Here is a 144,179-nt window from a genome sequence, read left to right as displayed (position 1 = left end):
ACTGGAACAGTCCATTGTCAGATATTTAGGCCCAGGCAGAGGAGAGAGGTCCCGTAACAGAGAATCTGGCTTCATGTCAGCAGAGAATCAGTCTTCATGTCATAGCAGAGAATCAGGCTTCACGTCACCCAACACTGGAACAGTCCATTGTCAGATATTTAGGCCCAAGCACCCAGGCAGAGGAGAGAGGTCCCGTAACAGAGAATCTGGCTTCATGTCAGCAGAGAATCAGTCTTCATGTCATAGCAGAGAATCATGCTTCACGTCGCCCAACACTGGAACCGTCCATTGTCAGATATTTAGGCCCAGGCACCCAGGCAGAGGAGAGAGGTCCCGTAACAGAGAATCTGGCTTCATGTCAGCAGAGAATCAGTCTTCATGTCACAGCAGAGAATCATGCTTCACGTCACCCAACACTGGAACAGTCCATTGTCAGATATTTAGGCCCCGGCACCCAGGCAGAGGAGAGAGGTCCCGTAACAGAGAATCTGGCTTCATGTCAGCAGAGAATCAGTCTTTATATCATAGCAGAAAATCATGCTTCACGTCACCCAACACTGGAACAGTCCATTGTCAGATATTTAGGCCCAGGCACCCAGGCAGAGGAGAGAGATCCCGTAACAGAGAATCTGGCTTCATGTCAGCAGAGAATCAGTCTTCATGTCATAGCAGAGAATCAGGCTTCATGTCACCCAACACTGGAACAGTCCATTGTCAGATATTTAGGCCCCGGCACCCAGGCAGAGGAGAGAGGTCCCGTAAAAGAGAATCTGGCTTCATGTCAGCAGAGAATCAGTCTTCATATCATAGCAGAGAATCATGCTTCACGTCACCCAACACTGGAACAGTCCATTGTCAGATATTTAGGCCCAGGCACCCAGGCATAGGAGAGAGGTCCCGTAACAGAGAATCTGGCTTCATGTCAGCAGAGAATCAGTCTTCATATCATAGCAGAGAATCATGCTTCACATCACCCAACATTGGAACAGTCCATTGTCATATATTTAGGCCCCGGCACCCAGACAGAGTAGAGGTTCATTCAACTTTTGGTTGCCCCGCAATATAATGGTAAAATGAAAATAAAAATAGGATTGAATGAGGAATTGCCCTGGAGTACAATAATATATGGTTAAGGGGAGGTAGTTAATGTCTAATCTGCACAAGGGATGGACAGGTCCTGTGGGATCCATGCCTGGTTCATTTTTATGAACGTCAGCTTGTCCACATTGGCTGTAGACAGGCGGCTGCTTTTGTCTGTAATGACACCCCCTGCCGTGCTGAATACACGTTCAGACAAAACGCTGGCCGCCGGGCAGGCCAGCACCTCCAAGGCATAAAAGGCTAGCTCTGACCACGTGGACAATTTAGAGACCCAGAAGTTGAATGGGGCCGAACCATCAGTCAGTACGTGGAGGGGTGTGCACATGTACTGTTCCACCATGTTAGTGAAATGTTGCCTGCTGCTAACACGTTGCGTATCAGGTGGTGGTGCAGTTAGCTGTGGCGTGTTTACAAAACTTTTCCACATCTCTGCCATGCTAACCCTGCCCTCAGAGGAGCTGGCCGTGACACAACTGCCTTGGCGACCTCTTGCTCCTCCTCTGCCTTGGCCTTGGGCTTCCACTTGTTCCCCTGTGACATTTGGGAATGCTCTCAGTAGCGCGTCTACCAACGTGCGCTTGTACTCGCGCATCTTCCTATCACGCTCCAGTGCAGGAAGTAAGGTGGGCACATTGTCTTTGTACCGGGGATCCAGCAGGGTGGGAACCCAGTAGTTCGCACACGTTAAAATGTGGGCAACTCTGCTGTCGTTGCGCAGGCACTGCAGCATGTAGTCGCTCATGTGTGCCAGGCTGCCCAGAGGTAAGGACAAGCTGTCCTCTGTGGGAGGCGTATCGTCATCGTCCTGCGTTTCCCCCCAGCCACGCACCAGTGATGGGCCCGAGCTGCGTTGGGTGCCACCCTGCTGTGACCATGCTTCATCCTCATCCTCCTCCACCTCCTCCTCATCCTCGTCCTCCTCATCCTCCAGTAGTGGGCCCTGGCTGGCCACATTTGTACCTGGCCTCTGCTGTTGCAAAAAACCTCTCTCTGAGTCATTTCGAAGAGACTGGCCTGAAAGTGCTAAAAATGACCCCTCTTCCTCCTCCTCCTCCTCCTCCTCCTGGGCCACCTCCTCTTCCATCATCGCCCTAAGTGTTTTCTCAAGGAGACATAGAAGTGGTATTGTAACGCTGATAACAGCGTCATCGCCACTGGCCATGTTGGTGGAGTACTCGAAACAGCGCAACAGGGCACACAGGTCTCGCATGGAGGCCCAGTCATTGGTGGTGAAGTGGTGCTGTTCCGCAGTGCGACTGACCCGTGGCGTTCTGCAGCTGAAACTCCACTATGGCCTGCTGCTGCTCGCACAGTCTGTCCAGCATGGGCAAGGTGGAGTTCCACCTGGTGGGCACGTTGCATATGAGGCGGTGAGCGGGAAGGCCGAAGTTACGCTGTAGCGCAGACAGGCGAGCAGCGGCAGGATGTGAACGCCGGAAGCGCGAACAGACGGCCCGCACTTTATGCAGCAGCTCTGACATGTCGGGGTAGTTGTGAATGAACTTCTGCACCACCAAATTCAGCACATGCGCCAGGCAAGGGATGTGCGTCAAACCGGCTAGTCCCAGAGCTGCAACGAGATTTCGCCCATTATCACACACCACCAGGCCAGGCTTGAGGCTCACCGGCAGCAACCACTTGTCGGTCTGTTGTTCTATACCCCGCCACAACTCCTGTGCGGTGTGGGGCCTGTCCCCCAAACATATGAGTTTCAGAATGGCCTGCTGACGTTTACCCCGGGCTGTGCTGAAGTTGGTGGTGAAGGTGTGTGGCTGACTGGATGAGCAGGTGGAAGAAGAGGAGGAGGAAGCTGAGTAGGAGGAGGTGGCAACAGGAGGCAAAGAATGTTGCCCTGCGATCCTTGGCGGCGGAAGGACGTGCGCCAAACAGCTCTCCGCCTGGGGCCCAGCCGCCACTACATTTACCCAGTGTGCAGTTAGGGAGATATAGCGTCCCTGGCCGTGCTTACTGGTCCACATATCTGTGGTTAGGTGGACCTTGCCACAGATGGCGTTGCGCAGTGCACACTTGATTTTATCGGATACTTGGTTGTGCAGGGAAGGCACGGCTCTCTTGGAGAAGTAGTGGCGGCTGGGAACAACATACTGTGGGACAGCAAGCGACATGAGCTGTTTGAAGCTGTCTGTGTCCACCAGCCTGAATGACAGCATTTCATAGGCCAGTAGTTTAGAAATGCTGGCATTCAGTGCCAGGGATCGAGGGTGGCTAGGTGGGAATTTATGCTTTCTCTCAAATGTTTGTGAGATGGAGAGCTGAACGCTGGCGTGTGACATGGTTGAGATGCTTGGTGACGCAGGTGGTGGTGTTGGTGGTACATCCCCTGTTTGCTGGGCGGCAGGTGCCAACGTTCCTCCAGAGGCGGAGGAAGAGGCCGAGGCGGCAGCAGCAGAAGAGGCCGAGGCGGCAGCAGCAGAAGAGGTAGTAGGGGAGCCTGAGTGACTTCCTTGTTTTTAAGGTGTTTACTCCACTGCAGTTCATGCTTTGCATGCAGGTGCCTGGTCATGCAGGTTGTGCTAAGGTTCAGAATGTTAATGCCTCGCTTCAGGCTCTGATGGCACAGCGTGCAAACCACTCGGGTCTTGTCGTCAGCACATTGTTTGAAGAAGTGCCATGCCAGGGAACTCCTTGAAGCTGCCTTTGGGGTGCTCGGTCCCAGATGGCGGCGGTCAGTAGCAGGCGGAGTCTCTTGTCGGCGGGTGTTCTGATACAGCAGAAACCACTAAATTAGGAAATTGCTAAATTGGGAATTGTATTTCAACCCAGAACAAAAACTGTGCTTTGACGGACACTAAATAACTTGACCAGCCACAGCAATAACCACAGATTTAGATGAATATAAATTTGAGGCCTAGTATTTAGGCGCTGGGTGACAGGTATACAATTACTGACAGAATTAGACTGGGATATGGCCAAAAAATAACCACACTATTGATGTTTAAATGCACTTGGTGACAGCTTGCCCCATATGTAGGATATAGCCAAAAAATAACCACACTATTGATGGTTAAATGCACTTGGTGACAGCTTGCCCCATATGTAGGATATAGCCAAAAAACAACCATACTATTGAGGGTTAAATGCACTTGGTGACGGGCGCAGCTTGCCCCATATGTAGGATATAGCCAAAAAATAACCACACTATTGATGGTTAAATGCCCTTGGTGACAGCTTGACCCTGATGTAGGATATAGCCAAAAATTAACCACACTATTGATGGTTAAATGTACTTGGTGGCAGCTTGTGCTGGCGCACCACAAGACACAAAATGGCCGCCGATGACCCCAGAAAAAAGTGAATGAAAAACGCTCTGGGCAGCCTAAAAACAGTGAGCAATTGAATAGCAGCAGTTCAATGATCCACAGCTGTAGATCGATCACTGAATTAAGTCTTTTGGAGGAGTTAATCACTGCCTAATCTCGCCCTAACGTCTCAGCTGCAACCTCTCCCTACACTGATCAGAGCAGAGTGATGGGCGGCGCTATGTGACTCCAGCTTAAATAGAGGCTGGGTCACATGCTGCACTGGCCAATCACAGCCATGCCAATAGTAGGCATGGCTGTGACGGCCTCTTGGGGCAAGTAGTATGACGCTTGTTGATTGACTGCTTTGCAGCCTTTCAAAAAGCGCCAAGAAAGCGACGAACACCGAACCCGAACCCGGACTTTTACTAAAATGTTCGGGTTCGGGTCCGTGTCACGGACACCCCAAAATTCGGTACGAACCCGAACTATACAGTTCGGGTTCGCTCATCCCTATTGTTGAGCACAAGGCTGGAGATCATTATGTCAGGCTGATTGGGTTAAAATGGCAGACTTGATATGTTAAAAGGAGGGTGATGCTTGAAATCATTGTTATTCCATTATTAACCATGGTGACCTGCGTGTAGCCATCATTGCGTTGCATAAAAATGCTTCACAGGCAAGGATATTGTGGCTACTAAGATTGCACCTCAATCAACAATTTATAGGATCATCAAGAACTTCAAGGAAAGAGGTTGATTTCTTGTTAAGAAGGCTTCAGGGCATCCAAGAAAGTCCAGCAAGCGCCAGGATCGTCTCCTAAAGAGGATTCAGCTGCGGGATCGGAGTGCCACCAGTGCAGAGCTTGCTCAGGAATGGCAGCAGGCAGGTGTGAGCGCATCAGTGACTTTTGGAAGATGGCCTGGTGTCAAGAAGGGCAGCAAAGAAGCCACTTCTCTCCAAAAAAACATCAGGGACAGATTGATCTTCTGCAGAAAGTATGGTGAATGGACTACTGAGGACTGGGGCAAAGTCATATTATCCGATGAAGCCTCTTTCCGATTGTTTGGGGCATCTGGAAAAGGCTTGTCTGGAGAAGAAAAGGTGAGCGCTACCATCAGTCCTGTGTCATGCCAACAGTAAAGCATCCTGAGACCATTCATGTGTGGGGTTGCTTCTCATCCAAGGGAGTCGGCTCACTCACAATTTTGCCTAAAAACACAGCCATGAATAAAGAATGACACCTAAACACCCTCCAACAGCAACTCCTTCCAACAATCCAACAAAAGTTTGGTGAAGAACAATGCATTTTCCAGCACGATGGAGCACCGTGCCATAAGACAAAAGTGATAACTAAGTGGCTCGGGGACCAAAACGTTGACATTTTGGGTCCATGGCCTGGAAACTCCCCAGATCTTAATCCCATTGAGAACTTGTGGTCAATCCTCAAGAGGCTGGTGGACAAACAAAAACCCACTAATTCTGACAAACTACAAGAAGTGATTATGAAAGAATGGGTTGCTATCAGTCAGGAATTGGCCCAGAAGTTGATTGAGAGCATGACCAGTCGAATTGCAGAGGTCCTGAAAAAGAAGGGCCAGCACTGCAAATACTGACTCTTTGCATAAATGTCATGTAATTGTCGATAAAAGCCTTTGAAACGTATGAAGTGCGTGTAATTATATTTCACTACATCACAGAAACAACTGAAACAAAGATCTAAAAGCAGTTTAGCAGCAAACTTTGTGAAAACTAATATTTTTGTCATTATTAAAACATTTGGCCACGACTGTACATGGGATTTTGGGTCCACTTGTTGTTGGAGATTGTAAACCTTTTTCCCTTTGACAGTGATGATGTCTTGGTGGGCAAAGTTGTTGTAGAAGGATGGCATCGCTACCTCTTCCCAAATATCTTCTTGTGAAGTAGGGTCTTCTTTGGTCGGCAGACGGGATAATGTATCCGCATTTTCGTTTGCTTTTCCTGTTCTGTATTTTACAGTGAAATTGTGGTTAGCAAGGCGTGAAGCCCATCTTTGCTCCAACGCTCCTAACTTGCGGTGTTAGGATGTGCTAGTGGGTTGTTATCTGTGAAGGCCACGAAGGGTGTTGCGGTAAGGTAGTCTTTAAATTTTTCTGTAACAGCCCACACGAGTGCGAGGAACTCCAACTTGAAGGAACTGTAGTTTTGGTCGTTCTTTTCACAACCTCTAAGAGATCTACTAGTGTAGGAAATGACTCTTTCTTTACCTTCTTGTACTTGTGACAAAACAGCTCCCAGGCCTTTCTTACTTGCATCTGTGTAAAGATGAAATGGCTGTTGATAATCCGGATACCCTAGCATTGGTGCTTCTGTTAATTTCTTCTTCAGGAGCTGGAAGGCAATTTCTCTTTCAGTGTTCCATTCCACTGGTATTGGAGTCTTCTGGTATCTTTTAGGATGACCTCTCAAAAGTTCCAATATTGGCTCTGCAATTTGGGCAAAGTGAGGAATGAAACGTCTGTAGTATCCTGCAAAACTGAGGAAACTTCTTACCTCCTTCACCGTAGTGGGAGTAGGCCAATTTCGGACTATGGCTATCTTCTCTGGATCCGGTTTAACACCTTCAGAGCTGACAATATGCCCTAAGTATTTGACTTCTGGCTTCAGTAGATGACACTTGGAGGGTTTAACTTTAAGTCCATGCTTAATAAGAACTTGGAAAACTTCGGCTATGTGTTTCAAATGGTCTTCATAGGATTTAGAGTAGATGATGACATCATCTAAGTACAACAGGACGGTTTCAAAATTTTTGTGGCCCAGACAACGCTCCATTAGTCTCTGAAAAGTTCCAGGCACATTGCAAAGTCCAAAGGGCATGCAGTTGAACTCAAATAGGCCCATAGGGGTAGTAAATGCAGTCTTCTCACGATCTTCTCGTGCCATTGGTACTTGCCAGTATCCACTGGTTAAATCAAGAGTAGAGAAGTAGGCTGAAGATCAAGGATTCCTCTATGTGGGGCAAAGGATAAGCATCTTTGTGAGTAATTTGATTGATTTTTCTGTAGTCCACACAGAATCTGATGTTGCCGTCTTTTTTCCGGACTAGGACTAGTGGTGCAGCCCATGGACTATGGCTGTCTTTGATGATGTTTGAGTTTTTCATCTCTTGAATCATTTGCTTTACGGATTGGTACATAGTAGGCGGTATAAGCCGATACCTTTCCTTGATCGGTGGGTGTGAACCTGTAGGGATGGTGTGTTTAATGACATCTACTTCTCCATAGTCTGTAGAATGTTTACTGAAGGCACGGTGACTCTCTTTCACGACTTGCAATACTCCTTCTAATTGGTGTTCTGGTGTGGAAGTATCTCCCACATGAAGTTCTTTCCACCAGGGGGTGTTTAAATTTTGGTCCTGTGGGTGTTGTTTCTTGAGATCTGTAGTCACGCTGATGACATCCTGAAAGGTAACCTGGATCAGCTGTGCAATGGGACGGTATTTTGATAACGTTACACTGTGATCACTCAAGTTGAGGAGACGAAGAGGCATTTTACCTTCAGTGACGGTTACCAGGCTTCTTGCAGCATTAACTAGGGGATAGGCTTCCAAGACGACGGGCTCTACCAAGGCTTGGTAGTCTTGACCTTGAATTCCAACTACAGCTCGGCTCCACAGGAGGGTTTCGGTGTTGGGCTTGAGAATCACTGGATGATTGTCTCGGACGCGAACACAGCAAATTTCTCCTTTTTCATTGGCGAATTTCTGTTGTGCACTCAGTACACGGATGGTTTGTTGGATTACCTTCTTAGAAACAAAAGAAGCAGTAGGCACTGACTGGTGTAAGGCTTCCAGCATTTTGACATAGCAGTTCCTAAGGACATTCATGCCTAGGACTATTGGAGGGTTATTGTTATTTTCTTTGACTTGTACTACAATAATGCCTTGTTGGGATAGAATAGTTCCTCCTATTTGAATAGTAGGTTCCCAGTAACCTAGTATTGGTACAGTTTTGCCGTTCCTGGCTATGAGACTCAGCCAGGATTCTGGGGGCTGGGTAAGCTGATTTTGGTCTCAGTATTTTTAATGCTGTTTGTTGGATGGTAGTGACTTGGGATCCTGTGTCAACTAGGGCAGCAAAAGGAACTCACTTCTGGACGGGATCCTACATATCTTGGCATCCAATGGTGATCTTCTGGACCTATTGATCTGACCTCGGGTGTCGCCTGTTTAACTGCCAGCAGGTGGCTTCAGTATGGCCTGGCTTGTGACAGTATGTACAGATAGGCCACCTGGGGGTACCAGTGCGGTTAGGTGGGCGTCCGCCTGAATTTCTGGGATAAGTCTCTTTGTAATCAGGAGGGAAGAGCCTTCTGGATACTGGTTTTTCATCCTCCAGTAATAGTGGCTTTTCCCATTGTTCCAATTTTTTGTGAACTTTCTCCAGACTTTTAGTCAGGAATTGGACTTGCTCAGTAAGGGCAGCAACTGCGTCAGGAATTGGGGCTTGGGTTGCCTGACTGACAACAGGTAAAGGTTTGACAGGGGTGACCGGCTGTGTTGCTGGCACTACAGCGGATCCAACGGGTTCTGTTGGTGAACTTTTTCCCAGTATACTGATAGCTAATTCTTTAAAGTCTAAGAAGGCAGCACTTGGATGCTGGGCGGCTAACATTCTTAGCTGGCTCTTTAAATTGTCTGTATTGACACCTTCAATAAACTGCTCTTTCAGGGTTTTGTCCTGATTCTCTGCCTCACGGGGGTCTACTTGGACAATAGCTCTAAGGGCTTCCTGCAAAGATAATGCAAAGTCTCTGAGTGACTCACCCGTTTGCTGTTTCTTACTGAAGAACCTCATCTTGACCTGTGACACGGTCCTGGGTTCAAAGGTGGTGTAGAGACGTTCAAATATCTTCTCCAGTGTCCTCCTCTCTGAGCTTGGCCAGGACTTCACTTCTCTGAGAGCAGCTCCTTCCAATTGCGCAAGGAGAATCTCCATCTGCTGTTCTGGGGATACAGTGTACAACCTGAACACAGCAAGAATTATTTCTTTAAAGTCCCTTAAAGTGTGAATTTCACCGGAATAACGTGGGAACCAGGGGGCCCCAAAATAATAAGGCATAGTTAAAGGCATTAAACTTGGTGCTGCAGCAGTTGGCATTGCGCTGGGACCGGCTGCGGCTGCCGCAGGATGTCCGTGGAGGTCAGCCTGCACGTTATCTTCCTGTACAGACATGATGAAAATAGGTGAATTAAAGTTAAATAAGTCAATTGTGGCTGTAGACACATTTTATGTAGCGTTGCTATGAGCGATAGATATCTTGCGGTGTATGGCCCTTTAAATGTTCAACACTGGCTGAATACAATCCTCAGGCAGCGCTTACTTGGGTTTCTAATAGCGCTCCTGGCTAGCAGTGCTCCTGGCTAGAGTGAGTTACAGTTCGCGATGGTTACTAGACAAGCAATGCGATGCGATCCGGCAGCTTGCCGGTGTAAATCTCGCAATACCTCTGCGGATGCACGCACGTCACACTGTCCTCCCGTGCGCGGCGTCTCCCTTTGATGTGGCCACAAGCAGAGGAGGCGGCGCTGCGCTTGCATACAGGGTCGGCCTCTCGGAACCCACACAGCACAGGTAAAATGGGCTTTGAACAGACAATTTTGCATAAAAGGGCGGCACAATATTTTCCCGCTCTTCAGGGGGTGTCGCCAACTTGCACACAGTGATGGCGCAGTATTATTTTTCAAATCAGAGCTCCGGCGGCCATATTAATTGCATAGAAGCAGTCTATTCACTGACAGCAAGCAGTTATAGTGACACACAAATGTTGGATTTTCTCACTTTTAACACTGCGATTTTGATGCTGGGGACTATTATAGCACCTCCGTATGCTTTTCAATCAGTTTGAACAGTTCTGTAGCCCAAAACAGCGCACAATAAGCAAAAGTCTCTCAATCAAATAAAGGGGCTTATTCACATGCGACAGTCTTTCAAATATGGCGCAAGGGTTAATATCCTGTTTGTGATGCCAATAAAAAGTTATGCAGCCAGCCAGTCGCAGGGGGTACACGTGAGGTGCACGGTGGGCCGATGAGGGGCCAGTAATAACACAGTTCATCAGGTTACTCCCGGTTAGCAGAAAGCCTCCCTGGGCCGGCAGCACTGTGTTGAGGTGGACAGCACGAAATCCTCCGGGGCACGCTCTGTGGTAGGAAGCATCAGCCAAGATGGAGGTTGAGGTGCCCTTGATGTTAGGGGTGCTTAGGGTGCTTGTTGTGGCTGAGTCCCTTGATGGCTTTTGTCGTGACGCCAGTACCGTTAATGGTGGTACAACCAATAGTGGTAATAATCAGGTAGACAGTGGTAAGGTGCAGCTCACAACTGTTACTTTGGATGTCTTTGGTCGCAGCGGTACAGATATGCAGTCTCTAGATGGTACAGAGTTAATTCTGCAAATCCACTGTTTCTAGGCTGTTCAGGTTTCTGGTTTTTGGAGCAGTGGGGTATCTTCAATATCAGTGCAGTTTTGGTGAGGTTGCCGGAGGCTATGGTATCCTTCACCTGAGTATCCCAAAGGTCCTTTATGCCTGGTTTACGGCTTTTATCCTTTGGAGGTATTTAAATCTGTTCTCTGGTCCCTTACTGGACTAAAACGTTTCCTCAGAGCTGAAGTGCTGGATCTTTTCACCCTCTCAGTATCAGTCTGCTTACTGATCTCCACACTGACCTCTGGTCTCAATGGACTCCATTCTCAATCTCTCAACTGACTAACTAGGCCTGACCTAGGTATATATAAGACCTGGGCTATATCCCCATCTAGTGGTGGGATGTATAAATTGCACCTAACAAGCCTGTTAACAGGGATTTAGCAGATACTTAAATGCAGTTATACCAAACTGTACAATACATTGTTAAGATCAAAAAGTACTTTTAATCAGCGCCCACACACACGTAGTGGGATGCTGCAATCTATCCTCCCGCCACCCCCGACAATCAGCTGTATGAGGAGACGACGCGCGCAGTGTGCACGTGCCGTCTCCCTTCTGTCTTCCTGTTCCTTATTGCTGTCTATGGTCTTTGTAACACCCGGCCCCCCCCCCGACGACCTGATATTGATGACCTATCCTGAGTCAATAGTAAAAGCCCAGAGAACCCCTTTAACTGTTAGCAAGAAGTAAACCCCCAATTCATTTGTAGTCTCCGAGGTCTTCAGGCTTTTGGCCACAGCTCGGCCATGCAGCAGCCGCTACATGTGACAACATCCTTACGGCTGGGATAGGAGATAATTACCAACCCTACAGTTTAACCCCAAAGCTTCCACAGTCAATACCAACCATGGCACCTCAGGGTAATATAGATAATATAGCATTTACAGTCCATGGGTGGCACAGGCACAAGTAAAACATAAAAATAAAAGCAATTCCTCCCAAAAAATGCAATAAAATAAAACTTTACTTTATATGTATTATGGTGACATAGCGCTAATAAGGGGAACATTATACTGCACAGTGCAAAAAACCAATAGATTTACTTTCTTTCCCATTCCCCTGTGAACAAAGTGAATTAGTTTGATTCACACAACGCAGCCATTTTCAGCACCATTGCAGACTATGGGGCCATTCACTTGCCTGTTTTTCTAGCGGTCATCAATAAATAGGACATGTCCTATTTTTTGTCCATTTTGACAGCCAGATGGACCCCTTTGAAATCAATAGGCCAATTGCCGTTTAGACAGAAGTGCGCAGGTATATGAGTGGCACAGAAGGCAGGGAAATCAAAATAAATAAATACTGCCCCCTGTGTATGGAATGCCCCAATACTGACCCCTGTGTTTGAAATGCCCCAATACTGACCCTTGTATATGAACCCATGATAATACCAACAAATTTTTAAAAATACTCATCTCATCACAGGTATGCATGGGAACACTTTAGGCAGCAGGACCTGGCTCTCTCAGTAATGTGACATCACAAGATCACTCTTTTAGGCTTTCCATGTGTGACTGCTGTCCATATGCAGCGGGCATGTCCCACGCTAGGGGTCTCTTATACAGGTGTTATGTTAGGTTTTTGTGACGCCAGTTGCATTGTTACGCCAGTTGCATTTCAGCAACAAGGGATGCAGTCCCCCTATGTAGAAGGTGATGGTGGAACCCAGGTATAGGAATGCCAGAGTGGTGTCAGGGTTGCCTACAGTGTCCCTTTTGGTGCGGCTTTTGCACTTGTCATGGTGCTCCTACCTGGATATACCGAACACCAAGTGTGGTCGTCCGCAGCAGTGATAATAGGGTAAATGGTTGAGGAACTGATTGAGTAGTTAACAGCTTTACTTGGCATAAAGTTTCATCAGGAAAGAATCTTCCAACTTTATCTTGGTTATCAGCAGGTTTTGGCCTAAGTTTGGCAGGCGAACACACTCCACTCTGCTACATCTGAACTCTTTCAGCTCTGCTATGTTGGCTGGGTTTTCCTATTCTGATGTAAGCTGCAACTTAGCTTTCTGTAGTCTGCTCTGTCTTTATCTTTATCCAGGAAATCTTTCCTCCTTGCTCTGAAGCTCTTTACTTCTCTTCTTTGGCCTAGCTGAGCAGACAGGCTCTGCTGACTGGCACTCCCTTCCCCAAGTAGGCGATCCTCTAGACTGACTTCTAACTAACTAGAACTCCTTCCTCTCTAGAGCGGACTAGAAATGGATAGAAGATTCCACTCCAGGGAAACTAGCTCTGCCAAGATTGCTGCCATCTGCTGGTGAACCAGGTACATTACACTTAACCCCTTAAGGACTCAGCCCTATTTCAGGACAGTGTCACTTTAAGTGCTGATAACTTTAAAACACTTTGACTTATCCAGGCCATTCTGAGATTGTTTTTCTTACATATTGTACTTCATGACACTGGTAAAATGAAGTAAAATTTTTATTTTATTTTTCATAAAAAAATACCTAATTTACCAAAAATTTTGAAAAATTGGCAAATTTCAAAGTTTCAGTTTCTCTACTTCAGTAATACATAGTAATACCCCCAAAATTTTTGATGACTTAACATTCCCCATATGTCTACTTCATGTTTGAATTAGTTTGGGAATGATATTTTATTTTTTGGGGATGTTACAAGGCTTAGAAGTTTAGAAGCAAATCTTGAAATCACTTTGAGAGGCTTACATAATAGAAACCGCCCAAAACTGACCCTATTCTATAAACTACACCCCTCAAGGTATTCAAAACTGATTTTTACCAACTTCATTAACCCTTTAGGTGTTGCACAAGAGTTATTGGCAAATGGGGATGAAATTTTGAGAATTTCATTTTTTTGCCTAATTTTCCATTTTAACCCATTTTTTTCCACTAACAAAGCAAGGGTTAACAGCCAAACAAGACTGTATCTTTATTGCCCTGACTCTGCCATTTACAGAAACACCCAATATGTGGCCGTAAACTACTGTACGGGCACACAGTAGGGCGTTGAGGGAAAGGTGCGCCGTATGGTTTTTGGAAGCCAGATTTTGCTGGACTGGTTTATTTACACCATGTCCCATTTGAAGCCCCCTGATGCACCTCTAGAGTAGAAACTCCATAAAAGTGACCCCATCTAAGAAACTACACCCCTCAAGGTATTCAAAACTGATTTTACAAACTTTGTTAACCCTTTAGAGATACAATTTCAAACTATCACTTTTTTGGCAGATTTTCCATTTTAATATTTTTTTTTCCAGTTACAAAGCAAGGGTTAACAGCCAAACAAAACTCATTATTTATGGCCCTGATTCTGTAGTTTACATAAACACCCCATATGTGGTCGTAAACCGCTGTACGGGCACACGGCAGGGCGCAGAAGGAAAGGAATGCCATACGTTTTTTGGAAGGCAGATTTTGCTGGACAGTTTTTTTTTTACACCATGTCCCATTTGAAGCCCCCCTGATGCACCCCTAGAGTAGAAACTCCAAAAAGTGACCCCATTTTAGAAAGTACGGGATAAGGTGGCAGTTTTGTTGGTACTAGTTTAGGGTAGATATGATTTTTGGTTGCTCTATATTAGTGAAGCAAGGTAACAAGAACATTTTTGGCACTTTTTTTTTGTTATTTACAACATTCATCTGACAGGTTAGATCATGTGGTAATTTTATAGAGCAGGTTGTCACGGACGCGGTGATACCTAATATGTATACAATTTTTTTTTATTTATGTAAGTTTTACACAATGATTTCATTTTTAAAACAAAAAAAGTTTTAGTGTCTCCATAGTCTAAGAGCCATAGTTTTTTCAGTTTTTGGGCGATTATCTTGGGTAGGGTATGATTTTTGTGGGATGAGATGACGGTTTGATTGGTACTATTTTGGCATACATGCAACTTTTTTGATCACTTTTATTAAGGTGGGCAAAATTTAAATTTCCTCATAGTTTTTTTTTTTTTGTATGGCGTTCACCGTGCGGGGAAAGTAACATGGCTGTTTTATAGATCAGGTCGTTACGGACGCGATACCTAATATGTGTAGTGCATTTATTTTTTATTTATTTTTTATTCAGTGATAAATGTGTTTTTTTTTAAATCTTTTTTACTTTTTTTTAACATTTTTTTGACCCAGACCCACTTGGTTCTTGAAGATCTAGTGGGTCTGATGTCTGTCTAATACAGTGCAGTACACTATGTAGGGAATTGTACTGTATTTTACTTACACTTTGTCTGATCTGTTCAGCACCATGGACAGCAGGATGCCTGAGAAGGATTCCTGTAGCCATGGGAACCTTCCCCGTCTGCCACAACTGAGCAGACGGGGAAGGGGAAGGAGGGGGCTGTCTGGGGGCTCTCTCCCTCTCCATCGGGGGGCTGCAAAGGCACAGCAGCCCCCTGATAGACGAGGGAGGAAGCCCCCTCTTACTGTTAACTTTTTCCATACAGTGGTCTGTACGGACTGCGGTATGGAAAGGGTTAAACGGCTGACATCGCATCACAGATGTCAGCCGTTTATACCAGAGTGTCAGCAATGTGCTGGCACTCTGGTATACTACTGGCCACCAATGATTATTCAAGAGGAGGTGGGTGGGGGACCGCCTCCCGCACCACCCGCACCACCCGCAACACATCCCCTGCAGCACCCGCCGCCATAAAATCATTCTGGGGTGCAGGGGGGGTGAATAAAACTTAATTGGGGGCATTTTAAAGTTTGATCAGAAAGCGCAGCAAACCGCACGTCTGAATTGACCTGCGGTTTGCTGCGATCGCCAATACGGGGGGTCACATGACCCCCCCCCCCCCCCCCGGCGATGTGACAGGATGCCGGCTTAATGATTTCAGCCGGCATCCTGTTCGGATTAACCCCCGCAGTGCCGCAATCTCATTTTAAACTCATGACGTACCGGTACGTCATGGGTCCTTAAGGACTCAGGAAACATGCCGTACCGGTACGTCATGCGTCCATAAGGGGTTAAACAGTCATTTGAAAGGAAATACATATACACATTATGCAGGATATAGGAATAAATGCATAAGATGACACAGGATCAACCACTACAGATAGTGGGGGCCCAAAAGACGTGGTAATGCCACTCTGGGGCGTTACACATACTACGGACTGCAAATAGCAAACTAAGGCCTCTTTCACACTTGCGTTGTCCGGATCCGGCGTGTACTCCACTTGCCGGAATTACACGCCGGATCCGGAAAAACGCAAGTGTACTGAAAGCATTTGAAGACGGATCCGTCTTCAAAATGCGTTCAGTGTTACTATGGCAGCCAGGACGCTATTAAAGTCCTGGTTGCCATAGTAGTAGCGGGGAGCGGGGGAGCAGTATACTTACAGTCCGTGCGGCTCCCGGGGCGCTCCAGAGTGACGTCAGAGCGCCCCATGCGCATGGATGACGTGCCATGTGATCACATCATCCATGTGCGTGGGGCGCCCTGACGTCACTCTGGAGCGCCCCGGGAGCCGCACGGACGGTAAGTATACTGCTCCCCCGCTCCCCACTACACTTTACCATGGCTGCCAGGACTTTAGCGTCCCGGCAGTCATGGTAACCATTCAGAAAAAGCTAAACGTCGGATACGGTAATGCGGCGAAACGACGTTTAGCTTAAGGCCCGATCCGGATCAATGCCTTTCAATGGGCATTAATTCCGGATCCGGCCTTGCGGCAAGTCTTCAGGATTTTTGGCCGGAGCAAAAAGCACAGCATGCTGCGGTATTTTCTCCGGCCCAAAAACGTTCCGTTCCGGAACTGAAGACGTCCTGATGCATCCTGAACGGATTTCTCTCCATTCAGAATGCATGGGGATAAAACTGATCAGGATTCTTCCGGCATAGAGCCCCGACGACGGAACTCTATGCCGGAAAAGAACAACGCAGGTGTGAAAGAGCCTAAGGGGAGATTTATCAAGATCAATGCTTTATATGCCAGTCTTGATCTCTCCTGCACCGTTGGAGGATGCATCCAATTTATGATGAGGTGCAGGCCTGGTCATAAATTAGGTGCATCCTCCTGCACCTAAACAAAAGTCTACAACAGCTCAGAGCTGCCGTACATTTCTGCAAGGGCGGACTGGGAACTTAAAGGGAACCTGTCACCAGTTTTATGCTGTCCTAACTAAGGGCAACATAAATAAGTAACTGATTCTCTTAGCAAAATGCTGGGTCACTTTCTTTAATTGACCCAGTCAATCTGCCAACATCTTGTATTGAAAAGCTACAGCTGATAATGATGAGTCATGAATATTCATGAGCTCCTGACTCTCCCCGCCCACCTGCTGCTGATTGACAGTTATTTTCTATATGAATCAGCAGCAGGTGGGCAGGGGAGTGGCTATAGCTCTGAATTAAATATACGCTGGACTTAACATCACGCTGGACTCGAATCAGCTCATTAGCATGTGCCATGCGGCATCTTTGTGTGTATATTATGTGGTAACTATCTGTCACACCAGTAAGTGAATACATCTAAGGTACTTTTTAGTAGTTAATGATTGTATATAATTAGTTAGATTATAATCAAATATCCACATGACAGGTTCCCTTTAAAGTTGTCCTGGAAAAAACTAAGTGTCCCCAGTGTTGTAGATGGGTCCAAATTGACAGAAGGTTGGGCAACACAAAATAGATGGGTCCAAGACAAGTTGACAAGGTCAGTAATACCATAGTGCAGCACAGAATACTATCCCACAGAACCAAATATCTCCCCACAAGCTGTCTCTCTGTGGTGGTCATCAATATCCATGTTCTGTTCTCCTCCTCCGATTGTCTTTAGTATGTAGCAGGAGGCTTAGGAGGTGAGACGCTACCTGGACTTTCTATTATAATGACCCCTATAGTTCCCCCAGTAGTATGTACCGGCCAGTGGCAGTGATGAGGGCTTGGGTGGCCCTATGGGCATCATTCCCTGTAGGCGAGTCTGCTCCTGGATTTTTGCCTTTATTTGCATAAAAAAAAACTGGTGTAAAAGAAGATTTGTCTCTGCTGATGACTGCGCCCCTTTCCCACCCTTGGCATGTAAAAAGAGGAACTTTTTCTGGAGCAAGGGAGATGATAAATCCCCCCTAAAGTTATCAACTAATTGAGTTGCTTAATGAGAAACACTTTGATATTGTACAGTGCACATTACAGTCCTGTTCTGCCTGCGTTTATGTTCGTGAGGCCGGAAAATATACAAGTAATACTTCTGTTTATGGTAGCTGTAGAGTGGGCCCCAAAATAAATTCCACTGGTAGGCCCTAGGCACCACAGTCCGACACTAGAGATGTGCCGAACTATTCGCCGGTGAATTGTTCCCGGTGAACATAGCTTGTTCGTGTTCGCCGCGGCGGGCGAACATATGCGATGTTCGGTCCGCCCCCTATTCGTCATCATTGAGCAAACTTTGACCCTGTACCTCACAGTCAGCAGACACATTCCAGCCAATCAGCAGCAGACCCTCCCTCCCAGCCCCTCCCACCTCCTGGACAGCAGCCATTTTAGATTCATTCTGAAGCTGCATTCTCAGTGAGAGGAGGGACAGTGCTGCTGCTGCTGATCTAATAGGGAAATCCATAGCTAGGCCAGTGTATTTAGTGTCCACTCCAGTCCTGAAGGACTCATCTGATCTCTGCTATAAGTACAGCGTCCTGACAGCACCCCAAAAAGCCCTTTTTAGGGCTAGAACATCAGTCTGCTTTTTTTTTTTTTTCTCTGTAATCTAATTGCAGTTGCCTGCCAGCGTGTGTGTCAGGCTCACAGCGTATACTGTGCCCACTTGCCCAGTGCCACCACTCATATCTGGTGTCACAGTAGATTAAAAACATTTTTTAAAACACAATTTTGACTGTAATAGAATAGCAGTTAGTTGTCTGCAAGCGTGTGTGTTTCAGGCCCTGCAAGTGCACAGTGTCACCAGTGCAACTCATATCTGGTGTCACAGTAGATTACATTTAAAAAAAAAACAACACAATTTTGACTGTAATAGAATAGCAGTTAGTTGCCTGCAAGCGTGTGTGTCAGGCCTACAGCGTCTACTCTGCCAACTTCTGCCAGTGCACAGTGCCACTCATCTGGTGTCACAGTACCTTGCATGGATAGTACAACTAAACTAATCTAATAAAATAACAGGCAGAGGCAGGCCACCCCGCAGGGGCCGTCGTGGTCGTGGTGCTGTGATATCCTTTGGCCCTAGAATAATGCCCAGTGTTCAGAGGCCACGTACCCTGAACTCGAAAAGTTCTGAGGACATAGTTGACTGGCTTACACAGGACACCCAATCTTCTACAGCTTCCGCTCGGAACCTTGAGGCACCATCCTCCTCCAGCTCAGCTTCGGGCACCTCTCACGCTACCACTTGCCCGCCTGCCGCCACCACCAACACTAGCACCACAGCCACCACAGCTGCTTCACTTGATCCCTCAGAGGAGTTATTTACACATCAATTGGAAGAAATAAGTGATGCACAGCCATTATTGCCAGAGGATGTAGATAACAGGGATATGTCTCAGTCAGGCAGCATTACACACATGGACGTACAGTGTGATGATGATGATGATGATGATGATGATGATGATGTTGTACCCGCTGCTGTTTCCTTTGCTGAGTTGTCAGATACAAGTGAAGCGGTTGATGATGACGATGTGTCCGTGGATGCCACGTGGGTGCATGCTCGAAGAGAAGAAGAAGAGGAGGAAAGTTCAGATGGGGAGACAGAGAGAAGGAGAAGACGAGTTGGAAGCAGGAGATGGTCGTCGCAAGGAGCTAGTGGCACAGTCAGACAGCATGCATCGGCACCCGGGGTCAGCCAGACAGCACACCAATCAACGCATGCTGTTAACACCACCAGAATGTCTGAGGAAGAGGAGTCAGAGGAGGAATGTGGCTTGGAGGAGGAGGAGGAAGACCAACCACAGCAGGCATCCCAGGGTGCTCGTTGTCACCTATCTGTTACCCATGGTGTTGTACGTGGCTGGGGGGAAGAACAGACCTTCAGTGAGATCAGTGAGGACGAGGAACGGGACATGAGTAGCTCAGCATCCAACCTTGTGCAAATGGGGTCTTCCATGCTGTCGTGCCTGTTGAGGGACCCTCGTATAAAAAGGCTGAAGGAGGACGACCTGTACTGGGTGGCCACGCTACTAGACCCTCGGTATAAGCAGAAAGTGCCTGAAATGTTACCGAATTACTGCAAGTCGGAAAGGATGCAGCAGTTCCAAAATAAATTTAAAAGTATGCTTTACACAAAGTATAAGGGTGATGTCACAGCACAATGGGAATCTAACAGAGGTTAAAGTAATCCTCCTCCTACCACCACCACACCGGCAAGGACAGGACACTTTACAGACGTGTTGTTGATGGAGGACATGCAGAGCTTTTTAAGTCCTACGGATCGCAACAGCCCTTCGGGGTCCACCCTCAGAGAACGACTCGACCGACAGGTGGCAGACTACCTCGCCTTAACTGCAGATATCGACACTCTGAGGAGCGACACTCTGAACCCCTTGACTACTGGGTGTGCAGGCTTGACCTGTGGCCTGAGCTATCCCAATTTGTGATAGAACTTCTGGCCTGCCCCGCTTCAAGTGTCCTGTCAGAAAGGACCTTTAGTGCAGCAGGAGGTATTGTCACTGAGAAGAGAAGTCGCCTAGGTCAAAAAAGTCTAGATTACCTCACCTTTATTAAGATGAATGAGGCATGGATCCCAAAGGGACTGACAGTGGGCGATACATTTGACTAAAAAAGGCCTGATGAGATGAGCTGCCTTGGGCTAAAAATGGTCCACAAGCTGTTGTATTTTATCTCTGTATGCCGGATGACTTGCGTGACTTCTCCGCCACCAACTAGGGTTCAAGCCGCAATGTTTTATTGCACTTTCTGCCTGGGAAACATCAATTTTTCTGGCCGCTGCTACAGCAGTGGCTGCAACAATACCTGATTTTTCAGGCCTCTGGTGCTGCACTTTGGCTGCAAAAACAAAACAAAAAAAAAGGCACATACATGTGTCAATTCCCCTTCGTGATCATTACCTTGTTGTGGTGAAGGGGCTTGCGTATCACATTGAAGCGATCACCTCTATGAGTGTGTTGGCAATGGCAATGTTGGCACACCCCAGATGATAAGGTCGTTGCTTCATTGTGAACAGACCAAAAGCGATCGGCTGGATAATTTTGCAAAGAAAAAACATTAATTTTCTTTGTGATCATCTAAGGTGATCATTAAAGCCTACTAGGCCAACAATGGGCCCACAATGTTTTCTGGGTCACTTAACTGTCATAGACCGGCCCCTGATAGGGGATGTAACAAGGATTAAACTGATAGGAATAGTACTACTTAACACACCACTCATATCTGGTGGCACAGTACATTGCAAGGCGTACATTGCAAGGCCCCAATTTGGAAGTAGCAGGACCAACCAAGCATCTTTTTCCATCTCCCGGTTCCTAAAATCTATTCCATACACCGGCCCCTGATAGGGGACGTGACAGGGAATAAACTGATAGGAATAGTACTACTTAAACACACCACTCATATCTGGTGGCACAGTACATTGCAAGCCGTACGCGCAGTGCCCCAAATTGGAAGTAAGAGGACCGACCAAGCATCTTTTTCCATCTCCCGGTTCCTAAAATCTATTCCATACACCGGCCCCTGATAGGGGGACAAAACAGAGATTAAACTGTTAAGAACTTATTTTTAATTTAAAAAAATCTAAGAGGCAAGGCTCTGCAGAGCTGGGTATTTTTTGGCCGCGTTACTGAATGCTCATGCACAATGGCTGTAGGCTCATGTGTCCTTTTGCGGAGATGACAAATCTGGTCAGTCAAACCCAAGGCAACATCATTGACCTCATCCCATATGTTTTTTTTCTGGAGCGTGCCCTGCGAAGAGTGCTGGATCAGGCCGTAGATGAGCATGAAGAGGAAGAGTTGTGGTCACCATCACCACCAGAAGCAGCCTTGTCGTCGTCGATTGCTGGACCTGCGGCAATGCAGAGAGAGGAGTCTGAAGAAGAGGAGTCAGAGGAGGAAGGTGGCTTTGAGGAGGTGGAAGACAAACCACAGCAGGCGTCCCAGGGGGCTTGTTGTCAACTTTCGGGGACCCTTGGTGTTGTACATGGCTGGGTGGAGGAAGGGACATTCAATGACGTCAGTGAGGACAAGGAATGGGACATGGCTAGCTTGGTATCCAACCTTGTGCAAATGGGGAGTTTGCAGTTGTGCAAATGGACTGTTTGCGGTTGTTTGCGGTGCGTTAAACAGGGAGTTTGGTCTGTCAGAGTTTGGTCTGTCACTGTGAAGCGGGCGTAACCCTTACACTACCTGATCGATACAACATCATACCTGATGTTTTAAAGCACATTATTCCAAACAATTTAGGCATGTTAGGTGATTTATGCCCTTTATGGATTAAAACCCGACTCTGCGTCAACTACTTAATTTTCCATGGGAGTTTTGCCATGGATCCCCCTCCGGCATGCCACAGTCCAGGTGTTAGTCCCCTTGAAACAACTTTTCCATCACAATTGTGACTAGAAAGAGTCCCTGTGGGTTTTAGAATTCGCCTGCCTATTGAAGTCTATGGCGGTTTGCCCGATTCGTCCGTTCGCAAACATTTGTGAAAATTCGCGTTCGCCGTTCGCGAACAGAAAATTTTATGTTCGTGACATCTCTATCCGACACTGAGCAGAGGTACAGACATGTGATGGTTACAGCTGTGAGGTACAGATGTGTGATGGTTACAGCTGAGGTACAGACGTATGATGGTTACAGCTGAGGTACAGACGTGTGATGGTTACAGCTGAGGTACAGACGTGTGATGGTTACAGCTAAGGTACAGACGTGTGATGGTTACAGCTGAGGTACAGACGTGTGATGGTTACAGCTGAGGTACAGACGTGTGATGGTTACAGCTGAGGTACAGATGTGTGATGGTTACAGCTGAGGTACAGATGTGTGATGGTTACAGCTGAGGTACAGACGTGTGATGGTTACAGCTGAGGTACAGACGTGTGATGGTTACAGCTGAGGTACAGACGTGTGATGGTTACAGCTGTAGGTACAGACGTGTGATGGTTATAGCTGAGGTACAGGCGTGTGATGGTTACAGCTGAGGTACAGATGTGTGATGGTTACAGCTGAGGTACAGACGTGTGATGGTTACAGCTGAGGTACAGATGTGTGATGGTTACAGCTGAGGTACAGACGTGTGATGGTTACAGCAGAGGTACAGACGTGTGATGGTTACAGCTGTAGGTACAGACGTGTGATGGTTACAGCTGAGGTACAGACGTGTGATGGTTACAGCTGAGGTACAGACGTGTGATGGTTATAGCAGAGGTACAGATGTGTGATGGTTACAGCTGAGGTACAGATGTGTGATGGTTACAGCTGAGGTACAGACGTGTGATGGTTACAGCAGAGGTACAGACGTGTGATGGTTACAGCTGTAGGTACAGACGTGTGATGGTTACAGCTGAGGTACAGACGTGTGATGGTTACAGCTGAGGTACAGACGTGTGATGGTTATAGCAGAGGTACAGATGTGTGATGGTTAGCACCTGCCCAAAAGTGATCCTCCCAACCATCGGCTGGTGCTAATTCAGCGGCAACGTTTCTTTGGGACAGGGATTAGAGGAGCGTTTCTGTTTTTTCTGTAGTAGAGTTATATCGTGGTCAGCTACTTATTTTATCTGTATCATTAATGAAGTTTAGTTTTAGCGCATCCTTTTCAGGCAGTTAACCCTTCAATTTCTGGTACACGCATACCACAGTTATTTTTGCAAAATTAATCTGTTCGAATCATGGACTAATCAGTGGACGCCTCCTGCGTTCCCCTGGTAGCAGCCACTGGTCACAATGTAGGCATAGAGGCAGTGTGGGAATCTACCACAGGAGAACTGGTGCCTACAGTCGATGTCCCGGAGCTCTTTGTAAACGACGTTACAGGGTGATAAAGTTCTCACCGCTGCATTTACATGTAACATAAAAAAGACATCCATCCACTGTGTGCAGAACCGCAGGTAGTCGACACTCCTGGTGCCATCTACAGGGGGTCATCCGTCTTATGTATCCCTCCAATGGAACAATGTAAATTGTCCCGTGGTCTCGATGCACCCCTTCATCCTCCTTTGCTTGATTCTGCCCGAATCCTACTGGGGATCAAGGACAAAGACACCTTGTTGGCACATAAATGATGAGTTTATAATGTAGCCGGTCGGGGGAGAGGGATGGTCCATTTTATGCTTTTTTGTATGTTAGCAAAACTTGCAGCACAAGGTGTCTTTGTCCTTCATCCCCCAGGGCAAATTTGGTCAGAACCAAAGACCTGAGATTCTGTTGAACCCAGGGAGTTTGGAAGAGCAAAAGAGGAAGAAGTGGAGCTATGCTTCTAGAGACCACCAAAAAGTTCCTTCCGCTGGATATACAGAAGGATGACCACCTGCAGAAAGCACTAGGAGTGTGTACTACCTGCGAGACTGCATAGAGTGAAGAGAACAGCAGGCTCTTCTGTCACACCACGTGGCTTCAGCCACAGACTCTGTCATATACACTCACCTAAAGAATTATTAGGAACACCTGTGCTATTTCTCATTAATGCGATTGTCTAGTCAACCAATCACATGGCAGTTGCTTCAATGCATGTAGGGTTGTGGTCCTGGTCAAGACAATCTCCTGAACTCCAAACTGAATGTCAGAATGGGAAAGAAAGGTGATTTAAGCAATTTTGAGCGTGGCATGGTTGTTGGTGCCAGACGGGCCGGTCTGAGTATTTCACAATCTGCTCAGTTACTGGGATTTTCACGCACAACCATTTCTAGGGTTTACAAAGAATGGTGTGAAAAGGGAAAACCCTCCAGTCTGCGGCCGTCCTGTGGGCGAAAATGCCTTGTTGATGCTAGAGGTCAGAGGAGAATGGGCGACTGATTCAAGCTGAGCAACGTTGACTGAAATAACCACTTGTTACAACCGAGGTAAGCAGCAAAGCATTTGTGAAGCCACAACACGCACAACCTTGAGGCGGATGGGCTACAACAGCAGAAGACCCCACCGGGTACCACTCATCTCCACTACAAATAGGAAAAAGAGGCTACAATTTGCACGAGCTCACCAACATTGGACTGTTGAAGACTGGAAAAATGTTGCCTGGTCTGATGAGTCTCGATTTCTGTTGAGACATTCAAATGGTAGAGTCCGAATTTGGCGTAAACAGAATGAGAACATGTCTCCATCATGCCTTGTTACCACTGTGCAGGCTGGTGGTGGTGGTGTAATGGTGTGGGGGATGTTTTCTGGGCACACTTTAGGCCCCTTAGTGCCAATTGGCCATCCTTTAAATGCCACGGGCTACCTGAGCATTGTTTCTGACCATGTCCATCCCTTCATGACCACCATGTACCCATCCTCTGATGGCTACTTCCAGCAGGATAATGCACCATGTCACAAAGCTCCAATCATTTCAAATTGGTTTCTTGAACATGACAATGAGTTCACTGGACTAAAATGGCCCCACAGTCACCAGATCTCAACCCAATAGAGCATCTTTGGGATGTGGTGGAACGGGAGCTTCGTGCCCTGGATGTGCATCCCTCAAATCTCCATCAACTGCAAGATGCTATCCTATCAATATGGGCCAACATTTCTAAAGATGCTACCAGCACCTTGTGGAATCAATGCCACGTAGAATTAAGGCAGTTCTGAAGGCAAAAGGGGGTCCAACACCTTATTAGTATGGTGGTCCTAATAATTCTTTAGGTGAGTGTATATAGCTTATGTAAAAGTGACACCCAGTGTCAGCAGTGAGCGCTGCAACGTTAACACAACATATAAAGTATATAGTAATACAGCAAAAATAAAGCAGGGTGAATACGGATGGTGCAATACACACAAAAAGTTGAGGGTGGGTGTAAAACGCACCAAGGCATTAATTGCCAGACACTAAGGGAAGATTATACTTATGGTGTAAACACAAATAGAAGATTATATTTTTTTAAATATACTGTCTGGTGGGTGTGATCCTGCTGACTAAAATGATGTCTTTCTTGTGGAAATTCAGCTGTGGTGTTCCAGTGGAAAAAAAACACCTTATTTTTTTATGCAAATTAGGGTTTTGCGTTTCAAAGGGGTGGGGCCAGCACAAGAAGGCTAAGGGGGCCTAGGCCCCGCCCCTCCGTGCACTGAAGCCCTCAGTTTTATAAAGAGCTGAAGTTTTTTTCCTCAGGAACGCCGCAGCGGATTTTCACAAGACTGGTAGCATTCTAATCAGAAGGATCAACCCTACCAGACAGCATGTGGGGGTTAATGCTGTTGATCCTGCTGACAGGTGCTCTTCAAAGTATATGAGTAAACGTGTATTTCTTGTCATTTATTATACTTGGCTACAAGATATGTGTAAAGGAGAACTCAGCATAAGGCAGGGTCTGAGGTAGGTGCCACGACTTGAAGATCTTCGAAACCTCGGGTCATTCCTCGCCCTTTTTAAACATTTTCTCTAATATCCCGGGTAATATGTCGGTGACGATTTGTCCAAATAATGACATTAACGTGTTCTGCTCTTGTAGTCGCTTGATCTCGTCCTCCAGCAATTCGCGTTGCCTTTTGAAGCCCCCGGCCAGCATCTCTTCTTGTTCCTGCAGAGACAGAACGGAAATGATGACTGCATGATGGATGTAGGTATAGGGAATAATAGGGGGCACCACTGGGGGGCACTACAGAGGGCAGAGCATTATAAATAAAGAGTGCACTATGGGGGACAAAAAGTAGGGAGCACCACTGGGAGCACTACAGAGGTCAGGGTGTTATAAATAAAGAGTGCACTACGAGGGGACATAAAATGGGGTGCTCCACTGGGGGCAGTACAGAGGGGAGGGCATTATAAATAAAGGGGCACTGCGGGGGGACATAAAACAGGGGGCACCACTGGGAGCAGTACAGAGGAGAGAGCATTATAAATAAAGAGTGCACTGCGGGGGGACATAAAATAGGGAGCACCACTGGGAGCACTACAGAGGTCAGGGCATTATAAATAAAGAGTGCACTGCAGGGGGACGTAAAACAGGGGGCACCACTGGGAGCAGTACAGAGGGGAGAGCATTATAAATTAAAAGTGCACTGCAGAGGACATAAAACAGGGGGCACCACTAGGAGCACTACAGAGGTCAGGGCATTATAAATAAAGAGTGCATTGCAGGGGGACGTAAAACAGGGGGCACCACTAGGAGCACTACAGAGGGCAGAGCTTTATAAATTAAAAGTGCACTGCAGAGGACATAAAACAGGGGGCACCACTAGGAGCACTACAGAGGGGAGAGCATTATAATTAGAGAGTGCACTATGGGGGGCATAAAATAGGGGGCCCTACAGAGGGCAGAGCATTATCAATAAAGGGGCACTGCAGGGTACATAAAACAGGGGGCACTACAAAGGGCAGAGCATTATAAATAAAGAGTGCACTATGGGGGGCATAAAACAGGGAGCACTACAAAGGGCAGAGCATTATAAATATAGAGTGCACTATGGGGGGCATAAAATGGGATGCTCTACTGGGGCAGTACAGAGCGGAGGGCATTATAAATAAAGGGACACTGCACGGGATATAAAACAGGGAGCACTACAGAGGGGAGAGCATTATAAATGAAGAGTGTACTGTGGTGGGGGACATAGAACGGGGAGCATTATAAATAAATAGTGCACTGTGGGGGGGGCAAAAAACAGGGGGCTCTACTGGGGGCACTACAGAGGGGAGAGCATTATGAATAAAGGGGCACTGCTGGGATAGCATTATCACTATTGGTGGGACTTCTAGGAGCACTTTAGAGACTATCTGTATGGCACTGTTATTTCTGCAGGGGGCACAGCGGGCGCAGTATTGGAGGTAGCAGTAATAAGTAGCACAGTTGGTGCACCAGGAGGAGAAGAATGATAGAAAAGTGAGGAATGTAACAGGTCTGTGCGGTAAACACTACAGAGACGAGCTGTGGCTGGAATACTTTGTCATGGTGGTCTGATCCGAATGGAGAAGATGAGGGAAGAGAACGTCTACATCAGAAGAGACATCACTGGATGGAAGAGGTATGTAATGCATATGTAATGCCCAATACGAATAGACCTTCAGCAGTAGGGCTGGGGGTATGGGTTAGACAGAGAATTTGGCACCAGGTGGGGGCGCCACTTCAGTATTCCCCTCAGGCAGTAGAAGAGGTAGAATCGGCCCGGCCCACAACTTTCAACTGCGTCCTAAAGACACAGATACAGTGGAGGACAGAAATATCGATTCCTGGCTGGCTGTCCTCATTAGGGACCCAACACATAACTTTGCATGGGGCCCCAGAAATGCCTAGCCCGCCCCTGAGTAGGTGCCGTATTACACTGTTTTGTGCTTGTCAGTGGTGTACACAGAGCAGAGCGGGCCCCACACCTTAATGGGCCCCTTCATATCATATCAATTTTAGACACAGAGGAAAGAAGAGCCCCACCGCGTGTCCATGACCCTTGGGTTAACACCTCACCTCCTGGTTTGCTGACAGTGCCCTTCCTGTTCCAGTAAAAGAAGGACCACCAGGGCCCGGCCCCTGTGGTGTACAGTCGTGGCCAAAAGTTTTGAGAATGACACAAATATTCGTTTTCACAAAGTTTGCTGCTAAACTGCTTTTAGATCTTTGTTCAGTTGTTTCTGTGATGTAGTGAAATATAATTACACGCATTTCATACGTTTGCAAGGCTTTTATCGACAATTACATGACATTTTTTGCAAAGAGTCAGTATTTGCAGTGTTGGCCCTTCTTTTTCAGGACCTCTGCAATCCGACTGCGCATGCTCTCAATCACTTCTGGGCCAATTCCTGACTGATACAACCCATTCTTTCATAATCACTTCTTGGAGTTTGTCAGAATTAGTGGGTTTTTGTTTGTCCACCCGCCTCTTGAGGATTGACCACAAGTTCTCAATGGGATTAAGATCTGGGGAGTTTCCAGGCCATGGACCCAAAATGTCACCGTTTTGGTCCCCGAGCCACTTAGTTATCACTTTTGCCTTATGGCACGGTGCTCCATCGTGCTGGAAAATGCATTGTTCTTCACCAAACTGTTGTTGGATTGTTGGAAGAAGTTGCTGTTGGAGGGTGTTTTGGTGCCATTCTTTATTCATGGCTGTGTTTTTGGGCAAAATTGTGAGTGAGCCCACTCCCTTGGATGAGAAGCAACCCCACACATGAATGTTCTCAGGATGCTTTACTGTTGGCATGACACAGGACTGATGGCAGCGCTCACCTTTTCTTCTCCAGACAAGCCTTTTTCCTGATGCCCCAAATAATCGGAAAGAGGCTTCATAGGAGAATATGACTTTGCCCCAGTCCTCAGCAGTCCATTCACCATATTCTCTGCAGAAGATCAATCTGTCCCTGATGGTTTTTTTGGAGAGAAGTGGCTTCTTTGCTGCCCTTCTTGACACCAGGCCATCTTCCAAAAGTCTTGGCCTCACTGTGCGTGCAGATGCGCTCACACCTGCCTGCTGCCATTCCTGAGCAAGCGCTGCACTGGTTGCACTCCGATCCCGCAGCTGAATCCTCTTTAGGAGACGATCCTGGCGCTTGCTGGACTTTCTTGGACGCCCTGAAGCCTTCTTAACAAGAATTGAACCTCTTTCCTTGAAGTTCTTGATGATCCTATAAATTGTTGATAGAGGTGCAATCTTAGTAGCCACAATATCCTTGCCTGTGAAGCCATTTTTATGCAACGCAATGATGGCTGCACGCGTTTCTCTGCAGGTCACCATGGTTAACAATGGAAGAACAATGATTTCAATCATCACCCTCCTTTTAACAGGTCAAGTCTGCCATTTTAACCCAATCAGCCTGACATAATGATCTCAAGTCTTGTGCTCGTCAACATTCTCACCTGAGTTAACAAGACGATTACTGAAATGATCTCAGTAGGTCCTTTAATGACAGCAATGAAATACAGTGGAAAGTTTTTGGGGGGATTAAGTTAATTTTCATGGCAAAGAAGGACGATGCAATTCATCTGATCCCTCTTCATAACATTCTGGAGGATATGCAAATTGCTATTATAAAAACTTAAGCAGCAACTTTTCCAATTTCCAATATTTATGTAATTCTCAAAACTTTTGGCCATGACTGTACATAGAGAAGTAAGGGCCCCATAGCAAGGATCAAACTTGGCCTCCCACACAGGACTGAGGGGTTTCCGCCATTTTTCCACTGCTTCATTTGCTAAAAGTTATTCCTTTAGAGCAGGGATGCTCAACCTGCGGCCCTCCAGCTGTTGCAAAACTAAAACTCCCAGCATGCCCGGACAGCCTACAGCTATCAGCCAACAGCAGGGCATGATGGGACTTTAGAGGGTAGAGTCCTGACCAAGTTTTCACCTCCAGTAGAAGAGGAGATAATGCCAGCTAAGACTGGGCCCCCTCTTGCCCTGGGCCCCATAGCAGTCGCATAGTCTGCAGCTAGGGTAGTTACGCCCCTGCCCAGCCCCTCTCTCCAGGGGCCACATTATGGGGTTGGTTCACCTCATGCTGTCCTATTACCTATGTTTATCATGGGTATAATCAGTGACAACTACTTTTCTGTGCTCGGAGCAGTTGTCACCCCCCCATCCCCCACTGACTTAGGAACATCATAGAGTGTAGATTACACGGCCTGGAGGGGGCGGCAGAGAGCAGAAGAGTGAACTGCTCCTCATGGAATATGTGGAGGTCGGGCCGTCCCAGGAGGAGGACATGAGATCTGTTACCTTCAGTTTCTCTCCTATCAGCCACTCATTCTGTTCCTTCATCTTCTCCCTTTCATCCAGCATTTTCTTCTCCAGCATTTCCATGTGAAGCTTGTGATTCTCCTGCTCCTTCTCTTGGTTCCTCTTCAGCTCCATGTTAGCTTTTTCCAGGATCTCCTTCTCTCTTGCTGCGGCTTCAGTCTGTGATCGCTGCTCTGGAGAAATAAATGGAGACGGCTGATGTTAGAATATTTAGATAAAGGATAACTCTAGACCTCAGTATATAATAAAGGATAACTCTAGATCTCTGCATATAATAAAGGATAACTCTAGACCTCTGTATATAATAAAGGATAACTCTAGACCTCAGTATATAATAAAGGATAACTCTAGACCTCAGTATATAATAAAGGATAACTCTAGACCTCTGTATATAATAAAGGATAACTCTAGACCTCTGTATATAATAAAGAATAACTCTAGATCCCTGTATATTATAAAGGATAACTCTTGATCTCTGTATAGAATAAAGGATAACTCTAGATCTCTGTATAGAATAAAGGATAACTCTAGACCTCTCTATATAATAAAGGATAACTCTAGACCTCTGTATATAATAAAGGATAACTCTAGACCTCTGTATATAATAAAGGATAACTCTAGATCTCTGTATATAATAAAGGATAACTCTAGACCTCTGTATATAATAAAGGATAACTCTAGACCTCTGTATATAATAAAGGATAACTCTAGACCTCTGTATATAATAAAGGATAACTCTAGATCTCTGTATAGAATAAAGGATAACTCTAGACCTCTCTATATAATAAAGGATAACTCTAGACCTCTGTATATAATAAAGGATAACTCTAGACCTCTGTATATAATAAAGGATAACTCTAGATCTCTGTATATAATAAAGGATAACTCTAGACCTCTGTATAGAATAAAGGATAACTCTAGATCTCTGTATATAATAAAGGATAACTCTAGACCTCTGTATATAATAAAGGATAACTCTAGATCTCTGTATATAATAAAGGATAACTCTAGACCTCTGCATATAATAAAGGATAACTCTAGATCTCTGTATATAATAAAGGATAACTCTAGATCTCTGTATAGAATAAAGGATAACTCTAGACCTCTGTATATGATAAAGGATAACTCTAGATCTCTGTATATAATAAAGGATAACTCTAGACCTCTGTATATAATAAAGGATAACTCTAGATCTCTGTATATAATAAAGGATAACTCTAGACCTCTGCATATAATAAAGGATAACTCTAGACCTCTGTATATAATAAAGGATAACTCTAGATCTCTGTATATAATAAAAGATAACTCTAGACCTGTGTATATAATATATCTCACTAGCGAACCTTTTGGAAGTGTTTCCCTTTGAGTTAGAGTCTGACTTTTTAAAAACCTCTCAGGACAAGGGAATAGTCAAGCGGAATATTCATCCGTAGACAGCTGTTTCGGGGTGTTCGCCCCATCAGTGCAATGTTATCCAGGCTTGTTAAACAGTCAGACTTTGACTCACAGGGAGCCACTTCCACAAGATGGCGCTAGTGAGATGGTTCTCCTTCCCTGGGAGATGCCTTTTTTCATATTATTTTCCCATGGAGCATTGCCTACAAGTCTCCATACACAGCTGGTCTCTTTAAGGAGAGCCAGGACCCTGCCTAAGCGGTGAGTCCATGGGGGACACAAGGTCTTTGGCTTGGTTTGATTTCAGATGTTACAGGGGTCATTATCTAGATGGCATCTTTCAAAATTGGAAATGCAGAGAGACCCTCAAGGGTGGGAAAGGTGTTCCAGACATCCCCACTCTGCTGTGGGCGGCCTTTGTGTGCGACAGCATCCTCAGGACTCTGACAGCTAAAGACGATGGCTCGGCGGGCCGGTCTGTGTCCCGGTTCTTTCTCCTGCCTCTCTGGAGGAGGCTGGGTTGGGACAAATGGGACAGCTCCTACTACTACAACTGGGATATCCCCTGGTATTACCAGAACCTTCTCAAGTTTGTAAGGGAACACCAGCTGGAGGGAGTGGAGCCCGACTTGTGGAAACCAAAGACTATCCACAAGCTGATCCGAGCAAAGGACTTAATGGAGACTATTCCAGGGCTCCCTGCTGCCACCTTTGAGACTGTGCCCTTTCCAGGAAGAAACACCTTTGCGCCTCTTTTGGCAGTGCCCGTTTGCGCAGGCCCTGTTGGACGCCCTGGAAAATAAACTCAAACATTATTCCCAGGCGCAGCCTGATGCACACAGCCGCCGTGCTTTACGGACTATTCCATGGGACCCATTCGGTTGAGGCTATCCAGGAGGCCTTGCACCTTATGAACTGGTTTAAGGACACTGTGTGGCTTGCCAGGAAACGCCTAGCGATGAACTGGGAGAGGATGTCCGTCCAGGACTGCTGCAGGCTTGTTCTCAGCCTGCTCAAGGACTACTCCACCATGGGCAGTCTGGACGTCAACGAAGAAGAGGATTAAAACCCCTCTCCTCCTCTCCCCCCAGTGTGTCTGTCTTTTAATAAGACAGCCTGCCCTGCTTCGCAGTATAATGTATGTTTTGTATTGACGACTGATTGCTAATAAAAGCTATTTTCAATCAAAGATGGCATCTTCTGAAATATGGACATTTCTACCAGACAGGCGGTTGATTGGTTCTCATAGGCGGAGAGATTCCCTGTTACATTGTATCATTACAGGTTCATGCACAGGATTGTGGACTCTGTATCTCCTGTCCCCGCAGTCGCGCTGACATCTTACCAGCCAACTTCTTTTCTTTTTCTTCTAGAGTTTTATCAGCCATCAAGATGGTGAATCCCACGGTCTCCTTCTCTTTGAGGAACTCTTGTAATATTTCCAGAGACTGAGGAGAAATCAGACAATGATACAGATACGTTACAGACAGAATGACTGATCTGCAGAACCCACCAGAAGCTACGGCCTGGAAACTTCTCTCTGACCTTCAGTAAGAAGAGAGATGGAGCGGGTGTGGACATAGCAAAATGCAGCTTGGCTTAGGGGAAAGTTGGTAGGCAAGAAAGGGTTAAAGTGGTATTCTCATCTTATTAATTGCTGTTAATTCGTTTCCCCAAGTGTCAGTGAATAATCTTCTAAATAACTTCTATTTCCTAAATTGCACCGTTCTCCTGAAAAATCAATTCATCCCCGCCTGTGTTGTCTGCTTGTATCCCCTGGTTACGGCCACATACTTGCAGCACTTGTATGGGCCGCGCCTGCGCACAATGTCCTACCTTCTCCCCGGCCGGCCGAACATGAACGCGCACGCTGGCTGAGGTCGCGCATGCGCAAAGCATTTTTGCTGCTATCCCTTGTCAAACAGAGCTGCGCATGCTCTGTTTGCTGTGCTCACATTGTGGCTGGATCCGAGCGAGCGAGACAGCGAGTGGTGGATCACCAACGTGTCAGACAGGACAGGTGCAGAATCGGTAAGTATTTGCCACCACTGAATCCACCAACGATCCTAGTGAATATATAAAATCATCAGAGGCCATGGCCATGGATTTTATTTTTAGGTCAAATATGGGCATTACATTATGACATGAAAACTATACTGATGGACAGAATGGGCAGCATGCCTCAGAGTGACGCAAAATAGTACATTTATGGGATGTACTTTGTTTTCTGGGATATCTGAGCAGCATTGAATTGTAGGGACAAAGGACCGGCCATTATCCACTATCCACATGAAGGAGCTGGCAGGACTCAGCTCTCAGTGTGATGTCATAAGGAGGCGTGGCCAGCCTTCACTCTAGCTGCCTAAGCCCGCCCACCTTTAGAAGCCTCAAACCAGGAAGTGAATTCTGCTGTAACTGCAGCTCAGGTTGATTTAGCAACATGAGAATACCCCTTTAAGTAGTTTAAACTGGGAGGTGGATATCGTTTAGTGTCGTCAAGGGGGTGGAGCAGGTTATGGGTTTGGCAGGCAATATTTAACTGGTGTAAGGGGAGTGGCCCCTCACTTGCCAAGGGACCAATGTTAGATAGTACTGTTGGTACAGTGTCCTCCCTGGATGAGTTGTTTGCAGCGGTTAGGGCCGCGGTCGTGCAGCATGGCCCAGAGTGGCTATAACAGATCTTGCAGGCTGCCTTGAGGGGACCAGAGGAGTCTTCAGTGGCCCACCTTGTGTGGACTGGGGCCAGAAGGTCTAGCCCTCCTGAGCACCTGAGTCTTGAATTGACCCCCAGGGTTCGGCGTTGTTTAAGAAGCCCCAGTCGGGACCTTTCGTTGCGGTAAGTGGTACCTCAGCGGTACACAGCCGCAGCGGAAGGAATCCTGTACCGCAATGGGAAACCATGGGAGAGATGAGGGGGAGGCCCCGTTCTGGTTCTCCTGGTCGGCAGAGTGGGTCCTGGCAGTTGCCGGGATTCTCCTCATGTGAGTCTCTAAGCAATGAGCGAGCTGTAGGCTACTTATGGTGCACAGCGGACGAGTGATCTGGAAGCAGCAGGAGCGGCTTCTCTTTGTACTGGAGGGGTCGCGGTCAGTTGTTCTGTGTCTGGATGAATGCAGCCGGTGCCTGCTGAGGAGGGTTGGTAGACATCTAGGGATGGAGTGTTCTGTCCCAGCCCCAGAAATACGAGGGAGGATGCGGGGCCTTCCAACTCGGCAGATTCTGCAGCCTACTGCGGCCAAAGAGCACATGGCTGGCAGCCATCTTTGGGTGGGTCTGTTCGGTTTAAGAAGGGGAATGGAGCCAGAACTCGTGGGGTGTCACAGACAGGTTGGAGGATGTGACTTCTGCCTGCATCTGTCCTGCTTCTGGTACACAGGGTGGGACTGGAAACTTAAAGTGGCTGTGAAAGAAATACGAAAAGTGGCCCCGTTTTCTAGACGGGTCCAAATTGATGGAAGGCGCGGCCAGCAATACCATATTGTGGCACATTATACCACCCCAACATAGCCAAATACCACAGACCATCACAAAATACTGCCACCAGCACAAAATATATCTCCAAAAACTTCCACTGGCGTCCGTGAGGAGGGTGGCCCCATGGGCATTGGCCCACTAGGAAATTTCCCTGTAAGGTCTATGACCAATCCGCCCCTGTTGGTACATCTGCCAGGATGTCGATGGGCGGATCTTTGTTGCGGTCTGCGGCTGCTGGGAGTCTTCCCTAGGGATTCCCAGGTGAGACTAGGTCAGTCCAGGCAGGATGTTTGAGGGCAGGGATTGCGAGCACCATTGGGGAATCTTGGTCTGAAGGTTTGATACAGGAGTTGTTTTCAGGGATGTTGGCCTCCTATCTGTGGTCTTGTGCTGGGGGTTCTCCTGCAGCAGTTTGGTCCTCTGCTCTTCCGTCAGGGGTTGTTGGGCAGGCAGGGTTGCCCATTGGGGCTGTGGTGAAGGTTCCAGTGTCAGTGGCTAGTAGTGGAGGGAAGGCCGCTACTGTGGAGGATGTTAGGCTGCCGGATGCGGTACTCGGGGACGTGTATGTGTCCTTTGAAGCCTGAGGTTAAGGAAAAGATTTGGAAGAATGCTTCCCCTGGAAAAGTTTAATTTGGATAGGGTGTAGCCAAAAGACAGTGGGGAAAAAGAGAAGGAGAAGCAAAGGTATTGTTTGATTCCGTGCACTTTCTTGAATTGGCTCCAGGCGTCTGTATGGGGGAGAATTCTCCACCCTCTTTTGCCATATGGATGCCATTGGGATCACAAAGACAGTCTTTGGATGCATTTGATGATGGTGCCGAAGGGAGGGCCTCAGTCCTTTTGCGGGGCAGCCAGGTTCTTCTCAGCAGCAGGGTCCTCAGCTAGTGGGCAAAGAGTGTGCTGCTGGCAATACAAACGAAGAGTACTGTAAGTTCCTTTCCGATTGCCAGTACAAGCACAAGTGCTCTGGATGTTGGAGCAGTCACAGCCTGTCCAGTTGTCCTGAAGATAGACAAGGAGGTGTGGGTGGGCCTCAGAACAGGCCCTTTTCCAGAGCCTCCTTTGCCAGGTTTTTGTATTCTGCTATTGGAGTGTGTCTTCTGCAGCTAGATGCCCAGGCGTTTGGTGTTGAATGCTTGTTTTGTGGCTGTTCATGTGCCAGGTATGGACAATTTGGTGGTTGATTCCCTTTCTTGTGTTAAGTGGGGTCGTTTTTGCCTTATTGGTGCCGGGAGCGGATGAACAAGGGTGGCCTTGTCCTCAGTGGCTCTGTAGCGTGACCTTGGGATCTAATGGGATTTGATTACGCCATCTGTGAGTAGCAGTAGATGGTCGGCTTATGCTTCAGTGTGATCTCAGTGCAAGCGGTTAGTGAGTTAGTTGGAGGTTGGGTTCTATGAATGATATTCAGATGTTGTTGGTTTATTTTGTGGGGTTGTCCTTTAACTCCAGTGTGTCTATTTTGGCTGTCTCCAAGAGGGTTAACGGTGGAGGGACACTTGTTACCCCGTTTCCTTTTCGATGTTATGAGGTGGTATAAGGCTTGTCCGGCAGCTTTTTCTCTAGCATTTTACAGAGCATTTAGGGTTTCGGAGTTGGTAGTGAGTAGTCATTCACAGGTTCGGGGTTTGCTTCAGGAAGGTGTGGTCGTTGGTCCAGAAGATTTTCAGTGTTTAGCGCGGAGGTCGACGGCTGATCTGGAGGGTAAAGGGGTTAGACATCCTTTGGCTGGCTCTGTGGTATGTCCGATTCGGTGTGTGGAAGAGTTTTTGTGCAGTATCGCCCAGTGGAGGCTGTGCCTTTGTTAGTACATCGGGATGGCACTGCTCTGTCTTGCTTTCAGTTTGTGGCAGTGTTTCCTAAGTCTTTGGCGGCCGCAGGTTTGCTGGCTGGGGAGTTTGCTTCTAATTCCTTCTAGTGGAGGCAGCTCGGTGGGGTTTGGGTGATGTGGCAATCATGCGTATTGGATGATGGGAGTCCACATGTTTTCATTCTTATATTCATCTTAATTTGCTGTGATGTTTGTTCACGTTTTTAGGAGTAGTAGGTGGGATCCTTTTTTTGCATGATTTGTGATGCTGATATATATTTTTTTTTCTGTTTTCAAGGTCCTTCTCATGCACTGTGAGTCCTTGTTAGCTGATGTTTGGTGGGAATGGCCGACAACAGTGTTTAATAGGTTTGTTGGATTGGCCTGCGTGGTTCCTTATGGGGTGGGTTGCTGCCCGAGTTTCGGATCTATGCCTCTTAGGATAGGCTCAGAGGCGGACTGGGAACCTAGAGTGGCCCTGGAAAACAAAACTAAAAGTGGCCCCATGTTGTTGGCAGATCCAAATTGATGGAAGGTGGGGCAACAGAAGCAGACGGGGACCAGCAGTACAATAGTGCAAAATACTGACCCATCAGAAACATATACCACAGTGCAGCACCATATATTGCTGCAAAAACTGTTCTTATGTGGTTCTAATTAAAATAAAGAGCAGGAGGCTTAAGAGGTCAGATGCAGGCCATAGCAGTTGAATTCAGGAGGGCACCTGCGGTTGCTGGCCTGGTACATGAGTACCTGATTCTCACAGCTTTAATTACACTGAGAGTTCATTATGTACCCGGCCAGCGGCAGAGAGGAGGGCTTGGGTGACCCTCTGGGCATCGGCCCACCAGGAAATTTCCCTGTAAGGTCTATGGCTGATCTGCCCCTGGATAGGCCCCCTGATATCTTGTTGATCCACATAGGTGGCAATTAAATAGGGGTCCGTCGATCAGGGGAGGTCAAAAGGGATGTTAAGTTGGACTTATTGCACTTATGGGTGGACTTTCCGGCTTTGTTACTTATCTGGTCCGATGTGGTGGCTCGGGGGTCATATCGGTTCTTCAGTTCTGTTGATTGTCTAAATAAGGCTCAGGCAAAGATGAACAAGGAGATGGGGCGTTTTGTGTGGCACCATGGGGGGTTTGTGGTACATCACAGGGAGCTGGAAGTGGCGCCAGCTCAATTCTTGTGGGTGGACGGCGAGCACCTTAATGATGTGGGTATGGATTTGTGGTCCTTGTGGGGGGGGGGGTCAGTGTTAAGGGGTGGAGGGCTGTGAAGTTCACTGTTAAGGGGGCGGGGTACTGTAGAGGTCACTGTTATGGGGGATACTGTCGATATTTTTTAACGACACACACAAATATTAAATGAAATAGATGAAATATACCCATGCGAAGCCGGGTCCTTGTTGCAATTTAATATATTTCATAATGGTTTACTTTGTTAATAAACTTGGCTTCTACAGCCTTACACCAAAGAAAGAGTCTCTGTGTGTTCTGTATGGCTGGGGGGTGTAGGGCATCAGCCGGATGGAATCTTCCCTCCTAATAAGTCATGCCCAGAGTGACAGAAGTGGGAGATTGTCATGTAAATGCGCCCCCTATAGGACATATTAAAGATTACAAAGGGAGTTAGGAGCAGCTTACCTTTACCCCCTTGCCTTTGACCTTCAGATACTCCGTCTCCAGAGATCTCTTCTCATCAGTGAACATCTTATATCCCCCGGGCACAGAGAACCTTCCTTCCTTGATTCCTTTCTCCAGCCCCGCGCTCAGCTCCTGCAGGATAGCTCTGCACCTCCTCTCAGACGCCTCTTCATTTCTCTTCAGATACTCTGCCTTTCTATTACCCAACGCTTTCTACAAGAGAATAACATTCAGAAATGGTTCCCATAGCAAATTCAGGTCATTCCTTGGAACGTTCCAGTTGTCTTTTCTGTCATTTACCTTCACAGCCATTAGATCTATGGGGACGTTTTTATGCTTTAGCATAGTTAAAGACCGACCCCCCCCCCCCCCATAATATCAGTGCCCATTGTTATAGACAGTAGATATAAGAAAATTAATTCTAAATGTATCAAATTATAAAATTTATTACAAATATCAAAAAAATAAAAATTCCAAACAAATCCGAAATTTTTACGATACGACTTAGGCAACTTGGGCAAATTGCTGCCCACCATTTGACATTTCAAGTTAAGAACACAAGTGTGGGAAACTGGTCAGGGGAGATGCAGATACAGGCGAGTTTATGGACAGCATAGGGATTGTGAAGAAGATATAGTTAGGTTGATTGAATGACACGATTGAAAGTCAGGTTTTATCATTAGGGACAGGATGGGTCCGTGTACAGTGTCCGTTACAGGAGCTGTCCATATGCAGACTGTTCTCCACTGCACATGAGCTCTTACAGACAGTACTCTTGTTATGTGCAGAAGACAGCCTTTTTCTTTCCAAAAACTTTTTGCAATAAGGATATTTTTCTTCCACCTCACTTACTATTAGCTTGGCCTGGTATTCCTGATCTGTATCATTGAAGGAGAGTTTCATAAAGACTTTCACCGCTTCAGAGTGGCATTCCTTGTCCAGGTTCAGAAACTCCTCTTGTGTCTCAGTTGGAAATCTGCTGACATGGAGAGCCATCATCTCGTCATACTTAGATAAAGCGTCTTCTACGGCTCGAGAATTCTCAATCTTCGCCAAAGCAATAACTGCATTCTCCATAGAAGGAATGGAACCGCTGCGGATCGCCTCTACATAGGAGACTGCGACGTCCCCAAGACCTAATGATATAGAAGTGTGAGAATAAGACCATCTGCAGAAGATGATGGACAGAAAGTCACACAATAGAGCAAGGACCTACCTCTCCCGGTTATTGTGTACCCGCCTGATAGGACTTTAACTGGACTCTTCTCATAAATGTACTCACGGAACTTCTTCGTCTGTTGTATAAAGGCAGGGTCCAGCTGAGAGTCCTGCACTTTATCCATGTTCTGGAGATCCAGCTTAGATGCTGGACGATCAAACACAAAACATTTGTGTGAATGGAAGTAATGGAGGATACACTCCCGGGGTAGGTTGTAATTCCGCACTGCGACACTCATTCCTGGAAATAGATTATAGAGATGGATACTTATCAGGGTTGCAGACACTTCATCATCAGGTTCCTTGGCAGGATTTGGTGAAACACAAGTCAACGGCCATGGGATCCTCATCACTATAATGACTCCTACCTACTGTAGGCCTCGCAGATTCTGCTTGTCCTTGAGAAATCATGTTTAGGGGACATTGTTCTCTGCTTGGAACAAGGATACATCACAGAAGAAGAGTATTATCTTCATATCTAAAACTAAACCCCCCATGGCTTACAGCCAATCTGTAAAAAGGAGATAAAATTTGCAAAAATACCAAACAAACATCAGGTGGCAAAAGAGAGCAAAACAAATCCCAAGAAATTGTATAAATATGTAAATGCTAAAAAACCAAGGTCTGAGCAGGTAGGTCCCATAAATAATGGTAAAAGGGGGAAGGGTAGTCACTGAAGAAAAGGAAAAGGCAGTTATTAAATGGGTTTTTTAGCTCTGTTTATACAAAAGAAGAGAAAGGAGCTGATATCTGTGGTGCTGGGGCTGTTAGTGCATCCAGTAATATACTCAATTGGCTAACTGTAGATATGGTCCAAGATAAGTTAAATAAGGTAAATGTGAACAAGGCTCCGGGTCCAAATGGATTACACCCAAGAGTGCTTAAAGAGCTCAGTTCAGTCATTGCTGTGCCCTTGTTTATACTGGTACTGGTACAGAGCCAAGTGATTGGCGCAAGGCAAACGTGGTGCCCATATTAAAAAAAGCATCTAGGTCCTCCACAGGTAATTATAGACCAGTTAGTTTAACTTCTGTTGTGGGAAAATGTTTGAAGGAATCTTAAGGGACTATATACAGGAGTATGTAACTGTAAATAATATCATAAGTGATAACCAACAAGGGTTTACCAAGGACAGACGTTGTCAGACTAACCCGATTTGTTTTTATGAGGAGGTGAGTAGCAGCTTGGACATAGGGGCGACTGTGGATGTAATGAGGTGAGTAGAAGTCTGGACAGAGGGACGGCTGTGGATGTAGTGATGTGAGTAGAAGTCTGGACTGAGGGACGGCTGTGGATGTAGTGAGGTGAGTAGAACCCTGGACAGAGGGGCGGCTGTGGATGTAGTGAGGTAAGTAGAAGCCTGGACAGAGGGGCGGCTGTGCATGTAGTGAGGTGAGTAGAAGTCTGGACAGAGGGACGGCTGTGGATGTAGTGAGGTGAGTAGAAGCCTGGACAGAGGGGCGGCTGTGGATGTAGTGAGGTGAGTAGAAGTCTGGACAGAGGGACGGCTGTGGATGTAGTGAGGTGAGTAGAAGTCTGGACAGAGGGACGGCTGTGGATGTAGTGAGGTGAGTAGAAGCCTGGACAGAGGGGCGGCTGTGGATGTAGTGATGTGAGTAGAAGCCTGGACAGAGGGGCGGCTGTGGATGTAGTGATGTGAGTAGAAGCCTGGACAGAGGGGCGGCTGTGGATGTAGTGAGGTGAGTAGTAGCCTGGACAGAGGGGCGGCTGTGGATGTAGTGAGGTAAGTAGAAGCCTGGACAGAGGGGCGGCTGTGGATGTAGTGAGGTGAGTAGAAGTCTGGACAGAGGGGCGGCTGTGGATGTAATGAGGTAAGTAGAAGCCTGGACAGAGGGGCGGCTGTGGATGTAGTGAGGTGAGTAGAAACCTGGACAGAGGGGCGGCTGTGGAGGTAGTGAGGTGAGTAGTAGCCTGGACAGAGGGGCGGCTGTGGATGTAGTGAGGTAAGTAGAAGCCTGGACAGAGGGGCGGCTGTGGATGTAGTGAGGTGAGTAGAAACCTGGACAGAGGGGAGGCTGTGGATGTAGTGAGGTAAGTAGAAGCCTGGACAGAAGGGCGGCTGTGGATGTAGTGAGATAAGTAGAAGCCTAGACCGAGGGGCAGCTGTGGATGTAGTGAGGTAATAGTAGTCTGGACAGAGGGGCGGCTGTGGATGTAGTGAGGTAAATAGTAGCCTGGACAGAGGGGCGGCTGTGGATGTAGTGAGGTAAGCAGAAGCATGGACAGAGGGGCGGCTGTGGTTGTAGTGAGGTGAGTAGAAGCCTGGACAGAGGGGGCGGCTGTGGATGTAGTGAGGTTAGTAGAAGCCTGGACAGAGGGGCGGCTGTGGATGTAGTGAGGTAAGCAGAAGCATGGACAGAGGGGCGGCTGTGGTTGTAGTGAGTTAAGTAGAAGCATGTACAGAGGGGCTGCTGTGGATGTAATGAGTTCAGTAGAAGTCTGGACAGAGGGGCGGCTGTGGATGTAATGAGGTGAGTAGTAGCCTGGACAGAGGGGCGGCTGTGGATGTAGTGAGGTGAGTAGAAGCCTGGACAGAGGGGCGGCTGTGGATGTAGTGAAGTGAGTAGAAACCTGGACAGATGGGCGGCTGTGGATGTAGTGAGATGAGTAGTAGCCTGGACAGAGGGGCGGCTGTGGATGTAGTGAAGTGAGTAGAAACCTGGACAGAGGGGCGGCTGTGGATGTAGTGAGGTGAGTAGTAGCCTGGACAGAGGGGCGGCTGTGGATGTAATGAGGTGAGTAGTAGCCTGGACAGAGGGGCGGCTGTGGATGTAGTGAGGTGAGTAGTAGCCTGGACAGAGGGGCGTCTGTGGATGTAGTGAGGTTAATACAGAAATGTATTAACCTGTCTACTTGGTAGAGCAGGGGTCTATGACAGAAAACAATTGTTTATTGTCACCCGAAAATGTAAAATAAAAATTATTGAAATGTATTAAGCTGTTAACTAGGTAGAGGAGGGGTATATTACACCCAAAAATTTGTGAATTTGACCCTAAAATGTAACTGACAAATGTTTTTTTTTTTTACCGGTCTACTAGGTAAAGCAGTGGTACATCACACCCAAAAATTGGTGAATTTCACCGGAAAATGTAAATGACAATCATTTTTTATTTTTTTTTTTACCTGTCTACTAGGTATAGCAGTGGTATTATACACCCAAAAATTGGTGAATTTCACCTGAAAATGTAAATGACAAATGTTATATTTTTTTTACCGGTCTACTAGGTATAGCAGTGGTACTTCACACCCAAAAATTGTTGAATTTCACCCGAAAATGTAAATGACAATTTTTTTTTTTAACCGGCCTACTAGGTATAGCAGTGGTACATCACACCCAAAAATTGGTGAATTTCACCCAAAAATGTAAATGACAAAGTAGTGAAATGATATAAAATAAAATACGTACAAATAAAAAAAAATATTGATTTATGAGGTGGAGTTCCATATGGAGTTGGAGTTTGAGGAGGTGGTGGACGTAGCGGTGTAGGTGGAAGCGGGGGTGGAGGAGGACAAGGTAGCCAACACAGTTTTTTGGTATTAATTTTATTTTTAAAATTAGGTTACACTCTAAAAGAGTGTGAAATATCCAAAATACAAGAATGAGCAATTGCGCTGCAGTATAACACTGGCTGCTTAGTGCCGGTATACAGGTCTATTCTGCACAAGGTACGGACAAGTCCTGTGGGATCCAGGTCGGGTTCATTTTAATAAACGTGAGCTTGTCCACATTGGCTGTGGACAGGCGGCTGCGCTTGTCTGTGATGACGCCTCCTGCCGTGCTAAACATATGTTCAGATAATACACTGGCTGCAGGGCAGGCCAGCACCTCCAAGGCGTAAAGGGCAAGCTCAGGCCATGTGCCCAATTTGGAGACCCAGAAGTTGAAGGGGGCAGACCCGTCATTCAGTACGTGTAGGTGTGTGCACACATACTGCTCCACCATGTTGGTGAAATGCTGCCTCCTGCCAAGACGTTCCATATCAGCTGGTGGTACTGGTTGTTGTGGCGTGCTGACAAAGCTTTTCCACATTTCGGCCATGCTAACCCTGCCTTCTGAGGTGCTGGCGGTGCCCCAGCTGCGTTGGCGACCTCTTCCTCGTCCTCTGCCTTTGCCTTGTGCTTCCACTGTGCCCCCGCTGTTAGTTGGGAATGCCACCAGCAGCGCGTCTACCAGCGTGCGCTTGTACTCGTGCATCTTACGATCACGTTCTAGTGAGGGAATTAAGAACGGTACGTTGTCCTTGTAACGGGGATCCTCGGAGCCACTTGGGAATGACTGGCCGGAAACCCTACGAAATGATCCTTCTTCCTCCTCCTCCTGTGCCACATCCTCTTCCATCATCGCCAAGAGCGTTTTTTCAAGGAGGCATAGAAGTGGGATAGTAACGCTGAGAACGTCGTTATCGGCACTGGCCATGTTGGTGGAGTACTCGAAACAGCGCAACAAGGAACACAGGTCTCACATGGAGGCCCAGTCATTGGTGGTGAAGTGGTGCTGTTCCGCAGTGCGACTGACCCGTGCGTGCTGCAGCTGAAACTCCACTATGGCCTGCTGCTGCTCGCACAGTCTGTCCAGCATGTGCAAGGTGGGGTTCCACCTGGTGGGCACGTCGCATATGAGGCGGTGAGCGGGAAGGCCGAAGTTACGCTGCAGCGCTGACAGGCGAGCAGCAGCAGGGTGAGAACGCCGAAAGCGCGAACAGACGGCCCGCACTTTATGAAGCAGCTCTGACATGTCGGGGTAATTTTTAAGGAATCTCTGCACCACCAAATTCAGCACATGCGCCAGGCAAGGGATGTGCGTCAAACTGGCTAGTCCCAGAGCTGCTACAAGATTTCACCCATTATCGCACACCAACAGGCCGGGCTTGAGGCTGACTGGCACAAACCACTCATCGGTCTGTTGTTCAAGGCCCGTCCACAGCTCCTGCGCGGTTTGTTCCAAACAGATACATTTCAAAACTGCCTGCTGTCGTTTACCCCTGGCTGTGCTGAAGTTGGTGGTGAAGGTGTTACGCTGATGAGGAGGCGGTAGAGGATGAGGTAGCGGAGTAGGAGGAGGAAGCAACAGGAGGCAAACTGAAGCGCCCTGCAATCCTCGGTGGTGGAAGGACATGCGCCAAACTACTATCCGCCTCAGCCCAGCCGCCACTGCATTTATCCATTGTGCTGTTATGGAGATATAACGTCCCTGACCGTGCTTACTGGTCCACGTATCCTTAGTGAGGTGCACCTTGCCACAGATGGTGTTGCGCAGTGCACACCTGATTTTGTCCCCTACTTGGTTGTGCAGGGAAGGGATGGCTCTCCTGGAAAAGTAGTGGCGCCTGGGCACGACGTACTGTGGGACAGCCACTGCCATAAGGCTTTTAAAACTCTCCGTCTCCACCAGACGGAATGACAGCATTTCCAAGGCCAGTAATTTAGAAATGCTGGCATTCAGGGCTTGGGATCGCGGGTGGGTAGGGGGGGTACCTCCTCTTCCTCTCCAGCGTTTGGGAGATGGAGAGCTGAACGCTTCAGTGGGACATTGTGTTGATGCTTGGTGACCCAGGTGGTGGTGTTGCTGGCAGATCCTCTGTTTGCGGGTGGCAGGTGGCACTGTCACTCCAGAGGTGGATGAAGAGGCTGAGACAGCAGCATACGAGGAAGCAGGAGGAGCCAGAGACCTTTCTTGGTGTTTGAGGGGTCTACTCCACTGCAGCTCGTGCTTTGCACTTAGATGCCTGGTCATGCAGGTTGTGCTCAGGTTGAGAACGTTTATGCCTCGCTTCAGGCTCTGATTGCACAGCGTGCAAACCACTCGTGTCTTGTCATCCTTGGAGCTGGCTTTTGTGTTCTCGGTACCTTGCTGCGGTGGGCAGTAGCAGCAAGGACGGCCGCTCCGCTTTTGCACCCTGCTCCCTCTTCTGCTGTGCTGGTGGCTCTGTGTGACCACCGCCTCTTCCTCCGAACTACATAGGTCACTCGTATGACCAAGATTCCATGTGGGGACGAGGACCATGTCTTCCACCCAGTCTTCACCCCTGCCTTCCTTGTCGGTCTGCACACTTTCGAAATCCCCAGCAGTTGCCACCTGTGTTTCGTCATCATCCGAGACGTGCTGCGAGGGTCCTCCCATGTACTCATCTTGAAAGATAAGTGGTTGTGCATCAGTGCACTCAATCTCTTCCACTTCTGGGGCAGGGCTAGGTGGATGGCCCTGGGAAACAGAGTCGTCAAAAAGCAGAAGAGACTGCTGCATGACTTGGGGCTCAGACTGCTTGGCTGATGTGCAAGGGGGTGAGGTGAAAGACTGATGGACATCGGCTGCAGGTGCCAACTGTGGTCTTTCAGCAGGAGACTGGGTGGGAGACAATGTGAAGGAACTGGAGCCACTGTCAGCAACCCAATCTACTATCGCCTGTACTTGTTCAAGCCTCACCATTCGTAGAGACGCATTAGGCCCGACCAAATACCGCTGCAGGTTTTGTCGCCTACTCGCACCTGAGGAAGGGGTTTCACTTGTGCGTGTAGATGGCAGAGATCGACCATGTCCTCTCCCTGCAACAGGAGCTCCACCAGCAGCACCACAACCTCGGCCACGTCCCTCATATTTCTCAAATTTAGGATCTTGCCCTAAATGGGTGTTTAATTAATAGTAGAATATAACGACAGTATGTAAAGGGTGTATCTCACATGGCCTGACCCACAGTAGGCCTCAATTAAAGATTTGTGCACCAAATGGCGGTATTTCAAATATCCGAATATAACCCAAATGTATAAAGGGTGGATCTCACAATGACATATGCAGCAAAGGCTGCCAAATAAACATTTTTTGCCCAAACGGGTGTTTGTTTAATAACTTTTTTGTGGCAGCTGTATATAACCCAGGAATTTCAAACGTCACGATGCTGCAAGGCCTGAAATATTGTGTATTTTGCCCCAAAAAGGGTGTTTTATTAATGAAAGAATATAAGCCCTGTATATACAGGGTGTATCTCACACGGCCTGACCCACAGTAGGCCTCAATTAAAGATTTGTGCACCAAACGGCGGTCTAAATCTAACCCAAATGTAATAAGAGTGTAACTTACAGTGACATCTGCATCAAAGGCTGCCAACAAAATTTTTTTTGCCCAAACTGGTGTTTGTTTAATAACTGAATTTGACAGAAGTATATAAGCCTGTAATTTCACACGTGCTGATGCTGCAAGGCCTGAAAATAGTGTTTTTTGGCAAGAAAGTGTGTTTTTAAAACCCCAGAAAATGATGGCTGTACTTCTTGCTTAAATTGCACACTGACTAATCCAGATGATGTATATTGCCCAAAAAGTGTTTTTTTGCTAACAGACTATGAAAGCTGTATATATTAAACTTGAATTTAACACTTGCAGATCAGGAAAATAGTGTTTTTTGGCAAAAAAGTGTGTTTTTAAAACCCCAGAAAATGATGGCTGTACTTCTAGCTTAAATTGCACACTGACTAAGCCTGCTAATGCACCAGATGTTGTAAATTGCCCCAAAAAATGGCATTTTCAATGTCCCAAAAGCTCAGATGCAGTGCTGGTGCACTGAGCTTGCATAAAATGGCCGCCGCCGCCGCCCACCTAACTGACTTATTAAAGTTATTATTTTTTTTCGGTCCCTGGGCTCAGGGCAGGATAAAAAAATGCACCCTCAAAACGCAATGGGCCAGACGTATCATTAGCTCAAGTCAGAATAATGGAGTGAAAAAGTCGAAAAAAAATGCGCAAACACTAAAACTGCGCACAAATTTGCTACTTTTTTCTGCTCTGCACTATGCTCGCCAGTTTTCTGAAAGTGGGCGTGTTTTCTTATGTAAATGAATCTCTAGACAGATTTACTATTGGGACTATTTAAAAAGTCGCTAAAAAGTAAAAAAAAAAAGCGCAATTTCACTCCAGTGCTGACCATGCTTATCTTATGAGACTTTTTAATAGAACATGTGACTTTTTCGTAAGGGACGTGCGACTTTTGTAAATCTGCTGATTGATGGATAAACTGCTACCATCAAACCACATTTATTACAGTTTTAAACGGCCGATCATAAATCTGATTTGGCTAAAACTGACTTTAGCCATATGTGAAAGTGGAGTGAGCTGTCAGAGTAATGCTAAATCTGGCCCAATGTATGTAGATTGCTGAGTTAGATTCAGATTTTGAGCAAAGATTCTGTCCTATTCTCTCCCTCACAGCAGCAGCATCCTCTCCCTACACTGATCAGAGCAGAGTGACGGGCGGCGCTACGTGACTCCAGCTTATATAGAGGCTGGGTCAGATGCTGCACTGGCCAATCACAGCCATGCCATGTGATGGCTTCTAAGGTCAGACAGTAAACCGCTTATTGATTGGCTGCTCTGCGCCAAGAAATCGCCGAACACCGAACCCAAACTTTTTCTGAAATGTTCGGGTTCGGATCCGGGGTCCAAAAATCCTAAAGTTCGGTACAAACCCGAACTTTACAGTTCGGGTTAGCTCAACCCTACTAGTGACATCTGTCCAATACCTTCTGTGTGTCAGGGCCAGAAATTGAAGAAATATAACTGAAAATTTATATATTTTTACCATCATTTTCAATACTTTTTCTATAGAGAGTTTCTGCAGTGACTACAGACATATGTCCAATACCTTCTGTGTGTCAGGGCCAGAGATAGGAAAAATATAAGTGAAATCTATTTTCCGTTTTCCATACTTTTATGTACTTTTTCCATATACCTGTGCTTGCTGTGAACTGTGACATCCGTGCCAACATCTTGTGTTGTATTGTACATTGGAGAAACTATGCAATCTGTAAAAGATCGCATCAGCAAGCACAAGTCCGACATTGGTACTGGCAATTTATTGTTACCATTACCCTCACATTTCAGTAAGTTCCATCATTCAAATTCCCAACTAAGATTTCAGGTATTGGAGAAAGTCAAACGACATAGGGGAGGTGGGGATATTAAATCCCATCTATTGCGGAGAGAGGCTTACTAGATCCATACCTTAAGTACGTTACACCCGAAGGGGCTTAATAGGGAATATGAGGTGATGAGGTTGTAGGCTGCAATATGTATTGATTTTATGAATTTTTTTTTACAGATAGCGAATCAAAGATGAAATATGAGCTGCATCAAGTAAAGCTCCTGTTTATTTATCTATTTGTTTATTCTATTTACTGATTTATGTACTGACTATTGTTCAGGAGTGAAATGGTGATTTGTTATTTTGTAACTAGAAAATGACGTGCGGTTGCTATTGAATCATGTGACCTACCGCCCGCAGATGGGCGTCTGATGTCATTGATTATGTGAGTTGTATTGCTATATAAAGATGGAGATTTACTTTCTATGTTTATGCTGATGAAAGCTAGATATGCTGAAATGCGTCCATGTATCAATTGGATATAATCTGAAATAATTAAACCTTGAAGTTCGTTACAAGCACTCGCTGGGATTCGTTTTACTCAAGTATGCATATAATATTTAATATGCGCAAGACGAGCAGTAAGGGACAGGGAAGTGGCCGTGATGCTGATGGTCCACGCAGAGGCCGTGGCCCTGGGCACGGTGAAACTGTGCCTGCTGCCAGAGCACAAGAAAAACAATCATCCACAATACCTAGCTTCATGTCTCAGTTTTCAGGGTGTCACAGGACACCACTCTTGAAGTCAGACCAGTGCGACCAGGTGGTCGGTTGCATTGCAGCAGATAATGCTTCCAGTTGGTTAGGCACCACCCTGTCTTTCACCAAGTCCAGTCTCAGTAGCCAAGAGTCTGGTCAACACAATCCTCTCCCTGATCCTCCTTCCTCCTACCATGGAGAGTCTGGCCAAACAAGTGATCCCACATTCGGAAATTCCGAGGAGCTATTTTCATCGCCATTACTTGATTTGGCCCTCTCGCCAAGCACGCTTGATGAGGGACATGAGATCTCTTGCCCTGATTCCCAACCTCTTGAGCATCCACAATCACAAGAAAATGACGGTGGGGAATGGCAATTAGTGTTTAATGAGGTGGATGATGGTGATACACAGTTGCCAATGAGTCAACCACAATTACTGTCTCAAGAGGCTGATGAAGAGGATGAGACACAGTTGTCAATCACTGAGGTTGTGGTTAGGTCAACAAATCAGGAGGATGATCATAGTGAGGAAGTGGAAGAGGAGGTGGTGGACGATGAAGTCACTGACCCAACCTGGGAAGGTGGAAAGCCGAACGAGGACAGCAGTACAGAGGGGGAAGGATCTGCAGCACCGCAACAGGCTAGAAGAGGCAGTGGGGTGGCAAAAGGGAGAAGGCGGGCCACACCAAACAGGCCCACAACTGTTACACGGTGCACCCCCTTGCGTAAATCTCCCTTGCCAAGGGGTAGGTGTTCCACAGTATGGAGCTTTTTTGAGGAAAGTGCGGACGAAAAAAGAATAGTAGTTTGCAACCTGTGCCACACCAAAATGAGCCGGGGTGTGAACACTAGCGACCTCACCACCACCAGCATGATCCGCCACATGGCATCCAAGCACCCTAATAAGTGGGGTCCACAATCTGTGTCTGCGAGTCACACCACTGCCTCCTCTTCCCCCATGGTACGTGCTGGCCAATCACCTGTTGAAGGCGCAGGCGAGGATGCCTCCTGCCCTGGACCTTCGCAAGCACCATCAGCGACCACATCCACTTCTGTGTCCCAGCGCAGCGTACAGATGTCCATACCCCAGGGATTTGAACACAAGCACAAATACCCAGCCACCCACCCACAGGCCATAGCACTAAATGTGCTCCTTTCAAAATAACTGGCCCTGGAAATGTTGCCATTTAGACTTGTGGACACTTAGTGCCTTCCACAGCCTGATGTCGGCGGCCATCCCATGGTACTCTGTCCCCAGCAGCCACTACTTTTTTTAGGTGTGCCGTGCCCGTCTTATACCAACATGTGTCCCGAAACGTCACACGTGCCCTGACCAACGCAGTTACTGGGAAGGTCCACTTAACCACGGACACATGGCCTGGCGGCCAGGGATGCTACATTTCCATGACAGCACACTGGGTGAACATTGTGGAGGCTGGGAGCGAGTCGTACCCTGGGGTGGCACAGGTTCTACCGACACCGAGGATTGCGGGCCCCAATTCCATCAGGGTTTCTGCCAGCACCCATGTTAGTGGCTCCAACCCCCACTTCTCCCTCTCCGCCTCCTCCTCCACTTCCACCTCTGAATTATCCGCATGCAGCACCAGTCAGTTATTAGTTGGTAGATGGAACCAGTGTAGCGCTGCAGTGGGGAAGCGTCAGCAGGCCGTGCTGAAGCCGATATGCTTAGGGGACAAAAAGCACACCGCCGCAGAGCTGTTGTAGGGGATAAGAGACCAGACTGAGCTGTAGCTCTCACCAGTCAACCTACATCCAGGCATGGTTGTGTCTGATAATGGCCATAACTTGGTGGTGGCTTTGGAGCTTGGCAGGCTCACACACATCCCATGCCTAGCCCACATCTTAAACTTAGTGGTTCAGCGGTTTCTCAAAACCTACCCCAATTTGCCTGATATAAGGGCCGGCGCAACCATATAGGCGAACTAGGCGTCCGCCTAGGGCGTCTGCCTGCTGGGGGTGCCCTGGTGGGCTCCCCCTGACTGGGGTTGCAGCCCTGGGAGAGCGGCTCTTGAGCCGCCCCCAGCGCCGTTACAGGGGGGCCAGGAGGTGGAGGTCCTTCTTAAATATGGCAGAGCAGGCATCTGCTTACCCTGATGGCAGGTGCCTGCTCTGCCAGTTAATTACCGGAGGAGAGGAGGCGGGCGGCAAGGGAGGCTGTTCTAGCAGCTCCCCACTCCTCCCTCGTGCGCCATTTGTGATGCCGGAATATGACGTCATTCCGGCCCCGGCATACTAAACGGCGCGCTGGAGGACTGAGGAGCTGCACCACACTGGACCCCAGGGAGGTGAGTGTTTAAGTGTTTGATGAAGTGAGTGTCTGCCTGTGTATTTATGTCAGTGAGTGAGTGTATGTATGTCTGTCTTTCTGTCAGTAAATGTATGTGTGTCTGTCATTGAGTGTATGTGAGTGTATGTCAGTGAGTGTGGATGTCTGTCGGTCAGTAAGTGTCTGTGTGTTTGTCAGTGAGTATGTGTGTGTTTGTCTGCCAGTAAGTAAGTGTCTGTCCGTAAGTTTCTGTGTGTGTGTGTTTCAGTGGGTAGGTGTATGTCTGTCAGTGAGTGAGTGTGTGTCTGTCTGTCAGTGAGTGTATGTGTGTCTGTCTGTCAGTGAGTGAGTGTGTGTCTGTCTGTCAGTGAGTGTATGTGTGTCTGTCAGTGAGTGTATGTGTGTCTGTCAGTAAGTATGTCTGTCAGTGAGTTTCTGTGTACGTCATTCAGTGAGTGTCTGAGTGCGTGTCTGTCTGTCAGTGTGTGTGTGTCTGTCAGTAAGTGAGTGACATGAGGGGCGGCAAAATGGATCTTTGCCTAGGGCCTGAGCTACTGGTTGAGGTGCGCCGCGTGTGTGCACATTTCCACAAGTCATCGACAGCTTCAGCCGGTCTGTCAACGCTGCAGCAGCGCTGGAAATTGCCAGCTCACTTACTGTTGTGCGATGTGAGCACGCGCTGGAACTCCACGTTCCACGTGCTGGCCAGGCTTTGTGAGCAGCAGAGGGCAGTAGTGGAATACCAGCTGCAACATCGTCGTCGCCCTTCCAGTCAGCTTCCGCTCTTCACAAGCGAGGAGTGGGCATGGATGTCTGACCTCTGTGAGGTTTTAAGAAACTTTGAGGAATCGACACAGATGGTGAGCGGCGATGCCGCTATTATCAGCGTAACCATCCCACTTCTGTGTCTACTCAAACACTCGCTGCTCAGAATTAAGGACGACGCTTTGCATGAGGAAGAGGTGGAAATGGGGGAAGAAGACATTACACAGGGTGATAGTCAGACCACCCTCCGTACGTCTTCTCAGCGTGAATTGGACGATGAAGAGGAGGAGGAAGAGCAGCAGACTGTTGCCTCCGCTACAGACGGTAGTACCCATGGAAGTGTAAATCCATCTGTTCAGCGTGGGTGGGCAGAAGAGGATGAGGAGATTGAAAGTGATCCTCCTGATGAATACAGCGAAGTCTTGCCTGCTGGTACTCTGGCACACATGGCTGACTTCATGTTAGGCTGCCTTTCCCGCGACCCACGCGTTATATGCATTTTAGGCAACACGGATTACCTCACCTACAATATTTTAGAGAGTCGGCTCACCTACAGGCCCTCGCATATAATGTTTTACAGGGTCAGCTCAACTGCAGGCCCTCGCATATAATGTTTTACAGGGTCAGCTCACCTGCATGCCCTCGCATGTAATGTTTTAGAGGGTCAGCTCACCAGCAGGCCCTCACCTTCAATCTTGTAAAGAGTCAGCTCACCTGCAGGCCCTCGCATATAGTGTTTAACAGGGTCAGCTCAACTGCAGGCCCTCACATATAATGTTTTACAGGGTCAGCTCACCTCCAGGCCCCCGCATATAATGTTTTACAGGGTCAGCTTAACTGCAGGCCCTCGCATATAATGTTTTACAGGGTCAGGTCACCTGCAGGCCCTCACCTAAAATATTTTACAGGGTCAGCTCACCTTCTGATGACGACAGCAAAATCTTGCCTGTTGGTACTCTGGCACACATGGCTGACTTCATGTTAGTCTGCCTTTACCACGACCCGCGCATTATACGCATTTTAGACAACGCGGATTACTGGTTGTTCACCCTTCTCGACCCCCGCTACAAAGAGAACTTTTCCTCTCTCATCCCTCTGGTGGAGAGGACAAGCAAAACTGTGCTTTACCAGAAGGTCCTTATTGAAAAATTGCTCCAAAGTTGATAGGGCAGACATCCAAATGGATCGTCGCTGTCAGGGGGACATGTGATTGCCTAAAAGTTATCTAGAGTCAACAATGCGGCAGCAGGCCCTCACCTACAAGTCTAGTCTCAGTAGCCAAGAGTCTGGTCAACACAATCCTCATCATGATGGTACACTGGGTGAACATTGTGGAGGCCGGGAGCAAGTTGGTTGCTGGCACCAGACTTGCCCTCCAATAGATCCTCGTTAACGGAAAGTGTACTCATTCCAATAACAGGGCCGCTTAGGAGTGCTGTATTGATATTTATCGTCACCGAGTTGGGAGTGGGTAATTTCCTGCTGCCTTCCTTGGAATCTTCTGCTTTAATAACTTGACCGACCCTCTCTGGGTGGTTCACAATTAGTAAAAAAAAAAGGGGCAAGGCAACAACAGCCAATCATATTTCAGCCATTGACCTCCCTTGGATGTGGAATCACTTTCTCAGGCTCCCTCTCCGGCATCGAACCCTGAATGCCCATTACCCGTGATCACCATGGTAGGCACAGAAAAGAACATCAAAAGTTAATAGAGCAGACATCCGAATGGATCGTCGCCGTCACAGGGACATGCAATCTCCCAAAGATTATCTAGAGTCACCAATGCGGCAGCAGGCCCTCGCCCCTAATGTTTTAGATGGTCCAATCAGCAGGCCCTTGCTCCAAATGTTTTTGAGGGTCACCAGCAGGCCATCGATCATAATTTTTCAAGGGTGTATATGATGTCCTCCTTTATGTGTAACAAAGGGTGTATTGAAGTGCCAGTTAATTGTAATTTTTGGCAGCCCTTTTACTTAGTGCATAAGCTTTATGAGTGTAGGAGTCCAACTACCTGAACTATTGTACCACAATGTGAATGAGGCCCTCCTTTATGGGATATACAGGTTGTATCGGAGTGCCTCTTCCTTGTAATTTTTGGCAGCACTTGCACTTTATATACAAGTAAATATACAGTAAAGAATGTTTCTTAACAATTTTTCCTCTAAAATTGATTTTCTTTCCGGTTTGGCGCGTATTATTGTCAGTCTGTAAAAGTGGCGTACTACTTGGACAACATGGTTCCCAGCAGCGACCTGGGAGTCCAGGAAGCATTGAGACATCCTCCCCATGCTGTTCCCGAACCATTTCAGTGGTGTTTCCATCAATTTCTGACCTTTTCCTATGAACCAGGGGGTGCCTGGTTTAAAGCTCGGGTTATCCCATTGACTTCCATTATACTCGGGTGCTTGGTAGAGCACCCGAGCATCCCGATGTGTTCGGCCAGAGCACCCGAGCACTTTGGTGCTCGATCAACACTAATCACCACATGATTCTGCTCTCCGGAGGGGATGGTAAAGCATGGTGCACCCCAATGGGAAATAAGTCCTGAAAGTCAGGGTCTGCAGTGAACCAGTATGCTTCTTACTGGAGGAACTTAACTGCAAAATTATACAGACGAGGCACTGGGCTGGCTTTTCCACTCTCCTCCCGGACAGAAGAAGGTTCTGTGCTGAAGAAAAGCCTGTGCTAGCTGTCTCTCTCACTCTCTCTGAAGACTGATACCCTGGCCAAAACATGGTGACCCAAGATCTGTGTCAGAGTATCCCTGTTGCAGTATCCACCTCTAGGTGTACAGTCTTTCCTATCACTGATCCCTCTAGGGGTTCTGAATGCTCTACTTTTCTACTGTTTGTAGCTGATCTGAAACCTCCTGGTGGGAGGGATAAAGCTGAAGAATTACAGCCTAAACAGATAAAATGCTGCCATGGACTTGTATGAGGCCTCAATACAAGTCAATTGGAATGACTAATTAGTTTCCAGACACAAACATGCTTCTGACAGAGTTAAAACAGACAGTCAAAAGTTCATTGTCTGTTTTTTTACCCTACAAAATCATCTCTGCATTAATATGTATGTAAGTAACTGTGGTAAATTACTAGCTTCTCAGTGTACAGACTGGAAATTCCCAAAGTCTCTCAGTATTAGGCTAGTTTTACATTAGCGTTGAAATTTTCCGGCAGGCTGTTCCAGCAGAGTAGTAGCCCGCCCGACTTCATTGTATAAGCATAGCCGGATGCTGCCTTTCCCCGCCGGAGCCCGTTGAGTATATTGGGACCCAGCAGGGAGCTGGCCTGTTTGTGGCATTAGTGCCGGGATTCAGCCGGAAATATAAATGCTGCAAGCATCGCATTTTTCATCCGGCTGAATGCCGCCACTAATGCTGGAAACAGGATAGATTTCATTATAGTCAATGGGGCCTGGCAGTGCTTTGCTCCTTTTTGGCTATGCTAGATACAATGAACTCTCATAGGCTGTTTCCCTGCTGAATTAGCCTGCCAGAAGATTTTAACATTAGTGTGAAACTAGCCTTAGCTGGCTGTGAATTAACCCTTTCCACACTGCAGTATAAATACAGTGTACAGTCGTGGCCAAAAGTTTTGAGAATTATATAAATATTGGAAATTGGAAAAGTTGCTGCTTAAGTTTTTATAATAGCAATTTGCATCTACTCCAGAATATTATGAAGAGGGATCAGATGAATTGCATAGTCCTTCTTTGCCATGAAAATTAACTTAATCCCAAAAAAACCTTTCCACTGCATTTCATTGCTGTCATTAAAGGACCTGCTGAGATCATTTCAGTAATCGTCTTGTTAACTCAGGTGAGAATGTTGACGAGCACAAGGCTGGAGATCATTATGTCAGGCTGATTGGGTTAAAATGGCAGACTTGACCTGTTAAAAGGAGGGTGATGCTTGAAATCATTGTTCTTCCATTGTTAACCATGGTAACCTGCAAAGAAAGGCGTGCAGCCATCATTGCGTTGCATAAAAATGGCTTCACAGGCAAGGAAATTGTGGCTACTAAGATTGCACCTCAATCAACAATTTATAGGATCATCAAGAACTTCAAGGAAAGAGGTTCAATTCTTGATAAGAAGTCTTCAGGGCGTCCAAGAAAGTCCAGCAAGCGCCAGGATCGTCTCCTAAAGAGGATTCAGCTGCGGGATCGGAGTGCCACCAGTGCAGCGCTTGCTCAGGAATGGAGGGAGGCAGGTGTAAGCGCATCTGCACGTACAGTGAGGCGAAGACTTTTGGAAGATGGCCTGGTGTCAAGAAGGGCAACAAAGAAGCCACTTCTCTACAAAAAAAACATCATGTACAGATTGATCTTCTGCAGAAAATATGGTGACTGGACGGCTGAGGACTGGGGCAAAGTCATATTCTCCGATGAAGCCTCTTTCCGATTGTTTGGGGCATCTGGAAAAGGCTTGTCCGGAGAAGAAAAGGTGAGCGCTACCATCAGTCCTGTGTCGTGCCAACAGTAAAGCATCCTGAGACCATTCATGTGTGGGGTTGCTTCTCATCCAAGGGAGTGGGCTCACTCACAATTCTGCCCCAAAAACACAGCCATGAATAAAGAATGGAACCACAACACCCTCCAACAGCAACTTCTTCCAACAATCCAACAACAGTTTGGTGAAGAACAATGCATTTTCCAGCACGATGGAGCACCGTGCCATAAGGCAAAAGTGATAACTAAGTGGCTCGGGGACCAAAACGTTGACATTTTGGGTCCATGGCCTGGAAACTCCCCAGATCTTAATCCCATTGAGAACTTGTGGTCAATCCTCAAGAGGCGGGTGGACAAACAAAAACCCACTAATTCTGACAAACTCCAAGAAGTGATTATGAAAGAATGGGTTGTATCAGTCAGGAATTGGCCCAGAAGGTGATTGAGAGCATGCGCAGTCGGATTGCAGAGGTCCTGAAAAAGAAGGGCCAAAACTGCAAATACTGACTCTTTGCATAAATGTCCTGTAATTGTCGATAAAAGCCTTTGAAATGTATGAAGTGCGAGTAATTATATTTCACTACATCACAGAAACAACTGAAACTAAGATCTAAAAGCAGTTTAGCAGCAAACTCTGTGAAAACTAATATTTGTGTCATTCTCAAAACTTTTGGCCACGACTGTAATACCATTGCAAATGAACAGGATATATAACAATAAACCAATAAACATAAAAAATGCAGTTCAACAATATAAAACAGTATAGTTATAAACAACAACATAAATCACACTTTAACCCTTAAAGTGGTTGTCCGCTTTTTTATATTGATGACCTATCCTTTTCCTATTGATGACTCCTTGCACTGGATCGGGGTCCACACCGCCGATCAGCTGTTTGAATAGAATAGTTGGAAGCCATCCTATAGAAGTGATTGGGACGGCTTCTTGTAATGTCACCTTCTCACCATGGAGGTTGTGACAAGCAGGTAAACAATGAAGAGAAAGCGGAGTTAGCGTTAAGCGTTACCTTCTCTTCAAACAGCTGATCAGTGTGGGTGCTGGGAGTCAGACTCCTGCCGATCAATAAAAAAAAGCGGACAACCTCTTTAAGTGTAATAAAGTAGGGAGTTGCCGATGTCCCCAAGCATCCATATTCTAAAGTACCTATGCTCCAGGGCACTACAGTAAAGTATTCCAAAATGCAGTACAACAGAAAGCATTACTTTTAGGGGAGTGTCTGTCAGCGCAGTGTCGACTGGTTCCCATAGCAATCCGCAGGATTTCGTTTCATCAGAATGAACATTTTCAGTGTAAGGTTTGTACCTGGCTTCAGCTTCAAGGCATCTTTCAGATACTCGTCCTCGTTGATGTCCTTCCCATCTATTTGCAGCTGAAGGTTGAAATCTCGAACACACCATACGAAGGACGGGAAAAATCTCTTGAACTCTGATGAATCATCTTCTAACTCTGCTTGCTTGGTGGATTTCACTTTTATTTTCTCAGTCAGTTCAGTGACATAACTAGGAGAAGGTAAGGAGTAATATCTGCAGTATCTATGGTTTCTCTAGGAGATTTACTCCCCGGACCTAAAGAGGATGTCCAATGAATGGGCACAAAGCTAAGTAATTTCCCCTCCATTCTCCCTTTCCTTTGTTTCTCAGTCTGCGTTCACACAGGGCGGCTGTCACATGAGACCAAAACCGCATTAATAGAGGCTATTATGCAGCAGAGCTAAGCAGCTTACATGTAAATCACCTACAAACCAGCAGCAGTCTGTGTGTCAGCCTCTCTGTCTCCAGAAGACCGTCCCTTCTCTTCCTCCTCACCTCTAATACACTTCCATGTAATCTGGTCCTTCAGTGAGCAGGCAGCCCATCTTCACGGAAGATGCATTTAAGCAGTGAATTGAGGGTAAATGAAAAAAGGGGGTCAGGAGAAACACATGCTAACAGGAGTGACAAAAGTCACTCCAACTTTTATTCTTAAAGGTTATGTACACCTTTGGGGGCAATTTTGTTTTATTACTGCATTGTACTCATTTTGAGCTAAAAATATATTTTTTAAATTGGTCTTTATTAAAAATATGGAATCCTTTTTTCTGTACAGAGCTGAGATGCTCTATTTACACCCTTTGGATTTTCTCTCTTTCCTGTCAGACCAGGGGCTGATGGGCTCCTTATCTCTGCTCTCTGACATTATAAACACTCGTTATTGCTCAGTTCTTATTTTATTGATAAGAATGTGGCTTACATAAGTGTTTAGAGATAAGGGTTGTTGGATGGCACAAAGTGAAAGTGAAAGTATTAGTCACACAGCTAGAAAAACTGTTAACCCTTTGTGACCCAACAGCTAAATATTTTTAATAAAGGCCAATTGAAAATAAGATTTTTAGTCAAAATGAGTAACATGCAATCATACAAAATAATGCCTCCGAAGGTGTACATAGCCTTTAAGTTAAAAATGGTTATTCCATTTCTGAAACATGTCTCCCATGTGCCGGGCCCCTCACAGGTAATATATTTAACCCGCTCCCGGCGCCGCTTCTCCCTACAAACAGTTGAAAACATCCAGTGTTGAGTGGGAGGGGGAGCAGCCAATGGCAGGCAGGGATGTGGTTGAGCATCCCTAGCATCACCCACGATGCTAGGGAGGCTCGTCCCCGTCCCTGCCTGCCATTGGCTGCTCCGCGATGCTAGGGAGGCTCGTCCCCGTCCCCGCCTGCCATTGGCTGCTCCGCGATGCTAGGGAGGCTCGTCCCCGTCTGCCATTGGCTGCTCCGCAATGCTAGGGATGCTCGTCACCATGCCCGCCTGCCATTGGCTGCTCCGCGATGCTAGGGAGGCTCCCCCCCCATCCCAGCCTGCCATTGGCTGCTCCGCGATGCTAGGGAGGCTCGTCCCCATCCCCGCCTGCCATTGGCTGCTCCGCGATGCTAGGGAGGCTCGTCCCCATCCCCGCCTGCCATTGGCGGCTCCGCGATGCTAGAGAGGCTAGTCCCCATCCCGGCCTGCCATTGGCTGCTCCCCCCTCCTCCCGACACTGGATGTTTTTATTCATGTGCAGAGAGAAGCAGCAGTGGCAGTGCGGGGACCAAGAGCGGGGTAAGTATATTATCGCTGAGGGGCCTGGCACTGGGGATGTTTCAGAAATCGGATAACACCTTTAAAGGGGTATTCCCATCTTTAATCTGTATGGCATAGCTACAAGATATGCTATAAACGTCCAATAGTTGCAGGTCCCACCTGTGGGACTCACACCTGTCTCGAGAATTAGTCCAGTACTCCGTCCTGTGCCCTTCTTCACACTCCTGGTGTGAAAGCACCTCATAGGGTTAATCACTTATATGGAGATGTATGACGTTATATGGCGCTACAATGACACCGCAGTGTGCACGATGCCAAGAGCTAGTCTTCTAGTATTTCTCCAGCTTCCACTGGTAAGATGCTACAACCCCCATCATGCTCATGTAAAGGATACTGGAGCTGATCCATGGCCTGCTGATCGATTGTCCCTATGCTGTTAAATACCAGGGTGCTGCTGAGAAGAACGGCGAGGGCGAAAATCCAGGAGTCATTCTGACTGTTCCCCTGAAATACAACAAGAGGCTTCTTTATCCAATCAAACCGGGTCAAAAAGGAGAAGTGTTTACACGACAGAGCCGAACCCCAAAATGTGTGACCTCTGTGTGACCTCAACAAATGTGGGACCTCTAATGTGTGACCCCAATAAATGTGGGACCTCTGATGTGTGACCCCTAATGTGTGACCTCCAATAAACATGAGACCGCTAATAAACATGAAACCGCTAATAAATATGACTTCTAATGTGTGACCTCAATAAACGTCTGATCTGTAACAAACGTGAGACCTCTAATAAATGTATGACCTCTAATGTGTGACCTCTAATAAATGTGTGGCCTCTAATGCACATGTGCTCCGATCACACGGTATCGGTGTTAGAAGTGTGGCAGTGTGGTCAGTCTATGGATTCCTCTAGCTCTGCATTGTTATATCTGGTTTAGGGTCAGAAGCACCAGTCGTCTGCAGCATCTGCTCATAGCGGCCGCTGTAGGGATGACTGCGCTCAGACAGATAGGATGCTGGGAGTTATACCAGAGATACTAGACAGATAATAACAGATTATGGATCTAGGCTGGCCAGATGTCTGGTTTTAGGCCAAACAGTCCAGCTTCCTGGCTCCCTGCCCTCCATCTGTAAGTCCTCCTTTTCTGTGGCTCTCACACTTAGTCATTAGAGGCCCAGGGCCAACAGGACATCCCGCTCTGTGACTGGAGTGACGTGAGCTATTCCCTGTCTGCTGAACCAGTCCAGAGGTGAGTGCACAGCTTGTGTCAATCCACTCGGCAGGAGAACCTGACTGAGCACATGAGGAGCATCTGGCACTCAGCCCAATCACTGCAACAGAAGGCCTATAAAAGTGGCCACCCTAGATGGACCTCACACCACCAGCTCTATGCTGTATATATGGCAGCGATGACTCCAGCTTCAGGAATGTTCACACTGACCTTTCTCACGTCACCCAGGCCTTCTGTGTCCAGCAGCACCAGGGTGTGCCCATGTTTCACAGGGTGAGGAACGCACCACATCCAGATACCTTTAGTCTTGGACTGGACTGTTGAGCCCAAGGAGAAGCCTGAATGGACAAACACACAGAGGTAATAGGAAGGGGTTATACAAGAAGAGACCAAGGGCAGTGCCCATCATCAACGTGGAGATGACCATGGTCAGCATAGGAGGGTGGAGGCCATTAGTGGTAGACACTTCCTCCAATGCTCCATTGTCTCCATGAGGAGATACGTGGCCCAGGACCTGGTCCTATCATTTAATGTCTTTCGACAGAATAGGAATCTCATTTCCAGGGGGTCTCCAGCACACATTCCGCCTCTCACCATCTTTACTTCCCGCCAGTCTGTTCATCAGATAGGACTTCCCGGTCCGGTATTTCCCGACCACGGCCACGACAACCACCTTCTGAGTAAAGCGGGATAATATTTCCAGGGCCTCCTGATTCACCCGGATGGTCCCATCCTCGTAGTTCTCTATCAGACACACTGGACGCTCCATTATCGGAAAATCTATGAATGAAGGAAATAGAAGTTACCTCTGGAATACAGCAGAGCCGTGCCTCCGGTATACAGCAGAGCCGTGCCTCCGGTATACAGCAGAGCCGTGCCTCCAGTATATAGCAGAGCCGAGCCTCCGGTATATAGCAGTGCCTCCAGTATACAGCAGAGCCGTGCCTCTAGTATATAGCAGAGCCGTGCCTCCAGTATACAGCAGAGCCGTGCCTCAAGTATACAGCAGAGCCGTGCCTCCAGTATATAGCAGAGCCGAGCCTCCGGTATATAGCAGAGCCTCCAGTATACAGCAGAGTCGTGCCTCCGTTATATAGCAGAGCCGTGCCTCCGGTATACAGCAGAGCCGTGCCTCCAATATACAGCAGAGCCGTGCCTTCGTTATATAGCAGAGCCTCCAGTATACAGCAGAGCCGTGCCTCCGATATATAGCAGAGCCGTGCCTCCGGTATACAGCAAAGCCGTGCCTCCAGTATACAGCAGAGCCGTGCCTCCGGTATATAGCAGAGCCGAGCCTCCGGTATATAGCAGAGCCTTGCCTCCGGTATACAGCAGAGCCGTGCCTCCGGTATACAGTAGAGCCGTGCCTCCAATATACAGCAGAGCCGTGCCTCCAATATACAGGGAGTGCAGAATTATTAGGCAAGTTGTATTTTTGAGGATTAATTTTATTATTGAACAACAACCATGTTCTCAATGAACCCAAAAAACTCATTAATATCAAAGCTGAATATTTTTGGAAGTAGTTTTTAGTTTGTTTTTAGTTTTAGCTATTTTAGGGGGATATCTGTGTGTGCAGGTGACTATTACTGTGCATAATTATTAGGCAACTTAACAAAAAACAAATATATACCCATTTCAATTATTTATTTTTACCAGTGAAACCAATAGAACATCTCAACATTCACAAATATACATTTCTGACATTCAAAAACAAAACAAAAACAAATCAGTGACCAATATAGCCACCTTTCTTTGCAAGGACACTCAGAAGCCTGCCATCCATGGATTCTGTCAGTGTTTTGATCTGTTCACCATCAACATTGCGTGCAGCAGCAACCACAGCCTCCCAGACACTGTTCAGAGAGGTGGACTGTTTTCCCTCCTTGTAAATCTCACATTTGATGATGGACCACAGGTTCTCAATGGGGTTCAGATCAGGTGAACAAGGAGGCCATGTCATTAGATTTTCTTCTTTTATACCCTTTCTTGCCAGCCACGCTGTGGAGTACTTGGACGCGTGTGATGGAGCATTGTCCTGCATGAAAATCATGTTTTTCTTACCTTGCAGACTTCTTCCTGTACCACTGCTTGAAGAAGGTGTCTTCCAGAAACTGGCAGTAGGACTGGGAGTTGAGCTTGACTCCATCCTCAACCCAAAAAGGCCCCACAAGCTCATCTTTGATGATACCAGCCCAAACCAGTACTCCACCTCCACCTTGCTGGCGTCTGAGTCGGACTGGAGCTCTCTGCCCTTTACCAATCCAGCCATCTGGCCCATCAAGACTCACTCTCATTTCATCAGTCCATAAAACCTTAGAAAAATCAGTCTTGAGATATTTCTTGGCCCAGTCTTGACGTTTCAGCTTGTGTGTCTTGTTCAGTGGTGGTCGTCTTTCAGCCTTTCTTACCTTGGCCATGTCTCTGAGTATTGCACACCTTGTGCTTTTGGGCACTCCAGTGATGTTGCAGCTCTGAAATATGGCCAAACTGGTGGCAAGTGGCATCTTGGCAGCTGCACGCTTGACTTTTCTCAGTTCATGGGCAGTTATTTTGCTCCTTGGTTTTTCCACACGCTTCTTGCGACCCTGTTGACTATTTTGAATGAAACGCTTGATTGTTCGATGATCACGCTTCAGAAGCTTTGCAATTTTAAGAGTGCTGCATCCCTCTGCAAGATATCTCACTATTTTTGACTTTTCTGAGCCTGTCAAGTCCTTCTTTTGACCCATTTTGCCAAAGGAAAGGAAGTTGCCTAATAATTATGCACACCTGATATAGGGTGTTGATGTCATTAGACCACACCCCTTCTCATTACAGAGATGCACATCACCTAATATGCTTAATTGGTAGTAGGCTTTCGAGCCTATACAGCTTGGAGTAAGACAACATGCATAAAGAGGATGATGTGGTCAAAATACTCATTTGCCTAATAATTCTGCACGTAGTGTACAGCAGAGCCATGCCTCTAATATACAGCAGTGCCTCCGGTATATAGCAGAGCCTCCAGTATACAGCAGAGCCGTGCCTCCGGTATATAGCAGAGCCGTGCCTCTGGTATACATGCAACACGCCAGACCTGCAGGGTATGACGAAGTGAGGTCACGGTTATGGGCAATCGAGGGTACTCACTATATTTGAAGAACCCTGGGCAGGCGCGTGGCAGTGAAGGAGAGGTAGACACGGTTCCTCTGGGGCACGCTCTGTAGATAGGGACCAGGCCTGATGGTGGATGAGGTGCCCTGGATGTTACAGGTATTTTGAGTGCCTGGGGCAAGGTCCCTGTTGGATTCGTGACGCCAGTGCCTTTGGCCGGTGGCACGCCGGTTGGTGGTTGGAATGATGGAGGTACACAAGTATATAGTGAACCAAACGTAACTTTACTGAACAATCCAACTTTGTACAGCAGGTAGGAGTACAGTCCTTCAATCACAGTTCCACAAGGAGGCTTATTCACACAATGGCAGGTAATAGTCACGCAAGATACGCAGAGGGTAAATTCACAAGCACTCAGCAGCAGGTTGTACCTTTCCTCAGAATCAATGTACACGGTCCTTTCTAGAACTCCTGCTCTGGCTTTATCTCCCAAGGCCCGGATGCCTAAAAGGGTGGCTTAAATCCTTGGTTACTTTCTTCCTCAGGTATTAGATTCTTGCTACACTTTCTAATGTCCTCTGCCCATCAGGGTTACTTAGCTTACCCTGGATCGCCTTCTCTTGTAAGGTGGATAACTGTGGGTTTTCTCCCAGGAGGTTGGATCCTGCAACTGGGGTATCTTCAGAGCTAACTAAGGCTCTCTTGTTCTCAGGCAAGCTGGAGCTTCTCAACAGCCTCCTGGACATCACTAGCAGCCAGGGCTATCCAGCTGCATGTCAGGAGCAGGCTTCTTAACCTGTGTCTTCTCAGACTCCTGACTCTGCACTAACTCTCCCTGTCTGGGCCTGGACATTTATACTAGGGGCTCCCTATCTCCCTCTAGTGTCTGGGATGTCTAACTACACCCAACTAGGCCTGCTGTTGCATCATACAGGGGAACATTGCATGTAAAACACATCAGAACATACATTAAATGCAGAATTAAATATGACATTTCTGTTCCTGGTGAGTAGGAGTAACGCGCACACCAATTGACCCTTGTGTAGTGCCCATCCCTACCTAGTGAGACACTACAAACAGCAGAGCCTTGCCTCCGGTATATAGCAGAGCCGTGCCTCTGGTATAGCAGAGCCGTGCCTCTGGTATAGCAGAGCCGTGCCTCCGGTGTATAGCAGAGCCTCCCGTATACAGCAGAGCCGTGCCTCCGATATACAGAAGAGCCGTGCCCAGGGCCGTCTTTACCAAGGGGCAAAAGGGGCAGCTGCCCCGGGCCCAGTTGCTCCTGGGTGGCCCAAGGCAGCTGCCTCTTGAGCCCTGCTAGCCACTGCCCCGGGTGTCAGGCTGTCAGCTACACAGGGGGTGCTGCCATGCCATGCCTACCGGCACTGAGTCCAGGCATCGTACTGTGTTAGAGCTGTGAATGTGATCTAGGACCTTAGATGACATCATCACCATGTGACCAGTAACCTAGCAATATTACTGGTCACATGGCTATGAGGTCATCACAGGTCCTACCAGGAGTGTTGCAGAAGTTAACTGTGGAGCTTTTTTGTGTGAAGATTACATAAGAAAAAGGTGACAGGGGCTGTTATGTTAATATACTGTAAACTACTGTATAGTGGGGTGCTGTATACTGTGTGGGGGCCTGTATACTGTGGGGGCCTGTATACTGTGGGGGGCTGTATACTGTGGGGGCCTGTATACTGTGGGGGGCCTGTATACTGTGGGGGGGGCTGTATACTGTGTGGTGGGCTGTATACTGTGGGGGGCTGTATATTGTGGGGGACTGTATACTGTGGGGGGCTGTATACTGTGGGGGCCTGTATACTGTGTGGGACTGTATACTGTGGGGGGCTGTATACTGTGTGGGGGGCTGTATAGTGTGGGGGGGCCTGTAAAGTGTGGGGGGGCCTGTATAGTGTGGGGGGCCTGTATAGTATGGAGTGCTATACTGCTGTACTGTATACTGTGGGGGTCTGTATACTGTGGGTGCTGTATAGTGTGGAGTGCTATACTGCTGTACTGTATAGTGGGGGGGGCTGTATCATGTATAGTTTGGGGCGCTGTATACAGTGAGGTGCTATACTGTGAGGTGTTGTATACTGTGGGGTGCTGTATACTGTGGGCTGCTATACTGCTCTACTATATACTGTGGGCTACCGTATAGTATGGGGTGCTATACTGCATACTGTGTGGTGCTGTATACTATAGGGTGCTATACTGCATACTGTGGGGTGCTGGGGTGCACTGTAACACTAGGGTGAGCCGAGCCCTGGTCTCCTTCCTGCAGAGCGGTGCCCACTTCCAGCCTGAGCACAGAGCACTGATCCTGAGCCGCTGGAGTCTTCAGAACTGGAAGTATTTACAGTCATTCACTGTACTCTACTAGGTATGTGGATTTTTTGTGTGTGTGTTGTGGTGGAGGCATGATTGCCTGCTAAGGTGTGGGAAGGCGGGATCCAGGGGGCCCAAGAAAATTTTTGCCCGGGGTCCAATCAATATTAAAGACGGCCCTGGCAGTGCCTCCGATATACAGCAGAGCCGTGCCTCCGGCATACAGCAGAGCCGTGCCTCCGATATACAGCAGAGCCGTGCCTCTGGTATATAGCAGAGCCGTGCCTCCGGTATATAGCAGAGCCGTGCCTCCGGTATATAGCAGAGCCGTGCCTCCGGTACACAGCAGAGCCTTGCCTCCGGTATATAGCAGAGCCTTGCCTCCGATATACAGCAGAGCCGTGCCTCTGGTATATAGCAGAGCCGTGCCTCCGGTATATAGCAGAGCCGTGCCTCCGGTATATAGCAGAGCCGTGCCTCCGGTACACAGCAGAGCCTTGCCTCCGGTGTATAGCAGAGCCTCCGATATACAGCAGAGCCGTGCCTCCGATATACAGCAGAGCCGTGCCTCCAATATACAGCAGAGCCGTGCCTCCAATATACAGCAAAGCCATGCCTCCGGTATACAGCAGAGCCGTACCCCCGGTATACAGCAAAGCCGTGCCCCCGATGTATAGCAGGGCCGTGCCCCCGATGTATAGCAGAGCCGTGCCCCCGATGTATAGCAGAGCCGTGCCAGCGATGTATAGCAGTGCCGTGCCCCCGGTATACAGCAGAGCCGTGCCCCCGGTATACAGCAGAGCCGTGCCCCCGGTATACAGCAGAGCCGTGCCCCCGATGTATAGCAGAGCCGTGCCCCCGATGTATAGCAGAGCCGTGCCCCCGATGTATAGCAGAGCCGTGCCTCCTGAAATGCGGCAGCTTGCATTCGCCAGTCTTCAGTACTGCCATAGTGTTACCCTCCCCTGGTGATCTCGGGGATCCTGAGCAGATATGGCTGTAGGGATGTTATGGCTTTCAGTCCTAATGGCGGCTCCAGGATCAGAAGCGGTTGGTCTGAGGCTGCACGATGGCTTTGTCCCCAGGCACCTGTCACATGACCAGAGATCTCTGTGTAGCAGGATAGCCAGTGAACTGAATGGGGTCAGGGCGCAGCTCGCAAGATGTCCCAAGTGTGGTCCCCAGAACAGCAAAAGAGTCCTCCACTGCCCTGTATATACTGTATACTCCCCTCCCTCGTCCCATCAGATCTCAGGTACTGACAGTGCGGCCGATACAGGGTATCAAATAAAGTAACAAAAAACACAAAGTGGAAAATAATCACTCAATAATTTATATGTACCTCAAAATGGTCGCATTAAAACCATGATCGATCCCACAAAAACGCCCTCATACGGTTGCATCAACGGGAAAACAATAAAGTTACTTCTCTTTGAATGTGAGGACACAAACAAAAAATACCGCAAAAAATAAAAAGTACATAAAACTGTTTACATTGTGTAAAAGTAGTAAAACGTAAAAAAAAACTATACATATTTGGTATCGCTGCATTCGCACCAACCCATAGAGCAAAGGAAACACATTAGGGGTCATTTATTATAGTGTTTTGCCCTGTTTTAGTATAATTTTTCCTATTTTAGACGCTTTCACTTTTTAGGCACATTTGATGAAAGCGCTCCTGCTTCCGAAGCGTTTGCACCTCATTCCACAATTTTCAGTTTTAGACTATTTTTAGTGACTTTTTTTGTGCCTTTTTTCGGCCTATCTATGTAGGTGCGCCTTTTTTACCCAAGAATTAGGTGCATAGTCATTTTGACTCCTCTCCAGCGGTGGCGCAGTTCTGTCCATCCCCTTTGTGTTATTATCAGGGAGACGAGCGCCTTTTCACAAACAGAAAACATGGCGATATGGCTGCAACTTTTTCTCTGCACTTTTGCACCTAATTCGTGAGTGACCAACACGTAGTCGTATTCACACGATCCCCCCCGGGCGCCCTGACGGATACAAAGACGCCTCATTCATCACTTGCTGCGCGACTCCTTGTAAATACTACAGTCTAATCCACTGCGCCGGCCTAATCGCGCTCTAAAAAACAGTCGGTATAAGAAATGACCCCCATCATTAGTGCCACACGGCGAACAGCTCAGAATTTAAAACTCAAAAATACAAGGGCGAAATAGTTGTTTTTTTTCCATTAGCCCCCAGAAAGAGTTGAAAAAGTTTAATCGGTGAGCCTGCTCCATACGCGGCGGGTGCTGGCTGTATAATACAGCAAGCACCCGGCCACAATGACTGGGATCGGTGATGACGCCGAACCTGGTCATTTAATCCCTTAGATGCTGCAGTTAATAGCAATTGCGGCATCTATGGACTAGGTAAAGTGAGAAGGCTCCCGCTGCCTTCTGATAGGAGCCCATTAGTGAAATAGTGGGGCTCCGATCAGTTACCATGACAACCTGGTTGCTGCTGAAGGTTCCCAGGTCCGTCACAGTAAGATGCCTGCTAAGCTGTGCATGAGGCACTGCGCAGCCGCAGAATCCCATTCATCATAAGGCCCCTTTCACACGAGCGACTATTCCGCACGGGTGCAATGCATGATGCGAACTGCTCTCCACCTGACGTAGCCAAACCTATTGACTTACATTGTGTGCCAGGACGGATCCGTTTTCTCTGACACAATCTGACACAATAGAAAACGGATCCGTCATGGCTATAGAAGACATAATACAACTGGATCCGTTCATGCGGTTGTATTATTGTAATGGAAGCGTTTTTGCTGATCCATGACGGATCTGCAAAAAACACAAGTGTGAAAGTAGACTTAGGCTAGGTTTACACGATAACATTTGTCGTGCAACATATTGTCGTACCAATGTCGCGCAACAATTTTTATAATGGTAGTCTATGGTGTCGCACTGCGACATGCTGCGACTGCAACACGACAGTCAAAAGGAGATGGATATTTCTGTCACGGTCGCGTCACAGTCGCAGTGCGACACCATAGACTATCATTATAAAAATTGTCACGCGACAAATGTTGCAGTGTAGTTGTGCCCTATGTGTCTTGCGACTTATTGTTGCGCAACAAATAGTAAGGCTGTGTGAATTTGTGGGTGGGGCTGCCCTCTATATAATCCCGAGCGGCCTCACCCTGGGGGCGGTCGCTTCGTGCTCTTGCCTCACTCACAGGTCTGTGTTCCAGGTGCACTCACTCCCCGACGCGCGTTCTCAGGTGCACTCACTCCCCGGCGTGCGTTCTCAGGTGCACTCACTCCCCGGCGTGCGTTCTCAGGTGCACTCACTCCCCGGCGTGCGTTCTCAGGTGCACTCACTCCTCGCGTGCGTTCTCAGGTGAACTCACTCTCCGGCGTGCGTTCTCAGGTGCACTCACTCCCCGGCGCGCGTTCTCAGGTGCACTCACTCCCCGGAGCGCGTTCTCAGGTGCACTCACTCCCCGGAGCGCGTTCTCAGGTGCACTCACTCCCCGGAGCGAGTTCTCAGGTGCACTCACTCTCCGGCGTGCGTTCTCAGGTGCACTCACTCCCCGGCGCGCGTTCTCAGGTGCACTCACTCCCCGGCGCACGTTCTCAGGTGCACTCACTCCCCGGAGCGTGTTCTCAGGTGCACTCACTCCCCGGCGCGTGTTCTCAGGTGCACTCACTCCCCGGCGTGCGTTCTCAGGTGCACTCACTCCCCGGCGTGCGTTCTCAGGTGCACTCACTCCCCGACGCGCGTTCTCAGGTGCACTCACTCCCCGGCACGCGTTCTCAGGTGCACTCACTCCCCGGCGCGTTCTCAGGTGCACTCACTCCCCAGCGCACGTTCTCAGGTGCACTCACTCCCCGGCGCGCGTTCTCAGGTGCACTCACTCCCCGGCGCGCGTTCTCAGGTGCACTCACTCCCCGGAGCGCGTTCTCAGGTGCACTTACTCCCCGGCGCGCGTTCTCAGGTGCACTCACTTCCCGGGGCGCCTTCTCAGGTGCACTCACTCCCCGGCGCGCGTTCTCAGGTGCACTCACTCCCCGGAGCGCGTTCTCAGGTGCACTTACTCCCCGACGCGCGTTCTCAGGTGCACAGCTGCCGCTGGGTGTCATTAGCAGACTAGCTTCTCTGGTGGTAGGAGTCTTTCTTTGCAGCTTTGTTATTTTGCTCTCTGCTACCGTAGCATGCACGCTCCATACTACGTAAGTAGGTTGGGTCGGGGCCGTCTCTCCTGGCCAGTCGGAACCGACTTTGCTAGCGAACGGGAAGCTTTGCCTCAGAATCCGCTCCCTCAGGTTTGCTCGTTGGGCTAAATACTTTGTTTGTTGGTGATAGGAGTTGGTTCCTATGAATCTTACAAGTTTCACTTTGCTTTGTTCATCTCATATGAGAAGTTCCTTCAGCCGGTTTGCTGTAAAGGCAGAGTTACCCGGGCCGCACGTGACATCATGTTTGGAGATCGGACGCAGAGTTTATTGTTTAGGCCTCTTGCTGTAGCTGTTCCTTGCCACGTGTCTCCCCCTCCCCCGCTACCTCCATCTTCAGACTTCACGTATTTCACTGATCCATGTACCTACAAACCCTGCCGCACTTTCATGCTCTGCTGTTATCCTGAGCGGCATTTACACTTTTGGCTTTTATTTCATGTCTTATGCTGCATCCGCACGTCCTTACTGTCTTTCCTACTCTTGGTTCGTATTCACTCAGATTGGTCTCACATTCAGGCTGCGGTCACCTGTTGGCTGCTACATCTCATTCCGTACCCGGCCGACGGCTGGATCCGTATTACACGCCTGTTATTACATGTTGTGTACTCGGCTTACAGCCATAGCTGCTACTGTTACTCCATTTTATTCTCGGGACGCACCACCCTAGTGTTCACACCTTGCTCCACTCACAACCAGAGCTGCGTTCATGCGCTGACTGTTACGCTGGGTTCACACCTAGGCGTTTCTCAAACGCGCATTTCTATGCGCGTTTTTGTCGCGCGTTTTATGTGCGTTTTTTTTAATAGTGAACGCGCGTTTGACGCGCGTTTGGGTGATTGACAGCAGTGTTGTCCAAAGAGTCTATGGCCCAAACGCGCGTCAAACGCGCCAAAAAAAGCTCCTGTACTTGTTTGAGCGTCGGGCGTTTTACAGCGCGATCGTACGCGCTGTAAAACGCCCAGGTGTGAACCCTTCCCATAGGGAATCATTGGTTCTTGCCTGTTGTGCGTTTTACAGCGCGTAGGAACGCGCTGTAAAACGCTCAGGTGTGAACCCAGCGTTACACCATGTTTGCTCTGCTCACTGTGAGAGCTGTGTTTACACGTCCACTGTCACAACATGTTCACACTAGGCTTGTTTCAGAACTGCATTCACGTTCACTGTTACATCATGTGTATGCTCCACTCACATTTAGAGCTGCTACTCTACCAATTTCATTCTCGGCCACACCCAGAGGTGCATTCACATCACTGTCAAATCATTTTTTGCACTCCACCCTCGACCAGAGTTTCATTCATCCGTCTATCGATATTTCAGGTTTACTCTACTCGCACCCAGAGCTGCGTTCACACGTCCTATGCTACTTCAGGTTCTTTCCATGTCTGCTTATATTGTCTTGAAGCAAGGAGGCCGCTGCCCCCTTGACTTCAGGCTGACCGGCAATATAGCGCTGATGGCGCTTAAAACATTTTTTTTTGTCATATGGGTTTTTGAGGTGACAGGTTCCCTTTTAATGAGGCAGTAAAACAACTACATAGCATCCAGCAGCTGCTCTACTACAGCATCCAGCAGCTGCTCTACTACAGCATCCAGCAGCAGCTCTACTACAGCATCCAGCAGCTGCTCCAAGAGTTCCATGACCCCCCCCCTCCCATGCCACAGAGAAGAGACAATCACAGTGCAGACTCACAGAGAAGAGACAGTCACAGTGCAGAGTCACAGAGAAGAGACAGTCACAGTGCAGAGTCACAGAGAAGAGACAATCACAGTGCAGACTCACAGAGAAGAGACAGTCACAGTGCAGACTCACTCACAGACTGTCTTCACACTTCTGCTCCAACCCTGCAGTCTCTCTCCTCCTCAGGAAGCACCTCCTGTAAAGAGGGGGCGTGTCTGCTCTGCTGGAGCGGAGAGGGGGCGTGTCTGCTCTGCTGGAGCGGAGAAGGGGCGTGACTGAAGCTCCACAGCACTGAAGCTTGTAAGGGAGACAGGGGCAGCCGGAGTCTATATGCTGCTGAAAATGGCTTTTATGTGACTTAGGCCGAATGCACACGGCCGTGAGCGGTCCATGGTAACACGGCCTGGATTCCGGCTGCGAGCAGGAGCGCACGGCGTTATTATTACACAAACAACAATCATAAATGGAGGGGGGGGGAGGTGACAGTGACATGATGGGAGGGGGGACAATGTCTGTAGTCTGTGACATGGGGATGGGGCCAGGGCCTGCCGGGGGGTGGGGGGTGATTTGCCATGGGGGGGAGAAATGTGACACAATAGGGGGTAATAATGATGTGATCATGATGTGACACGAAGGGGGTGATGTGACATAGGTGATTTGACATGGAGGGAGAGAAAGTTGACATAGGGGAGAAATGTGACATGGAGGGGGGGTGTGACATGGGGGGTTAATGGCTAACATGGGGGCATGATGGCTGACATGGGGGGCTGATCTGAGGCATTGGGGGGCTGATCTGAATTCTGATTAATATTGGGGGTCTGATTGCTGGTCTGACCTGAGGTGCAATGGAAAAAAAAAAACTTATTATCCTCCTCTAAAACCTAGGTGCATCTTAGGGCCCCCCTACATCACTCTGTGCCCCCCCCCCCAACTAAAATGCCCCCCCCAAGTGAGCCGCCGCAGTCAGGTACAGGGAGATGAGCTCTTCCATTGCGCTCATCTCCATAGTAATCTGCCTGTGCTGCGGCGGTGCAGGGGAGGGAGAGGAGTGTCCCTTCCCCTTCCTCTGATAGGCTGCCCTATCAGAGGCCCTCCCGAGACCAGGCTCTGGATCCGCCACAGTTTAGAAATGTTAAATGTACACTCCTGTGAGAGGCGGGGAGGGGATCTGTGGATGATACTGTTATAGGGAGGGGGATCTGTGGATGACACTGCTATAGGGAGGGAGATCTGTGGATGACACTGTTGTGGGGTGGATCTGTGGATGACACATATAGCATAAGATGCTATATACGGTATGTGGCATCCACAGATCCCCCTCCCTATAAACTACAGACAGCAGGACTTTTCATCCCTGTTGCGGTTTTAGGTATTGGGTAAAGTATCGCAGCATTTCTAAGCGTACCTGTGTAAATGTATCGTTGTTATAGCTGCCCCCCCCTACTTTTGTCCTGGCCCCCAGTGTGCCCCCCCCCCCCCAAAATGTGAAAGCTAGAGACGCCACTGCACAGAGGAGAAGCCATGCAGACGGGACCGGGGGCCAGGTGAGCTGAGAGGGGGTCCTTCTGCGTGCGTTCTGTATTTTTCTCACACCCATCAATTGCAAGGGCTGTTATCGTCTGAAAGTATGAACAAGAATAGGACTTGCTCTGTAATTTGCAGAACAGTTGCAAAAATTCAGCCCCATAGAAATGAATGGGTCAGAAAATGGTGGTTGTGTGCATGAGCTATTTGCCTTCTTATGGTTCTTTACACTGATTTTGGTTTGTTTGTTTTTTAACCACCTCCCGTCCGCCCATAGACTATAAACGTCCAGGAGGTGGTTCTCTATTTCTGAATGGACGTTCCAGAACGTCTGTTCAGAAACTGCAGCTGCACGCTAATCGTGCAGCTGCTGATCGGGTTGCCCGCTGTCAGTGACAATAGGGCAACCCAATGTCACGGAAGGTGTACAGGAAACAAGACAATACAAAATGAATATATGACTCACTGGATCCAAAACTAAGGAACAAAAGGGAGACCCCTGCATAAGACCTGGCACTCTCCCTGACTGCTCAGCCTATGCGAAGATCCCAATGGTAGATGATCGCATATCCTCGTACCTCGACTGTATAACACCTGAACACCCTATAATAGTGAGGGGACACGACCACCGGCTCCCTACACTAGACACGGAGGGAGTCAGGGTCACCTGGGATCCAGCAAACATAAAATCACAAATGAATGTAACACTTATCTTGTAGAAGACTGGGAAATAGGATCAGCATGCACACACACTCCAGGAAGTTGTATAAGCCGCACACTAATGCATTATGGGGAGGAATTTAAAGGGATGTAATCAGTCCAACTACAAGACAGCTGAGAGAGGCTAACGAGATGAGGAACTGAAAACCAACACAAAGAAAGCTCAAGAAGGAGGTTCTGAAAGGCATCAGTCAGAGCTTCTCAGATGTCTGGTTGTGACAGTACCCCTCCCTCTACGAGTGGACTCCGGACACCCAGAGCCCACCTTCTCAGGATGGGACCTATGGAAAGCCCTGATGAGACGAGTGGCCTTAATGTCCGTCACTGGGACCCACATCCTCTCCCTAGGACCATAACCCTCCCAATGAACAAGGTACTGGAGAGAACTGCGGACAATACGAGAATCCACAATCCTAGAGACCTGAAATTCAAGATTACCATCAACCATAATCGGAGGAGGAGGCAAAGGCGAGGGTACAATGGGTTTAACATAAGGTTTTAATAAGGACTTATGAAAAACATTATGGATCTTCCAAGTCTGAGGAAGATCAAGACGGTAGGCAACAGGATTGATGACAGACAGGATTTTGTAAGGCCCAATAAACTTAGGACCCAACTTCCAGGAGGGAACCCTCAATTTGATATTCTTGGTTGACAACCACATCAGATCACCAACATTCAGGTCCGGACCAGGCACACGTCTCTTATCTGCCAAACGCTTATATCTCTCACTCATGCTCTTTAGATTATCCTGAATCTTTTGCCAAATCGATGACAAAGATGAGGAGAATCTGTCCTCATCAGGTAAACCAGACGAACCCTCTCCCGAGAATGTCCCAAACTGCGGATGAAACCCATGCACCAAAAAATGGTGACTTAGCAGAGGACTCCTGACGACGGTTATTTAAAGCAAACTCAGCAAGGGACAAAAAAGAACACCAATCCTCCTGATTCTCCGCCACAAAACAGCGCAGATATGTCTCCAGATTCTGATTGACGCGCTCTGTCTGGCCATTCGACTGCGGGTGGAAAGCAGAAGAGAATGACAACCGAACCCCCAAGCGAGAACAGAAAGCCTTCCAGAATCTGGAAACAAACTGCGTGACCCTATCAGAGACTATGTCTGAAGGAATACCATGCAATTTGACAAGTGATCAATAAATGCCTGCGCCAGCGTCTTAGCATTGGGCAAACCAGGAAAAGGGATGAAATGCACCATTTTGCTAAAACGGTCCACCACCACCAGAATCACAGTCTTCCCCGAGGAACGAGGCAGGTCCGTTATGAAGTCCATGGACAGATGTGTCCAAAGACGGGAAGAAATGGGTAAGGGAAGGAGAGGACCTGATGGCCGCGAATGAGGGACTTTGGCACGAGCGCAAGTCTCGCAAGCAGCCACAAAACCCTCAACCGACTTACGAAGCGCAGGCCACCAGAATCTCCGAGCGATGAGATCCACTGTGGCTCTTGCCTCCGGGTGCCCAGCAGCAAGGACAGTATCGTGGTGTTCCTTAAAAATCTTGTGTCTTAAAGCGAGAGGCACAAACAACCTCCCAGGAGGACAAAGATCAGGAGCCTCTGACTGGGCTACCTGCACCTCTGCCTCCAATTCAGGAAAAAGAGCAGAGACCACCACACCTTCAGCCAAAATGGGACCCGGGTCTTCAAAATTCCCACCTCCCGGGAAACAACGTGACAGGGCATCTGCCTTCACATTCTTAACCCCAGGGCGGAACGTGACAACAAAATTAAACCTTGAAAAGAACAAAGACCATCTGGCCTGTCTCGGGTTCAGACGCTTGGCTGACTCCAAGTAGGCCAGATTTTTATGGTCAGTAAACACGGTAATAGGGTGTCTGGCTCCCTCTAGCCAATGGCGCCATTCCTCAAAAGCCAATTTGATGGCCAACAACTCCCTATCTCCCACATCGTAATTTCTCTCTGCGGAGGAGAGTTTCTTCGAGAAAAAGGCACACGGTCGCCATTTGGCAGGAGAGGAACCCTGAGACAAGACCGCACCCACACCCACCTCAGAAGCATCAACCTCAACTATGAAGGGTAGAGAAATATCAGGTTGTACCAAGATGGGAGCGGAAGCAAAACTCTCCTTGATATTAGAAAAAGCCTTACGCGCCTCTACCAACCAGGAAGAAAAATCTACCCCCTTTCTGGTCATATCAGTGAGTGGTTTAAAGGGAACCTGTCACCGGGATTTGATGTATAGAGCTGAGGACATGGGTTGCTAGATGGCCGCTAGCACATCCTCAATACCCAGTCCCCATAGCTCTGTGTGCTTTTATTGTGTAAAAAAAAACGATTTGATACATATGCAAATTAACCTGAGATGAGTCCTGTATGTGAGAGGAGTCAGGGACAGGACTCATCTCAGGTTAATTTGCATATGTATCAAATCGTTTTTTTTACACAATAAAAGCACACAGAGCTATGGGGACTGGGTATTGTGGATGTGCTAGTGGCGATCTAGCAGCCCATGTCCTCAGCTCTATACCCAAAATCCCGGTGACAGGTTCCCTTTAACAACAGATGAATAATTCAAAATAAACTTCCTGTAAAATTGGCAAAGCCCAAAAAGCGCATCAGCGCCTTCTGATTCTCAGGAAGCTCCCACTCAAGCATAGCGCGGACCTTCTCGGGGTCCATGCGAAAACCAGAAGCGGAGAGAAGAAACCCCAGAAATTGAATTTCTGGAACCGCAAACACACATTTTTCCAGTTTCGCATATAATTTATTTTCCCGCAGGATGAGCAAGACCTGAAGTAAATGTTCCTTATGAGTTTTGAAATCAGAAGAAAAAATCAAAATGTCATCCAAATACACTAATACAAATTTTCACATTAAATGATAAAAAATGCTGTTCACGAAATGCTGAAAAACGGCTGGGGCATTCATCAAACCAAAAGGCATAACCAAATTCTCAAAATGGCCCTCAGGGGTATTGAAGGCCGTCTTCCATTCGTCTCCTTCTCTGACCCTGACCAGGTTGTATGCCCCTCTTAGATTCTAATTTGGAAAAGACTTTAGCCCCAACAACCTGGTTAAATAGGTCCGGGATCAGAGGAAGCGGATAAGGGTCACGAATAGTGATACTGTTCAGCTCCCTGAAATCCAGACAAGGTTTTAAAGAACCATCTTTTTTCTTAACAAAGAAAAAACCAGCGGCAACAGGTGACTTCGAGGGTCGTATGTGTCCCTTTCTCAGACTCTCAGAGATATAAGCACGCATAGCGACCCTTTCAGGTTGGGAAAGATTTAGGCAGCTTGGCGCCTGGGATGAGATTAATAGGGCAATCGTACTCCCTGTGCGGGGGCAAATCCTGAACTCCACTCTCAGAGAAGACATCCGAAAATTCAGAGAGAAAAGATGGTACAGTCTTAGTAGAAACCTCAGAAACAGATGTCGTGAGGCAATTCTCTCTGCAAAAGTCACTCCAACCATTCATTTGCCTCGCTTGCCAATCAATGGTGGGGTTATGTTTAGTGAGCCAGGGTAGCCCCAACACAAGAGGAGTAGGTAATCCGCTAAGGACGAAACATGACACATCCTCAACATGAGCATCACTCACAATTAAACGGATATTGTGAACTATGTCCTTTAATGATTTCTGAGAAAGTGGAGCGGAATCGATAGCAAAAACAGGAATATCCTTTCCCAAAGTGCGCACCTGGAAACCATGAGTTATCGCAAATTGATTATCAATGAGATTGACAGCTGCTCCACTATCTACAAAAATCTCACAAAAAATGTTCTTGCTCTCTAGCGCCACCCTGGCAGGCAGGACAAAACGGGAACTACAAGCAAACGGAAAACCTTCAATCTCCGCCTCAACCCTGCCAATAGTAACAGATGGAACATTTTTAAAAGATTTTTGTCCTTTTTGTTTCTTTATTACTCCCAAAAAACTGCCTGAATCTCCTAGAGGGACAAACATTTGCCAAATGATTTATACCTCCACAACAAAAACAAACTTTCCCATGCGAGCTGAATCTACTATTGTCAGAGGCAATCAACCCCAGCTGCATGGGCTCCTGCTCAGAAGGGGCTGACAGCGACTGAGACCCCTGCGCACAGAATGAGACCGCTGCACTGTCCTGGGATTGAGTATGACAGGAAGGAGTGCTCTCTCCTCTCTCTCTAAGACGCCTGTCAATACGAACGGCCTGAGACATAGCAGAGTCCAAGGAGATAGGCCTCTCATGAAAGGCAAATGCATCTTTCAATCCCTCTGAAAGACCATAGCAAAATTGACTTCGGAGTGCAGCATCATTCCAACCAGTATCAGCTGCCCATCTCTGAAATTCTGAGCAGTATATCTCTGCGGATTGTTTACCCTGGCATAAGAGACGTAGTCTAGACTCAGCCAAAGCAATACGATCCGGATCATCATATATCTGACCCAGGGCTAAAAAGAATTCATCCACTGAACGGAGGGGCCGTGCCCCCACCGGCAGCAAAAATGCCCACGACTGAGCGTTACCCCTGAGCAGCGATATAATGATCCCCACTCTCCGTTCCTCATCACCAGAGGAATGGGGAAGAAGGCGAAAATTTAGTTTGCAAGCCTCTCTAAAACGCACAAAATTCTCACTACTCCCGGAGAACGTATCCGGGAGCGAGATCTTAGGCTCAGAACAAACTCCATGAACGCAAGCTGAACCGGTCACTAGAAACTGAGAAAGAGTCTTACGGAGATCAGCTACCTCCAATGAAAGACCCTGGAAGCGTTCAGCCAAAAGTGAAACCGGATCCATGCTTGAGACGGTTTTGGCGGCTTATAATGTCACGGAAGGTGTACGGGAAACAAGACAATACAAAATGAATATATGACTCACTGGATCCAAAACTAAGGAACAAAAGGGAGACCCCTGCATAAGACCTGGCACTCTCCCTGACTGCTCAGCCTATGTGAAGATCCCAATGGTAGATGATCGCATATCCTCGTACCTCGACTGTATAACACCTGAACACCCTATAATAGTGAGGGGACACGACCACCGGCTCCCTACACTAGACATGGAGGGAGTCAGGGTCACCTGGGATCCAGCAAACATAAAATCACAAATGAATGTAACACTTATCTTATAGAAGACTGGGAAATAGGATCAGCATGCACACACACTCCAGGAAGTTGTATAAGCCGCACACTAATGCATTATGGGGAGGAATTTAAAGGGATGCAATCAGTCCAACTACAAGACAGCTGAGAGAGGCTAACGAGATGAGGAACTGAAAACCAACACAAAGAAAACTCAAGGAGGAGGTTCTGAAAGGCATCTGTCAGAGCTTCTCAGATGTCTGGTTGTGACACCTAGAGAGAAGGCAGGGACAGTGCCCAGGTGTCCCTGCCTTCTGGATTGCTGCATACACAGCGCTCACCGAGTACTGTGTATGCAGAGCAGGAAGCGCTATGCGCTTCCTGTTAGGGCCCGTGGTCATATGACCGCCGGGACCGGAGAGTGCAGGAGCTGTGTGAGGTCTTTCAGAGATGTGGATCAGCCCTGCACTGAGGCTGTACAGCGCTGTACAGCCTCTCAGGGGGGTGCATTTCTCCTGTAACTGGGGCTACTATGTCAGCCCCAGTTACAGGAGAAATCAACAGTAAAAAAAAAAAAAAAAGAAAGTGAAGTAAATGTCCCCCAGAGGTCTTGTATGACCGTATGGGGGACGAAAAGTGTAAAATAAAAAATAAAAAAATAAAGTGTTAAAGTAATAAAATAAAAAAAGGTTTCACATGTAAAAAAGAAATGTTAAAAATAGATAAAATAAAATAGACATATTTGGTATTGCCGCGTCCGTGACGGTCGGCTCTATAAATATATCACATATACGACCCAGTCCAATAAACACCATAAAAACAAAATAATAACTGTCAAAACAAGCAATTTTTTTTTACCTTACATCACAAAAAGTGCAACACCAAGTGATCAAAAAATTGTACCAATAAAACCGTCACCTCATCCCGCAAAAAATGAGCCTCTACATAAGAAAATCTCTCAAAAAATAAAAAAACTATAGCTCTTAGAACATGGAGACACTAAAACATCATTTTTTGGGTTTCAAAAATGCTATTATTGTGTTAAAGTGAAATAAATAAAAAAAGTATACATATTAGGTATTGCCGCGTTCGTAAAAAACAGCTCTATAAAAATATCACATGACCGAACCCCTCGGGTGAACAACGTAAAAAAAAAAACTTTGTCAAAACAAGCAATTTTTTTTACTTTACATCACAAAAAGTGCAAAACCAAGTGATCAAAATGGTACCAAAATGGTACCAATAAAACCGTCACCTCATCCCGCAAAAATGAGGCCCTACATAAGAAAATCTCTCAAAAAATAAAAGAACTATAGCTCTCAGAACATGAACAAAGTATACATATTAGGTATCGCCACGTCCGTAACAATCTGCTCTATAAAAATGTCACTTGACTGAACCCCTCAGGTGAACGCTGTAAAAATAAATAAATAAAAACTGTGCTAAAACAACCAATTTTTTGGTCACCTTGCCCCATAAAGTGTTATAATGAATGATAAAAAAATCATATGTACCCAAAAATAGTACCAATAAAACTGTCACCTTATCCCCTAGTTTCCAAAATGGGGTCACTTCTTGGGAGTTTCTACTGTAAGAGTGAATCAGCTACCTTTGCTTGTGTTGGCAAAAATCCTTGCACCAGCCCTGCGTCTGGGCTATGTTAAAGATAATACAAATGGATCCGTTCTGAACGGCTGTATTATCTGAATGGATCCGTCCATGACGGATCCGCACAAAACGCGAGTGTGACAGTAGCTCCCTGCGCTCCAGCAATGAGCGCTTCCGTCTGTACTGAGGGCAGCATCATAGCAGCGCAGTGGGCACTTGCCCGGGTATGCCGGGTGCTGACCACATTATAAGGACGCCATGTCAGGCTTCCTGCACAGTGAACACTGTAAAATAAAAAACCAAAAAACATTGTCAGAATTGTCGAGGTTTTTAAATTTTCACTCTATAAAGACATTTTTTCTATTTTCCAGTACAAGACACAGTAAATGAAATGGTGCCATAAAAATCTATCTTTTCCCCTCATGTGACTATATGAATGGAAGATTACAAATGCCAAACGTGATTGATGCCACAGAAATACCTGCGCGGCTGCATCGACGGAAAAATAAAAAAGTTATTTCTCTTTGAGAAATTCCCTCAGTCTTAAAGGGTAAAGTAAGAAGCTACAGCAATCAAAGGGTTAAGCGGTGCCTCTGCTGCAGAGTTATGTCTCGTGGCTGAATGCGGTGACTTACGTGACTTTACACGACGCAAATTCTGAAGAGACTTTTCTCAAAAATGTAATGGATTGCAAATAAAATCCGTGGCCCGCTCCGTGCTCAGCTCTCTGGTCGTCACCCGCCGGCTCGCCCTTATTATATATTCTCAAAGGAAAGTGAAAGTAAGACGACTTCCTCTGCTTCTCTCCCTCCACGTACCTCTGGTCGTGCACTAGACAATTAACCCCTTGCTGCACAGGATTACAAAAACATGGCTGCTTTCTCCATAAACAGCGCCACGTCTGTCCACAGGCTGTGTGCGGTAATGCAGCTCAGCCCCCCTCACTGGACAGGGGCTGCAGGGCTAGACACAAGCCATGGACGGGGCCGGCCCTGTTTTGGAAGTCAGAAACCATGTTTTTCTAATCCTTTACGACTCATTTTTGAATCCTCAGTCCTGGAAGAGGAGACTGATCATGAAGAAGGATGGATGGGGGTAGGGTTTGTGCACATTGTCCCCAGAGTCCAGTGGGTGGAGCTATACTGTATCGGGGGCAGGGATTACATTTTCCAGGATATGTTTTCTCAGCAATCATCTCTTTATTCACACAGACAGGATTACAATGACAGATAACACCTATCTATAGCTAACACAAGAGCCACAATAGATGATGTCTTGTCTCACCTCCTCCCCCTCCCTGCACAATGACCTCTTCACAGGTCACAGAGCATGCCCACAACCCTCTCCCAGAAGTCAGTGAGTCAACTCCGCACTGCAGGTTCCTGTCGCTGCTGTAAAGCAAATCTCTGAACGCTGCTGACAGCTCAGGCAATATGGCCGCCCCCGTAATAATGTGCAGAAAATGGAATAGAAAATTAACAAAGAGAAACTTGTGGATCGGTCATCAGTATTTAACCCTCAGAGCAACGAGGCTTTACAAGTGACATAGCAGAGCTGACGAAGCGTGTGAGTATAAAGTTCTGGTGCTCAGAGGGTTAACTTGGCGTCTGCCTGGGTCCTGTGTGTTGTCACCCGGTCACACGATGCTGTTCAGTCTCCGATGGCCGCCCCTAGGCACCCGCTGCAGTCTTATAGTTTCTTCACATGTTTTCCTTCAGGGATATCATATGTTCCTCTGCCGTGAACTTCGAACAAATTTCATCTTGGTTTTTATTTTACTACATTTTTCGTTTTCATTTGGTGTTTTTCAGGTTCTGTAGAGAAATTTGGACCCAAAACTGCTCCAAAAAAAGCCAAAACAAAGCGCTGTGTGCGTAGCCTCTACCGGATGTTAATGTGATGTCCGGCAGCAGCGATAATAACCAAATTAATAGACCAACAAAAATAAGATAATTTGGGATTTAATCATTATCTTTCACGGTCGTTTCCTGTGATCGGTTTGGTAACCCTTTCCATAGCAGAGAATCAGGCTTCATGTCAGCAGAGAATCAGTCTTCATATCACAGCAGAGAATCAGGCTTCACGTCACCCACCACTGCAACAGTCCATTGTCAGATATTTAGGCCCCGGCACCCAGACAGAGGAGAGAGGTCCCGTAACAGAGAATCAGGCTTCACGTCACCCAACATTGGAACAGTCCATTATCATATATTTAGGCCCCGGCACCCAGACACAGGAGAGGTTCATTCAACTTTGGGTAGCCTCGCAATATAATGGTAAAATGAAAATAAAAATAGGATTGAATGAGGAAGTGCCCTGGAGTCCAATAATATATGGTTAAGGGGAGGTAGTTAATGTCTAATCTGGACAAGGGACGGACAGGTCCTGTGGGATCCATGCCTGGCTCATTTTTATGAACGTCAGCTTGTCCACATTGGCTGTAGACAGGCGGCTGCGTTTGTCTGTAATGACGCCCCCTGCCGTGCTGAATACACGTTCAGACAAAACGCTGGCCGCCGGGCAGGCCAGCACCTCCAAGGCATAAAAGGCTAGCTCTGGCCACGTGGACAATTTAGAGACCCAGAAGTTGAATGGGGCCGAACCATCAGTCAGTACGTGGAGGGGTGTGCACATGTACTGTTCCACCATGTTAGTGAAATGTTGCCTCCTGCTAACACGTTGCGTATCAGGTGGTGGTGCAGTTAGCTGTGGCGTGTTGACAAAACTTTTCCACATCTCTGCCATGCTAACCCTGCCCTCAGAGGAGCTGGCCGTGACACAGCTGCCTTGGCGACCTCTTGCTCCTCCTCTGCCTTCGCCTTGGGCTTCCACTTGTTCCCCTGTGACATTTGGGAATGCTCTCAGTAGCGCGTCTACCAACGTGCGCTTGTACTCGCGCATCTTCCTATCACGCTCCAGTGCAGGAAGTAAGGTGGGCACATTGTCTTTGTAGCGTGGATCCAGCAGGGTGGCAACCCAGTAGTCCGCACACGTTAAAATGTGGGCAACTCTGCTGTCGTTGCGCAGGCACTGCAGCATGTAGTCGCTCATGTGTGCCAGGCTGCCCAGGGGTAAGGACAAGCTGTCCTCTGTGGGAGGCGTATCGTCATCGTCCTGCCTTTCCCCCCAGCCACGCACCAGTGATGGGCCCGAGCTGCGTTGGGTGCCACCCCGCTGTGACCATGCTTCATCCTCATCCTCCTCCACCTCCTCCTCATCCTCGTCCTCCTCATCCTCCAGTAGTGGGCCCTGGCTGGCCACATTTGTACCTGGCCTCTGCTGTTGCAAAAAACCTCCCTCTGAGTCACTTCTAAGAGACTGGCCTGAAAGTGCTAAAAATGACTCCTCTTCCTCCTCCTCCTCCTCCTGGGCCACCTCCTCTTCCATCATCGCCCTAAGTGTTTTCTCAAGGAGACATAGAAGTGGTATTGTAACGCTGATAACGGCGTCATCGCCACTGGCCATGTTGGTGGAGTACTCGAAACAGCGCAACAGGGCACACAGGTCTCGCATGGAGGCCCAGTCATTGGTGGTGAAGTGGTGCTGTTCCGCAGTGCGACTGACCCGTGCGTGCTGCAGCTGAAACTCCACTATGGCCTGCTGCTGCTCGCACAGTCTGTCCAGCATGTGCAAGGTGGAGTTCCACCTGGTGGGCACGTCGCATATGAGGCGGTGAGCGGGAAGGCCGAAGTTATGCTGTAGCGCAGACAGGCGAGCAGCGGCAGGATGTGAACGCCGGAAGCGCGAACAGACGGCCCGCACTTTATGCAGCAGCTCTGACATGTTGGGGTAGTTGTGAATGAACTTCTGCACCACCAAATTCAGCACATGCGCCAAGCAAGGGATGTGCGTCAAACCGGCTAGTCCCAGAGCTGCAACGAGATTTCGCCCATTATCGCACACCACCAGGCCGGGCTTGAGGCTCACCGGCAGCAACCACTCGTCGGTCTGTTGTTCAATACCCCGCCACAACTCCTGTGCGGTGTGGGGCCTGTCCCCCAAACATATGAGTTTCAGAATGGCCTGCTGACGTTTACCCCGGGCTGTGCTGAAGTTGGTGGTGAAGGTGTGTGGCTGACTGGATGAGCAGGTGGAAGAAGAGGAGGAGGAAGCCGAGAAGGAGGAGGTGGCAACAGGAGGCAAAGAATGTGGCAACAGGAGGCAAAGAATGTTGCCCTGCGATCCTTGGCGGCGGAAGGACGTGCGACAAACAGCTCCCTGCCTGGGGCCCAGCTGCCACTACATTTACCCAGTGTGCAGTTAGGGAGATATAGCGTCCCTGGCCGTGTTTACTGGTCCACGTATCTGTGGTTAGGTGGACCTTGCCACAGATGGCGTTGCACAGTGCACACTTAATTTTATCGGATACTTGGTTGTGCAGGGAAGGCACGGCTCTCTTGGAGAAGTAGTGGCGGCTGGGAAAAACATACTGTGGGACAGCAAGCGACATGAGCTGTTTGAAGCTGTCTGTCTCCACCAGCCTAAATGACAGCATTTCATAGGCCAGTAGTTTAGAAATGCTGGCATTCAGGGCCAGGGATCGAGGGTGGCTAGGTGGGAATTCACGCTTTCTCTCAAAAGTTTGTGAGATGGAGAGCTGAACGCTTCCGTGTGACATGGTGGAGATGCTTGGTGAGGGAGGTGGTGGTGTTGGTGGTACATCCCCTGTTTGCTGGGCGGCAGGTGCCAACGTTCCTCCAGAGGCGGAGGAAGAGGCCGAGGCGGCGGCAGCAGAAGAGGCCGAGGCGGCAGCAGCAGAAGAGGCCGAGGCGGCAGCAGCAGAAGAGGCCGAGGCGGCAGCAGCAGAAGAGGTAGCAGGGGGAGCCTGAGTGACTTCCTTGGTTTTAAGGTGTTTACTCCACTGCAGTTCATGCTTTGCATGCAGGTGCCTGGTCATGCAGGTTGTGCTAAGGTTCAGAACGTTAATGCCTCGCTCCAGGCTCTGATGGCACAGCGTGCAAACCACTCGGGTCTTGTCATCAGCACACTGTTTGAAGAATTGCCATGCCAGGTAACTCCTTGAAGCTGCCTTTGGGGTGCTCGGTCCCAGATGGCGGCGGTCAGTAGCAGGCGGAGTCTCTTGGCGGCGGGTGTTCTGCTTTTGCCCACTGCTCCCTCTTTTGCTACGCTGTTGGCTCGGTCTCACCACTGCCTCTTCCTCCGAACTGTGAAAGTCAGTGGCACGACCTTCATTCCATGTGGGGTCTAGGACCTCATCGTCCCCTGCATCGTCTTCCACCCAGTCGTCTTCCAGCACCACTTCATGTCGGCCACCCAATTAACTAATGCCTGTACCTGCTCAGGTCTTACCATCCTTAGAACGGCATTGGGCCCCACCAAATATCGCTGTAAATTCTGGCGGCTACTGGGACCTGAGGTAGTTGGTTCACTAGGACGTGTGGATGTGTCAGAACGGCCACGTCCTCTCCCAGCACCAGAGGGTCCACTAACACCACCACGACCATGTCCGCGTCCGCGTCCCTTACTAGATGTTTTCCTCATTGTTACCGTTCACCACAATAAGAAAAAAATTATTTGGCCCAATGTATTGAATTCAAATTCAGGCCTTTTTTTACAGACACCTAACACTATCTGGCATCTATTTAGGTACCGTATTACACTAATACAGGCACAGCAGTAACCACAGATTTAGCTGACTATAAATTTGAGGCCTATTATTTAGGCGCTGGGTGACAGGTATAGGTTTACTGACAGAATTAGACTTGGATATGCACAGTAGCGTGTGAAGTTATTGAGAATGACCCTATCCGCACCTTCAATCTAATATACCCTTTTATGGATAGATTTAAAGTAGGCCTGATACAGCAGAAACCACTGATTTAGGGAATTGCTAAGTTGGGAATTGTATTTCAACCCAGAACAAAATATATCCTTTGCCAGACAGCAGACAGTATTACAATTGGCTGGCCGCAGCTGAAACACCAGATTTAGGCACAGCCAAGCCCCTGATGTAGGATATAGCAATACTATTGATGGTTAAATGTACTTGGTGGCAGCTTGTGCTGGCGCACCACAAGACACAAAATGGCCGCCGATCACCCCAGAAAAAAGTGACAGAAAAACGCTCTGGGCAGCCTAAAAACAGTGAGCAATTAAATAGCAGAGGTTGAATGATTCACAGCTGTAGATCGATCACTTCATTAAGTGTTTTTGAAGACTAAATCCCTGCCTAATCTCGCCCTAACAGCAGCAGCTGCAACCTCTCCCTACGCTGATCAGAGCAGAGTGACGGGCGGCGCTATGTGACTCCAGCTTAAATAGAGGCTGGGTCACATGGTGCTCTGGCCAATCACAGCCATGCCAATAGTAGGCATGGCTGTGACGGCCTCTTGGGGCAAGTAGTATGACGCTTGTTGATTGGCTGCTTTGCAGCCTTTCAAAAAGCACCAAGAAAGCGCCGAACACTGAACCCAGACTCTTACGAAAATGTTCGGGTTCGGGTCCGTGTCACGAACACCACAAAATTCGATACGAACCCGAACTATACAGTTCGGGTTTGCTCATCCCTACTCATGGACATAAAATGTAATCTATATATATATTGTGTGTATGGTATATAGTGTGTGGTATACTGTATATTGCATGGCAGGAGAACGGACGTGCTATGTGCATGTGCTAGATATTTATCTGTTGTCCATGCATGCATGCTACTGACATAGTGCTGCGAAGTAACAAGAATACTTAGTGCACCAATCTGTAAAATCGACTGTTGGGGGGGAAAAAACAAACAAAAAAAAAAAAGTATCAATGTAGTTCTTATTGGCATACACAAATATTTTGCAACAGTCGATCTACATATGAATAATTTATACGTTGTTCTAGTGTTGCAAAATATTGTTCTGGCATGCAAAATGTAATACAATACAGTACTGTAATACAATATCACTTACAGTGAGAATAACTTCTTCATCCTCATTAAAGGTTTTTCGCACCATTTTATCTTTACGATTTTATTTTAGGAAGACTGCCAAAGCACTAAGCAAAGCGAAACCGAAACCAGGTCATGTGACGCGATTAGGTCACACTATTTCGTCCTCACGCGATCATTCATAACGTTCCCGATTTTTGGGTAAAAATCGGGAATTCGAATATAAAGATTGATTCCCCCCTACTTCTTTCTATATAGCTTGTGAGGAGCAGTATGCCGAAGTGAAACAACAGTACATATAGAAAAAAAGACGATTATTCAAAATAACGAATATATTCGATATATTGCTATAACTTCGTTTTTTAGAATATTCATCATATTCTATAACAAGATTACAAGAATATATAGCAATATAGCGAATATCCATAAAATACACATATAGATGGGCAATTTAGCTAATATAGTGCTATAGTATTTTTTGTAAATACCGTATTTTTCGCCCTATAAGACGCACTTTTCCCCCCCAAAAGTGGGAGGAAAATGGCAATGCGTCTTATGGGGAGAATGCTGACGTTTTTACACTGATACACCGCTGACCGCAAGCTGCACAGCGCGGCCGACGTGTGTATCAGCGAGGGGGGAGGAGAGGCTGGGGGCCGGCCTTTAGCTTTGTATTGGCAGCGGGGCCCGGTGCACTCACTGTATTCTATTGCATCGGGCCCCGCTCACTGTACTAATGGTATCTACTGTTACAGCAGGCAGGCAATGGTTAACTATAGATATGTTCGATCCAGCAGCCTGTACTTACGATCATAGCAGGCTGGAGGCAGGAGGCTGGACGGGCGGGCACTGGCAGCGTAACTTCCTACGTCACGTGCCTGCGCCGCCCACTTTATGAATGAAGCAAGCGGCGCAGGCACGTGAAGTAGGAAGTTATGCTGCCAGTGCCCGCCCGCCCAGCCTCCTGCCTCCTGCCTGCTATGATCGTAAGTACAGGCTGATGGATCGAACATATCTATAGTTAAACATTGCCTGCCTAAAGTTACAATAGATACCATTAGTACAGTTAGCGGGGCCCGGTGCAATAGAATACAATGACTGCACTGGGCCCGCGCTGCCATTTAAAAACAAGTGTAGATGCCAGCCCCCACCCCCTGTATTGAGGGTCATTCACAGTGGCTGACACTGTTATGGGGGGATCTGTGGATGTCAAATAGCATAAGATGCTATTTATCTGTCATCCACAGATCCCCCATATAGCAGTGTCATGCCATCCACAGATGCCCCCATAACAGTGTCAGCCACAGACCCCCATAACAGTGCCATCCACAGACCCCCATAACAGTGTGTAACGTATCTCCTGACACCCTGACCGGGTACCTCTGTCGATGAATGCTCCCAGTGCCTCCCGAGGACTCCAAGCACTCCACTTGACACCGATACCACCACAGGAACCAGGAACAGCTCTCACAAGAGCTAGGAGTAATAGCCAGGAGAGTATACACGTATAGCAATCCCCACACACATGAGACGAGGCTCTATGTTGAATGTAAAATAGCAACTCTTTATTGAGGGCTACCCGCCCGTATTTATACAGGTCCCCATCTGGCGGACACTCCCCTAGGGGGACCAGATGGGAGACTGTGACACAGGACAGATATGCAGCAATTCAGGATACACAGACACAATACATCCCCACAATGCATCATGGTTTCCTCCTCTCTGCCCCGGAGACACCCGAGGAGCAATTCAATTATCTCTCAGGACAACGGGAAATCGCCAATACACATGTGGAGACAACAGGACAGAAATCACCATTTAAACACACAATGTCACAACCCTTACAGTAAACACAGACATTTAACACATCCCCAGATAGCTCAAGTCTGAGTGCATATTATTAGGTGAATGGCACTCAGACTACACGAATACAGTAGAATCACCATGGAGCCAAAGTCTTTAATTTCACATAGTCTTTCGTTATCCGAATGGGCTCCATGGCATAGCTATCTGGGGTATCACTGTTCAAATAGGGCAAGTACCAAATGACCCGACTTTCATGTCTTTGCAGGGGAAAATCAAGCGTTTCAACATGGGGCCATAGTCTAAAGGGAGCAGGCGGGCAACCAGGCTTCTCGAATGCAATGTGGCGAGATTGGTCTCTCCCGTTTTCCAAACAGACTAACAGGGTATCTGACTTCCTGCCTGTCAGTGCCCTTGTTAGTCCAGCAGCCCACCCACAAAACAGAAACAGCAGTACAGCCCACCCACAACCAAATACTGGACCTGCTGAATTTGATAGCCTGTTCAGTGAGTCCACAAAGGTTATGTTGGTAACTGGTACTTCCGGTCTCTGTGTTGCTCCCTGGCTTGGAGTGGAGGTTTTTTTGTGGGCAGGGATCAGCGGTACTCTGCCCTGGTGCCAGCGCTACCACGGAAGAAGCCTGGTTGGAGCCTGGTTGTTGGAGAGGGAGACCGACTGTCTCCCCTTTGGATACCCAGCTCTGCTGCTGGAGGGGGAGACCGACTGTCTCCCCTTTGGCTAAACAGCCCTGTTGCTGGGAGACAGGACCGACTGTCCCTACCCCCTGTGCTGTAAGTGCAGAGACCATGGTCCCATCTGCACAGTTGTGGGGCTTACTGTCTCCCCCTGGTAAGTTAAGCTGCCGCTGGGGAATGGAGACTAGGCTCCCAATTCCCAACAAATCCTTCTGTTGCTGTGTGATGGAGACTAGGCTCTTAATTCCCAACAACTCAATCTGCTGCTGGGGGACAGGACCAACTGTCTCTGCCCCCTGTAACTCAGCCTGCCGCTGGGGAATGGAGACTGGGTTCCCAATTCCCAATAACTCACACGGCCGCTGGGGAATGGAGACTGGGCTCCCAATTCCCTGCAGGAGCAGTGGAGAGACCTTGGTCCCATCTCCACCGGCCACCTGGGGTTCTTCCCAGTAAACGGCCACAATATCCTCCCAGCTGAAGGGCTCTGGACCTGGGTCTGACACTCTGCTCTCCTGCTGAGCCTTTTCATTGGAGTTGAACAGCTGCTGGTAGCCCTGTCCCAGCTCCATCTCCTGGGTCACCAGGTGGACCAGGTCCTGCTCAATCTCATGAGTGCTGTTCCAGTCATACCTGCTCTCCCTCCATTCCAAGAGATCACGGAACTGGGCTTGTGTAGGGCTCCCAAACTCCAGCTCTGAAAAAGTCTCCCATAACAAACCAGGATCATCAAACTCCGCTCCCTCTGGCTTCTCATGCTCAGCTGTCCTGGGTAGGTACTGTGCCCCATACCACCAGAGCGCCTGGTAGGCATCTTCCAGCCACAGCTTCTGCCATGCTAGGAGTTCCAATTCCTTTACCTATTCCTCCCGGGGCTGCTCTCCCAGGAAGGGCATCCGCAGGGCTACTCGCTTCTGCAACCGCTGGTCTTCCGTGGGGAGTCTCTCGTCCCGAAGATACTCCACAATACCCAGTGCCTAGTACCAGATACCCTTGCGGGCTGTATCTCGGTCATCCATGACACCCTCATCGTACTCCACTGCTGTTACCATTCTGGTGTTGTCAGGGTCGCTGTACTAGGACATGTGTTGCCCTCAAATTGTAAAATCCATGGAATGGTGTCTCCTGTAGCTGTCCTTCTGGCTGTGGGAACGATCCTGCCGCTTGCCACCAATATAACGGATCTCCTGAGATCCCGACCGGGTACCTCCGTTGATAGAAACATTGAAACATAGACTGTGTCGGCAGATAAGAACCATTTGGCCCATCTAGTCTGCACAATATACTGAATACTATGGATAGTCCCTGGCCCTATCTTATATGAAGGATGGCCTTATACCTATCCCATGCATGCTTAAACTCCTCCACTGTATTTGCAGCTACCACTTCTGCAGGAAGGCTATTCCATGCATCCACTACTCTCAGTAAAGTAACACTTCCTGATATTACTTTTAAACCTTTGCCCCTCTAATTTAAAGCTATGTCCTCTTGTAGCAGTTTTTCTTCTTTTTATTAAGCTCCCAGTGCCTCCCGAGGACTCCAAGCACTCCACTTGACACCGATACCACCACAGGAACAGGAACAGCTCTTACAAGAGCTAGGAGTAATAGCCAGGAGAGTATACATGTATAGCAATCCCCACACACATGAGACGAGGCTCTATGTTGAATGTAAAATAGCAACTCTTTATTGGGGACTACTCGCCCATATTTATGCAGGTCCCCATCTGGTGAGCACTCCCCTAGGGGACCAGATGGAAGACTGTGACACAGGACAGATATGCAGCAATTCAGGATACACAGACACAATACATCCCCACAATGCATCATGGTTTCCTCCTCTCTGCCCTGGAGACACCCGAGGAGCAATTCAATTATCTCTCAGGACAAAGGGAAATCGCCACATGTGGGGACAACAGGACAGAAATCACCATTTAAACATACAATGTCACAACCCTTACAGTAAACACAGACATTTACCATATCCCCAGATAGCTCAAGTCTGAGTGCATATTATTAGGTGAATGGCATTCAGACTACACGAATACAGTAGAATCGCCATGGAGCCAAAGTCTTTAATTTCACATAGTCTTTCGTTATCCGAATGGGCGCCATGGCATAGCTATCTGGAGTATCACTGTTCAAAAAGGGCAAGTACCAAATGACCCGACTTTCATGTTTTTGCAGGGGAAAATCAAGCGTTTCAACATGGGGCCATAGTCTAAAGGGAGCAGGCGGGCAACCAGGCATCTCCAATGCAATGTGGCGAGATTGGTCTCATCATACAGTGCCATCCACAGACCCCCATAACAGTGCCATCCACAGACCCCCATAACAGTGCCATCCACAGACCCCCATAACAGTGCCATCCACAGACCCACATAACAGTGCCATCCACAGACCCCCATAATAGTGTCATTCACAGGCTACCATTAGTTCAAAGCCCACCAAAAGCACACCTTTTGGTTCAAAATATTTTTTTTCTTATTTTCCTCCTCAAAAACCTAGGTGCGTCTTATGGGCCGGTGAGTCTTATAGGGCGAAAAATATGGTAGTGTAAATTTTTCCCAAATCTGAAGTTCAGAAGACCAAAAAAAATATTAGACTATAAAAAAATACTATAGCACTATATTAGCTAAATTGCAGTTTATATGTGTATTTTACGAATATTCGTTATATTGCTATAACTTCGTTTTTTAGAATATTCGTAATATTTAATATTCATATTCATAGCAATATAGCGAATTTTCGTAAAATACACATATTTGCCATAGCCAACCAATAGGAAAGTTGCCTTATACAGTTTAAAAGAAAATCGCAATACGCGAATAATTAAATCGCATATTGTTCGCGATAAATAGAATAATGACGAATATTAGATTTTGACGAATATAAAACGAATATTCAATTGAATATTCGTGAAATATCGTGAAATCAAATATGGCACCTCCTGCTTATCAGTAATACCTACCCGTGAAACAGCCAATGAATGGGAGCACCTATCTGTCAAAAACCATCAAAATGTCCCTGCTGAAGGCGTTTGGTCTTGAACTGTTGATAGGTTATAATTGTCTCGAAGCCTTGGTGCCATGAAAGGTAATTATAGGAGGAAAGGGTGAACTCTATGCTGTTCAAACTGATCTATGATGGAGTGTTGTTGGAGAAAAACAGCAGATTGCAAACTCAAGACAGGTGACAGGATTGTGTCATCGGATATCTGTCCAAGAGTCACCAACCGTAAGTCCAGTGAAAGTAATCAAGATCCTTGAATCTGATTTTGAAGACATAAGTACTAAAGAAAAGAGTGTATCCCAAGAAGACATAAAGTTCATACACACTCTAGAAGAAAGCATTCAGTAGAATCAACAAGGTCATCCTGAAATGCCCTTACCCTTTAGGAAACGACCTAGTCTGCCAAATAACAGAGATCTTGCCCTAGCAAGATTGAAATGCTTGAAGAAAAGGATAGGAAACGATACCAAATTCAAAAGGGATTATTTGAAATTCATGGAAGGCATCCTGAAAGAAGCACATGCAGAGAAAGTTAATAATTAACCTAAAGAAGAAGTGTATTACATCCCACATCAAGGAGTTTACCACTCAAGATAACCAGATAAGATTAGAGTAGTATTTGATTACTCAGCAAAATACGATGGTGTTGCCTTGAATGATCATCTATTAAAAGGAGCAGATCTTACGAACACTCTGCTTGGAGTACTCTGTAGATTCAGAAAGTATCCCGTAGCAGTCATGTGTGATGTTGAAAAGATGTTACACCAGTTTCATGTGAAGAAGGAAGATAGACTTCCTGAGGTTCCTATGGTGGGAGGACGGAGATACAGATACAGAGCCAGCAGAATACAGAATGAAAGTACACTTATTCGGAGCAGCATCGTCTCCAGGTTGCGCCAATTATGGTATAAAGTACCTGGCCAATCAGAATGAAAAGGATTGCCCATCAGCAGCAAATTTTCTTAAGAAAAACTGTTATGTAGATGATGGTCTTATAAGTCTAGGGTCCACAGAATCTGCAATTAAACTAGTGAAAGAAAGCCAAGAGTTATGCGCAAGAGGAAACCTGCACCTTCACAAATGAATCTCAAACAACAGAGAAGTACTGGAATCTATCAGTGACTCTGAACGTGAAGCAACAAGAATGTAGATCTCAATTATAATCATCTTCCAGTTCAGAATGTACTTGGATTGGGATGGAATGTAGAGAATGACAAGTTATTTTTTGAAGTATCTACGGAAGAGAAAGTTGCAACTAGACAAACCATTCTTTCCGCAGTGGCTTCTAAGTTTGATCCATTGGGATTCTTGGCCCCAGTAATCCTCAGAGCAAGAGAAATACTGCAAGAATTATGCAGACAGAAGTTAGGATGGGATGATCCCATACCTGAAAATTTGAGGTCAAGGTGGGAGAGTTGCATAAGAGACTTGCAAAACTTGAGAGAAGTTCGGGTACCCAGATGTTTTGTACCTCATGATTTCGGAAAGTACAAGAAAATAGAACTTCATAACTACTGGCATCTGAAAAAAGATTGTTGCGATCAGTGCTCCTACATCAGAGTGATAGGAGAAGGAAAAATACACTGTTCCCTGGTTATGAGGAAAGCCATAGTTGCTCCTACCAGTATTCAGACAGTTTCAGCATCAGTAAGCAAGTTTCTGAGAGAAGAATTGGAATAAAAAATAGATGAGGAATATTTTCGGACAGACTCACAAGTTGTCCCAGGATACAGAAACAACGAAGCTTGAAGATTCCGTATCTTTGTCGCCAATAGAGTTCAGAAAATTCGCAAAACAACAAATCCAGAACATTGGAATCACATTGACACACAGCATAACCCAGCAGATCATGCTTAAAGAGGTCTGAATGTAACAGAATTGAAGAATTCAAATTGGTTCACAGGCCCAGAGCTCCTTTGAGAAAAGGAAATCACACCCAGTAAAGGTTATACAGAATTGTCTATGTGTGATCCAGAAATAAAGGTTGTACAAACATTGAGCACTGCAACCAAATGTCAAGATGTCATACTTGACAGACTAGCCAGATGTTAAAAAGGAATATTGTCATAAACGTAGTAGCTCAAATTCAACGTTTGGCAAAGGGAATAAAAAAAAAGGAATCGTTGAATGTAGAAGAAAGTATGAAAGCTGAAGAAATAGTTATGGGACTCGTTCAACAGAACCTAGAAGTCTTCCAAACAACCACCCATTGTACATGCTTAATCTTGTTCTACAGGATGGTATACTGAAGGTGGGAGGGAGATTGGAAAATGCATTGTTACCTAACAGAGTGAAGCATCCAGCAATTCTACCCAAAAATTCTACCTTCACAAGATTGACTATTGATCACTACCACAACATATCCTTGCATCAAGGAAGAAGCTTTGCCCAAAGTCTGCAGAAAGGCACATAGACCTACCGAAGAACAAAGAATGGCAGATTTACCGGCAGATCGTGTAAACCCATCGCCACCGTTTTGTTTTTGTTAGAGGAATGGATTGTTTTGGCCAATTCATCACCAAGCAGAACCGCATGGAGTACAAGAGACATGGAGTAATATTTAGATGTCTAAGTTCCAGAGCGATTCACCTGGAAATGTTAGAAGATATGTCAACTGATGCATTCATCAATGCCTTATGATGTTTCATAGCCATTAGAGGTATTGTCAGAGAGCTTAGATCTGACCAAGGATCAAATTTTGTCAGAGTGATGAATTGAAGAAAGCTCTAAAGGAGATTGATAAAGAAAGAGTAACTGAGCATTTGTAAGAGACACAGTGTGATTTTCACATGAATGCTCCAAATGCAAGCCATACAGGAGGAGTTTGGGAAAGACAAATCAGAACTGTAAGAAATATGTTTAGTTTGTATTTAGTATTGAAACGGAATGCTGGAAGAAAACATGATGCTATTTCAGTTGATAACATTAACGACCCAACAAGTTTGGACCCTTTAACTCCCAACCATCTACTTCACCTTAAGTCTGATTGCATACAGCCACCGCCTGGCAAGTTCACCAAAGAGGATCTATATGCTAAAAGGAGATGGCGAAGAGTTCAATATCTATTAGAACAGTTTTGGAATAGATGGAGGAAAGATTACTTAGCCAATCTTATGCTAAGAAGTAAATGGCAAACACCCAGAAGAAATGTCCAAGTTGGTGATATAGTGCTAGTAAAAGAAGATTTACCTAGAAGTCAATGGAAATTGGCCAAAGTTCTGGAAGTTCAAAAGGATGAAGACAAACTAATAAGAAGAGTGTTGTTACAAATAAGAGACTCAAAACTTGACAAGAAAGGAAAACGTCTCACTACTCCACTAAAGTTGGAAGTTAGTTGTTCTGCTCGAGAGTGATGAAAGACACTTAGAAAGTTGAGAACCTGAGGGAAAAGTACCCTGAATTCAGCTTTAGGTCCTACTACCGAGAACATAGAATTATAGGTCATTTTGGTGGGAGTGTAGCTGGCCAGCTAAGACCTGTCCTAGGTTGCTAATATGACTTACATGTTTATATGGCTAGACTTACCAATAATTTTAATACAGTTCCTATGTTTATATATTAGAGACAGAAAGAGAGTTATGTACAGTGACTTCATGTTCTGTATGTCATATAACTGTTATATATTGTGTTCACAGAAGCAGAAAAGATAATATACCTTTAAGATTCTGTAAATGAATGTAAGGTAAGCTCAATGACACAGCAGAATTAGCAACAGAAAGCATAGAGTTAAACAGTTTTTACTGCCGAGGTGTCTTAACTAGGGATGAGCGAACTCGAACTGTATAGTTCGGGTTCGTACCGAATTTTGGGGTGTCCGTGACACGGACCCGAACCCGGACATTTTCGTAAAAGTCCGGGTTCGGGTTCGGTGTTCGTCGCTTTCTTGGCGCTTTTGTGACGCTTTCTTGGCGCTTTTTGAAAGGCTGCAAAGCAGCCAATCAACAAGCGTCATACTACTTGCCCCAAGAGGCCGTCACAGCCATGCCTACTATTGGCATGGCTGTGATTGGCCAGAGCACCATGTGACCCAGCCTCTATTTAAGCTGGAGTCACATAGCGCCGCCCGTCACTCTGCTCTGATTAGCGTAGGGAGAGGTTGCGGCTGCGACAGTAGGGCGAGATTAGGCAGATTAACTCCTCCAAAGGACTTGATTAACTGATCGATCTGCAGCTGTGGATCATTGAGCTGCTGATCCTCAATTGCTCACTGTTTTTAGGCTGCACAGACCGTTTGTCAGTCTCATTTTTCTGGGGTGATCGGCGGCCATTTTGTGTCTTGTGGTGCGCCAGCACAAGCTGCGACCAAGTGCATTTAACCCTCAATGGTGTGGTTGTTTTTTGGCTAAAGCCTACATCAGGGTGAAGCTGTCACACCAAGTGCATTTAACCAGCAATAGTCTGTTCATTTTTTGGCCATATACAAAATCAGGGGCAAGCTGCGCCTGTCACCAAGTGCATTTAACCCTCAATGGTGTGGTTGTTTTTTGGCTAAAGCCTACATCAGGGTGAAGCTGTGACACCAAGTGCATTTAACCAGCAATAGTCTGTTCATTTTTTGGCCATATACAAAATCAGGGGCAAGCTGCGCCTGTCACCAAGTGCATTTAACCCTCAATGGTGTGGTTGTTTTTTGGCTAAAGCCTACATCAGGGTGAAGCTGTCACACCAAGTGCATTTAACCAGCAATAGTCTGTTCATTTTTTGGCCATATACAAAATCAGGGGCAAGCTGCGCCTGTCACCAAGTGCATTTAACCCTCAATGGTGTGGTTGTTTTTTGGCTAAAGCCTACATCAGGGTGAAGCTGTCACACCAAGTGCATTTAACCAGCAATAGTCTGTTTATTTTTTGGCCATATCCCAGTCTAATTCTGTCACTAAATCCATACCGGTCACCCAGCGCCTAAATACTAGGCCTCAAATTTATATCCAGCTAAATCTGTCCCTAGTGCTGTAGCTGGGCGAGTTATTTAGTGTCCGTTCAAGCACATTTCTTGTTCTGGGTTGAAATACAATTCCCAATTTAGCAATTTCATAATTTAGTGGTTCCTGCTATATCAGAGCTATTTGAAATCTATCCCAAAAAGGGTATATAATATTGAAGGTGCACATTGGGTCATTCAGAATAACTTCACACACACCCGCTACTGTGTATTTCCAAGTCTAATTCTGTCACTAAACCCATACCTGTCACCCAGCGCCTAAATACTAGGCCTCAAATTTAAATCCCTCTAAATCTCTCGTTACCGCTGTACTGTTGTTGCTGGGCAAGATATTTAGTGTCCGTCAAAGCACATTTTTTGTTCTGGGTTGAAGTACAATTCCCAATTTAGCAATTTCATAATTTAGTGGTTTCTGCTATATCAGAGCTATTTGAAATCTATCCCTAAAAGGGTATATAATATTCAAGGTGCACATTGGGTCATTCAGAATAACTTCACACACACGCTTCTGTGCATTTCCAAGTCTAATTCTGTCACTAAATCCATACCGGTGACCCAGCGCCTAAATACTAGGCCTCAAATTTAAATCCCTCTAAATCTCTCGTTACCCACCGCTGTACTGTTGTTGCTGGGCAAGATATTTAGTGTCCGTCAAAGCACATTTTTTGTTCTGGGTTGAAGTACAATTCCCAATTTAGCAATTTCATAATTTAGTGGTTTCTGCTATATCAGAGCTATTTGAAATCTATCCCTAAAAGGGTATATAATATTGAAGGTGCACATAGGGTCATTCAGAATAACTTCACACACACGCTTCTGTGCATTTCCAAGTCTAATTCTGTCACTAAATCCATACCGGTGACCCAGCGCCTAAATACTAGGCCTCAAATTTAAATCCCTCTAAATCTCTCGTTACCCACCGCTGTACTGTTGTTGCTGGGCAAGATATTTAGTGTCCGTCAAAGCACATTTTTTGTTCTGGGTTGAAGTACAATTCCCAATTTAGCAATTTCATAATTTAGTGGTTTCTGCTATATCAGAGCTATTTGAAATCTATCCCTAAAAGGGTATATAATATTGAAGGTGCACATAGGGTCATTCAGAATAACTTCACACACACGCTTACTGTGCATTTCCAAGTCTAATTCTGTCACTAAATCCATACCGGTGCACCCAGCGCCTAAATACTAGGCCTCAAATTTAAATCCCTCTAAATCTCTCGTTACCCACCGCTGTACTGTTGTTGCTGGGCAAGATATTTAGTGTCCGTCAAAGCACATTTTTTGTTCTGGGTTGAAGTACAATTCCCAATTTAGCAATTTCATAATTTAGTGGTTTCTGCTATATCAGAGCTATTTGAAATCTATCCCTAAAAGGGTATATAATATTGAAGGTGCACATAGGGTCATTCAGAATAACTTCACACACACCGCTACTGTGCATTTCCAAGTCTAATTCTGTCACTAAATCCATACCGGTGACCCAGCGCCTAAATACTAGGCCTCAAATTTAAATCCCTCTAAATCTCTCGTTACCACCGCTGTACTGTTGTTGCTGGGCAAGATATTTAGTGTCCGTCAAAGCACATTTTTTGTTCTGGGTTGAAGTACAATTCCCAATTTAGCAATTTCATAATTTAGTGGTTTCTGCTATATCAGAGCTATTTGAAATCTATCCCTAAAAGGGTATATAATATTCAAGGTGCACATTGGGTCATTCAGAATAACTTCACACACACGCTTCTGTGCATTTCCAAGTCTAATTCTGTCACTAAATCCATACCGGTCACCCAGCGCCTAAATACTAGGCCTCAAATTTATATCCCGCTGAATTTGAATACAATACATTGGGCCAAATAATATATTTGTTGTTGTGGTGAACCATAACAATGAGAAAAACATCTAGTAAGGGACGCGGACGTGGACATGGTCGTGGTGGTGTTAGTGGACCCTCTGGTGCTGGGAGAGGACGTGGCCGTTCTGCCACATCCACACGTCCTAGTGTACCAACTACCTCAGGTCCCAGTAGCCGCCAGAATTTACAGCGATATATGGTGGGGCCCAATGCCGTTCTAAGGATGGTAAGGCCTGAGCAGGTACAGGCATTAGTCAATTGGGTGGCCGACAGTGGATCCAGCACGTTCACATTATCTCCCACCCAGTCTTCTGCAGAAAGCGCACAGATGGCGCCTGAAAACCAACCCCATCAGTCTGTCACATCACCCCCATGCATACCAGGGAAACTGTCTCAGCCTCAAGTTATGCAGCAGTCTCTTATGCTGTTTGAAGACTCCGCTGGCAGGGTTTCCCAAGGGCATCCACCTAGCCCTTCCCCAGCGGTGAAAGACATAGAATGCACTGACGCACAACCACTTATGTTTCCTGATGATGAGGACATGGGAATACCACCTCAGCATGTCTCTGATGATGACGAAACACAGGTGCCAACTGCTGCGTCTTTCTGCAGTGTGCAGACTGAACAGGAGGTCAGGGATCAAGACTGGGTGGAAGACGATGCAGGGGACGATGAGGTCCTAGACCCCACATGGAATGAAGGTCGTGCCACTGACTTTCACAGTTCGGAGGAAGAGGCAGTGGTGAGACCGAGCCAACAGCGTAGCAAAAGAGGGAGCAGTGGGCAAAAGCAGAACACCCGCCGCCAAGAGACTCCGCCTGCTACTGACCGCCGCCATCTGGGACCGAGCACCCCAAAGGCAGCTTCAAGGAGTTCCCTGGCATGGCACTTCTTCAAACAATGTGCTGACGACAAGACCCGAGTGGTTTGCACGCTGTGCCATCAGAGCCTGAAGCGAGGCATTAACGTTCTGAACCTGAGCACAACCTGCATGACCAGGCACCTGCATGCAAAGCATGAACTGCAGTGGAGTAAACACCTTAAAACCAAGGAAGTCACTCAGGCTCCCCCTGCTACCTCTTCTGCTGCTGCCGCCTCGGCCTATTCTGCTGCTGCCGCCTCGGCCTCTTCCTCCGCCTCTGGAGGAACGTTGGCACCTGCCGCCCAGCAAACAGGGGATGTACCACCAACACCACCACCACCACCTCCGTCACCAAGCGTCTCAACCATGTCACACGCCAGCGTTCAGCTCTCCATCTCACAAACATTTGATAGAAAGCGTAAATTCCCACCTAGCCACCCTCGATCCCTGGCCCTGAATGCCAGCATTTCTAAACTACTGGCCTATGAAATGCTGTCATTTAGGCTGGTGGACACAGACAGCTTCAAACAGCTCATGTCGCTTGCTGTCCCACAGTATGTTGTTCCCAGCCGGCACTACTTCTCCAAGAGAGCCGTGCCTTCCCTGCACAACCAAGTATCCGATAAAATCAAGTGTGCACTGCGCAACGCCATCTGTAGCAAGGTCCACCTAACCACAGATACGTGGACCAGTAAGCACGGCCAGGGACGCTATATCTCCCTAACTGCACACTGGGTAAATGTAGTGGCAGCTGGGCCCCAGGCGGAGAGCTGTTTGGCGCACGTCCTGCCGCCGCCAAGGATCGCAGGGCAACATTCTTTGCCTCCTGTTGCCACCTCCTCCTTCTCGGCTTCCTCCTCCTCTTCTTCCACCTGCTCATCCAGTCAGCCACACACCTTCACCACCAACTTCAGCACAGCCCGGGGTAAACGTCAGCAGGCCATTCTGAAACTCATATGTTTGGGGGACAGGCCCCACACCGCACAGGAGTTGTGGCGGGGTATTGAACAACAGACCGACGAGTGGTTGCTGCCGGTGAGCCTCAAGCCCGGCCTGGTGGTGTGTGATAATGGGCGAAATCTCGTTGCAGCTCTGGGACTAGCCAATTTGACGCACATCCCTTGCTTGGCGCATGTGCTGAATTTGGTGGTGCAGAAGTTCATTCACAACTACCCCGACATGTCAGAGCTGCTGCATAAAGTGCGGGCCGTCTGTTCGCGCTTCCGGCGTTCACATCCTGCCGCTGCTCGCCTGTCTGCGCTACAGCGTAACTTCGGCCTTCCCGCTCACCGCCTCATATGCGACGTGCCCACCAGGTGGAACTCCACCTTGCACATGCTGGACAGACTGTGCGAGCAGCAGCAGGCCATAGTGGAGTTTCAGCTGCAGCACGCACGGGTCAGTCGCACTACAGAACAGCACCACTTCACCACCAATGACTGGGCCTCCATGCGAGACCTGTGTGCCCTGTTGCGCTGTTTCGAGTACTCCACCAACATGGCCAGTGGCGATGACACCGTTATCAGCGTTACAATACCACTTCTATGTCTCCTTGAGAAAACACTTAGGGCGATGATGGAACAGGAGGTGGCCCAGGAGGAGGAGGAGGAGGATGAGGAAGAGGGGTCATTTTTAGCACTTTCAGGCCAGTCTCTTCGAAGTGACTCAGAGGGAGGTTTTTTGCAACAGCAGAGGCCAGGTACAAATGTGGCCAGCCAGGGCCCACTACTGGAGGACGAGGAGGACGAGGATGAGGAGGAGGTGGAGGAGGATGAGGATGAAGCATGGTCACAGCGGGGTGGCACCCAACGCAGCTCGGGTCCATCACTGGTGCGTGGCTGGGGGGAAAGGCAGGACGATGACGATACGCCTCCCACAGAGGACAGCTTGTCCTTACCCCTGGGCAGCCTGGCACACATGAGCGACTACATGCTGCAGTGCCTGCGCAACGACAGCAGAGTTGCCCACATTTTAACCTGTGCGGACTACTGGGTTGCCACCCTGCTGGATCCACGCTACAAAGACAATGTGCCCACCTTACTTCCTGCACTGGAGCGTGATAGGAAGATGCGCGAGTACAAGCGCACGTTGGTAGACGCGCTACTGAGAGCATTCCCAAATGTCACAGGGGAACAAGTGGAAGCCCAAGGCCAAGGCAGAGGAGGAGCAAGAGGTCGCCAAGGCAGCTGTGTCACGGCCAGCTCCTCTGAGGGCAGGGTTAGCATGGCAGAGATGTGGAAAACTTTTGTCAACACGCCACAGCTAACTGCACCACCACCTGATACGCAACGTGTTAGCAGGAGGCAACATTTCACTAACATGGTGGAACAGTACGTGTGCACACCCCTCCACGTACTGACTGATGGTTCGGCCCCATTCAACTTCTGGGTCTCTAAATTGTCCACGTGGCCAGAGCTAGCCTTTTATGCCTTGGAGGTGCTGGCCTGCCCGGCAGCCAGCGTTTTGTCTGAACGTGTATTCAGCACGGCAGGGGGCGTCATTACAGACAAACGCAGCCGCCTGTCTACAGCCAATGTGGACAAGCTGACGTTCATAAAAATGAACCAGGCATGGATCCCACAGGACCTGTCCGTCCCTTGTCCAGATTAGACATTAACTACCTCCCCATAACCATATATTATTGGACTCCAGGGCACTTCCTCATTCAATCCTATTTTTATTTTCATTTTACCATTATATTGCGATGCTACCCAAAGTTGAATGAACCTCTCCTCTGCCTGTGTGCTAGGCCTAAATATATGCCAATGGACTGTTGCAGTGGTGGCTGACATGAAGCCTGATTCTCTGCTATGACATGCAGACTAATTCTCTGCTGACATGAAGCCAGATTGTCTGTTACGGGACCTCTCTCCTCTGCCTGGGTGCTGGGCCTAAATTTATGACAATGGACTGTTGCAGTGGTGGCTGACGTGAAGCCTGATTCTCTGCTATGACATGCAGACTGATTCTCTGCTGACATGAAGCCAGATCCTCTGTTACGGGACCTCTCTCCTCTGCCTGGGTGCTGGGCCTAAATTTATGACAATGGACTGTTGCAGTGGTGGCTGACGTGAAGCCTGATTCTCTGCTATGACATGCAGACTGATTCTCTGCTGACATGAAGCCAGATCCTCTGTTACGGGACCTCTCTCCTCTGCCTGGGTGCTGGGCCTGAATATATGCCAATGGACTGTTGCAGTGGTGGGTGACGTGAAGCCTCATTCTCTGCTATGACATGCAGACTAATTCTCTGCTGACATGAAGCCAGATTGTCTGTTACGGGACCTCTCTCCTCTGCCTGTGTGTGCTGGGCCTAAATATATGCCAATGGACTGTTGCAGTGGTGGCTGACGTGAAGCCTCATTCTCTGCTATGACATGCAGACTGATTCTCTGCTGACATGAAGCCAGATCCTCTGTTACGGGACCTCTCTCCTCTGCCTGGGTGCTGGGCCTAAATTTATGACAATGGACTGTTGCAGTGGTGGCTGACGTGAAGCCTGATTCTCTGCTATGACATGCAGACTGATTCTCTGCTGTACATGAAGCCAGATTGTCTGTTACGGGACCTTTCTCCTCTACCTGGGTTCTGGGCCTAAATTTATGAAAATTGACTCTTACAGTGGTGGGTGACGTGAAGCCTGATTCTCTGCTATGATATGAAGACTGATTCTCTGCTGACATGAAGCCAGATTGTCTGTTACGGGACCTTTCTCCTCTGCCTGGGTTCTGGGCCTAAATTTATGAAAATTGACTCTTACAGTGGTGGGTGACGTGAAGCCTGATTCTCTGCTATGATATGAAGACTGATTCTCTGCTGACATGAAGCCAGATTGTCTGTTACGGGACCTTTCTCCTCTGCCTGGGTTCTGGGCCTAAATTTATGAAAATTGACTCTTACAGTGGTGGGTGACGTGAAGCCTGATTCTCTGCTATGATATGAAGACTGATTCTCTGCTGACATGAAGCCAGATTGTCTGTTACGGGACCTTTCTCCTCTGCCTGGGTTCTGGGCCTAAATTTATGAAAATTGACTCTTACAGTGGTGGGTGACGTGAAGCCTGATTCTCTGCTATGATATGAAGACTGATTCTCTGCTGACATGAAGCCAGATTGTCTGTTACGGGACCTTTCTCCTCTGCCTGGGTTCTGGGCCTAAATTTATGAAAATTGACTCTTACAGTGGTGGGTGACGTGAAGCCTGATTCTCTGCTATGATATGAAGACTGATTCTCTGCTGACATGAAGCCAGATTCTCTGTTACGGGACCTCTCTCCTCTGCCTGGGTGCTGGGCCTAAATTTATGACAATGGACTGTTGCAGTGGTGGCTGACGTGAAGCCTGATTCTCTGCTATGACATGCAGACTGATTCTCTGCTGACATGAAGCCAGATTCTCTGTTACGGGACCTCTCTCCTCTGCCTGTGTGTGTGCTGGGCCTAAATATATGCCAATGGACTGTTGCAGTGGTGGCTGACGTGAAGCCTCATTCTCTGCTATGACATGCAGACTAATTCTCTGCTGACATGAAGACAGATTCTCTGTTACGGGACCTCTCTCCTCTGCCTGGGTGCCGGGGCCTAAATATCTGAGAATGGACTGTTCCAGTGGTGGGTGACGGGAAGCCAGATTCTCTGCTATGGAACCTCTCTCCAATTGATTTTGGTTAATTTTTATTTATTTAATTTTTATTTTAATTCATTTCCCTATCCACATTTGTTTGCAGGGGATTTACCTACATGTTGCTGCCTTTTGCAGCCCTCTAGCTCTTTCCTGGGCTGTTTTACAGCCTTTTTAGTGCCGAAAAGTTCGGGTCCCCATTGACTTCAATGGGGTTCGGGTTCGGGACGAAGTTCGGATCGGGTTCGGATCCCGAACCCGAACATTTCCGGGATGTTCGGCCGAACTTCTCGAACCCGAACATCCAGGTGTTCGCTCAACTCTAGTCTTAACCCATCACAGCTAACCTCCCACTTGGTATGTGCGGGAAATCCCCTAGCAGAATCTTCTGGAGTCAGTATAAACCAGAGAAGAGGAGAAGATTGTCCGCTTAGCGAAATGTTTGTCATAAGCCAACACTTGGAATGGGAATGTATCTTGCTTGATGTCCCACAGCAAACCTAGGCTGCATTGAATGGGAGGGGAATTAGAACCAACATCAAGGTCCTTCAAGTTGGTAGCATGGTCAACAGAGGGAAATGCATTCAATAACTCTGGACTGTTGGAGATAATCATGTGAAGCCTGAGATTTGCTACAGATAGCGTTTCTTGCGTCCTGGTGAGGAGATCAATTGCTTCTTCTCTGGTAGGTAAAGATTTCAGTCCGTCATCCACATAAAAGTTCTTATCAACGAATCAGATCCAACTCCTCTTCTCCTCCTTGGGCTGTCCTTCTCAATCCATAGATTGCTATGGCAGGGGAGGGGCTGTTGCCAAAAACAGATTTGGGAGGGTGATACACACCAAAGGATGGGAGGTAGCAGCATTCTTCTCCATCTTCTAGTGGTGGGGCAGGTTCTGCATGATCTCTGTCTATTCTGCATAAAGTTTACAAAATGTTTCTCCATTTCTGGTTTCCATTTTAAGGTGTGTTTTAATGAAGAGAATCTAGCAACTGCTCGTTGTAGATTGTTTAGTAGTTTTGTTCTTGGGGAGCGGAAGAGTAACGGCGCTACCCAGCTGTTGGATCATCTTGGGTAAAGTCATTTTCCAAAATCTTAAGACATTCCTTATCCTCTCTTGAAGATGCTAGTTTGTTGTCTTAGAGTAAATACTGCGATCCAAGGCTGTCATCCCAGTAGGAGGAATAAGGAATGTTATCTTGAAGTTCATGTGGCCACTTACTGTCAGTGAACTTCTCTTTCACCCAGTAATGGTTCAACATAAGTGAAAATAAATGAGAAAATCTTAGTAGGCTTCTTAGTCTGGTCCATGCATTACCTATTATCACCCAGCCTACATCAAGGTGTTGGGCGAATGGAGCATCATGTTGTCCTTGTGTACGCGCAGAATGTCTCTGCCAAGCAGAAGTAGTATGTTTGAATTTTTGTCAAGAGATGGTATTTCCTTGGCTATAGACGTTAGATGAGTATGATGAAGAGCCATTTCTGGTGTTGGAATCTCCTCTCTATTAGGGCTCAGGCACACGAACATATTTTCTTTTCTTTTCCGTTCCAGTTTTTTTGCAGACTGTATACGTAACCATTCACTTCAATGGGTCCCCAAAAAACTCCCCGAAAGTAACATGTCCTATTGTCTGCATTACGTGCAAGGATAGGACTGTTCTATTAGGGGCCAGCTGTTACGTTCCACAAAATACGTAATGCCCACGGATGTCATCCGTCGTTTTTGCGGATCCGTTTTTTGCGGACCGCAAAATACATATGGTCGTCTGCATGAGCCCCTAGGCCACTTTCACACTTGCGTTGTTGCTTTCCGGCATTGAGATCCGGCAGAAGATCTCAGTACCGGAAAGAAACGTTCCCATTTAGTCCTCATGCTTTCTGAATGGAAAGAGATCCGTGCAGGATGCCTCAGGATGTCTTCCGCTTCATCAGCATTCCGTTTTGTGTCTGCACACAAAACCGCTGCAAGCTATGGTTTTATGTCTGGGCATAAAAAGGGATAAAAACAGATCCGTCACCTATTGACTTTCAATGTATTTAGTATCAGTTTTTCAAATTTTAGTTTCACACAACACAAACGGAACGGATGCTTCCTGATGTGCAAAATCAAAATGGATCTGTTTAATTCCGGTATTGAGATCCTCTGCCAGAACGCAAGTGTGAAAGTAGCCTTAGACAGTATCTGGTTACATTCTACAATTCTGACATTGTTGTCAAGTGAAGCTACCATAAGTCCACTGGCTTTCTTTCCAGAGACCTCTGTGATGCCACTACAAGTACCCAATGTGTAAGGGTAAGCTTCTCCTTCAACTTTGAACAAATCAAAGAGTTTGGATCTTGCAAGTGATCAGTTACTTTGGTCATCTAGGATGGTCTACACTTTTAAGACTCTCTCTGGTTGATCCTTGGGGTATACTTTGACTAGACATATCTTTGCACAAGACTTGTCACTGAGACCTTCACCTCAAACTTCTGTGCATGAGGACAATACAGTAGTGGAATTTGCTATTGGTTCGAATATCTCCCTGCCATGCTTTGCCACTGGCGGAGACTTAGAGGATGGCTCAGTGTTGGGTTGAGATTGTGAAGTGCTTGCACGTGGTCAACACTGTCATGTTCTATGCACTTAATGACAGCTTTACAGTCCTTAGCAAAATGTTCAGTGGAAGCACAACATTTGAAACATACCCCAGATTTTTTCAGAAGCTTCTTCCGTTCCTGAAGCGGTTTCTTTCTAAAGCTGATGCACTTCTTGAGAGGATGTGGCTTCTTATGAATCGGGCACTGACGATGAGGAAGAACATCACTCTTTTTTTACACTGAACCTATGCAATTCCGTAATTAGATCATGGGCTGTCATACTTAGGAGGAGGTGAAGCAGGACCAGACTAGCTGTAAGAGAAGCTTGGGTCATTCTTGGACTCTGCAATGTGCCTTATGAACTCACAGAAGTATGAAAATGTAGGGAAGGAAACATGATACTCCCTTGACCCAAGAGTAGTCCACCATTCTTTTTATATTGTATGGCAGTAGTGTTGATCGAGCATGCTAGGTGGAACACCAGTTCGGCTCGAGCATCTCAATGCTCAGCACATGGCGGTTTTTGGCCGAATACCGCATGTGCTCGAGTCTCCTCCCTGCAGGTTTGTTGGCTGCTATGCAGCCAATAAACGTGCAGGTAAGTAGTGCCCTTCACTGTAATGTCGTAGCCATGTTGGTTACTGGCATTACAGCGATTGGCTGGCCGGAACACGTCATCGGGTGCTATACACGTGTTCGGCTCAGTGTTAGTCAGGGAGAGCTGTGCTAAGGAAGGGACAGACAGTGTAGGGAGTGATATAGGAATATTTTTATTAGAAAAACTTGTCAGAGACCCAAAAGTCCTTTTAAGGACTATTGTTGTGTGTGGCAGCAGCAATATGTATTTTTAGCACATCCTGCGCTAAATAGCGTGCAATAGTTACGCCGCTGCGGACAGTGACATTATCTGCGCTACATCTCCTGTGTAACGTGTGCACATCCCAAAAATATCTGTGACATCCAGTGTACTTTTTCCGTAGACAGTGTCAGCTGCGGACAGTGACATTACCTGGGGTACATCTCCTGTGTAACGTGTGCACAACCCAAATACCTGTGACATTCCCTGTACATTTTTATTAGCCGCTGGTGATATCGGCGACATTATCTGCGGGTATTTCTCCTGTGTAACGTTTCCACATCCTAAATACCTGTGACATTCCCTGTAATTTTATATTAGCTGCTGCTGACATCAGCGACATTATCTGCGGTATATTTCCTGTGTGACGTTTCCACATCCCAAATCCTTTTTTTGCGCATACTCTTACAAATCCTACGCTACTGTACGTGTGACATACTTTCAAGCATATATAACATTTAATATGAAGAAGGCGAGCAGTAACGGACAGGGAAGTGGCCGTGATACTAATGGTGCACACAGAGGCCGTGGCCCTGGGTGCATTGAAACTGTGTCTGCTGCCAGAGCACAAGAAAAACAATCATCCACGATACCTACTGTAGCTTCATGTCTCAGGACAATGCTCTCGAAGTCAGACCAGTGTGACCAGGTGGTCGGTTGCATTGCAGCAGATAATGCTTTCAGTTGGTTAAGCACCACCCTGTCTTTCACCAAGTCCAGTCTCAGTAGCCAAGAGTCTGGTCAACACAATCCTCACCCTGATCCTCCTTCCTCCCACCATGGAGAGTCTTGCCAAAAAAGTGATCCCACACTCGGATATTCCGAGGAGCTCTTTTCAGCGCTATTCCTTCATTTGGGCCTCTCGACAAGAGATCTTGTGCCCTGATTCCCAAACTCTTGAGCATCCACAGTCACAAGAAGATGATGGTGGGGAACGGCAATTAGTGTTTCACGAGGTGGATAATGATGGAGACACAGTTGCCAATAAGTCAACGGCAAATAGTGTATCAAGAGGTTGATGAGAATGAGTCACAGTTGTCAATAACTGAGGTTGTTGTTAGGTCAACAAATCAGGAGGATGAGCAGAGTGAGGAAGTGGAAGGGGGGGGGGTGGACGATGAAGTCACTGACCCAACCTGGGAAGGTAGCAAGCCGAAAGAGGACACTAGTACAGAGGGGGAGGGATCCATAGCACAGCAACAGGCTCGAAGAGGCAGTGGGGTGGCAAAATGGAGAAGGCAGGCCACACCAAACAGGCCCGCAAATGTTCCCCAGAGCTCACATTTGCGCAAATCTCCCTTGCCAAGGGTAGGTGTTCCGCAGTCTGGTGCTTTTTTTTAGGAAAGTGCGGATGACAAAACAATTGTAATTTGCAACCTGTGCCATACAAAAATGAGCAGGGGCATGAACACTAGCAACCTTCCCACCACCAGCATGATCCGCCACATGGCATCAAAGCAGCATAATAGGTGGGCCGAATGCGATGGTCCACAATCTGTGTCTGCGGGTCACACCACTGCCTCCTCTTCACCTGTTACGTGCTGGCCAATCACCTGTCGAAGGCGCAGGCCCCCGGAACCTAGACCTTCGCAAGCACCATCAGCAACTGCATCCACTTCCGTGTCCCAGCGCAGTGTACAAATGTCCTTACCCCAGGCATTTGAACGCAAGCACAAATACCCAGCCACTCGCCCACAGGCCATACCACTAAATGCGCACCTTTCCAAATTGCTGGCCATGGAAATGTTGCCATTTAGGCTTGTGGACACTGAGGCCTTCCACAGCCTGATGTCGGCGGCTGTCCCGCGGTACTCTGTCCCCAGCCGCTAATAATACACTAGCATGTGTCCCGTAACATCACCCGTTCCCTGACCAACGCAGTTACTGGGAAGGTCCACTTAACCACAAACACATGGACAAGTTCTTTCTGCCAGGGACGCTACATTTCCCTGACGGCACACTGGGTGAACGTTGTGGAGGCCGGGAGCAAGTTGTACCCTGGGATGGCACAGGTGCTACCGACACCAAGGATTGTGAGCCCTAATTCCATCAGGGTTTCCGCCACCACTTATGTTAGTGGCTCCAACACCCACTTCTCCTCTTCCGCCTTCTCCTCCACTTCTACCTCAGAATTATCTTCTGGCATCACCAGTCAGCCATCAGTCGGTAGCTGGAAGCAGTGTAGCACTGCAGTGGGGAAGTGTCAACAGGCAGTGCTTAAGCTGATCTGCTTAGATGACAAACAGCACACCGCCGCAGAGCTATGGCAGGGGATAAGAGACCAGACTGAGCTGTGTCTCTCATCACTGAAACTAGAACCAGGCATGGTTGTGTCTGATAATGGCCGTAACTTGGTGGCGGCTTTGGAGCTGGGCAACCGGAAACACATCCCATGCCTAGCCCACGTCTTCAACTTAGTGGTTTAGCAGTTTCTCAAAACCTACCCCAATTTGCCTGAGCTACTGGTGAAGGTGCACTGCATGTGTGCGCATTTCCGAAAGTCATCGATAGCTTCTGCCGGTCTGTCAGCGCTGCAGCAGCGCTTACAATTGCCAGCTCACTGACTGTTGTGCGATGTGAGAACTCCACGTTCCACATGTTGGCCAGGCTTTGTGAGCAGCAAAGGGCAGTAGTGGAATACCAGCTGCAACATGGTCGTCACCTTTCCAGTCAACTTCCGCTCTTCACAAACAAGTGGGCATGGCGTCTGTGAGGTTTTAAAAAAATTTAAGGAATCAACACAGATGGTGAGCGGCGATAACGCTATTATCAGCATCGCCATCCCACTTCTGTGTCTACTCAAACGCTCGCTGCTCACAATTAAGGACGACTCTTTGCATGTGGAAGAGGTGGAAATGGGGGAAGACATTACACAGGGTGATAACCAGACCACCCTCCGTACATCTTCTCAGCGCAAATTTGACGATGAAAAGGAGGAGGAGGAAGAGGAGCAGGAGACGATTGCTTTCGCTGCAGAGGGTAGTATCAATGGAAGTTTAAATCCATCTGTTCTGCGTGGGTGGGCAGAAGAGGAGGAAGAGGATGAGGAGATTGAGAGTCAGCCTCCTGATGAGGGCAGCAAAGTCTTGTTTGTTGGGACTCTGGCACACATGGCAGACTTCATGTTAGGCTGCCTCTCCCGTGACCCACACGTTTTACGCATTTTGGACAACACCCATTACTGGTTGTTCACCCTTCTCGACCCCCGCTACAAAGAGAACTTCTCATCTCTCATTCCTGTGGTGGAGAGGACAAGCAAAACAGTGCAACACCAGAAGGTCCTTGTGGAAAAATTACTCCAACAATTCCCAACTGACAACGCTGGCAGCAGAGTACGTAGTTCCTTTGGCAACCGAGGAGGGGAGACGAGGGGAACACACAGCAGTTCCAACAGAGGCAGGGCAACACTATCCAAGGCCTGGGACAGTTTTATGACACCCCGCCAGCACCCTCACCCTGATGCGCAGCCTAGTGTCACAAGGAGGGAAAAATTTTATAAGATGGTGAAGGAGTACGTAGCTGACCGTGTCAGCGTCCTCAGTGATCCCTCAGTGCCTTACAACTACTGGATGTCCAAGCTGGACACTTGGCACAAACTGGCGCTCTACGCCTTGGCCAGCCCTGCCACCTGTGTTTTGTCTGAGCGGGTATTTACTGCAGCTGGGGGCATAATAACTGAAAAGCGCATCCGCCTGTCAACTGAAAATGCTGACCGGTTGACTCTAATAAAAATGAACAAGGCCTGGATTGCCCCTGACTTCTCTGCTCCACCAGAGGAAAGCGGCAGAACATAAAGACACTTTAAATGTGTTGTTTATAATGTACTGAATACATGCACCCCTTCCACCACAAAAAAGGGTATATGGTTCAATCTTCCTTTTCTCGTCCTCCTCTTCCATCATATCAACATGCTTATTAGTCTGCCCTTGCTCCTGATGTTGTAGAGGGTCAGCTCACCAGCAGGCCCTCACCTACAACCTTTTAGAAAGTCAGCTCACCAGCAGGCCCTTGCATATCATGTTTTTGAGGGTCAGCTCACCAGCAGGCCCTCAACCATAATGTTTTACAGGGTCAGCTCACCAGCAGGCCCTCAACCATAATGTTTTACAGGGTCAGATCACCAGCAGGCCCTCGCCCATAATTTTTTCAATGGTTAGCTAAGCAGAAGGCACTCACCCCTAATGTTTTAGAGAGTCAGCTTTGCAGCAGACCCTCACCCCTAATGTTTTAGATGGTCAGCTCAGCAGCAGGCCCTTGCCCGTAATGTTTTTGAGGGTCACCAGCAGGCCATCAATCATAATTTTTCAAGGGTGTATGATGCCCTCTTTTATGTGTAATAAAGGGTGTATTGGAGTGCCGGTTCCTTGTAATATTTGGCAGCCCTTTCACTTTCACTCCTACACTCATAAAGCCTTTCACAGTGCATAGGCTTTATGAGTGTAGGAGTCCCACTACCTGAACAATTGTACCACAATGTGAATGAGGCCCTCCTTTATGTGATATACAGGATGTATCGGAGTGCCTCTTCCTTGTAAGTTTTGGCAGCACTTGCACAACATGGTTCCCAGCAGCGACCTGGGAGACCAAGATGCATCCAGACATCCTCCCCATGCTGTTCCCGAACCATTTCAGTGGTGTTTCCATCAATTTCTGACCTTTTCCTATGAACCAGGCACCCTTCCCTCTTCAGAGCAGGGGGTGCCTTTTTAATGCTCGGGTTCTCCCATTGAATTCCATTGTGCTCGGATGCTCGGTAGAGCACCCCAGCATCCCGAGGTGTTCGACCCAAGCAGCTTTGGTGCTCGATCAACACTATATGGAAGCTTAAAAACTATTCGATTAACTCCACGAGCAGTGTCCAGGTAACTGAGGCCAGGTAGGTGAGTGTCTGCTTTGGCCAGCTGTAATTGTAGGAGGAGATCATTCCCTTCGATGGATATTGTTGAGAAACTTTGAATCCATTTAAACAGAGCGTTTTCTGTGGCCCCTGGACTGCCACATCTCTGTTCTATTCTCTCCCAAGTAGCAATTAGACCTGTCGCAGAATATTTTATGTGGACAGATATGAGTCTCTTGACATGTTCTGTAGACTGCGGCCCAAGCCATCTGACTAGCAGGTCAAGTTCTTCAGCAGCTATAATGCCAGGATCATCAATTGCAGTCCTGAAAGCACATTTTCAGCCTCTGTAGTTCTCGGGCTGGTCAACAAACTGGGTGAGGTCAGTTATAGTAAGATCACGGCGGACTATGTACTGAGCAAAGTCTGAAGTCAGGCAGGAGATTGTAGGTTCAGTAGTACTGATCACATTGTTTATGGTAGTCTGATTAAGAGACATAGGAGCTGTGTAGGCATTCAGCCCAAGATCTGGTTTAAAGTCTATAGGTCTAGTCACACATGAAGCTGGACCATTGCAGTTGCCAGGGGCTTGATAATTTGCTGGTATATTGGTTTGGACCCAGGTACCTATGTATTGAGGTTGCAGAGGTGTAGGGTCTTGGTGCACTGTGATGTGTGAAGGAGGTACAGGACGCAGCATGGGGACAGTATTGTACTGTCTGTACTTGAATGCAGGGTTCTGGAGAAGGATATATCAGTATGCAGTAATCCTCTGAGCTCCCTCTAGTGGTGGCTGTATATATCTGTATGTAGTAATCTCCAGAGCTCCCGCTAGTGGTGGCTGTATATATCTGTATAAAGTCATCTCCTGAGCTCCCTCTAGTGGTGGCTGTATATATCTGTATGTAGTAATCTCCTGAGCTCCCTCTAGTGGTGGCTGTATATATCTGTATGTAGTAATCTCCAGAGCTCCCTCTGCTGGTGGCTGTATATATCTGTATGTAGTAATCTCCTGAGCTCCCTCTAGTGGTGGCTGTATATATCTGTATGTAGTACTCTCCTGAACTCCCTCTAGTGGTGGCTGTATATATCTGTATGTAGTAATTTCCTGAGCTCCCTCTAGTGGTGGCTGTATATATCTGTATGTAGTAATCTCCTGAGCTCCCTCTGCTGGTGGCTGTATATATCTGTATGTAGTAATCTCCTGAGCTCCCTCTAGTGGTGGCTGTATATATCTGTATGTAGTAATCTCCTGAGCTCCCTCTAGTGGTGGCTGTATGTATCTGTATGCAGTAATCTCCTGAGCTCCCTCTAGTGGTGGCTGTATATATCTGTATGTAGTAATCTCCTGAGCTCCCTCTAGTGGTGGCTGTATATCTCTGTATGTAGTAATCTCCTGAGCTCCCTCTAGTGGTGGCTGTATATATCTGTATGTAGTAATCTCCTGAGGTTTCTCTAGTGGTGGCTGTATATATCTGTATGTAGTAATTTCCTGAGCTCCCTCTAGTGGTGGCTGTATATATCTGTATGTAGTAATCTCCTGAGCTCCCTCTAGTTGTGACTGCATATATCTGTATGTAGTAATCTTCTAAACTTCCTCTAGTGGTGGCTGTATATATCTGTATGTAGTAATCTCCTGAGCTCCCTCTAGTGGTGGCTATATATATCTGTATGTAATAATCTCCTGAGCCCCCTCTAGTGGTGACTGCATATATCTGTATGTAGTAATCTCCTGAGCTCCCTCTAGTGGAGGCTTTATATATCTGTATGTAGTAATCTCCTGAGCTCCCTCTAGTGGTGTCTGTATATATCTGTATATAGTAAGCTGCTGAGCTCCCTCTAGTGGTGGCTGTATATATCTGTATGTAGGAATCTCCTAAATTCCCTCTAGTGGTGGCTGTATATATCTGTATGCAGTAATCTCCTGATCTCCCCTAGTGGTGGCTGTATATATCTGTATGTAGTAATCTCCTGAGCTCCCTCTACTGGTGGCTGTATATATCTGTATGCAGTAATCTCCTGAGCTCCCTCTAGTGGTGGCTGTATATATCTGTATGTAGTAATCTCCTGAGCTCCCTCTAGTGGTGGCTGTATATATCTGTATGCAGTAATCTCCTGTGCTCCCTCTAAGGGTTGGCTTAAGGCAATGCTTTAAGATGCAATTCTATGTCTATGTGAGGGATTTGTATAAAGATATATTGGAAAGTAACCTCTTCTACTCTATGTAAATGACGGGAATGGTCACTTTGCACATATAGAGGATGCTGCTGGTGTGGTGCACAGAAGCTGTATCTCTGATGTGACTGACAGTGCTCTCCAGTCCTGAGTGTTTAACCCTTTGTCCTGTCTGTCTCAACATCACCATCTCCGGGATGACTGGTAAATTGTGACAGCTCGGGCCCTTAGGGTTGTCTAGGTATGACCTATGTATCCCAAAAATGATGTCTAAAATACAGCTTACCCCTAAAAACAAGGCCTCACATAATAGTTATGGCTGACAGAATGAGAGGCAGAAAAAAAAAACCATTCTTTACTGGCAGGGTCATTAAGAGGTTAATCAGCGCTGGACTTCGGATTCACAAACAACATGAGATGTTGAGCGTCTTCACTTGAGGTCTTGGGTTCCTGTGCAGATGACTCACAATGAAAGTGAAAGTAGTCAGGAGAGGCAGCGTTTCCAGGAAACTCCTTGGAATTTCCTATAAATATCTCAGACATGAAGCAGATGCCACGAACCTCTCAGGCTACAGCCGGCCATTGTCCACAGGCGACTGACCAACAGGGTGTTAAAGGCCGTCTGTCTCAATAACAGCATCACCCCCTGTCTACAGATTTTTCGTGGCATTGCAGCTCAACCCCATTCACATAAAGAGGCTGCAATACCAGTCACAACCCATGAACAGGGGTGGCGCTGTTTTTAGAAGTAAGCAGGCTTTTTATTCTAATCCTTGACAACCCCTTTAGGCCCCTTTCACACGAGAGAGTTTTCAGCGCGGGTGCAATGTGTGACGTGAACGCATAGCACCCGCACTCAATCCTGACCCATTCATTTCAATGGGTCTGTGTTCAAGTGTTTTTTTTTACGTATCGGTTCTTCGTTGTGTGAAAAACTCAGCATGTTCTATATTCTGTGTTTTTCACGCAGCCCTGGCCCCATAGAAGTGAATGGGGCTGCGTGAGTAAGGCATTGCATCCGGAAGCAAGTGTGGATGCAATGCGTTATTCACTGATGTTTGTAAACCTTCCGTTTTTTATCACGCGCATGAAAAACTCATCAAAACTAGAGTTGAGCAGACACCTGGATGTTCGGGTTCGACGGGTTCGGCCGAACTTCACAAAAAAGTTTGAGTTCGGGACCCGAACTTGACCCCGAACCCGAACCCCATTGAAGTCAATGGGGATCCGAACTTTTGAGCACTAAAATGGCTGTAAAAATGTAATGGAAATGGCTAGAGGGCTGCAAATAGCATCAAAATGTGGCTAAGAGCATGGCAAGAGCTCTGCAAACAAATGTGGATAGGGAAATGACTTCAAATAACATAAAATACGTAAAAATAAAAAATAATAATCTTGATCTAGGAGGACGAGGTCCATATGGAGTAGGAGGGTGAGGAGGCGGTGGAAGTGGCGGTGGAGGAGGAGAAAGTAGCCTACATTATCCCGTGACATTATCCCAAGCCCATGCCGCCATTTTTTGTTCTGATCTGTGCAGCTATGGATGCTATGACTGCACTGGTTGAACAGATGCAGAATCTGACTTTGGAGGTAGCAGATCTCGCGCAACTGTCTTGCAGATTCAGAGCCCACAGGCGGCTGGTTCGGTGGTGGGTCCCAGGCCTGTCCTGAACCGAAGGTGGCTCTGCCGGACAGGTTTTCCAGGGGTAGTGACAATTTCATCCGGTTCAGTGAGTCATGTAAATTATACTTTAAGCTGCATCCATACTCTTCTGGGGATGAGTGTCAACGTGTGGGTATGATTATTTCTTTGCTTAAAGGGAACCTGTCACCAAAAAATCGCTTATTAAGCTGTGAATAGCACCTTATAGTGCTGCAGAGTAGTGTCCTAATGCACTTTTTGATTGTTTAGCCGCATCTAGCCTCCTGGAGAAATCAATGTTTTATTCAGCCGCTGCCCCGTGCTTCAAGTCAGGTTTGAAATTAAGGGGACAGCGGCCTAGGCGTCTCCAATCCTGCTCTCCCCGTCTCCCGCCGCCTTTATTGACACGCCGGATCTCAGTGCCGGGACCGCGCTCCCAGCCCGCATGCGCAGTAAAGGGCTGCTGTAGAGCGATCCCGGCTCCGGCTCGTACACTCAGCCGGCTTCAGTTTCGCTACTGCGCATGCACCCAGCATCTTCTGTAACTGCGCTAGTATGTAAGGCTGGCGGGTGCATGCGCAGTAGCGAAACTGAAGCCGGCTGAGTGTACGAGCCGGGATCGCGCTACTGCAGCCCTTTACTGCGCATGCGGGCTGGGAGTGCGGTCCCGGCACTGAGATCCGGCGTGTCAATAAAGGCGGCAAGAAAACCTACATTTGTCTTTTACTGGTAGTACCCGTTTTCTCCTGTCTGCCGAGGTGGCGCTAGAGTCCAAAACTGTGAAAATCGAAGCATTTATCGACAGTGGGGCAGGAGTTAACTTGATTGATGGACAGTTTGTACGCATTTATGGGTTGACTACTAGTGCACTAGAGAAAAGCATTTCTGTCTTTGCAATTGACTCAGCACCTCTCACCCAAAAATGTCTGTCGCAGGTAGTGATTGACATTCATTTAAGAGTGGGTGATTTGCATCAGGAATCTGTCTCCTGTTATGTGTTGGAGGGTCTGCCTGCTCCGTTAGTGTAAGGTCTACCATGGTGAAGCAAACATAACCCTAACATCGACTGGCAAGCGGGACAGATTCTCGATTGGAGTGATTTTTGCATGGACAACTGTCTTAAAGGGGTTATCCGAGTTAATAAAAAAAAAAAAAAAACTTTAAATCCATCAGGATATACATATAACTTAGGTTAAGCTAGATTTCATCAAGTTAAAACCCATATTTACACCTTTTCATGGTTGTGTTATTGCTGTGTTTACACGCTGAGGTACACGCTGAGGTACATGCTGAGGTACATGCTGAGGTACATGCTGAGGTACATGCTGTGTGTACATGCTGAGGTACACGCTGAGGTACACGCTGAGGTACACGCTGAGGTACACGCTGAGGTACATGCTGAAGTACATGCTGAGGTACATGCTGAGGTACACGCTGAGGTACATGCTGAGGTACACGCTGAGGTACACGCTGAAGTACATGCTGAGGTACATGCTGAGGTACACGCTGAGGTACACGCTGAGGTACACGCTGAGGTACATGCTGAGGTACATGCTGAGGGGGCGTGTACCGACAAAGCCTGAGCTCTGCCTCATGAATATTTCTGGGCGTGAACAACCTGACCTTTCCTTCACCCTGCTCTGCACTTTGCAAAAAATAAAGAAATACACAGACAGGGCAGAAGATCTTCCTGTCACATTGCAGCTGCACAGTGTAAGTTATGTTGTGCACAGCGAGCTGCCGCTTGACTAAAAGTACTGGATTTCCGACTTTTTAGGGTACTTTCACAGTAGCGTTAGTGTGATCCGGCAGGCAGTTCCATCGTCGGAGCTGCCTGCCGGATCCGCCGATCAGTGTGACAACTGGCAGCATTTGTAGACGGATCCAGGTGCGGATCCGTCTAGAAATGAATTGCAATAACGGATCCGTCCAGCGGCACGGCCAAATAGCGGCAGGGCGGATCCGACAGGGTCTGTAACGGATACATCCTGCCGCTAGTGTGAAAATATCATTAGCATTATCTGTATCTAAGCAATATCTATATTATTCAAATATATATTCAATATGGATATTGCTTAGATAAATACATATATTGGTGGCAGATAAGGATTTTATATAGATGAATACAGATAATGATGGCCAATAATTTATTTATATTTCACAGGGGGTGTTCAATGTGTACTAGTGGGGGAGGGGGGGGCAGGGCTGTAATAACGATCCCCAGATGCAGAGGGGAACGTTTACAAAATGCCACCTCTAGCCCCAGTGAATGCAGGAGGGACAAACAGTCAAACATACCCTTCTGCCGGAGAAGAGATCACCTCGGCTCTGGTATGTACTGCACATGAGAGATCGCATACCAGAGCCGAGGCAGTGAGGAGAGCTGGAGGGGGGAGGGCACCAGAGGCTCCGACGTCTCATTTACAGAGCCTGGCCACTCCCCCAAGCAGGGAGGAGCCTGTAAACGAGACGTCATCAGCAGAGCAGAGCCGAGGCAGTGAGGAGAGCTGGAGGAGGGAGGGCACCAGAGCTCTGACGTCTCGTTTACACAGCCTGGCCACTCCCCCAAGCAGGGAGAGCTGTAAACGAGACGTCATCAGCAGAGCAGAGCCGAGGCAGTGAGGAGAGCTGGAGGGGGGAGGGCACCAGAGGCTCTGACGTCTCGTTTACACAGCCTGGCCACTCCCCCAAGCAGGGAGAGCTGTAAACGAGACGTCATCAGCAGAGCCGAGGCAGTGAGGAGAGCTGGAGGGGGGAGGGCACCAGAGGCTCTGACGTCTCGTTTACACAGCCTGGCCACTCCCTCAAGCAGGGAGAGCTGTAAACGAGACGTCATCAGCAGAGCCGAGGCAGTGAGGAGAGCTGGAGGGGGGAGGGCACCAGAGGCTCTGACGTCTCGTTTACACAGCCTGGCCACTCCCCCAAGCAGGGAGAGCTGTAAACGAGACGTCATCAGCAGAGCAGAGCCGAGGCAGTGAGGAGAGCTGGAGGGGGGAGGGCACCAGAGCTCTGACGTCTCGTTTACACAGCCTGGCCACTCCCCCAAGCAGGGAGAGCTGTAAACGAGACGTCATCAGCAGAGCAGAGCCGAGGCAGTGAGGAGAGCTGGAGGGGGGAGGGCACCAGAGGCTCTGACGTCTCGTTTACACAGCCTGGCCACTCCCTCAAGCAGGGAGAGCTGTAAACGAGACGTCATCAGCAGAGCAGAGCCGAGGCAGTGAGGAGAGCTGGAGGGGGGAGGGCACCAGAGGCTCTGACGTCTCGTTTACACAGCCTGGCCACTCCCCCAAGCAGGGAGAGCTGTAAACGAGACGTCATCAGCAGAGCCGAGGCAGTGAGGAGAGCTGGAGGGGGGAGGGCACCAGAGGCTCTGACGTCTCGTTTACACAGCCTGGCCACTCCCCCAAGCAGGGAGAGCTGTAAACGAGACTGTCATCAGCAGAGCAGAGCCGAGGCAGTGAGGAGAGCTGGAGGGGGGAGGGCACCAGAGGCTCTGACGTCTCGTTTACACAGCCTGGCCACTCCCTCAAGCAGGGAGAGCTGTAAACGAGACGTCATCAGCAGCAGAGCCGAGGCAGTGAGGAGAGCTGGAGGGGGGAGGGCACCAGAGGCTCTGACGTCTCGTTTACACAGCCTGGCCACTCCCCCAAGCAGGGAGAGCTGTAAACGAGACGTCATCAGCAGAGCAGAGCCGAGGCAGTGAGGAGAGCTGGAGGGGGGAGGGCACCAGAGCTCTGACGTTTCGTTTACACAGCCTGGCCACTCCCCCAAGCAGGGAGAGCTGTAAACGAGACGTCATCAGCAGAGCAGAGCCGAGGCAGTGAGGAGAGCTGGAGGGGGGAGGGCACCAGAGGCTCTGACGTCTCGTTTACACAGCCTGGCCACTCCCTCAAGCAGGGAGAGCTGTAAACGAGACATCATCAGCAGAGCAGAGCCGAGGCAGTGAGGAGAGCTGGAGGGGGGAGGGCACCAGAGCTCTGACGTCTCGTTTACACAGCCTGGCCACTCCCTCAAGCAGGGAGAGCTGTAAACGAGACGTCATCAGCAGAGCAGAGCCGAGGCAGTGAGGAGAGCTGGAGGGGGGAGGGCACCAGAGCTCTGACGTCTCGTTTACACAGCCTGGCCACTCCCTCAAGCAGGGAGAGCTGTAAACGAGACGTCATCAGCAGAGCAGAGCCGAGGCAGTGAGGAGAGCTGGAGGGGGGAGGGCACCAGAGCTCTGACGTCTCGTTTACACAGCCTGGCCACTCCCCAAGCAGGGAGAGCTGTAAACGAGACGTCATCAGCAGAGCAGAGCCGAGGCAGTGAGGAGAGCTGGAGGGGGGAGGGCACCAGAGGCTCTGACGTCTCGTTTACACAGCCTGGCCACTCCCCCAAGCAGGGAGAGCTGTAAACGAGACGTCATCAGCAGAGCAGAGCCGAGGCAGTGAGGAGAGCTGGAGGGGGGAGGGCACCAGAGCTCTGACGTCTCGTTTACACAGCCTGGCCACTCCCCTCAAGCAGGGAGAGCTGTAAACGAGACGTCATCAGCAGAGCAGAGCCGAGGCAGTGAGGAGAGCTGGAGGGGGGAGGGCACCAGAGCTCTGACGTCTCGTTTACACAGCCTGGCCACTCCCTCAAGCAGGGAGAGCTGTAAACGAGACGTCATCAGCAGAGCAGAGCCGAGGCAGTGAGGAGAGCTGGAGGGGGGAGGGCACCAGAGCTCTGACGTCTCGTTTACACAGCCTGGCCACTCCCTCAAGCAGGGAGAGCTGTAAACGAGACGTCATCAGCAGAGCAGAGCCGAGGCAGTGAGGAGAGCTGGAGGGGGGAGGGCACCAGAGCTCTGACGTCTCGTTTACACAGCCTGGCCACTCCCTCAAGCAGGGAGAGCTGTAAACGAGACGTCATCAGCAGAGCAGAGCCGAGGCAGTGAGGAGAGCTGGAGGGGGGAGGGCACCAGAGCTCTGACGTCTCGTTTACACAGCCTGGCCACTCCCTCAAGCAGGGAGAGCTGTAAACGAGACGTCATCAGCAGAGCAGAGCCGAGGCAGTGAGGAGAGCTGGAGGGGGGAGGGCACCAGAGCTCTGACGTCTCGTTTACACAGCCTGGCCACTCCCTCAAGCAGGGAGAGCTGTAAACGAGACTGTCATCAGCAGAGCATAGCCGAGGCAGTGAGGAGAGCTGGAGGGGGGAGGGCACCAGAGCTCTGACGTCTCGTTTACACAGCCTGGCCACTCCCCAAGCAGGGAGAGCTGTAAACGAGACGTCATCAGCAGAGCAGAGCCGAGGCAGTGAGGAGAGCTGGAGGGGGGAGGGCACCAGAGCTCTGACGTCTCGTTTACACAGCCTGGCCACTCCCCAAGCAGGGAGAGCTGTAAACGAGACGTCATCAGCAGAGCAGAGCCGAGGCAGTGAGGAGAGCTGGAGGGGGGAGGGCACCAGAGGCTCTGACGTCTCGTTTACACAGCCTGGCCACTCCCCCAAGCAGGGAGAGCTGTAAACGAGACGTCATCAGCAGAGCAGAGCCGAGGCAGTGAGGAGAGCTGGAGGGGGGAGGGCACCAGAGCTCTGACGTCTCGTTTACACAGCCTGGCCACTCCCTCAAGCAGGGAGAGCTGTAAACGAGACGTCATCAGCAGAGCAGAGCCGAGGCAGTGAGGAGAGCTGGAGGGGGGAGGGCACCAGAGCTCTGACGTCTCGTTTACACAGCCTGGCCACTCCCTCAAGCAGGGAGAGCTGTAAACGAGACGTCATCAGCAGAGCAGAGCCGAGGCAGTGAGGAGAGCTGGAGGGGGGAGGGCACCAGAGCTCTGACGTCTCGTTTACACAGCCTGGCCACTCCCCCAAGCAGGGAGAGCTGTAAACGAGACGTCATCAGCAGAGCAGAGCCGAGGCAGTGAGGAGAGCTGGAGGGGGGAGGGCACCAGAGGCTCTGACGTCTCGTTTACACAGCCTGGCCACTCCCTCAAGCAGGGAGAGCTGTAAACGAGACGTCATCAGCAGAGCAGAGCCGAGGCAGTGAGGAGAGCTGGAGGGGGGAGGGCACCAGAGCTCTGACGTCTCGTTTACACAGCCTGGCCACTCCCTCAAGCAGGGAGAGCTGTAAACGAGACGTCATCAGCAGAGCAGAGCCGAGGCAGTGAGGAGAGCTGGAGGGGGGAGGGCACCAGAGGCTCTGACGTCTCGTTTACACAGCCTGGCCACTCCCCCAAGCAGGGAGAGCTGTAAACGAGATGTCATCAGCAGAGCAGAGCCGAGGCAGTGAGGAGAGCTGGAGGGGGGAGGGCACCAGAGGCTCTGACGTCTCGTTTACACAGCCTGGCCACTCCCCCAAGCAGGGAGAGCTGTAAACGAGACGTCATCAGCAGAGCAGAGCCGAGGCAGTGAGGAGAGCTGGAGGGGGGAGGGCACCAGAGGCTCTGACGTTTCGTTTACACAGCCTGGCCACTCCCTCAAGCAGGGAGAGCTGTAAACGAGACGTCATCAGCAGAGCAGAGCCGAGGCAGTGAGGAGAGCTGGAGGGGGGAGGGCACCAGAGCTCTGACGTCTCGTTTACACAGCCTGGCCACTCCCTCAAGCAGGGAGAGCTGTAAACGAGATGTCATCAGCAGAGCCGAGGCAGTGAGGAGAGCTGGAGGGGGGAGGGCACCAGAGGCTCTGACGTCTCGTTTACACAGCCTGGCCACTCCCCCAAGGAGGGAAAAAGCTGTAAACGAGACGTCAGAGCCAGAGCAGGCTTGCTGACGTCAGGGGTCACATGACCCAGAACTGAACTGGACAAATGGTGATAGATAGCTTATGAAAGTGACTTTAATAAACTTTCAAAGGACAACAATAAAAGCAATTAGAATAGATTTATTTAAGTCGGATAACCCCTTTAATGCATCATTCTCTATGGTGACCACTAAAACTGTACCCTCGTTCATTTCAGAATTTTATGATGTGTTTTCTGAGAGTAGTAATCAGGAGTTGCCTCCGCATCGGGAGTATGACTGTCCCGTCAATCTTATTCCCGGAGCTAAATTGCCCAAATCTCGGTTGTATAATCTTTTGGAACCCGAAAGAAAGGCTATGCGAGAGTATATTACCGAGAGTTTGGCAAAGGGACATATTAGACCATCCAAGTCCCCAGTGGCTGCTGGGTTTTTCTTTGTAAAGCAAAAAGATGGTACCCTGAGACCATGCCTGGACTTCCGTGAGCTCAATCGTATTACCGTCCGTGATCCTTACCCCTTCCTTTGATTCCGGATTTGTTTAGTCAGATTGTCGGTGCCAAGGTGTTCTCTAAGTTGGATCTGAGGGGGGCATATAATCTGGTAAGGATCAAGGAGGGGGATGAGTGGAAGACCGCATTTAATACCCCTGAGGGTCATTTTGAAAACCTGGTCATGCCCTTTGGGTTAACCAATGCTCCTGCGGTTTTTCAACACTTTGTCAATGACATCTTTCATCATCTGGTGGGGAGGTTTGTCGTTGTATACCTTGATGACATACTAATTTATTCGCCTGATATAGAGACTCATCAGGATCATGTGAGACAGGTGTTACAGATCCTAAGAGAGATTAAGTTGTATGCTAAGATGGAAAAGTGTGTATTTGCTGTACAGGAAGTGCAATTTCTGGGTTACCTGCTCTCATCCTCAGGTTTTCGTATGGATCCCGAGAAGGTCCGTGCCGTGTTGGACTGGGGTCAACCCGAAAATCTGAAAGCGCTTATGCGGTTTTTGGGGTTTACCAACTACTACCGTAAATTTATCTTGAACTATTCATCGGTGGTTAAACCTTTAACAGACATGACAAGGAAGGGTGCTGATATTTCTATCTGGTCTGATGGGCCATTACAGGCCTTTTCTGCTGTGAAAGAATGTTTTGCTTCGGCCCCTATTCTGATGCAACCGGACTTGACTCAGCCATTTATTGTTGAGGTTGACGCGTCCGAGGTAGGGGTAGGAGCAATATTGTCGCAAAATCCTTCACCTAGTAAATGGCGCCCATGTGCATTTTTCTCTAAAAAACTCTCTACTGCTGAAAGGAATTATGATGTGGGGAATAGGGAATTACTGGCCATTAAGTTGGAGTTCGAGAAATGGCCGCATTGGTTGGAAGGAGCAATTCACCCTATTACAGTAATTACAGATCACAAGATTCTGGCCTACCTGGAGTCGGTTAAGCGACTGAACCCAAGGCAGGCCAGATGGTCATTGTTTTTCACCAGATTTAACTTCATCGTCACTTACCGCCCTGGGGTTAAGAACGTCAAGGCGGATGCTTTGTCGCGTAGCTTTCCTGGGGGGGGGGGTGAGTCTAATGACCCTAGTCCCATTTTATCTAAAGGGGTCGTCATATCCGCTCTTTATCCTGATCTTGAGGCCAGAATGTTGGAGGCATAGGAGGATGCTCCGGACTCTTGTCCTCCGGGGAAGTTGTTTGTTCCCTCCGAATTACGTCACAAGGTGTTCGAGGAACATCACTGTACGGTGTTCGCTGGGCACCCTGGGAGCAGATCGACTGTCGATCTCATCTCTCGCAGATATTGGTGGCCGGGGTTCCGTAAGTGTGTTGAGGACTATGTGTCAGCCTGTGGTACCTGTGCACGTGCTAAGGTGACACATACTCGGCCTTCCGGATCTCTACTTCCATTGCCCATCCCGTCCAGACCATGGACCCATTTGTCCATGGATTTACCAAATTCTTCGGGAAAAGCTGTGATTCTGGTGGTTGTAGATCGTTTTAGTAAAATGGCACACTTTATTGCATTACCTAGTCTACCCAATGCTAAAACTCTTGCACAGGTGTTTGTCGACAACATCGTGAAACTACATGGCATTCCCTCTGATGTGGTGTCCGATAGAGGGACTCAGTTTGTTTCCAGATTTTGGAAAGCGTTCTGTACTCGTCTGGGTGTACAATTGTCCTTCTCTTCGGCTTTTCATCCTCAGTCGAACGGATCTGCACTAATCAGAATCTGGAGACTTACTTGAGATGTTTTGTTTCAGAGAATCAGGAAGAGTGGTCTTCATTTTTGTCGTTAGCTGAGTTTGCTATAAATAACCGTAGACAGGAATCTACTGATAAGTCGCCGTTTTTTGGGGCATATGGGTTCCATCCACAGTTTGGTACATTTTCTGGTGCTCAAAATTCCGGCATTCCTGAGCAGGAACGATTTTCCTCTTCTTTGTCTTCTATTTGACGGAAAATCCAAAATAACCTAAAAAAGATGGGCAACAGGTATAACCGTGTGCCTGACAGGAGACGTATGAGTGGTCCGGACCTTAGAGTGGGTGATTCTGTGTGGTTGTCTACAAGAAACATTAAACTTAAGGTACCTTCTTGGAAGTTGGGCCCAAGATTTATTGGTCCATATAAGATCACTGCCATTGTTAACCCTGTAGCCTTCCGTCTTGAACTACCTCAGGCATTGAAAATCCATAACGTATTTCATAATTCGTTGCTAAAGAAATGTGTCAAACCTGTTGAGCTGTCCTCCTTGCCTCCCGCTCCTGTCATGGTGGACGGCAATTTAGAATTTCAGATCAGCAGGATTGTGGACTCCCGAGTTCTCCAGAGATCCCTCCAGTATCTCGTTCATTGGAGAGGGTACGGACCAGAGGAGAGGATGTGGGTTCCAGCGACTGATGTTAATGCTAGTCGTCTGGTGAGAGCATTCCACAGAGCTCATCCTGATAAGGTCGGTCCTGGGTGCCCGGAGGTCACCCGTAGAAGGGGGGGTACTGTCACATCTGTGACAGGTCCCAGAAGGTCTGAAAGATTATCTATGCATTAGTAATCTGACAGCCTCTTTTGGTTTCACTTTGTCTGTGTGTTGCTGGTATGTCCACACCTCCTGTTTTAGGTGTGGATCATGTGACCTCTACCACACCCTATTTAGTCTGACTTTTCCCATCACTCCTTGCTTGGGATAGCTTAATTTGGTCTTGGAAGAGCTGGAGTGTGGTTCGTGTTGAAGTCCTGTTCATCCTTCATCCTCTGAAGTTAAGTGTTCCGCTTGTTGCGTTTTGTATTCCCCCCCCCCTTAGTTGTTTACTAGGCCTCGGTAAGATGCTAGTTCCTTCACCAGGGTAGGAATGGGTGGTCTCTGCCCTGTCATTATCTTTAGGGCATCTGAGGGCCACCAGGGTTTTCTAGGTTCCTGTGTATGGGTATCTCTACCATCAAGAGGTGCCCATACGGATAGGAGTTAGGGCCAGGAGCAGTTTTATAGGTGGTGACCATTTTCCTTCCCTAGCGGTGAGGCCTAGTGTCTTTCCCCTTCATTCTTGTTGTCTTTTGGTGTTCTCCCCTACTCAGGGGCGTAGCTAAAGGCTCACAGGCCCTGGTGAAAGAGTTCAGCTTGGGCCCCCATTCCCTTAGTGCTTGTTGGCAAGGGGCAGGGTAGCACATAGCCTTCCTGCTGCCAGATGCAAACATTGAAAGGGCACCCCCACATGCCAAATTCTTGCCCTAACCCCTTCCCTCTAGCCAGAGGTGTAAATAGACCAGCATGCACTTTCTATAATGCCAGTGTCTTATGTAGCACAAGGGTTTTTAGGCCCCCTCAGGCTCCTGGGCCCGGTAGCGACTGCTACCTCTGCACCCCCTATAGCTACACCCCTGCCCCTACTACATCCGTGACAGACATTCCATATCAGCTGGTGGTGCTGGTTGTTGTGGCGTGCTGACAAAGCTTTTCCACATTTCGGCCATGCTAACCCTGCCTTCTGAGGTGCTGGCGGTGCCCCAGCTGCGTTGGCGACCTCTTCCTCTGCATTCGCCTTGTGCTTCCACTGTGCCCCCGCTGTCAGGTGGGAATGCCACCAGCAGCGCGTCTGCCAGCGTGCGCTTGTACTCGTGCATCTTACGATCACGCTCCAGTAACATAATTAAGGATGGTACGTTGTCCTTGTAACGGGGATCCATCAGCGTGGCTACCCAGTAATCAGGACAAGTTAGAATGTGGGCAACTTGGCGGTCGTTGCGGAGACACTGCAGCATGTAATCGCTCATGTGTGCCAGGCTGCCCAGAGGCAATGAAAAGCTGTCCTCTGTGGGAGGTGTATCGTCGGTGTCCTCTGTATCCCCCCAGCCACGCACCAGTGATGGCCATGAGCTGGTCTGGGTGCCACCCTGCTGTGAACATGGTTCCTCCTCCTCCATCTCCTCCTCCTCATCCTCCACCTCGTCATTCTCCAGAACTGTGCCCTGGCTGGACAATTGTGTACCTGGCATTTGTGGGTGCAGGTACCCACCCTCTGAGCCACTTGTGAATTACTGGCCGGAAACCCTATGAAATAATCCCTCTTCCTCCTGTGCCGTATCCTCTTCCATCATCGCCAGCAGCGTTTTTTCAAGGAGGCATAAAAGTGGGATAGTTACGCTGAGAACAGCGTTATCGGCACTGGCCATGTTGGTGGAGTACAGCGCAACAAGGAACACAGGTCTCGCATGGAGGCCCAGTCATTGGTTGTGAAGTGGTGCTGTTCCGCAGAGCGACTCACCCGTGCGTTCTGCAGCTGAAACTCCACTATGGCCTCCACTATGGCACGTCGCATATGAGGCGGTGAGCGGGAAGGCCGAAGTTACGCTGTAGCGCAGACAGGCGAGCAGGGGCAGGGTGAGAACGCCGAAAGCGCACACAGACGGCCTTCACTTTATGCAGCAGCTCTGACATGTCGGGGTAATTTGTAAGGAATCTCTGCACCACCAAATTCAGCACATGCGCCAGGCAAGGGATGTGCGTCAAACCGGCTATTCCCAGAGCTGCTACGAGATTTCGCCCATTATCGCACACCACCAGGCCGGGCTTGAGGCTGACTGGCACCAACCACTCATCGGTCTGTCGTTCAAGGCCCGTCCATAGCTCCTGCGCGGTGTGGGGTTTGTCCCCCAAACAGATATGTTTTAAAACTGCCTGCTGTTGTTTACCCCGGGCTGTGCTGAAGTTGGTGGTGAAGGTGTTACGCTGACCGGATGAGGAGGCGGTAGAGGATGAGGAAGCAGAGTAGGAGGAGGAAGCAACAGGAGGCAAACTGAAGCGCCCTGCAATCCTCGGTGGTGGAAGGACATGCGCCAAACTACTATCTGCCTCAGGCCCAGCCGCCACTGCATTTACCCAGTGTGCTGTTATGGAGATATAACATCCCTGACCGTGCTTACTGGTCCACGTATCCGTAGTGAGGTGCACCGTGCCACAGATGGCGTTGCGCAGTGCACACCTGATTTTGTCCCCCACTTGGTTTTGCAGGGAAGGCATGGCTCGCCTGGAAAAGTAGTGGCGGCTGGACACAACGTACTGTGGGACAGCCACCGCCATAAGGCCTTTAAAACTAGACGGAATGACAGTATTTTAAAGGCCAGTAATTTATAAATGCTGGCATTCAGGGTTAGGGATCGCGGGTGGGTAGGGGGGTACTTCGTCTTCCACTCCAGTGTTTGGGAGATGTAGAGCTGAACGCTTCCGTGGGAGATTGTGGAGATGCTCTTGACCCAGGTGGTGGTGTCGCTGACAGATCCTCTGTTTGCGGGGTGGCAGGTGCCACTGTCACTCCAGAGGTGTATGAAGAGGCTGAGACTGCAGCAGAAGAGGAAGCAGGAGGAACCAGAGACCTTTCTTGGTTTTTGAGGTGTCTACTCCACTGCAGCTCGTGCTTTGCACTTAGATGCTGGTCATGCAGGTTGGGCTCAGGTTGAGAATGTTTATGCCTCGCTTCAGGCTCTGATTGCACAGCGTGCAAACCACTCGTGTCTTGTCATCCTTGGAGCTGGCTTTTGTGTTCTCGGTACCTTGCTGCGGTGGGCAGTAGCAGAGGACGGCCGCTCCGCTTTTACACGCTGCTCCCTCTTCTGCTGTGCTGGTGGCTCTGTGCGACCACCGCTTCTTCCTCCAAACTACATAGGTCACTCACATGACCTTGATTCCATGTGGTGTCGAGGACCTCATTGTCCTCCACATCATCTTCCACCCAGTCTTCACCCCTGACTTCCTTGTCGGTCTGCACACTTTCAAAAGCCCCAGCAGTTGGCACCTGTGTTTCGTCATCATAATCCTAAACGTGCTGCGATGGTCCTCCCAAGTCCTCATCTTGAAACATAAGTGGTTGGGCATCGGTGCACTCAATCTCGTCCACTTCTGGGGAAGGGATAGGTAGATGTGCAGCGTCCCACTATGTGTGTGTGGGCACTGCTTAAAAGCACTTTTTGGTCTTAACAATGTATTGTGCGGTATTGTATGATTTTGTACTATTGTATCTGCAAAATCCCTGTTACCAGGCAAATTAGGTGTAATTTATACATCCCACCACTAGATGGGGATATAGCTAGGTCAAGCCTAGTGAGACAGATCATTTGAGACCAGAGTTCAGATTAGTGGAGACAGGTCAGTGTGGAGATCAGTAAGTAGACTGATACTGAGAGTGAGAGAGTGCAGATCTAGCACTTCTGCTCTAATGAAAGTTTAGTCCAGAAAGGGACAAGAGAAAAAGACTTATATACATCCAAAGGATAAAAGCTACAAGTCAGGCATCAAGGACCTTTGGGATATTCAGGTGAAGGATACCATAGCCTTCGGCAACCTCAACCAAAATTGCACTTGAAAATAACCCACTGCTCCAAATCAAAACCTGAAAAGCCTAGAAACAGTGGGTTTGCAGAATCAACTCTGTACCATCAAGAGACTGCATTTTTGTACTGCTGCAACCAAAGTCATCAATAGTGATGAGCGGGAGGTGCCATATTCGATTTCGACGAAATTCGCGAATATTCGCTAGAATATTAGTTTCATATTCGTCGAAATCGAATATTCGTCATTTTTATAGTTTTCACGATTAATATGCGATTTAAATAATTGCGTATTGCGATTGTAACTTAAGGCTACTTTCCTATTTGTTTGATATCTAGAATTAGCGAATATGACGAATGTATTCGTCATATTCCTCAAAACGAAGATAACAAAGTATTCTGCATCTTTGTTTTAGCTACCTATTCGTCAACTTCGCTAATTCTAGCAATCATATAGGAAAGTTGACTATAGAGACAGCTACGTTTAATTCGCTATGCGATTATATTACTTAGCTTTTTTTTTAATAAATAGAATAATTATAATAATTATCAGGTATTATAATTATTCTATTTATTTAAAAAAAAAGCTAAGTAATATAATCGCATAGCGAATTAAACGTAGCTGTCTCTACAGTAAACTTTCCTATATGATTGCTAGAATTAGCGAAGTTGACGAATATGGAGCTAAAACGAAGATGCAGAATACTTCGTTATCTTCGTTTTGTGGAATATAACGAATACATTCGTCATATTCGCTAATTCTACCAAGCCAACCATAGTAAACCAGGTCCAAGTTGAAATCGCAATTCGATTAATATAACTTGAATTAATCGAATTGCGATTTCAACGTAATTCTCAAATCCGACAGTACATTCTAGTATATGGAGACGTTCCCATGGTGATGGGGACGCTCCATGAGCACGGAAGTCGGCAGAAGCGGCAACGGGCACTGACTGGAGCAGCCAGGAAGCCAGGAATCCAAAGGACAGGTAAGAACAACACTAGTCATCAACAGTAAAAGTAAAGTTGTGAGCTGCACCTTACCACTGTCTACCTCATTATTACCACTATTGGTTGTACCACCATTAACAGTACTGGCGTCACGACAAATACCATCAAGGGACTCAGCCGCAATAAGCACCCCTAACATCAAGGGCACCTCAACCACCATCTTGATGCTTCCCTACCACAGAGCGTGCCCCGGAGGATTTCGTGCTGTCCACCTCATCACTGTGCTGCCGGCCCAGGGAGGCTTTCTGCTAACCGTGAGTAAACCGATGAACTGTGTTATTACTGGCCCCTCATCGGTCCACCGTGCACCTCACGTGTACCCCCTGCGACTGGCTGGCTGCATATCGTTTTCTTGGCATCACGAACAGGATATTAACCCTTGCGCCATATTTGAGAGACTGTTACATGTGAATAAGCCCCTTTATTTGATTGAGAGACTTTTGCTTATTGTGCGCTGTTTTGGGCTACAGAACTGTTTAAACTGCTTAAAGTATATGGAGGTGCGAAACTAGTCCCCAGCATAAAAATCACAGTGTTAAAAGTGAGAAAATCCAACATCTGGTTTGAAAAATAATACTGCGCCATCACTGTGGACAAATTGGCGACACCCCCTGAAGAGCGGGAAAATATTGTGCCGTTCACTTATGCAAACTGTCTGGTCAAAGCCCACCCTACCTTCATTGTGTGGGTTCTGAGAGGCTGGCCCTGTATGCAAACGCAGTGCCGCCTCCTCTGCCAATTTAAAGAGCCAACTAAGAATGTTAGCCGCCCAGCATCCAAGTGCTGCCTTCTTAGACTTCAAAGAATTAGCTATCAGTATACTGGGAAAAAGTTCACCAACAGAACCCGTTGGATCCGCTGTAGTGCCAGCAACACAGCCGGTCACCCCTGCCAAACCTTTACCTGTCGTCAGTCAGGCAACCCAAGCCCCAATTCCTGACGTAGTTGCTGGCCTTACTGAGCAAGTCCAATTCCTGACTAAAAGTCTAGAGAAAGTTCACAAAAAATTGGAACAATGGGAAAAGCCACTATTGCTAGAGGATGAGAAACCTGTATCCAGGAGGCTCTTCTCTCCTGATTATAAAAAGATTTATTCCAGAAATTCAGGCGGACGCCCACCTGACCGCACTAGTACCCCCAAGCGACCTATCTGTACATACTGTCACAAGCCAGGCCATACTGAAGCCACCTGCTGGCAATTAAACGGGCGACCCCCGAGGTCAGGGACCACCCCTCGGGAGGTAGATCAATAGGTCCAGAAGATCCCTATTGGATGCCAAGATATGTAGGATACCGTCCAGAAGTGACACTTCAAATAAATGGAGTTCCTTTTGCTGCCCTAGTTGATACAGGATCCCAAGTCACTACCATCCAACAAACTGCATTTGAAAAATACTGGGACCAAAATCAGCTTACCCAGCCCCCAGAATCCTGGCTGAGTCTCATAGCCAGGAACGGCAAACCTGTACCAATACTAGGTTACTGGGAACCTACCATTCAAATAAGAGGAACTATCCTATCCCAACAAGGCATTATTGTAGTACAAGTCAAAGAAAATAACAATAACCCTCCAATAGTCCTAGGCATGAATGTCCTTAGGAATTGTTATGTTGAAATGCTGGAAGCCTTACACCAGTCAGTGCCTACTGCTTCTTTTGCTTCTAAGAAGGTAATCCAACAAACCATCCGTGTACTGAGTGCACAACAGAGATTCACCAATGAAAAAGGAGAAATCTGATGTGTCCGCATCCGAGATCAACCTGTGATTTTCAAACCCAACACCGAAACCCTCCTGTGGAGCCGAGCTGTAGTTGGAATTCAAGGTCAAGACTACCAAGCCTTGGTAGAGCCCGTCATCTTGGAAGACTATCCCCTAGCTAGAGCTGCAAGAAGCCTGGTAACCGTCTCCGAAGGTAAAGTGCCTATTTGTCTCCTCAACTTGAGTGATCACAGTGTAACGTTAACAAAGTACCGTCCCATTGCACAGCTGATCCAGGTTACCTTTCAAGATGTCATCAGCGTGACTACAGATCTTAAGAAACAACATCCACAGGGGCAAAACTTAAACACCCCCTGGTGGAAAGAACTTCATGTGGGAGATGCTTCAACACCAGAACACCAACTGGAAAGGGGTATTGCAAGTCGTGAAGGAGCATCACCGTGCCTTCAGTAAACATTTTACAGACTATGGGGAAGTGGACATCATAAAGCACTCCATCCCTACAGGTTCACACCCACCAATAAAAGAGAGGTATCGGCCTATACCACCTACTATGTACCAATCCGTCAAGAAAATGATTCAAGAGATGAAAGACTCAAACATTATCAAGGACAGCCATAGTCCATGGGCTGCACCACTAGTCCTAGTCCGGAAAAAAGACAGCAACATCAGATTCTGTGTGGACTACAGAAAAATCAACCAAATTACTCACAAAGATGCTTACCCTTTACCACGTATAGAGGAATCCTTGACAGCTTTAGGATCTTCAGCCTACTTCTCTACTCTTGATTTAACCAGTGGATACTGGCAAGTACCAATGGCACCTGAAGATCGTGAGAAGACTGCATTTACCACCCCTATGGGCCTATTTGAGTTCAACTGCATGCTGTTTGGACTTTGTAATGCGCCTGGAACTTTTCAGAGATTAATGGAGCGTTGTCTGGGCCCCAAAATTTTTTAAACTGTCCTGTTGTACTTAGACAATGTCATCATCTACTCCAAATCTTATGAAGATCATTTGAAACATCTGGCCGAAGTTTTTCAAGTTCTTATTAAGCATGGACTGAAAGTCAAACCATCCAAGTGTCATCTACTGAAGCCAGAGGTTAAATACTTAGGGCATATCGTCAGCTCTGAAGGTGTTAAACCGGATCCAGAGAAGATAGCCGCAGTCCGAAATTGGCCTACTCCCACTACGGTGAAGGAAGTAAGAAGTTTCCTCAGTTTCGCAGGATATTACAGACGTTTCATTCCTCAATTTGCCAAAATTGCAGAGCCAATATTGGAACTTTTGAGAGGGCATCCTAAAAGATACCAGAAGACTCCAATACCAGTGGAGTGGAACACTGAAAGAGAAATTGCCTTCCAGCTCCTGAAAAAGAAGTTAACAGAACCACCAATCTTAGGTTATCCGGATTATCAACAGCCATTTAATCTTTACACAGATGTAAGTAAGAAAGGCCTGGGAGCTGTTTAGTCACAAGTACAAGAAGGTAAAGAAAGAGTCATTTCCTACGCTAGCAGATCTCTTAGAGGTGCTGAAAGGAACGACCAAAACAAAAGTTCCTTCAAATTGGAATTCCTCGCACTTGTGTGGGCTGTCACAGAAAAATTTAAAGATTACCTTGCCGCAACACCCTTCATGGCCTTCACAGATAACAACCCCCTAGCACATCTTAACACCACCAAGTTAGGAGCGTTGGAACAAAGATGGGCCTCACGCCTTGCTAACTACAATTTTATCGTAAAGAACAGAACAGGAAAAGCAAACAAAAATGCGGATGCATTATCCCGTCTGCCGACCAAAGAAGACCCTACTTCACAAGAAGATGTTTGGGAAGAGGTAGAAATGCCATCCTTCTACAAAAACTTTGCCCACCAAGACATCATCACTGTCAAAGGGAAAAGGTTTTCAACTTTCAACAAGTGGATCCAAAATCCCAAGTGGACAAAGAAAGATGGATCAAGTTACAAAATGAAAGCAGAGTGTTAGGAGAACTGCAAGATTTCTTCACTAGTGGAAGAACCCCAGAAAGAATCCGCAGGAAGAATGCTGATCTAGAGTTGTCAAAACTATGGAGACACAGAAAAACCTCTTTCTACAAAAGGGCTTACTATTAGGAAGAACTTTAAACCCAATTACATGGGATCGTCTATATCAAATCCTAATACCACGCCGTAATGCAAGAATCATTCTGGAGATGTACCATGATCAATCAGGACACTTTGGCGTGCAGAAAACAGAAGCCACCATCCGTAGAAGATTCTATTGGATTTGGATTAGAGGAGACATTGAAAAATGGTGTTGAGAATGTTCCACCTGTGCTGTTGGAAGAAATGAGAAACATGACCAAAAAGCCCCCTTACATTCCATTGTGAGCAAAACACCATTATAAATAGTAGCAATTGACCATGTGAAGTTGGAACCAAGTCGCTCAGGTTACACATATGCTATGACCATCATTGACCATTACACAAAAGTTGTTGTAGCTATGCCTGTCAAAGACTTAACAGCAAAAACAACTGCAGATGCTTTCTGGAAACATTTCTTGTTGCCATATGGATGCCCAGAGAGAATCCTCACAGATCAGGGATCTGCCTTTGAATCAGAAACTCTTTAATGTGTACCTTTCACAACTGTCAGAAAATCAGGACCACAGCATACCATCCCCAAGGGAATGGACTTTGTGAAAAGATGAACCAAATACTAATTGAAATGTTAAGAGCAGTCCCACCTACTACAAGAAATTATTGGCCTACTCTATTGCCTCAGCTGATGTATACCTACAACAACACTATTCATTGTTCTACTGGGTATACACCCTACTACCATATGTTTGGCCGACAAGGTACATTACCTGCTGACCACACTTTGGGCGCACAAGTGCCTGATGCAATCAACCCTCTACCAAAGACTGATTGGGTGACTGAACACCAAAGGCGCTTGATTGATGCACAAGAGATTTTTCAACAACGCATGGGACATGCCCATGAAAAACAACAGAAGGACTATAACCAATCTGCCAAGGCAGAACCTCTCAAAATTGGTGATCGTGTGTGGTTAAAAAATAACCATCGAACCAGCAAACTAGATAGCAAATGGGAAAGAGAACTTTACACCATTACTGCTATTCTAAATTCAGAAACTGATACGTATGAGATTACCCAAGAGGACAAATCCCGGGTAGTACATAGAAATCGCCTAAAATTGTGCCTTAAAGAAGACACTCCAGTAGAAACTTCACAGGAAGAAGCTGTTCCAGAAGAAATTCAACCCATTGAGCCAGAACTGGAAAAACCAACTGAGCCAGAGGGATCAATACAGTCCTTGGGAAAAACATTATTAGCCTCTGATCCTTTGCAATGGTTCTTAACTCCATGGCTCAACATTTTAGTGCCTGCTAAAACCAACACCCCAACACTTCAACCAGAAGCTGAAGTTACTGCAACTCAGGAAACCTCTAGTTCCCCGGAAGCAAGGTCTGAAGAGTCTCAGCCACTTCGTAGATCTGAAAGGAGTACAAGAGGACAACCACCAGTCTTTTACGGAGATTTCCTGCTCCAGCAGCCGAGAAGTTAATTTACGGCTATGTTAATTCAACGTTAAGGACACCCTTAATTTGTTTGTAATTCCAGCGATCCAGAAAAAGGACTAATCTACAGTTATCTTGTTCCATTTTCCTTAAAGGACTTTTTAAGGGACTATTTGCCTGTTTGCAACGTTCAAGTCTGCACCCAGAGATAAACTTTAACGTACCTGAGCCTCCGTGATATTCCATTTTGACATTTACTTAAGCCCAGGAAACTGACTCATACCCTGTGAGCCTCCTGATATGTTTTATTTTGGTTTCTCTTCATCTTTATGGACAATTTTGGTTTGAGGAAAATCAGCAGTATTCACAGAAAAATAAAAATTGTGTTACTCCATTTGACACATTTTGTTGTTGCCTGAGATATGCTTGCCTAACCCATTTTATTTATAGGTACAAGAAGTACAAGAATGGAAGTTATGGCATTATTTTTCTATGCATGCATGATTTTCCCTTTTTTATATCTTACAGGACCTATCCAACATTGAGTCAAGAATGTGTCGAGGTCGACTTACATTTTATCATGGCGGTATGCAGCGTCCCACTACGTGTGTGAGCACTGCTTAAAAGCACTTTTTGGTCTTAACAATGTATTGTGCGGTATTGTATGATTTTGTACTATTGTATCTGCAAAATCCCTGTTACCAGGCAGATTAGGTGTAATTTATACAAACCGGATTCCAAAAAAGTTGGGACACTAAACAAATTGTGAATAAAAACTGAATGCAATGATGTGGAGATGGCAAATGTCAATATTTTATTTGTAATAGAACGTAGATGACAGATCAAACAGTTTAATCCGAGTAAATGTATCATTTTAAAGGAAAAATACGTTGATTCAAATTTTCACGGTGTCAACAAATCCCAAAAAAGTTGGGACAAGTAGCAATAAGAGGCTGGAAAAAGTAAATTTGAGCATAACGAAGAGCTGGAAGACCAATTAACACTAATTAGGTCAATTGGCAACATGATTGGGTATAAAAAGAGCTTCTCAGAGTGGCAGTGTCTCTCAGAAGCCAAGATGGGTAGAGGATCACCAATTCCCACAATGTTGCGCAGAAAGATAGTGGAGCAATATCAGAAAGGTGTTACCCAGCGAAAAATTGCAAAGACTTTGCATCTATCATCATCAACTGTGCATAACATCATCCGAAGATTCAGAGAATCTGGAACAATCTCTGTGCGTAAGGGTCAAGGCCGTAAAACCATACTGGATGCCCGTGATCTCGGGCCCTTAAACGACACTGCACCACAAACAGGAATGCTACTGTAAAGGAAATCTCAGGAATACTTCCAGAAACCATTGTCAGTGAACACAATCCACCGTGCCATCCGCCGTTGCCAGCTGAAACTCTACAGTGCAAGAAGAAGCCATTTCTAAGCAAGATCCACAAGCTCAGGCGTTTTCACTGGGCCAGGGATCATTTAAAATGGAGTGTGGCAAAATGGAAGACTGTTCTGTGGTCAGACGAGTCACGATTCAAAGTTCTTTTTGGAAATCTGGGACGCCATGTCATCCGGACCAAAGAGGACAAGGACAACCCAAGTTGTTATCAACGCTCAGTTCAGAAGCCTGCATCTCTGATGGTATGGGGTTGCATGAGTGCGTGTGGCATGGGCAGCTTGCATGTCTGGAAAGGCACCATCAATGCAGAAAAATATATTCAGGTTCTAGAACAACATATGCTCCCATCCAGACGTCATCTCTTTCAGGGAAGACCCTGCATTTTTCAACAAGATAATGCCAGACCACATTCTGCATCAATCACAACATCATGGCTGCGTAGGAGAAGGATCCGGGTACTGAAATGGCCAGTCTGCAGTCCAGATCTTTCACCTATAGAGAACATTTGGCGCATCATAAAGAGGAAGGTGCAACAAAGAAGGCCCAAGACGATTGAACAGTTAGAGGCCTGTATTAGACAAGAATGGGAGAGCATTCCTATTTCTAAACTTGAGAAACTGGTCTCCTCGGTCCCCAGACGTCTGTTGAGTGTTGTAAGAAGAAGGGGAGATGCCACACAGTGGTGAAAATGGCCTTGTCCCAACTTTTTGGGGATTTGTTGACACCATGAAATTCTGATTCAACATATTTTTCCCTTAAAATGGTACATTTTCTCAGTTTAAACTTTTGTTCCGTGATTTATGTTCTATTCTGAATAAAATATTAGAAGTTGGCGCCTCCACATCATTGCATTCAGTTTTTATTCACGATTTGTATAGTGTCCCAACATTTTTGGAATCCGGTTTGTACATCCCACCACTAGATGGGGATATACAGATGTAACATCGCTTGCACTCCCAAAAATCGCATATCGTTACTAACGAAACGCGATTTCTAGTCCTTCACTATAGCAATACTCAACAAGGCCAGTAGATAGCAGTGTTGAGCTAAAGTCCGAATGAATCAGTAGTATTTGAATCTCGAATCCAAAGAGAGCACCAGTGTAAATCCAAGTGGGGCGGATCTGCAGTAGTGTTGAGTTAGAATATTAGTGTTCTAAGTTAGAATATTCACGAATATTCGAAAAAAAAAGAATTTACAGTACTATAGCGAATATATTCGTATTGTATAATATTCGTCTTTTTCGCACCATCGGATCTGAGTAAAATACTGAAAACTCATATCTGATGGTATATTCTAACCACCCGGCATTCCCATGGTGACGGCCAGGACGCTTGTCGAGGCGTAGTGTGTCGACGGCAAATAACTAAGACGAATATTCTAAAATACGAATATATTCGATATCGTACTATGTATTTGTTTTTTAGAATAGTCATCATCGTCTTTCATACTAGTCCAAATCCAATGTTAAGATTGAATTCGCATTTTTTCATTTGAAAATCGGGAGTACCCGATCACATGATTATGTAAATTCAAGAGAGTACAACGGTTTTTGTTTGAAGTCGTGTGTGCGATTATTAGCTATATCTATACGAATTTTAATTTTTTCCCAATATGAACAGCACTGTTTGTGTGACAGTTAAAAGTAGATTTACTATTTGAATATTTGCACTCAACAATACATTACATTATCCCTTATATCATCTACCGGCACAGGGTGTACTGATCCACACTACAATACGGGCTCGTTCACACGACCGTATGTCTTTTTCAGTGTTTTGCAGGCCGTTTTTCGCGGATCCGTTTTTTTGTTTCAGTAGTGTTTCCGTTTCGTTTGCGTTTTTCCGTTCCGTTTTTCCGTATGGCATATACAGTATACAGTAATTACATAGAAAAAATTGGGCTGGGCATAAGATTTTCAATAGATGGTTCTGCAAAAATGGAACAGATACGGAAGACATACGGAAGCGTTTCCGTATGTGTTCCGTTTTTTTTGCGGACCCATTGACTTGAATGGAGCCACGGAACGTGATTTGCGGGTAATAATAGGACATGTTCTATCTTTCAACGGAACGGAAAAATGGAAATACAGAAACGGAATGCATACAGAACACATTCCGTTTTTTTTCGGAAACATTGAAATGAACGGTTCCGTATACGGACCGTATAAGAAACACAAAAAACGCCCCGTATACGGATCGCAAAAAAACGTTTGTGTGAACGAGCCCTAAACGCTATAAAAGCTGCTGTCTGTGTTGTGTTGTACTTTTACACTTGCGGCAGGATGGATCCGACAGACTGTTCACCCTGTCAGATCCGTCCTTCTGCTATGTTACCGTGCCGCCGGACTGCTGCTCCGTCCCCAATGACTATAATGGCAGCGGGGGTTGGAGCTACGGCGCAGCATGGCAGTGTACGGCGAGAGATCACCGGACTAAAAATACTGCATGTCTGACTTTTTAGTCCGGCGATCTCTTCCTGTGCACTGCCGTGTTGCGCTGTAGCTCCGCCCCCATTATAGTCAATCAGGACTGAGCAGCAGTCAATACAGAAACTGACTAACTGCTATTTGGATTAAATATAGGCCTCACGCACTATATTTAATCCAAATAGCAGCTGCGCCTCCTTTCCCCTGACGGGTTGTATTTAGCGCGTTTCGATGTGCTGTCATGTCTACCATAAAATGTAATTTTTCCAGCCACTTTGGCTGCTCCAGCTCAGCAAAGGTGCCCAGGAAGGTTTTTACTCCTTCCAAACATGTGACAAAGCGTTTTAGCACCTCGCCTCTGGACAGTCACCGGACCTTGTTGTGGAGCAGGAGGTCAGAATATATGCTTTCCACCTCATCCAATAGCAAACGGAACTGGCGGTGGTTTAAACCCTTTGCCATTATCTTATTAACAATCTGAATGACCACATCCATCACTTTTGTGCATTCCGGGGGAAATGTTTGGAGGCCTCGCGGTCCGGGCGTGTGGGCGCTGTTGCGCCTTTTTCTCTCCTGGGAGGGCGGTGGACCCTTCAGTGGATCCCTGTGGACTGCGGTGTCTGGTTGTGGATGCCGGTGGAGTCGTCTGTGGAGGCTGGACTTGGATGCCGTGGAGTCTGGGGAGCCGAGTCCTTCTGTGTGCCTGAGAGGGGGTGAGGTCACAGACGAAAGCCAGTTGAGGTCTCCAGTGCCACCTGTGATTGTAAGGTGCCTCTGTTTGCCTCTGTCCGTGTGTCTGGATGGATTTTCCCTCTGGATCAATATCAGGCGCTGGAAAGCATGGGAGGCATTTAGCCGGGCGATTTGAAAAATGTGATTGCTGGTTGGAAATTGCAAATTTCCCCCAAATTTCATTTGGGGGGCAAGACCGTGAGGTCCGAGGAGGCTCTTGCCTGATATACCGCTGGTGAACTATATGACAAATTCTCATCCAGCAAGATCTCTAGATATATAGTGGCTTTTGCTTGTATGCCCTTTTGCTATCCGACCCAGACTGACATTTGGGGTTAAAGGAGACCTCCGCCTATATATTGTGACTTCAAATTGGTATAGCTGTTGGAGTGTTTATGTGCACAGCTGAACATGTTTTTTTTTCTGCGTTCTATATGTATCCAGCTGCTATGTTCTTCCTGTATATGTACTCAGCTTTATTAGTTACCAGGCATTATATTTATATATGCTACATATGCTACATATGCTCTATTTACGTCTCTATGAGCACGAAACAGGCTGTCTGGGTCTTATAGTTAACGCGGGGTATTTCTCATGTAGATCCGGACTGTTAGTGGATCTGGTATTGGAAATCCTGCCGTGTTGCATATTGTCTGGTTCTAATATTAAGTTCCTTTTCGTGTGAATTGTATGTACAGTGGTCTCCTATTAGGCTCCCTAAAAATGCCGCCTAAGTATCGTAAATCAGGAGGGATGTCCTCGCCAAAAGGTGGCCAGGGGGGAAGCCCCCAGGCTCGATTAGATACATTTTTGAAGACACCACCACCTAAAACCCGGGGAGGTGTGCAAAGATCTGCCCCACAGGCTGAGCAGGGAGTGGTCAATACGGACCGTTCAGAGTTGGGTACTTTAAAAGCTACCATGCCCCAGAGTGAAGGTTTTGAGAGTATTAATAAAAAACTTTCGGATATACTGGGAGTAGTAAATTCTACTAGCACCTCCGTTGCAGAGTTGGCCTTTTCCCTCTCAGTAATACAAGGACATGTCACGATAATCAGAGATGAGATGACCAAATTGAGACTGAAGGTGAAGGAACTGGAATCTGCAGTTAATTCTGCTACGTTAGAGAACAGTCTATTAAAAAAGAGACTAGAAGAGGTAGATGAAGATCGTTCTTGGCTCAGAAGGAAAGTGATAGATCTGGAGGATAGGTCGCGTAGATACAACTTGCGACTGGTAGGTTTCCCAGAAGGGGCAGAACAGGATAATCCTGCTAACTTTATCCAAAAATGGCTGGTTGAA

The 144,179-nt window shown here is 47.5% G+C and overlaps 1 protein-coding gene across 1 annotated transcript; it reads right to left on the bottom strand.

Annotated features, from left to right (window-relative positions):
* Positions 1 to 26,127: 26,127 nt before the first annotated feature.
* LOC122928900 (guanylate-binding protein 1-like) lies at positions 26,128 to 82,512 on the bottom strand. The gene is made up of 11 exons (XM_044282208.1): positions 82,380 to 82,512; positions 62,135 to 62,320; positions 61,751 to 61,878; positions 60,703 to 60,812; positions 58,549 to 58,745; positions 40,092 to 40,334; positions 39,728 to 40,011; positions 38,876 to 39,088; positions 33,291 to 33,393; positions 30,530 to 30,723; positions 26,128 to 26,407 (listed from the first exon to the last, which is right to left on the bottom strand). The coding sequence occupies exons 2-11, from the start codon at positions 62,307 to 62,309 to the stop codon at positions 26,240 to 26,242; spliced, it is 1,815 nt and encodes a 604-aa protein (XP_044138143.1). The 5' UTR covers positions 62,310 to 62,320; positions 82,380 to 82,512; the 3' UTR covers positions 26,128 to 26,239.
* Positions 82,513 to 144,179: the final 61,667 nt, after the last annotated feature.

Source organism: Bufo gargarizans, chromosome 2 (genome assembly GCF_014858855.1).
Source record: "Bufo gargarizans isolate SCDJY-AF-19 chromosome 2, ASM1485885v1, whole genome shotgun sequence".
In the NCBI taxonomy this organism is placed as follows: domain Eukaryota; kingdom Metazoa; phylum Chordata; class Amphibia; order Anura; family Bufonidae; genus Bufo; species Bufo gargarizans.
Note: the sequence above shows the minus strand (reverse complement) of the source record. Positions and strands in the feature narration are given on the sequence as shown.

Bases quoted from the DNA above. Each gene is read 5' to 3' on its own strand.
- LOC122928900 (XM_044282208.1), bottom strand. From the start codon at position 62,309: ATGGAGCGTCCAGTGTGTCTGATAGAGAACTACGAGGATGGGACCATC. The intron at 58,746-60,702 runs GTATCCTTTACA...ACCTTCTCCTAG, and splicing joins CAGGCCATGGATCAGCTCCA to TTATGTCACTGAACTGACTG. The intron at 39,089-39,727 runs GTAAGTGAGGTG...ATTCTCTTGTAG, and splicing joins AATACCAGGCCAAGCTAATA to AAAGCGTTGGGTAATAGAAA.